Source organism: Eumetopias jubatus, unplaced genomic scaffold (genome assembly GCF_037043125.1).
Source record: "Eumetopias jubatus isolate StellerSeaLion01/CBP00866 unplaced genomic scaffold, mEumJub1_p1.0 scaffold_14, whole genome shotgun sequence".
In the NCBI taxonomy this organism is placed as follows: Eukaryota; Metazoa; Chordata; class Mammalia; order Carnivora; family Otariidae; genus Eumetopias; species Eumetopias jubatus.
In genome coordinates this window covers 46,915,380-47,059,558 of record NW_028274820.1, presented here as the reverse complement: position 1 = coordinate 47,059,558, position 144,179 = coordinate 46,915,380, and the positions used below count along the sequence as shown (strand labels likewise).

The following is a 144,179-nucleotide window of genomic DNA, read 5'->3' as shown; positions in this document are numbered from 1 at the left end:
AGGTATTCTTTATTAAACTGGAAAAACTTGCAAATTGTCATTAAATCAAGAATTAAAAACAAAAGTTTATAACAACCTTCTGTTTACAATAACTTTACAATCAAGTAGACCTTTCACATATTAGTTGCAAGGGTGCATATTTGTACAGTTTTGCCTGGAGCAAAATGGAAGAGATAGGGAAATACTGAGAGCTTCTACCCTTGCAGAATCCCCTTCACTGAATTGCACTTAATGCTATAACTTAGGCTTATAACTAGAACAGTGGTTGGCAAACTACAACCTGTGTGCGTGTGGCCACATCAGAAGATAAGAATGGTTTTTACATGTTTAAAGGGCTGCAACACAGAAGAATATACAATAAATGCCATTTGTGGCCCCCCAAACCTAAAATATATACTCTCCCACTCTTTATAGAAAAATGATACTCCTCTATAATAACAACCATATGAAAACTGCAATAAATGGTATAAAAAGTGATGAAATTCCTGGAATACACCGTCTACTTGGTTTGCACAATCTACCTATAGAAGGCAAGTTCAGATACTTTATTTAGATGCTATTCCAGGAAAATGTTCCCTTTAAGCTATAGTTCATAGGCTCAAGGGACTCTGGGTGCCTCAGGAACTCATGGGACTCCTATGGGGTATTCTAACTTTTTTGAGGGAAACACAGCGCCATCTGTTGGACTCTGTTAACAACTGTAACTATTGTCTGGATCTATCCACTTAAATGTAATATTGGGGTATTTCTTCTGGCCTGAGGCACCATGAGAAAATTATTTAGACACTAGAGGCTCTGTGAACCTCGGCCTTTAGTTATGGTTTTCCAAACTTTGCTAATAATGAGAAGCATCTGGTAGTGCTTGTAAAAATACACATTTCTGGTCTCTATCACAGATCTGCCAGCTCAGAATCATTAGAGGGGCTAGTGATCTGTATCCAACAGGAATCCCAGGTAATTAATGATTAGATATTTTGAAGAAATACTGATCTTAAAAAATTGGTAAGCTTTCTCCTTTTAAATACTACAACTGAGTAATTTACCTTGTTTCTCCTTTTTGAATACCAGGACCCAGATCAAATCTGATGCCTGTAGCATTTTTCCTCTCTTCCATAATCTGATTTTCTATGTTATGCCTAAATTAAGCAGGCACACACTGTAGCTAATGTCCTTCATTACCTTTGCCGATCCTTATTTTTATATACTATTTTCTCTTCTAGGATACCTCACTTTATTTGTTTCAGTAGATATTTACTGATATCTCCCAAGTTTGAAGGTCTGGGTAAACAGAAGGCATGGACTATAGTGGAAGAAATTGGTTCATTGGTGGCAAGAGACACACAGCACATAATTGCTATGAATACAGTAGGACTTCTGGGTGGCAAAATAGAAGTTATTTCAAGTCCAATGCCTGTACAAACTTTATCTGACAGTCAGCGTGGCTTAACAGAAAAAGATGTAATTTTATTTATTTTTTAAAGATTTTATTTATTTATTTGAGAGATAGAGCACGAGTGGGGAGGAGAGGGAGAAGCAGGCTCCCCATCAGCACGGAGCCCGATGTAGGGCTCAATCTTAGGACCCTGGGATCATGACCTGAGCTGAAGGCAGATGCTTAACCAACTGAGCCACCCAGGTGCCCAAAAGATGTAATTTTAAAGCTGAATATTAAAAGAAGTCAACACCAGACAAGGTGTAGGGGAATAGAATTGCAGGTGGAAGCGACAGTATGCAGGGTATGGAAGCATAAAGTTTATGATATGTTCAAACACATCCAAAAACAGGAGATTATAATTTCCCATAGGAAAAAAAAAAAGATGTGTTAGGGGTACTTTAATACCCACTCTCAACACAAATAAGTCATCTAGGCAGAAAATCAATGAGGAAACATTTGAACAACACTATAGACCAAATGGACCTAACAGACACATACAGAACATTCCATCCAACAGCAGCAGAATATACATTCTTCTCAAACCCACATGGAACATTATTCAAAGTAGATCATATGTTATACCACAAAACAAGTCTCAATAAATTCAGGAAGATTGAAAATACCTCAAGTATCTTTTCTGACTACGGCATGAAACTAGAAGTCAGTAATGAGGAAAATTGGAAAATTTGCAAATACATGGAAATTATTTTTTTATATATATTTTTTAAGATTTTATTTATTTGACAGAGAGAGACACAGCGAGAGAGGGAACACAAGCAGGGTGAGTGGGAGAGGGAGAAGCAGGCTTCCCGCCGAGCGGGAAGCCCGACTTGGGGCTCGATCCCAGGACCCTGGGATCACGACCTGAGCCAAAGGCAGACACTTAATGACTGAGGCACCCAGGCACCCCAATACATGGAAATTAAATAACGTATTCTTGAACAACCAATAGATCAAAGAAGAAATAAAAAGAAATAAATATCACGAGACAAATGAAAATGGTAACACAACATAACAAAACTTATCAGATGCAGCAAAAGCAATTTAAGAGCAAAGTTTATAGCTATAAATACCTACATGAAGAAAAAATAAAGATGTCAAATAAACAACATTAAGGTTGGTTCAAAATATGCAAATCAATAAATGTGATACACCACATTAATAGAATGAAGGATACAAATCATATCATCACCTCAATAGGCTCAGAAAAAGCATTTGAAAAAATTTAACATTGTTTTATGATAAAAACTCTCAATAAGTTAGGTATAGAAGAAATGTATCTCAGCATAATAAAGGCCATATATGACAAGCCCACAGCTACATCATCCCCAATGGTGAAAGGTTGAAACCTTTTCCTCTTAGGCCAGGAACAAGACAAAGGTGTCCACTCTCACCATTCCTATTCAACATAGCACTGGAAATTCTAGCCATAATAATTAGGCAATAAAAATAAAAGGCATATAAATCAGAAAAGAAGAAGTAAAATTGTCACTATGGATATGATCTTATATATAGAAAACATTAAAGACTCCACAAAAAACTGTAACAACTAATAAGCAAATTCAGTAAAGTTGCAGGATACAAAATCAACATACAAAAATTAGCTGTCTCTATACACTAACAAACTAAAAAACTATATAAACAAAAGAAAACAAACCCCTTACAATAACATCAAAAAGAGTAGAACATTTAGGAATAAATTCAACTAAGAAGGTAAAAGATCTGTACACTGAAAACTGTAAAACACTGATGCGAGAAGTTGGAGAAGACACAAATAATGAAAAGATATTCTGTGTCATGGATTTGAAGAATTAATATTGTTAAACTGTCCATACTAACCAAAGCAATCTATAGATTTAATGCAATCTCTCTCCAAATTCCAATGGCATTTTTCACAGAAATAGTAAAAAAAATCCTAAAATCCATATGAAACCACAAAAGACCCCAAACAACCAAAGCAAACCTGAGAAAGAACAAAGGGTCACACTTTCTGTTTTCAAAGTATATTACAAAACTATATAATAAAAACAGTATGGAACTGCAATAGAAACAGATATCTACAACAATGGAGTAGAACTGAGAGCCCAGAAGTCACCATGGGTAAATGGTCAACCGATCTATGACAAAGGAGCCAAGAATACTCAATAAGAAAAGGATAGCATCTTCAACAGAAGGAAATTGGAAAACTGGATATTCATAGACTAAGAATGAAATTAGACTCTTATCTTTAAATACTTAGATGTAAGACCTGAAACCATAAAAATTCTAGAAGAAAATATAGGGAAGAAGCTCCTTGACATTGGTTTTGGCAATGATTTTTTGGATATGATACCAAAACCACAAGTAATAAAAGCAAAAGTAAATGAGTTGGACTACACCAAGCTAAAAAGCATCTGCACAGGCGTGCCTGGGTGGCTCAGCTGGTTAAGCATCCAACTCTTGATTTTGTCTCAGGTCATGATCTTGGGGTTGTGAGACTGGGCCCTGCATTGAGCTCCGCACTGGGTATGTAGCCTGCTTTGGATTCTCTCTCTCCCTATCCCTCTGCCCCTCCCCCCTATAAAAAAATAAAAAATAAATTAAACAAAAGGCTTCTGAACAGCAAAAGAAACAATCAACAAAATGAAAAAATAACCTATGGAATAAGAGAAAATATTTGCAAACCATCTATCTGATAATAGACAGATATGGGGTTAATACCCAAAATATATAAGGAATTCATACAACTCAATAGCCAAAATATAAATAAAACAATATAAACATAATCAAATCAAATGGGCAAAGGACCTGAATAGACATTTTTCCAAAGACACATTAATGGCCAGCTGATATACCAAAAGGTGCTCAGTCATCAGGGAAATGCACATCAAAACCACAATGAGATATCACTTCACTCCTGTTAGAATGGCTATCATCATGAGGATAAGAGATAACCAGCTGGCAAGGATGTGGATAAAAAGGAATGTTTGGGCACTGTTGGTAGAAATGTAAATTGGTGCAGCCACTGTGGATAACAGTATGGAGGTACCTCAAAAAATTAAAAATAGAACTATTATATGATCCAGCAATAAATTGAAATCACTATCTTGGAGAAATAATCTGCACCCCTATGTTTATTGCAGTATTATTCACAATACTAAGTGTCTGTTGCTTGATGAATGGATAAAGGAAATGTGTTACATGTATACAATTGAATATTATTTAGCCATAAAAAAGAAGGAAATTCTGCCATTTGCAACGTGAATGAACTTGGAGGGCATTATGTTAAGTGAAATAAGTCAGAGAAAGAAAAATACTGTATGATATCACTTTTCTGTGAATCTTAAGTTGAACCATAGAAACAGAATAGAATGGTAGTTGCCAAGGGTTGGCAGGAAGGAAAAATAGGGAGATATTGGTCAAGGGTACAAACTTCCAGTTATAAGTTCTGAGGATCTAATGCACAGCATGGCAACTCTAGTTAACAATACCATATTGTTACTTGAAAGGTGCTAAGAGAGCAGATCTGAAATGTTATCACCACACACACACACACACACACACACACGCACACACACACACATGTGTGAGTGTGATGGATATTCTAACTAATCTTATTGTAGTATCATTTCACAATATATCAAATCATCACATTGTACACATTAAACTTACACAATGTTACCTGTCAATTACATCTCAATAAAGCTGGGGAAAAAAAAAAAGATGTGCCAACAAAAGGGTATTTTCCCAAGCCCCAAATGATAGAATAAAAGTGGATGCATTTTATGTTTCTAAAGTGTATCAGTATCATTCATATTATGGTAAATTATTCATGTTTCATAATCTTATAGTCAGAAAGCTCTTTCATCACTTTTGCTGAAACATGGCCCTGCTCTTTTAGTCCCTGCTTTGGCTGTTGGTAGTTCATTTAATAGCCCCAAGTAGAATCACAGAGCCATTTTAAAAATTCTCCGATGTCCCACTTACAATTAGCCACCAATGTCTCTTTAATCCATTTCTTTCTTTACATTCCATTTCCAGTACTTACATCTGGTTCTCATAATGTCTCTCCTAAACTAGTTAATTTGCCTCCTAACTGATTTCTCAGTTAATAGGCAGTGGCACTGGGATTTGTCCCCTATGTCTGGCACCAGTGTCTCTTTTCTTCTTCATTGTGCTCTGGGGAGTCCACATTTAGGCGAACTCACTTTGATCCAGCATAGCTTAAAGCCAAGGTACAATTGGACAAGACTTTAAAAAGAAAATGTCAGAAGGGAAGTACAATCCCAAATTTACATAGAATGACTCCTAGATAAGAACTCACCTGGCCCACAGGTCCAAAACCTTCCCCACAAACTTCTTTTTATGGGCAGCTTCCAAGACTTCTCTCACCTGGTTTCAAGTCATGGGACAGTTCGCCCCTTCCTTTGAGAGGGACGTCACAGGCCTCTGGATACTTAGTCGTGCCCAGCTGCCAAAAGACACGCTGGTGGAAAGGTCTCACGCCATACCAAACAAGGTCTACTTTCTATGTTCCTATTTCCTGGCCTTGGACCTCCTCTTTGGGCATGATTGACAGTGAGAATGTCCAGTCCAGCAGGACCCCAGTAAGACTATCACATCAGAACAGAAGAGACCTGATTCTTCTTGTTTTAACAAGCACTGTGTGTTGGGACACCTGGGTGGCTCAGTTGGTTATGCATCTGCCTTCAGCTCAGGTCATGATGCCCAGGTCCTGGACTTGAGCCCCGTGGCGGGGAGTCTGCTTGTCTCCACCATCCCCCTCATGCTCTAGCTCAAATAAATAAATAAAATCCAAAAAACAAAAACAAAAGCAAACAAGCACTTTGTGTTATATTTGATTTCAACAGTCCAGTCCTGTCATGTCCTTGTTACATTTCTATCTTCTATCATGAACACTGTAATCCTCCCCATCACATTCAGGTCCTCTTGTTGGAATGCTCCAAAGCTCAGTCTTTAGGCCTTTATAATTTCTCCTTAGGTAATCTCATCCAGCACCAGGACTTTAAACACCCTTTACTCTCCCAAATTTGTTTCCAACCTGGACCTATTCCCTGAACTCCACAACTTAGATGAATATAAACATCTCAAACAATTCCTAAACCTACTCCTCAGACTCAAGAATTTCCCATCCCACAGATTAGCACCCAATCTACCGACTTGCTCAGAGCACTAACCCGGGAGTCATCCTCATACACCGTATCTAATCCATCCCACGGACACATACATCCAAACCAAATTACTTCTTACCACCCTACTGCTGCCTTACCACACCACACTTAGGTCCATGTGTCCCTGGTCCTCTTGGGTGGTCTCTCTGCTTCTGGGGGTAAGGGGAAAAGCTGTTCCCTCAGGCTCAAATGTCATTCCTGAGAGAGGTCTTCCAAAACATCTTATCTAAAGTATCTGCCCTAGGGCACCTGAGTGGCTTAGTCGGTTAAAGCCTCACGTTCTTGATCACAACCCAGGTCTTGATCTCAGGGTTAGGAATTCAAGCCCAGGATGGAGCCCACTTAAAAAAAAATAAAAACAAAGTATCTGCCCTGACCAACCTCCCATCCCCTTCACCACTTTCCATCCCTGACTCTGTTTTATTTCTTCTTCCTAGAATTTGTTATTTGTTTATTGTGCACTCTCATTATCTGTCTCATTTTCCATTATAAGTTCTAGCAGGCAAACCTAATGTCAATGTCATGTGCCACTATATCCCCAGTGTCTACTGCAGTGTCTGGCACATAGTAGGAGGTCAGAATTTATTTAATGAATGTTTCATATCCTAAGAATAATTGCTCAGACAGGAACGAACTGATCTCCATAGAAACAAGTGATAATCTTGAAGGTATAATTCTACATAGAGAAAAAAACCAACAAAACAACTTGTACCTATTTATTACTAAGTAGGCAACAGATCCTATAGAAACAGCTTTGAATGCACCATCATGACAAAATAGAATGCCTAGTTTCTCCGTGTAAAATATCTTCTTTAAGTTTAACAATGATTTTACTACTCCTGAGGCTAGTAGTCAGGTACTTACTGTTTTTACAACTAATGGACCCCTTCAAGTAGTTTTCTTAATCCCAAGAGCAGGGGGACCCAAAGTAGTGTTCAGATCTTTACAACTTTTGAGGCAGTAACTAATTATCATTTTGAGAATAACAATTTCCTCTACCTTCAAACCATCCATGTTTCAATTATTTTAGCTCAAGTTTCAGCCAGACTTTTCTGTTTTCAGCGTTTCCATTTCTTTGATCTCACCCAATATTTGCTTCTTTGTTCTGTTAGTGGTAGTTATCCTGTGGTGGGGGTGGGAGCACCGTTATCAGAGTATACTTGATAACACTGTCACACTGTTCCTCTTAGATAACGAGTAAAAAACATTTTTACCATGAGTCAAGAATGGGCAGAAATTCCCCTTTTCAATTTCTCAAAATGTATCCTTATACTTTTAATGTCAAGGATTCATATGTACCGGGCATAAAATATGTAAGATTCACACTTGAAATGACTGTTTAGAACCACTATATATAATTGAAGTGCTCCCTCTTTTGTCAAACACAGAATAAGGGGTTAGATAACTCATTTCAAATTCTCTAATCTAAATTGAACATCTAGGGGCACCTGGCTGGCTCAGTCAGTGCAGCATGTGACTCCAGATCTCAGGGTTGTGAGTTTGAGCCCCATGTTAGGTGTAGAAATTGCTTAAAAATAAAATCTTTAAAAACAAAAAATAAAAAGAAATAAACTGAACATTTGTATAGCTAATGAGGGAAATTAGATATTATCCAAAATAGAATTGATGTCATAGCACTTTTGGGTGTTTTAATTGAAACAAAACAATATTCTAACATCTAACGAAATGGTATGTAGTCAGAAAAAAAAGTCCCCATTATTAAAGAAATCCTAACAGTTGAAGGTATCTTTAAATGAGTCTTATGAATATACATAAACAGATTAGTTCTATTTGCAAAAAACCACCTAGTAAGTAATTTTACTGGTACAATTTAGAAAGACTATGGCCTAATATCCTAGGGAAAATGAGAAAAGTTCTGTTACATTACTCTTAAGTCCATTTTATGTGTTTGTTAATTAACTTGCTTAAACACAAATTTCACAAAGTTTTTGTAGAGCAGTAAGCCTAGTACTAGAACAGATATTTAGAAAACCACAAGTTGATCTTTGCCCTAATGTGTGTGTGTGTGTGTGTGTGTGTGTATCTGTGTGAGTGTGTATAATGGCATTAGAGTAATTGACCAGGCGAGGCAGTTTATAGTCTGGAAGGAAGACAAAGGATAAGTCAAGTAATTAAATATAATTTACTAATCCTGACGAAGGAATAACTAATTTATGATGGTAAATAATATAATAAACTACTTTGTCATTGCCTTACATTTAGCATTTAAGGGCAGCTTGAAGTTTGGTTTATTTTAAAATTATAAGTCAGGTAGAATCTTCACTTCCATTCTATGGTTCTCATGTAATGGTGAAAAAACAACGTCCTTTGTTGGGAGCTTTGTTCTTGACAGATGAGAAGAAAAGATTATTTAATTTAGAAAAAGAAGACAATTAAAACACGTCACATGTGTTTGTATAGCAGCTCTCTCTCGCTCTATAAATAATATATTTTGGCTGCCTATGGAGAATATTACAAAACCTAGATGAGCTTTCTGTTGTGATGCAGAAGTTATAATTAAATTCTAACTCAAAATAGAAAGAAACTTCTATATTTTATTTTATTTTTTAAAGATTTTATTTATTTGACAGAGAGAGAGAGCACAAGCAGGGGGAGCGGCAGGTAGAGGGAGAGGCAGACTCCTTGCCGAGCGAGGAGCCCGATGCGGGACTTGATCCCAGGACCCCCGGATCAGGACCCCAGCTAAAGGCAGATGCCAAACCAACTGAGCCACCTAGGCTCCCCCTTTATTTTATTTTAAATTCCTACTCCTTATTTTATTTTACATTCCAGTTTACATCAAGAAAATCTTTGCGCACATCTGAGCGGCATATTGAATGCTTCCGTGCTACCAAATGTATGACATCAGTGATTATACTTTGAAGTTCATGTTGCTGAGCATAGAGAACTTTCTTATGGTTAAAAATATAAGTGACGACTGATAAAATGATGTGAACAAAATACCATGGTTCCTCCTTTGAGATGATATTTTAATAGTAAGCCAATATAAAATGATAAAATGATATAAAAATGGATATAAAATTAATAGAATAATTCAATGTCAGAAAAGATAAAGACTCTAGCAGGGGTCCACATAATGCTGTGAGAATGTCTGAAGACATGGACTTACCTTCAGTCGGGAAGAACAGGCACACCTCACTGAAAAGGTTCTATTGACGCTGAGTCCCACAGGAAGGCTTTGAGCCGGCGTGTGCTGGAGGAAGGCAGGACAGAGGAACAGGCCAGGAGAAAAAGCTGCATTCCAGGAAGAAAGAAGGAACAGCATAAGCGAAGGCACTGGAGAGAATCAGGCTGTGTTCCAAGGAAATAGCAAGTAACTTATCAACAAACAAGAACATAGGGCTCTGTGACATGAGGCAGATTCAGAAAGGAAAAAAGAAAAAAGAATTGACCCTGATAGTGGAGAGTCTTGAATATCTTGGTAAGGAAGCTGGACTTCAGCCATATGACTCATTGGTATTATCACCCTATACCTAGTTCCAAAATCTACATACAGGACTTACTAGAGCGCCTGACCAGAGTAGTAACACCTTAAAAGTAAGTGATAATGTTCTATTTCTTGATAGTCATTACAAAGATGTTTTCACTTTCTTAGAGGTTACCAAGCTGCACACTTATGATTTCTGTGCTTTTTTGTATGTATTTTATGTTTTTTAAAAGTAAGAATAAAAAAGGTATACGATGTTACAAAAGAATGATACTGGACTGGGGCTGAACAAATTTTGGAAGGAATGGTCACTTGCCAAAAGTTATTTACCATGCAAAAGGTCACCGAAGACCTCCCAGAGGATAGTTTCAGTAGAGGTGGGAAAAAAAAAACAACTATTCAATCAAGTGTCAATAAAACAACTCTAATTATTACTAGAGAAACAGATTAAGTTTTAGTGTAAAGACAAAAAAATTATATCCCCATAAATTACCCTCCTTCCATCAGAAAGTAAAATTAATATTTCAGCAAAATGCACCATGTTTACACTATAGATTTAAATACCCCCCAGACACCTCCATGTTTCCCCAAAGTTGTAATACTCCACTTTGTAGAGCTTTGATTTTTTTGGGGGGGGCTTGCTTTCTACCTCATCAGCTACCCTTCCCTCATCCCCACCTCTCCACCCTCCCCACCCTCATTCCTGTGTTCCATCCACACAGAACTATTACTTCCCTAGGTATTCCCTGGCATACCACACTAATTCATGCCTTTGTCCTTTTTATACAATGCCCACAATGTCCCATGTCTATCCCCTTTCCAGCCCTGCACTGACCCTCATCCCCTTGGAGATCTATTTATTGTGCAATGCAAAGTTCCAGAGCCTGCACCTTGGTGAGGCTTTTCTCAATTTCCCAGAGTAAATTACTCTTTCCTTTGGGCCACGTCGGTTTCACATACCTACCACCACTTAAGCACCCATTGCTTTGAAATTCTGTTTTCACATCTAATTCTCCTGTGAGACTCTTTGATCTCCAAAGCCTTGCGCAATGCTGGTACAGAATTTATCACAGCAAGGTGATTTATTAGGCTGATTATTTTTTTAATCCAGACACATCTGCCATGTACAAGTTGCCAGTTGCCTCTCTGACTGGGGGTGAGTGTAAGTCTCCTTGAGGCGTATCTTTGGTTGTAAAGAAGCAAGTTAAATGCCCTTTTTAGCTAAATAAATGCAAGGCAATTAGGTAAAGATTGCCTAGGGAGCGAGACAGAATAGGGCCCCCTTTTTTTTTTTTTGTAAACAGTATTGCCACTCCAAATGGAATTGTTACTTAGGGAAAGGTACCAAACAGTCTGAAGTCAAGGAATTTCTTGGGCGGAACAGGAATAAAAGACCTTGTATCTTATTGAATCTTCTTTTTCACATTGACATGGTCTCAATCAAGGTCTCTAGCAGGAAGGGGCTTCAAGTGGGAACTTCTGAGAAGTGGGGGTAAGGTCTGCCCTGGGACCTGGACTCCACACCATCTCTTTGAACAGAGATGGGAGAAAGGCCCAGTTCTGGTGCGTACTGTGGATGAATGCAAAAGTACCCCCTCATCCTGCCCTCCCAGCATGGTGGACTTCCTCCGGATTCAAGCTCACTCTTCTTTTATGTCGGAACTACCGTAGGCTTTGCAGAGATCTCGACCAATATCACCTTATGGATTGTAGGTCTTGTTTGGAACAAGCAACACTGCAGTACAGACCAAAAGAAAGTGGCTGAAAGACAGGCCAATGGGAGACCGGTCCTATTATCCTTGACTCTATCATCACAAAGTACTTAAAAGTAAGGCTGGCTTTTTAAATTAAGATCTCATGGGATCATTCAGGGGTGAGAAGAAGCCCCAGGAGGAAAATAGTGGTCTTCCTGCTAACCCAATATTTGATTCTGAGGTGGTCTTACTTTGAAAAATAAAATCGGTGACCTTCCTTGTACCCTCAGCTTCTGAGGTGGGTCCCACCAATTACAGAAGGAATAGTCAAAGTTTTTTTTTTTTTTTTTTTCATTTGAAGACGGCCAATTTCAGATCTGTGTTTTAGGAAGATTACTCTGGCAAAAAAATTGGTTAAGAATAGAGCGGGGAGGACTAGTCAGGCAGCTTGGTAAGGCTCCTGGCTAGAGGTAACAGAAGTCCTAAATAAGGCAATAGAGAAAATGGCTTGACGGAAAAAAAAAGGGGGGGGGGCGCTAAATAATTAGGAGAGAAGATTGACAGGTCCTAGAAACTGATACATGAGGTGAGAAGGGGGTCACAAGGGCTCTTATGTATTTAGCCAGACCAACCAGGAAAATGTTGGAACCATTAACAAAAAATAGGAAGCCCAAAGGTGAAATCAGCCTGGGAGAATTTAAGCCGTGTGAAGTCAGAACTCAGGCCCGACGTGCTGGTGAGGCAGGTATACACATACGAGGCAGGTAGCATGGCGGTTTTCCAAACTCTCATCAGAATCGCCTGGTGAGGGCTGCTGGTTTGTTTAATGCAGAAATTTCTAGGACAGTTGGAATTTTTAGATGACAGACTGATGAAGCAGGTAACGCATTTTGATTTCCTCACACTGCTACAAAATGCCATTGATGAGAAAGTGACCATGAGCAGAAAGGAGCAGGGAAATAATGATTGGAAACCAGCAGCAGGCATTAAAATAAAAGGTGTTTTCTTGGGCAACAGCCACTTCATGTGGCTTTGCGCCTCCTACGTCAATAATTTTTGAAAGTTTACGTTGTATGTAAGGATTCTTGTGCTAATAAGAGATCTGGAACGGCACTATTAGGCAATTCGATGTAAAATCGTAGCTGGATTTGCTTGGTTTTGTATCTATTTTTTAGCTATACTCACTATCATTTTTTAAAAAAGGTGTAGGAAAGTTTTTTCTATATGACTAAAAATTTTTAGATTCTAATTCTCTTGTGTAATTTTTCATCTAAATATTTGCTTTAATATCGCTCTTTGTGATAATGCATGGTCTTTAAGGCATACAACTCTAATGTGTGGTCGAAAGATTTTACAGTTTTCCCCCCACAGCCACCAAATCAGACTAAGGCTAAGGTCTTAAAAAAAAAAAAAATGAAATGAATGAAAAGTAGCTGGAAACCTCTGACTGAAGTTGAGGGAAGAAGTCAGTACAGAATAAATTTCCAGTTACTGGCCTAGATGCCGGGTAGGTGTGATTACTAGAGACAAGAGAAGGACAGAAACTTGGAGGAAAGGCTGTGTTTCCACGTTCGTAGAAATATCTAAACGTTGCATTACTTTGTACAATTGTTCAACGGTCAGGAGGAGGTCCAAAGAGATGGTGCCAGAAGAGATGGGAGTCAGAAGAGGTGTGTTTGCTGTAAAGGGGAGACTGCTTCTCCATTACGCATACGATCCGGGCCAGGCTCTATGAATGTGGTGACGTTTGCGGGCAGAACAGGAAGAGGGCGTGGACAGAGGCCCAGGAAGGAGTTGCTACTGGTCAGCTGCATTGAATCAACACAGATACACCAGTCTTCCTTTCATTAGGAGGGAACGCAGGGCATACCCCGCCCACTAAGGCTGTGCTGCGGAAGTAGAATCAGTTTACAGTGGAGAACCGAGTCAGGAGTGAAAGGGCACCCTCTGTAGGTGATACCAGAGCCGAGGATGACTCCAACAACCGTTCTTAAAAATTCTGCTAGACCCCATCTGTCAACTGATGGAGGCCTTTAGAAAATACTCGGAGAGTGAATAAATAAACAAATTAAGTGTGCCTCGGGGTCTTTGTTGTGCCTCACGTCCTCGTTGGCTTGTTTTGGGGGCACTGAATGAAGTTAGTCTATGCATAACACCAACAATGCTAGATAAACCAGTACTTTATATGATTTCATAGCATAAAAATGGTATTTTATTTATATATGATTACTTTTATTTTTTTAGCTTCCTGAAGCTCACGGAACTTATTACCTAAAAGCATTTTATTTTTTATTTTTATATTTTTTTAAAGATTTATTTATTTATTTGACAGAGAGATAGCACAAGTAGGCAGAGCAGCAGGCAGAGGGAGAGGGAGAAGCAGGCTCTGGCTGAGCAGGGAGCATGACTCGGGGCTCCAACCCAGGACCCTGGGATCATGACCTGAGCCAAAGACAGACGCTTAACTGACTGAGTCACCCAGGCGCCCCTCCTAAAAACATTTTGATTATAAGTAATTAGAGTTTAAAAATTACAGTAAACTATTGAGATTTTTGGCATAAAACAGGTAAACAGAGCAAAGATGCAGCATCATGTCTGACCTATTGAAAAGAAAGATAAAATTGTTGGCTCTTGGGCGCCTGGGGGGCTCAGTAGTTAAGCCTCTGCCTTCCGCTGGGGTCATGATCCCAGGGTCCTGGGATGGAGCCCTGTGTTGGGCTCCCTGCTCAGAGGGGAGTCTGCTTCTCCCTCTCCCACTCCCCCTCTTGTGTTCCCTCTCTCGCTGTGTCTCTGTAAAATAAATAAATAAAATCTTTTAATAAAAAAATTGTTGGCTATTTGTGAGTAATTTAATGAACAAACTCTTAAATTTGATATCTGATAAATCATTAACATTTTATAAAAATTAATTTGTTAAATAAATATATGAAGAGTAGTTACAGTGTACAAACTTATTTAAAAAGGGGTTTTCCCCATTCATCAATTATCCTCCAAACTGCCTTACAAGTAAGATCTGTATGATTTGTCCCAATTTTATAAATGAAGAACTTGAAGCTCTATGCAGTTAAGTGGTTTATTTGCCAAGGGTCACTAAACTAGTGTTTTTCTTTTTTTTTTTTTTTTAGGTTTATTTATTTATTTTAGAGTGAGCTTGTGGGGTTGGGGGCAGGGAGGGGCAGAGGGACAGACAGGGAGAGAGGGAGAGAAGCGGACTCCCTGTGGAGCCCAGATCCAAACAGGGCTTGATCCCATGACCCTGAGATCATGACCCAAGCCAAAATCAAGGGTCAGACACTTAACTGACTGAGCCACCCAGGTGCCCCACAAGCTAGTGTTTTGGAATTGTAACTTGGCTAACTCTAGGTAAGAGCTCTGTCTGTGACCACTTGCTGACTTAATTCTGGGATGTGGAAAGCAAGGAAGGGAAGTTATTTCAGAAAGTTTCCAGGATAACAGATTAGGGCAGCAAAAAAATAAGGAAAGTCAACATGTCCTTGTTTTGAATGTACACTTCCTGTTTTTAGCACATTAATTCTTAGTATGCTTCATTTATCATGAAGACATAGTATTTGAGGATTAATAACTATCATTCTGGAATCTATTGAGAGTTGGTAGCAAATTTATGATATTCTCAATCCAAAAGGATTGTATGGTCTTAAGTCATATTCAGATGTGGTTCAATGAAATCAAATGGAATGAAATCAAGTTTGAAGCTTAACACTCACAGAGAAACAACTGGTGTTGAGGGACTGTCCTGCTATCTTCTATTTAAAGATAGCAGTGCCTTTTAGTAGAAAATTGGGCTTTTTTTTTTTTTTTGACAGAGAGAGAGCGCGAGCGAGCAGGGGGAGCAGGAGAGGGAGAAGCAGGCTCCCCGCTGAGCAGGGAGCCCAATGCAGGGCTCGATCCCAGGACCCTGGGATCATGACCTGAGCCGAAGGCAGACGCTTAACGACTGAGCCACCCAGGCGCCCCTATTTTCTTCTTTTTATCAGTAAATGGAGTTTCCATTTATTTAGTCAGAGGTTAGTGGAGGACATTCAATTAGCCTGTAATGCAGGAATGAAAAGTAGAATAATTTGATCTTCTAAAGTTCATATACAACTTGTAAAATTGTAAAGTATAATTATATTACAATTACATTTATACTGTATATATATATATATACTGTACAATTACAAATACAGCAAACAATTGTCTCTTTTGAAGAAGTGGATATTAAAATCAGTCTTCTAAAAATCAACTACCATTTAATATTTTGGGTTTAAAACTGTAATTTCCAAACAAGACATTCTGTTTGTTTAGATTTTACTCAACTATTAAAGATTATTATATTATTAGATACAGAAATTCAAAGTTTTAATGAATTCCCAAGATATGTAAATATTTGGATATTAAAAAGTCATATGCAGTTGCTGCTAGGAATATACAATAGTGCAGCCACTTCGAAAAACTGTCTGGCAGTTCCTCAAAAGGTTAAACAGAATTACCATAGAAGCCAGCAGTTCCAGCCCTGGGTATATTCTCAAGAGAAATGAAAACATGTTCATGCAAAAATTTGTATATGAATCTTCAGAGCAGCATTATTCATAATAGCCAAAAAGTGGAAACAACCCAAATATCCATCAAAGGATGAATGGATAAACAAAATGTGGTGTATCCACACAAAGGAAAATTCCTTGGCAATCAGAATAAATGAAATATTGTTGCATACTATATAACATGGATGAACCTTGAAAACAGGCCAGGTGAGAGACGTGAGTCACAAAGACCGCTTATTGTATGATTCCATTTATATGAAATATCCAGTTTGGGCAAATCTGTAGAGACAGAAAGTTTATATTTGATTGCCCAGGACTGGGAAGAGAGAGGGATGAGGAAAAATGGTAAGTGATGGTTAATGGGTCTGGGCTTGCTTTCTACTGTGATAAAAATGTCCTAGAATTGATCTTGATGATGGTTGTATAACTGTGAATATACCAAAAATTACTGAGTTGTTTTTTTTAAAAAGGAGGGTAATAGCAATCTCTCCAAAACTAATCAGTTTGTGCAAGTAAATCATGTTTGTTTGTTTGTTTGCTTAAGATTTCATTTATTTATTTGTCAGAGAGAGAGGGCACAAGCAGGGGGATTGGCAGAGGGAGAAGCAGGCTCCCTGCTGAGCAAGGAGCCTGATGTGGGGCTTGATCCCCAGGACCCTGGCATCATGACCTGAGCCGAAAGCAGACTGAGCTACCCAGACATCCCAATCATATTTCTTTTAAAAAGACTTACACACTCACCCAGATATCTAAATCTAGCACATTCATAGTGGTAAAAATAAAAAATAACTCATACTCCAGCTCTCCAGGATAGATGTATATGCTACCATTCATGGTGTGTTCAGAAGAACAGACATTTGACTGAATTCTTTACAGTTCTTTTACTTCAAAGGGCAGACTCTATCAGGATTTAATAGATCTTGAGTTTTGGTATCAAAATGTCTGGTCATCTGAAGAGTGGTTGCCTGACAAGGAAATAATGAACATGAACTAGCTTCAGTTACATATGAAAGACTTCCCAAAACAACAGAATGCCTTTGGGGGGTTCACTTCAGGATTGTGTCCACTATGTTTTCATCTCACAGATAATTCACTCCAAATAAAGTATAAAAATTGCACTGCTACAGCATCAAAGCAGAGGACTAAACAAAGATTAAGCGAAGGTATTTGGCAATGCACTGTGCCAGTAGATGGAGACACAGATCTCAGTTTTGGCAGCTGTGTTTGTATACATTCTAATCCAGGCTGAACATTCGGACTCCTTACCAAGCTGAACACTCATGTGACTGGTAAAACTTTGGCATAAACACAGACAGTGTTATGTATATGAATTCCTTTCTGCAGCCTGATACTTACGTCTTACAAATTAAACATGCATGTGTACAAAGGCAGGGTATATCTGCACATATGTACAATATTTATAGAGTCTCTTCTTGCCAGCATTGTGCTTGGCTCTGGGGAAATGGGATGCATATTGATACCTATTTATAAAAAAAAATGTAAAAAATACAAGATGTTCTTTAACCATTGTTACAATAGATCTCACCACATATTATCTTCTTTCATGAGGTTAGTGCTAGACACACTATAAATTATTTAATCAAATACATAGAACCCTGAAATTTAAATGTGCTTGGTTTTCCCCTGTGCCTCTTCTATGTACATAACTTTAAGTGACTAAAAGAGACCAGGACACCAGATTTCTCGTTTGCCATCCTGAGGAGATCTGACAACAAAACATTTCACACATGGAAGAAAGAAACTTCTGGTTCTTTCTTAGATATTGAAGATACCCGAAATTATCTACTAGAGCAACTTTGGGGAACTCTCCCGAGATGACAGAACTTTCTGCATTATCCACCGACGTTCTGGAATCACAGCCCTCACTGAAGTAAGAATTAAAGGTGATTGCATCAGAAAATCATATTTTTTCCTCAGGAAACCCTCAATTCCAACACTTTGGTCTGCATGTAGCAGTGGAGGTTCCAAGCTGCCAACAAATGAAATCAGTTCCACTTAGTTAAGCAGAAAGGGAACATATAAAAATGTCAGATAGCTCTTTGAATCTTTGGGAGAGCCAGAGACCCTGGCTTAGGGGCTGCACAGCCAAAACCCCTGCCAAACTTCTTTCAAGAATTTCCTGTACTAGCTCTTTCTATGATGTCACCTCACACTCCCTCCTCAGCCCCTGAGCTCCCATGGTAACTGCTCTCCCAGAAGCCAGCAAAAGACTGTTAGAGCTGCATCTGACAGACAGTGCTTGGATCTTATCTTCCTTGATCACTCAGCAGCTTTGAGCCTGAAGACACCTCTTTCCCCCGGATTTCTCAGATATCACAGTCTTCTTTTCCTCTCCCTCCTTCTTTGGCCTTTTCTTCTGAGTGCCCTTGGAAGCCTTTATTTTCCCTACTGTATTTTTTAAAATGTTATTCTTTACCAGCCTTTGACCTTGACCTCACCTTTTCTTTCTCCACATACCTCTCTTGGGGCTTCCGCATTTCCTCTCATGGTTCCAAATATCATCTAAATGATGATGACCCCCAGATCTATATCCTAGAGACACAGCCTAAGCTCCTGATCTGTGTTGCCAACACTTACACTTGCATGGCCTCATGGACATCACAGACTCAGAATGCTCAACCCAAGCTCATATTCCTCCCTCAAAGCTTGCCTGTTTCCCACTCTCTCTCATGAAATGATAACACCACTCGCTCAGCTGACGAAGCCAGGAAACTGCCATCACCTCCGCTCGTCTATTTGTCTCACCCTTTACATCCAGCCATATGCAAATTCTTCCTATTGATTTACTACTTCAGTATCTCTCAGAACTATTCACTTCTCTCCATCCTTGAAGCGACTACTCTAGTTTTTACCATTACTGTCTCATGCCTGGATGGCTGCCAGCTTCAGCCTCCACTCTTGCCCCTTCCAGTACATTCTCTACATTGCAGCCAAGGGAACTTTCTATTATGCAAATGCAACTAACTACTGGCTTCTTTATCTAAAATCTTTTAGTGGTATCCCAAAGGCTCCAAGGATAAAGTCCAAACTCTTTAACATGTTTTAAGGTCTTTTCACTGAGCTTGTTTCTGCTTGCTTCTCAGCCTTAATCTTCACACACAATGCACCAGTCGTGATTACATCCAGCTATATGTAAATGGTGACACAGATAACTGAAATTGGAGGGGTCGGTCCATTATTATTATTTTTTACCATATCAAGAAATTCAGGGGTAGACAGTTCAGGGCTAAAACAGTGGCTCCACGATATCATCAACCTCGTAGGCTCCTTATTATATCTTTTAACACTACCAGCCCCAGCTCGGGCTTTTCTCCTTATGGTTACTTCATAGTTTCAAGATGGCTGCTCCCCCTTAGAAGTACATCCAAATTCCAGATAGGAGATGAAGGGGGAACAACAAAGAAAAAGAGATGGCACCTGTATCAGGAGAGCAAAACTTACTCAAATCACCTAAACAACTGCTCATGTCTCATTGGCCAGAACTCTGCCAAAGGGCCCTTAACTGTAAGTCAAACAAAAGCATGTAGTATTTTTTTGTGTTTGTTTTTATATCTTTTAACATAGATACTTTTCTCCTTTGAATAAAATAAGAGTTCTGTTCATAAGAAAGAAGTAAAAATTACATATGGACTAGGGACGCCTGGGTGGCTTAGTCGTTAAGCGTCTGCCTTCGGCTCAGGTCATGATCCCGGGGTCCTGGGACCGAGCGCCGCATCCAGCTCCCTGCTCCGCGGGAAGCCTGCTTCTCCCTCTCCCACTCCCCCTGCTTGTGCCCTCTCTCTTTCTCTCTCTGACAAATAAATAGATAAAATCTTAAAAAACAATTACATATGGACTAAATAATAGCATTTACCACAGGAGCTTTCACTGAATTCCTGAAATAATGAAACATTCTCTGAAAGGTCCTCTTGTCGTTGTCCCTGTAACTCTTTCCCCTGGAAGAGTTTTTCATGACACTTATTTGCCTGGCTAACATCTACTTATACTTCAGGTCTAGAGTAAATGTCACCTCTTGTAGAGCATCTTCTGTGAGGCTCTCCTATGCTACTCTCCTTCAGATTCCAAACTAGCCTCCCTACGACCCTCAGCATGATTGGCTTTTTAAAATGTGATCTAATTTTCTCTTTAACGCTCTGACTTTTCCACTAGACTGTGCCTATTTTGATCGCCACTGCATGTTTGTAGCACATCAGGTACTCAATATAAATTGCTGAATAGATATGAAATAAACATGAATAGGATAGTGATTGAAAAGATATATACATATACATAATACATTATACGTTATATATATTCAACATCGTATAAAGAGATCCAAAAAATTAGAATATACTTGAAAATAAATATGGGGTGAATCATAAAAGATGGATTAATTTTATTTGCAATTAGTAATATATCCCTCTGCCCCCTGTCATGGTACTAGAATTATCCTTCTCTGGGCTACTTGCTTATTTTTCTCAGAGGTATCATACTCAAATGTTAGTATATTTAAAACAGATCGACGAGATTCAAAGGAGCTAGTCACTTTGAAGAAATGAACAACTAATAGAAGGATCAGGATTAAAGAATATATCAGGTTAAAATAAAATATATCAGATCAAAGAATATATCAAACGGGAGATTCTAATATTTCTCTCTTTCACTTGGGCAATGAAAGCTTCCTAACTAGAAGAAAATAGCTTTGTTTCCACTTTATGAATTCTTACTCATGTTTTAAACTATCAACATCAACTTTCAAATGTTATTGTGCATCCTCTCACACTTACCAATATCTTAGTGGATACTAAATAAATATTTTTTGATGAAATATATACCAGGAAAGTGGCCTTTCCTTCATATTAGGAGAAAAATAATGGAGATTTGATAAAACCTAGCTTAGAAATTCTTGTCTAGGGATTTGCATATTGGATTGTGCAGAAAGCTAAGACTCCAGGCATGCTTCCTAGGCCTAGTTTTTTCTCAGTGCAGAATTATGTACTTCTTTGCTAGTCACTCTCTTATGATCTGTACTGATGATTTAACACAGAAATCCTCCCTTTTGGCTAAACATGGGCTCAAAATCTAGATAAATTACTTATGAATCAATGCTTTCTGAAAATTAAAGAAAAACTAAAATATAAACTGAAAAGTAAGATTCAGGACATGTTTATATTTGCTCACTTCATTCTAAGTAGGACAGCCAGCAGAGACTAGGCTTTGGGAACACAAGCCTTAGCTTTGAATCAAAGAAACAATTTAACTCTAAACTTTTGCTAATATAAATAATGTAAGACACTAAGTGATGACATCTGGGGTGAAGCATTTGTATTTTCAGTGAGCTATCATAAGGTCTGGAACACATGATGAAAACAATTAAATAAAGAATAACTTAAAGGTATAAGTGAAATCAAAAGTCAACTTGTAAATAAACCATTCCTTATGCATTTTATATATCTTCATCTAAATTTCTCACATGCTGTAATATGAGGGGTCTCCTGGATTTTTCTGGGCAAATGTTTGCTCCCAAAACTAGAAGCAGTATTTCCCCATTTTTTCTCTCATTTTATTTTTCCCCTTTTTTGAGGTATAATTGGCACCTAACATTGTGTAAGTTCAAGATGTACATGTTGATTCAATACATTTATATGTTGCAAAATGATTACCGCCTTTTTTGTGGTGAGAACATTTAAGATCTACTCTCTTAGCAAAGTTCAAGTATATATTACAGTATTATTAGCTCTAATCCCCATGCTACATATTAGATCCTCTGAATTTTCTTTTTTTCAAGTTATTTCAGTGGGCCACTGCCAAAAAGCTCAGAGCCCTTATTTGCTCCACTGGCCATTGGAACGTCTACCTCCATGCACATCATTGCTTCCCTGTAGAACTTGACAGACTCTGCCAGTGGAATTAATTTTTGTGCTTTCATTGTTCTTTAATCAACTCTTTGCTTTGGATTCTGCTCATTCTCTTAGCCTGTTTTCTATAGCTTTAATTTGAATTCATCCTCTAATTATGCTTATGACACTTCCAACTCAACTTCCGTGTCAGGCTGTGCTTCTCAGCTGCAACCAGTTTTCTATTAGGGGATGAAGAACTTCAACTTTAGTTTCCAATCCTTACACTATTATATTGCCTGATGTCTTAAAAAGGATGCAGAGGTTAGCAGAACCTTGCTCCATATTTGTTAATAGGAGACCAAACTATTGGTACTTTCTCCCTCTCACTATCCAAAATGTTTTACTTCTTCCAGTCCAAATAAACCCCTTCTCTTATAACTGAATCTCCCTCAAAACAAAAACAAACAAACAAAACTACCCACTGACAACACCCAAGAGCCTTCCCCCACCCCCCCACCCCCTTGCTTAGATGCTCTTGCATCATAAATACATCACTCAGGCTTGTCTTTGGAGAAGTCAGAGTGATACAGGGTGGTAGCTCTGCTTCGCCCAGGCTGATTACTGGTCAACAACACCCTGGCCTCTCAGAATCCCTGAAATGTGTGTTTGGAGACACATGGACTCCAAAGTGCTAACGAATGCCAAGCCATACTCACCCCTCACCTCGTCCAGTCTCCTTTCTTAGAAGGTTTCAAGGACATTTTTCATTTTGAGCTGTTACAAGGTCACATTCTAACTTCTGAGAGATAAACATATAGATGGTCCATTGTTGATGTGCTCAGGATTTCTCAAGATATTGAAGCACAACCCTTCCTCTCCTGACAAAGGCAGGGATGGGGTAGTGGTTCCAATTTAGTCCTGGCTGATTGAAACTATCTTGAAATAAGACACTCCCATCTTTCAACTCCTGCTCTGAGCTATATTCTGTATTTCAACTATAGAAAAGGTGCTCCAAGTTCTAGTGTAGGTCTGGGTAGTGGGGAGTTGGCATTACCAGGTAGAAGCCCTTAGGCAGTCATGGGTATTGGCTAATGACGGGGCATAGAGGTCAAAAGTATATGCTCTTTGTTCAAATCACAGATCAGTCAATTTTACTAGCCTATACCCTGGACATTTTCAGGGAAGATAACAGGGAAAGACATATGTCTGTCTAGGCTTTTATTCTGTGCGTAGTTATACAAGGAAATTTGAGTTGTAGTGTTCATTTGTATCTGTGAATGTGACCTCATTTCAAAAAAGGGTTCTTACGGATGTAACTAAGGCTCTTAAAATTAGATCACCCTGCATTAATGGGGTATGCCCTAAATCCAATGACAAGTGTCCTTATAAGAAGAAAAGACACAGTGAAGGAGGCCTTGTGAAGGATTGGCGATGAGCCAAGGAACACCTGGAGCTTCCCGAATCTGAAAGAGGAGGAAGGATTCTGCCCTAGAGTCTTCATAGTGAACATGACCCAGAGGACACCTTAATTCTGGATTTCTGCTTCCAGAACTGTGAGAGAATAAATTTCTGTTGTTTTAAGCCACCAAGTTTGTGGTAATTTGTGGTGGCTGCCTTAGGAAACAGACAATTTGGGAGAGTAATAAAATAAATACAATTAAATTATAAGATTTGCAATCCTCCCAACTCCCCCTCCCTTCTAAGGAAGCAAGGATCTCGGCCAGCTATTGTTTGCTTGTTTGTGTTTGTTGTTTTTGTGCTTGATCATGTTAAAGGGTGAAAAGGAGAGTCAGGTTAAGAGCAGGAATTGGGCTGGAGGCTGTGGAGAGGGAGGGTGGGAAGAGATTAAGTAGGAAATACGGCAGCTACTACGAAGAGCAGATTTGGGGGAAGGCCTGCTCTATGTTCTACTATATTAAACCCCCTTTTGTTGTCTTCTCAAGAGAACCTCAACAAGTCGTGGAACTACTTCAGAGGCTTCCTGGAGTTGGGTCTTTGTCTCTTTAGGTTGCATAACTAGCTGAGATTAGTGTGGTGGTGAGGGGCACATAAATTAGGTTACATTTTTATAACCAGAAAATAAAGGTAATTTCTCCTTGCCAAAACAAAATGTGTGTGTGTGTGTGTGTGTGTGTGTGTGTGTGTGTGTGTGTGTGTGAACACCAGGGTACTCTTGATATCTTGTAGTCAGAGATGGCTACAGATGTTCAGGAAAAGAAAAGTTTCCTTTACTTCTGCCCTGGCCAGGGGCACCCTGACCCACCCAAGGGGTGGACACTGCCGGATCTATGCCTCCAACTGGACAACAGATGTTTTCTGCTAGTCTTGAGAGCTTCTATCCCTGCATGATTTGCCTGGGAAACTGACCCCAAATGTACTATTCCCTTATCTAAGAATGGAAATTGCCTGTCCAATCTGCCTTCTGAGCTCTGTGGCACTAATCCAACTATAATCTGCTGTAGCCTAGAGCAGCTATGGAGCCCTCACACTCCTTCTTTGGCCCCATAGCCTGCACACGTTAGGACTGCAAATATGCCATAATCTACAGGCAGGGTGTCTCCCGAAAACAACAATAGCAGCAGCAGTAACAATATTATGGAACCCCTTAAGTCCCAGCAGTCAATGTACCGATGAGGCCCAAACATGAGAATACCCCTGCTCTGAACACTACTTTTCTTAAGTGCCATTTAATTCTGAGTGAGTGAGGCCATTGTGTGTGCCAAATACTTACATACAGCAGGCTGCATATATAAAAATTCCAAGGCTAAGTGTGGTGTGACCTGTGTAAAGTTGGGGGCTGTATACGTTGCGTGGGGCAACCTATGGCCCGGATTTGCCACCATGCCATTTTAGCCAACCACTGTATTAAACATATTAAATGTGGTTTAGAATAGGGACAGTGGTTTGTATTATGTTTACTCATGATATCTGTCTCCAGGTTAAGTAGTAGTAAAATGGATTATTCAAACCATTTTCTTCCCCTGGATGACCATAGAGACACTTATTCTGAATTTCATCTCCTTCATTAATACAAAGTTATCATGGAACCCCAGTGCAGGGAATCTCCTGACTCCATGGACAGGTCTAGCTATCTGATGTGTGGCTTCTGATTTTTAAAGGTGGTGCTCAGATAGTCTGTATATGCCTTTCTACTGTTTACCATCCAAAGAAAAGTGGGTTCAATCCATAGACAAATGGATTAGCAAACGTGCTCTCAAAAAGCATATGCAGTGGTGCTGAATTAAAAAATAAAGCAGCTCCACCCAGAATGGGTTATGCTCTCTAGCAACTACTATTTCTATTTCTCATATTCCATGATCTCTCCGACTTCACTGATACCCCGAGGTAATTTGTATCTAAAAGAAATGATAGGATTGATATATATATATACCTCCAGGACTCCTTCCATAGGCAAAGGGCAGAGAAAAACAGCAAGCTAGAGACAGATCATAAGAAAGAGCCTTGGCCTGGGCTTTCATCACAATCCCCCTTTCCAAGCATCTGATCCTTCTAAAATGAGGGAGACAGTCAGCTCCATTTCAATTGCCTTCTGCCTTTTTCATCTTATTCCCTGAACTCTATCTGACATGAGCTCCGTGATGCATAACAAACACCTAAAATGTTTTCCAGAAGATATTGTTGCTGAAGACTCCATAGTCAGCAGCTGTTTCCAGTTCATTGGAAAAGGAAGAGGTCAGGAGGGATTTCCATCTGTATAGCATCTTTGGTGGGTCAATGTTCCAGTGAAAACAAGTCCCCGTTCATCTCTTCCTTTGACCATTCTAAGGAGTTGAGGGCCAACCCCTGTTGTTCTTGCTCCATTGAAGCCAGGGATCATCAGTTCCCCGGGAGGAAAGATCTTATAAAATATATCCCAGCACATGCTAATGTCAATGTCAGATAATTAGGAAAATTGAAATGATCTCATTCTTGTTGATTTGTTTACTTGGGAGGTGACATTAGCCAGAATAATTTGGATAACATCAACATTAATCTTAATTCATGAATTATTAAAACCTTAGACTGTGTCATAGTAAATTTGCAGGAATAATATTTTAATTCAGTACTGTTTGTAATCAGTATGGAAACGCATTTTATGATCAAGCATCTTTAATAAAGGTGTCATTTTTATTATAATAACCTTAAACATAATCCCTCTAAAGAAAATGGACTTTGTCATAGTAGCTACATCAAAAGACCTGTTTTTTCAGAGGTTCTAGAAAATATTATGACTACTGAATTCTCATTCTGGCATTAGGAGGAAAATGTATTGGAAATCATCATTCCGAAGAAAAGGAGACCGAATGAAATACATGCAAATATCATAGCCCATTCTGTGCTGAAAATGCCATCTTAATACTGGCCTGGGGTTGTCAAATAAGTCAGCTGCCATTCACGTCAGTGTGAAAGAGAGAAACACAGCACAAGTTGCAAAGCACAAAGCAAATAATATCTCTGATTTGCCTTCCACTGATTGCATTATACAAGGAAATTGCCAATCAGTATCTCGGTTTCTTTGCCAACGCAAAAAAAATAAATAAATTTAACACTTAAATATTCAGTTATATCTTTTGGTGCACTTTTGTGTGCCTATCTGTTGGGTATATACCATGGAATGAAATTTCTGGGTCCTGGGGTACGTATGGATATGTTCATTTTAATCGAAAGCGGAAGTTTTTCAAAACCAACATATCAGTTGAAACTTGAACCAGCAGTAGATGAGAGTTCCAGATGCACCACATCCTCACTAGTATTCTTCCTTGGTATTGCCAAGTAAAATATTTGATTTTAGTCATTCCCTAATGAATACTGAAGTTGAAGTGCTTTTTAGAGGTGTAATGGCTTCCTTCATATCGTTTTTGGTGAAGTGCATTTATAAGCGTCTCGCCCCACCCCCAGGTTGTTTGTCTTACTCACGGGACAAAAGCCAACTGGAATGAATGGTCATTCTACATATGCTGGGCATAGGCTGGCCTTTGAATGCAAACGCTGTTCAAATGCATTAGGCTCAAAATAAATGTTAGGGTTTTTTTCCTTCGAATTCAAAGTGAGTTCCAACTTACTATATTTAGTCGAAGGGTTGGTTGCTCTATACAACAGTATCGTCGTTCGCAGCGTGGAGCTTTGGGAAATGGTCCACAGAGCGGCTGCGTGGCAGAATGATGAACCTGGAGGACAGATGCTTAATGTTTGAATCTATAGTGGGCTTCTCACCATTACTGGAGGCCAAACGTTGCTAAAAATACAATATGGAGGCCGTTCTCTTTACCAGGACTGTTAGAAGTAGGTGGTGTGAAGACTAATTTGATAAGCTACTGAGATAGGAGATATGAATATCAAGAATTATGCTGGAGTAAGTACAATCTCTAAATGGCACTTCTGACTGACTGTATTTTCTTGTAGGAAAATGTATCATATTTTTTTCTTTTATGCCTTCTGAGAGCATATGCTTTTGCTGTGATGCATTCAGAAATCATATAGCTCTGCTTTCTTCCCTTCTCCTTATTTTGGGCAGTTTACAACTCCACAACAAAACTGAATAATCATTTTAGGCTTTCGCAACATAATCGTCTTGCCACCTATCCCGTCTGAGATTGCCATTCAATAGATGTTAACTGAGATCCTTCTATATGCCTAGAAATCAGAGATAAAAGAAAAACCACTAGGGCGCCTGGGTGGCTCAGTTGGTTAAGCGACTGCCTTCGGCTCAGGTCATGATCCTGGAGTCCCGGGATCGAGTCCCACATCGGGCTCCCTGCTCGGCAGGGAGTCTGCTTCTCCCGCTGACCCTCTTCCCTCTCGTGCTCTCTATCTCTCATTCTCTCTCTCTCTCAAATAAATAAAATCTTTAAAAAAAAAGAAAAGAAAAAAACCACTAAACTACAGAACCATCGTGAAATACAATTTACACTGAGTCACTAATCTTGCTCTTTATTAATTTTGTGAAAAAGTGCTATTTCCTTCTCATCAGCCTTAAACAAGTATAATATTAAGCTTGCCTGATACTTATAAATATATTTTTATTATTTTTCATTCCGTTATTATTCCTAGAAAGAGTTAAATGCCTTCCTATATCATTTTTGTCGAATGTTCAAGTGCCATCTTCATTAGTATACAGGTTAAGCCTCTGTAGCAAGAAGATTACTTTTTAGGTAAATGTCTATTAGGGAAACATCAGTACTGAGTCATGTGGTCACAATGGGCTCCAAATAAGGCTGAGAAATTTCAGTTCTACCTGGTCAGCCATGTATTTGCTAAAATTTCGGTTGGTGCTATGATTAGAAGGAATTAAGGGATACCGAATACTAGGGCACACTAAGTAGCTTCTACCATGACCTGTTTGCACGGTAACTCGGTTATCTCCTGTCCCTTTCATCTCACAAACGTCTTTTCCAAGAGTGAACAATGTAGAGTCCAGTCCAGTTTAGCTCAGAATCTAGAATGTCTGCATTACAGGATTTCTTTTCCTTTAATGCCCATGGTTCTTGGTCATGCCACTGGGAAGAATGAAGAGGTAGACCAGATGAAGAGGGGTGGGCAGCAAAGCAAAGCTCATCGAGTGGCAGTACAAAGCTCCCGAAGAGGGAGGAGACCCGAGAGGGTTACCATTGGCGTTTCTAAGGCTAGGGCTATTTATGGGCTTTTTGACGGGCTGTTTTAATCTGATTAACCCTCCCTGCACCTGTCACCTAGTCAGGTTTTTGTCCACGGGCTCATCTACCTATCAGGTAGCTGTTCACGTGCGAAAGGGTGGAGGGTTCCTTCCAGGGTGGTGTGTAGTATAAAATGGGATCTTTTTCCTTTGGAGGGTCGTTTCCTCTTAGGATGGGGCCCCTTGCCCCTGCCTGCCTTTCTCCCAACTATCTTCCGTTATCTAGGTGAGGCAAATTATTTCCATGAACCCCGATGAGGCTTTGTCTGATTCCTGTGACCTATAAACTAGTGGATACTTTCACTGCCATGCCTCCAGCCCCCCACACATAAGTGCAAATACCCTGACATACAGCGATGAAATAGAACTAGGAAAACTGCAAGAAAAATTCCTACTTGGACATGCAAAGAATGGGAAACATACAGAAGCACTTGTTTAGAGCAGTGCTGAGATCTTGCTGGGCAGAAAGTGTGAAGACTACCCTCACAGTGGTGGAGAAAGTTCCTTAATGAAATTCTTCTTTGCTCTCTGAAAGAGTCCCGCGTCCTTGTGGTCTCCAGGCTTTGTTCTTTGCAAACTCTCCTCTGGCCATAATCCCCAGGGACACAGTTACTATGCATGTTGGAGAGCATACCTTCTTTTCCACTCTAGATGGGATGATAGACAAGGAGTTCTAGGTTTTGAGCAGAATGTAGCCCAAGTTTCTCAACTCTCTGCTGAGAAGAACTCAGGAAGTGCTTTATGGTTAAATAACTGCAAATGTTTGTAGACTAGACTTGTAAGTTCTTTAGTGGTATAACTGGCTCAAAACCAGAACTGATTCCTCGTCTGCTTGGTTCCTGGTAGCTGTATAGGAGAGAAACCACAATCAGAGGCTTTATCTGGATATCACGGTACCAATCATCCCTCTCTCCTTTAAGAGCAGCTACATTGATTGGAAAAACACCCTTAATCTGATTTTGGATTGGCTCACATTCCTGGTTGAGAACACTTAAAGGAAGGCTCTTGAATAAGGTCCTGAGTGACAACTTTATCTACTGTTATTTTGTTTATAGAAACAGTTGGCTTTTCCAAGTTACTAATCCCTTAGTCAATTTAGATTAAAGGCCACCTGCTGAGAAGAGAGCAGACTTAGATCCCCTTTCATCTCTGCTTTAAACTGATTAATTCTTGCCTGACTTCATCTCTCTCTGAGAGCACATTGCTAAAAGCTGCAAGGAACAGCCAACACACATTACCATTCTGCATTTTCTTAACCTTAGCCTGAATCTGATCTGCCTTCTTAGTTACCACTGGCAACAGTTTTATTTAATGTTTTACCATATAAAGGATTACGTGCATCTCAGCCTAAAATATCTATTTACTCACTCTTAGCAAGTCTGTCATTAAGGCAGGATGCCATATATTAGAACATTTTTATGAAAAACTCTACTTTTTTAAAAAAGATTTTATTTATTTATTCATGAAAGACAGAGAGAGAGAGAGAGAGAGAGAGAGAGGCAGAGGGAGAAGCAGGCTCCCGCTGAGCAGGGAGCCCGATGCGGGACTCGACCCCAGGACCCTGGGATCATGACCTGAGCCGAAGGCAGACGCTTAACCATCTGAGCCACCCAGGCGCCCGAAAAACTCTACTTCTGATATCAGTTTTTATATTAATGGGGGTACAGGCTAAACTGGTCTGAAGACTCCACAATACAGTGGCTCAAATAGGACAGAGTGTTCTTTCTTTTTATTTATCAATCTTAAAATAAGCAGATCCAAGTCATAGTAGAGAAAGTCTGTCATCTACTACATGTGGCTTCTGTCTCTGGGCCCAAGGGAGCCATTCAAGCTCTCGTCACTTTCCAGCAACTGGGAAAGAGAATAGAAAAGTGGAGGACAGAGAACTTCCTTTTTAAGGAATTGACTAGAAACCTGCCCTTATAACTCAAAGAACTTCTGCTCATATGTCATTGGCTGGAATTTAGTCAGATGATCACACCTTGCTTCGGGGAATAAGAAGAATATGAACTATGAAGGCATGTAGATGGGTTTCTATTACCAAAAGGAAACAGGCAAGGATGCATAATACAGACTGATTAGCAGATACAGATATAACATTAATATGTTTTGTTCCTCCCTTGCTTGTGTATTTGACATCATATATTTAGAAACAGTGTTTTTAGCTCCCAAGTTACATACAAAATTACATCTTTTCAATCTATATTTCATATCTTTATCAGCACCAAGTCACTATCAATAAAAATATTTTTTTTATTTGCAATACATTCTGCTTTTTTATTCTTTGTCCTTTAAGTTACACTCAGTTTTGTTTGTTTTTTTTTTCAGAGCTAGAGAGAATACCTCTCTACACTTCTACCTTCTACATTCTGAATGTTCAGTATAATTGCAATGTCTTACTGATGTGCTTGATGGTAGAAGACTCCATCTGGTAAATTCAAAAAGTGAGTGGATATATAAAATGGTTAATAACATTCCTATACGAGGTGGATATTTTTCTCCCAAAAAATTCCTTCCCCAACAATTTCTTCCGTAAATGAAGGAATTTTTCCTACCTTCTATATAGGTGTTGTTTATTTAATTTTTTACTTCTCACTTTTGCTTATATAACCAATCTCATCAAGCACAAAGTACTTCAAATCAGTAAGAGAGTTTCTGGCACTCAGTTTTCTTCAACATCACCCCATCCTCACCACCATTATTGTTTTATTTATTCTACTCAATCCTTGAGCTTCTCCCAACACCCCCTCCTTTTCTTGTCAAGGTTTCTATGAGTAGTGAATAATTAATTATGCTTATTACTCCATTCCTCAGCATATCCACTTTTTGACACGTCTGTTAATTTTGGCTTTGTTCACACAGTTTATCTTGTCTTCTCCATATTCTGTACACCAGAGACTGGCCATGCCCTTGTTCATTGTCTCCTCTTGTCATTTGGCTTAGGCTGGGGTTGCAGCCCAATGACCTCCACTGATTTCTGGTGTTTTTCCCAGCATCCACACTCACCAGTGAAGGCTATCTTATATGTGGATTGTAAGGTGAGTAGGCAAGCAAATGCATGCTTACCTATTAGGGAACCGGAGGTTACAAAGTAATTAAGTGATTTACCTAATATCCCCGTCCCAACTAGTAATGATAGAGCCAGGGTTCTTCCCAAGGTCTCTTTTAGTTAAAGGACCTATGAAGACACCATGCAGTGTTCTTTAGTGTGGCGTTGGTACCATAACCAACTACACTGCTTTCTGACAAAACAAAGGAAGTCCAATAGATCAGTAATCTGTCCATTATATTTATATTAGGTGTCATCGTAGGGATGCCCAGGAGGGCATCTTGTTCTGCTGAGACTGAGTAGTTTCCTTTCTGTGTGGGAAAAACCATGCCTGGAATGAAATTACACCCTTTCCTTTTTGGTCTCATGTAATGATCACCCTAAAAGTCCACAAGTACTAAATACATTAAAAAATAAAAACCCATAGAGCTAGAAATTTCAGGATCATAGAATATTTTAGCTAACTACAGAGTACCTGTAATCCTTACCAGGAAATAGAGCATAATAACTTTGCTATAAATGTTGTTTCATTAAAAGCTGTGGACTCATTATTCTGTGGCTATTTTTGCCTACACATTCTTTTGAGCTTATGGCAGTTTTGGTACTAGAATATGAAATGATTTGCTCCCGTGTGTCATTTATAAAATTCCTTGAGAAATATATGGTGTTTGGCAGCAGCCTCTTTTCCTAAGGAATATCATCATGGGAACATGAAGCAGAGGGTTGTGTGGATTCTGTAGGAACGGTTAGGCATTATACCAATTTTCCGCTTTGAGTGACTAATGACCTCTTGGGGCCTAAAACATTACAAAGGAAAGTATAAAATACAGACTTAAATGAGCAGGTGATTCAAGGATTGTAAAACCAGATGTTATCTGTAGTGCCCTCATAAAGGTTCATGTAAAATAATACTTGACCTAACAAAAATATGACCTTTTTTGAAGTACTCTTATATTCAGAAGTCAATATTTCAAATAAGGATTCTTCTCATTCAAACCCAGGCTGAATGTTATGTACCATTAGAAGCCTGTTGGCTAACCTCACTGATGACCTGCTGAGACTATTATCATTCTAGCAATGTCTCTATTGTATCTTCAAACACAGGGCATTCGCAGATATGTTGTGCCTGAGAATAGAAAAATGCCACTCTCAAAAACCAAAGCTCAAAAATCTCTTATTGAATTGGATCCTTAGTTGTTCAAAATATTTTGGTTTTGGCTAAAGCCCAATGAAATATTGTACCTACTCCCTTGTCCCCATAATTGTCCCATATTTACTTTTGTCTTTTCAAGTAGTGTTACTATAATTGTACAGACAGCAACTGCCGTACCTAAGCCCAGGAGGAGGGATTTCTTTCAGCCTCCTTATAAGATCCTCAGGTTGGAGGGGCGCCTGGGTGGCTCATTCGTTAAGCGTCTGCCTTCGGCTCAGGTCATGATCCCAGCGTCCTGGGATCAGGCCCCACATCGGGGAAGCCTGCTTCTCTCTCTCCTACTCCCGCTGCTTCTGTTCCCTTTCTCGCTGTGTCTCTCTCTGTGAAATAAATAAATAAAATCTTAAAAAAAAAAAAAGATTCTCAGGTTGGAGCAAGAACAGCAACTTGGCAAGAATTAGGAAAGAGATGAAATGCTGATTAGATTTCCCCCTAGCTACAATTATATTTATTTTCTATTTCAGAAATGAGGGTCTAAGGCTGAAGGAGGAATAGATGGAAGAGAGTCGGAAAATCTATCAGTTTCTCAGCTTTCCCCCAATATGCCAACGCCTAGAATACTGATTTCATTGTATACCTTTCTACCCAGTGTGGTAGGTAGAATAACAAACCCTCAAAGATGACCACAACTTGCCTGGGACCTGTGGATATATTACCTTACATGGCAAAAGGACTGTATAGAAGTGATTAAATTAAGGATCTTAAAATGGGGAGATTATTCAGGAGGACCCAACATAATTAGAGCGGTCCTTACAAGTGAAGGAAGGAGTGAAGGTAGGAAAGTCAGTCAGAGAAGGACACGTTACTAACGGTCACATAACAGAAGTCAGATAGGGAGAGAGAGAAAGATTTTTGAAGATGCTACACTGTTAGCTTTAAATACGGAAGAAGTGGCCACAGGCCAAGGAATGCAGGAGGCCGCTGAGAGCTGGAAAAGGCAAGGAGAGGGATTGTCCCCCCAGGACCCCCAAAAGGATCACAACACTGATGATCCATTTTATAATTCTGAATTCCAGAACTAGAAGAAATATATTTGTGTTGTTTTAAAGCCACTGAATTTGGGATATTTTGTAATGCAGCAATAGGAAATGAATATACCATGATTCAACATCAATTTTAAATGTAGCATCTCAAAATTGTAGTGTTTAAAACTGAAAAAAAGGATCTACACACACACTTGTGTCCATATATTTTAATATCTGCTAAATAACTAAGTCTTAGGTATAGGGTCTCTATTTCATGATGATAAGAATATGGCAAATTCAGTTAGTTAATTTGAAGATCTTATTTGTCCTTTATGTGAAATATCATGTTAAAAAAAGAACGCAGCTGTCCTATCATGTGGTAACTTCTCATTTTAGCTTCTTTCCTTAAAATTTCTCGGTGGTAACTCCCTACTTTTTTTTCCATTTGAAATGTAGTTCCTCTAGGTTTGGGATTCTTGGGCTCGGCAATGTTGACATGTGGGACTAAATAATCCTTTGTTGCGAGGGGCTCTTTTGTGCTGTAGGATGTGGAGCAGCATCCCTGGGTCCTACCCACTAGATGCCAGTAGCATGTGATGTTCCCTAGTGTGACAACCAAAAATGTCACCAGACATTGCCAAGTGACTCCTGAGGAGCAAAATTAGCTCTGGTTGAAAGTCACTGCTTTAGGTAATGCACAATTTGGTGATAAATGCCCTGTAAGCATCCACTACAACATTCACAAGAATATGATTATATTGTGGGAATATGATCAGAAACGCATGGGTTGTTGTATGACTAAAGGAGGCTGACAGCCTCAACCATCATGGATGCCCTTGGGTTTCTTGCCTCACCATCCTCTTTGCTGCTCCTCCCCCATCTCGCGCCTCTCCATGGTGGAACATCCTGGGACTCAGTTATCCTGTCAGATGCCTTCTTTATCTACACTCACACCCCATGTCATCATGTCTGCTCTCATATCTTTAAATGTGACTCATGGCAAATATACGTCCCTGGCCATGAATTCTCTATTGAACTTGAATAGCCTACCTGACAACTTCCATTGACAGTCCAGTAGGATAAGCATTTCAAAAAGGAACAAGCTCAACTCCTGTTTCCCAGTCAAACCTCTCCTCCCACAGCATTTCCCAGCTCACTAAATGGCAATTCCTCTGAGAGTCAATTTCTCTCATTTTCTCACACCCATTAACAAATCCATTATCCTCTTATTGGCTTCATATTCCAAACATATCAGAATCCAGTCCCTCCTCGCCATTACCACCATCAGCTCTGGCCTGGATTATAATCAAAGCTCTTTACTGGCCTCTCCTTCTAGGCTTGCCATTCTCAGTCTCTTCTTGACTCAGCAGCCAAAGCCATCCTCTTAAAATGTGAGACAAATCATGTCACTCCACCGTATCTCACCCGGAGGGAAAATGAAAATATCACAATTTCTAGGTCATCTGTGCTTCTACTGCCTTTCTGCCTCATCTCCCGTACTTCTCCATCCATCTCAATCCTCTCCAGTGACACAGTCGTCCTCACAATGCCTTGAACAAGCAGAGCAGCTTCTTTCCCCTCTGCATGAAAGACGCTGCTGGATCTACCCAGAGATATGTCCAGGGTATTAGTCATTAGTCATGATTCTCCAGAGAAACAAATCCAGTAGGAGGGGTGTGTGTGTGTGTGTGTGTGTGTGTGTGTGTGTAATTGAGAATTATTTTTAAGAAATTTGTTCATGTATTATGAAGGCTGAGAAGTCCCACGATATGCTGTCTACAAGCTGGGGACCCAGGAGAACCGGTGGTGTAAATTCCCATCTGAGTACCAAGCCCTGAGAACCAGAGAGCCGATGGTGTAAATCATAGCCCTAGGGCAGAAAACTGGTATTTCAATTCAAGCAGTTAGTCAGAGAGAACCAATTCGACCTGCTGCCACATTTTTGTTCTATTCCGGCCTTCCACAGATTGGAAGATGCCCACCCATACTGGGGAAGGCCATATGCTTTACTCAGTCTACCAGTTCAAATGCTAATCCCTTTGAGAAACACCTCCACAGGGACGCCTGGGTGGCTTATTCAGTTAAGTGTCTGCCTTCGGCTCAGGTGATGATCTCAGGGTCCTGGGAAGGAGTCCCGTGTCGGGCTCCCTGCTCAGCAAGGAGTCTGCTTCTCCCTCTTCCTCTGCCACTTGCCCTGCTTCTGCTCGCTCACTCGGTCTCTGTCTCTCTCAAACAAATAGATAAAACCTTAAATAAAAAAAAATAGAAGAAGAAGAAGAAGAAGAAGAAGAAGAAGAAGAAGAGGAAGAGGAAGAAGAAGAAGAAGAAGAAGAAGAAGAAGAAGAAGAAACACATCCACAGACACACCCAGAAACAATGTTTAACCAGATATCTGGGCATCTCATGGCCTGGTCAAGATGACACAAAGTTAACGATCACAGACTCAACCCCTCACTTCCTTCAGGTCTCTGATCAAATGTCACCTTAGAAAGGTCTTTCCTGTTCACTTCATCTAAAATGGAATCCCTCATCCCACAAATGCTATTCTCTCTGGCCTTATTATTATTTTTTATAACACTTATTGCTATACAGCAGAATACATATTTGAGTATTGCTTCTTTTCTGTCTCTATCCACTCAATTGTAGCTCCATTGAGGACAGGGCATCCTTAACTACCTGCTCTCTACTGTAGCACCAGTTCAAGGATATAGACCAGGATTGATCGATCAATCGATCTATATCTATATAATATAGATATAATAGATATTACAGATATAGAATATATCAATATAGATATATAGATATAGATAAATATCATATATATATATATCAGATAGATAAATAGATAGATAGATATGCTAGGATATACATGCCAGCCTATCTTGGCATGTAGCAAATATATTATAAAAATCAATATATGATTTCACTCTGTTGAACCTCAAATTTAGAAGATAGTATAACACATTTTTAGAGTGAGAACACAGCCACATTTGACCTGCCTAGAAGCACTATTCTTTTTCAATCTAAAATAAAATAAATGACTATATTTCTCAGTGTTTTGACCAACTATGAAGTCTGTCTTTATTAACATGGAGAAAGAGTGCCCTCTACTGTGCTGTTTAGACGTACACAGTTCTGAAGGTTTTAAAAAAAGTCTTAATTTTTGTTTTAATCAGGCAGAACACGGTTTCAATGAATTTGAAGAGAGTTACAAATAAATAACTTCCATTCTTATTGCTTTAAAATAAAAATCTATTTCTAGAGTAAACGGAGAATAAATCTTATGCTGTTGGCATGTAGATTTCTTGTAACGGAGAATTCACTGCCTCAAAGTTGTCTCGAGGCTAGAGTAGGACATGGAAAGAAATTTTAAGTCAAAGGGATGTTTGTGCCCCACACCCAGTTATCAAATACTGTTTGAAAGAAAAATAATTATTGCTTTTGCTGTTCCTGCATATGAAAATAATCTAAGTATGCTCCCTGGTTAATGAAGAGGACTCTAGAGCTGGAGAGTTGTATTTGATTTGCAGAAGGCTCTGTCCTTGCTGCATATTATAATCACCTGGGAGCATTTAAAGACTATTAACACCCAGATCACTTTCACCAAGAATACTTCTTCTTTTTCAATCTTTGAGCCTTTTAGTTCTTTCCCTTATTAAAGTGGTTCTCCACAGAGGGGCCATTGTGCTTCTCTGTCTCCCCAGGGACATTTGGAAAAGTCTGGAGGCATTTTCAATCGGTACACCATGGGTAGAGGAGGAGAGTGCCACTGGTATCCGGTGAGCAGAGGCCAGAGATGCTACTAATCATCCTGGAATGCACAGCACAGCACCCCCCTACTTAAAACAAAGAATTATCAAAATGCCAATAGTGCTGAGGTTTGTTTGTTCGCTTTTTGTTTTTTAAAGATTTTATTTATTTATTTGACAAAGAGAGAGACACAGAGAGAGAGGGAACACAAGCAGGGGGTGTGGGAAAGGGAGAAGCAGGCGGGAGCCAAGCAGGGAGCTGAGCAGGGAGCCCGATGTGGGGCTCGATCCCAGGACCCCGGGATCATGACCTGAGCCGAAGGCAGACGCTTAACGTACTGAGCCACCCAGGTGCCCAATAGTGCCAAGGTTTAAAAGCCCTGCCTTATTAGACTGCTTATAACTTCCAGTAAAATATGGAATAGGAAAGATGAGAACAAACAACTGTATTTTGCTCCAGATCTTACTGGGAAACATTTGTTTTCCTCTCTCAAATAGGATGTACTTTTTTTTTTTTTTTTGGCAGATATCCCTTTCAAAATTGAGGAACTTCCATTCTATTCCTTTGTTGAGAGTTTTTATTATGAATGGTTATTGGATTTTATTAAATGCTTTGCTGCATCTGTTCAGATGTTCCCATGGTTTTTCCTTTTTAGTCTGTTAATATGGAGGATTCTTGACACATTCTTAAATGTTAGGATGGGTTCCATGATAAACGTCTTCAATTTTTACATATTGTTGGATTCGATTTGATGTGTTTTCATGGTTTTGGTATCTATGTTTTGAGACATGCTGGTATGTAGTTTTTCTTTCTTATAATCTGCTTCTTTTTTGATATCAGGGTAATACTCGCCTCATCAATGAACCAGGAAATGTTCTCTCCTTTTTCTTTTTACCGACATCTTCTAGTATGCGGAAGAGTTTGTATAGAACTGGTTTTATGCTTTCTTAAAGGTTTGATAGAAGTCACCAGTGAAGTCCAACTGAGCCTAGGCTTTTCTCTGCTAGGAGGTGTAACTATGAATTCATTTTCTTTAGGATGCACACGTTTTGCTACCTAGGTGGGCTGTACTCCTGAGTTAGCCTTACTAGTCTGTCTCCCAAGGAATTTGCCTGTTCATCAATGTCAAATTTATAAGCATAAAATTATGTTTCTTATTTTTTTAGTGACCAAAGGTTCTATGGACTCTTTTTTCCCAATATTAGTAATTCCTATTTCTTCCCTTTTTCTGGAGGAGTCTGTATTAGTCGTTCCTGTCTCCCTGCTTTCTTTGGGTTTAGTTTGCTCTTCTCTCAGTTTCTTAAGGCGGAAGCTTCCATCGTTGACTTAAGGCCTTTCCATTTATCTTATGTTAACATTTAATGTTATAAATTTCCTTTTGAATACTGAGTTAGCCTTACTTTTGATAGGTTGTATTCCAATTTTCACTGAAATAAAAATATTTTCTCATTTCCCTTGGGGTTTCTCCTTTCGTCCAAAGATTTGGAGATTAGCCAGATATCTCCCTGTCATTCATATTTAGTTTAATTCCACTGTGGTTAGATACCATTGTATGATTTTTCAATACCTTAAATTTGTTGAAATTTGTTTTATGGATCAGAGTATTATTTTCTCTCTTGGTGAACATTTTAAATGCCCTTACAAAGCAAATATGCATGCTGCAATTACTGGGGGAGCGTTCAGTACATATCAATCCGGTTAAGCTGGTTGAGAAAGTTGTTTGAGACCTCTAGGTCCTGACCGATTTTCTTCTCACTCTACTAGCTATTGAGAGATGATTTCCCTATTGAGATGTAATTCTATGTCTTCTGTTTTTTTCATAGTTTCCTTTTCAGTTTAACTTTTTGAAACATATGAATTTCATCTCGGCACATGCATGAAAATGTGGATTCAACCTTTCCTGTTTCTTCTCCCACCACCGAAGTAGCTCATCATTAATATTTTAGATAGTATGGTAAGATGGTATTTGAGAGAAAATTATTTTAGCTAATTTGTAAAATACAGTGCATGCTTTAAAAATATCTAATGTAGTCTTTAAAACTAAAAGGGAAGAAATCATAGTGGAGAAAAAATAAGACAGCAAGAAAAAAAGTTTTGATGACACATTTTTGAACTACAACATATGCATCCTGTATACATAAAATGAATGCTATTATTCTTTCTTTTGACTAGAATTCCATCCCTCTGAATAACCTGTCCAATGTAGTATTTTGAAGCCAATTCTCTAGTGGTCTTGCAAAATAAAACAAATTGATAAGACAATTGTTTATTTTACATAGGTTCCTTGTTTCCTGGTCTTTTGCTCAAAGTTAATGTCACAATCTGATTTCTTATTTAAAATTCCTGATATTGGGGCGCCTGGGTGGCTCAGTTGGTTAAGCGTCTGCCTTCAGCTCAAGTCATGATATCTGGGTCCTGGGATTGAGCCCCGCGTCGGGGGCTCCCTCTCCCTCTGCCCCCCCACCCCAGCCCCTGCTCGTGTTCTCTCTCTCTAATAAATAAATAAAATCTTAAAAAATAAAATTCCTGAGATGTGCTACTTCTAACTAGAATACTTATTTCTGGTTAGCACTTGATTTTCCTGTGCTAAATTTTGTTTTCTAGTCACGCATTTCATACAAAAGAATGTACTATGTTATTTGAAGCAAGGAAAGGCCTGTAAAAGCACTAGTCGCTGAGAAACAACTGTATTTGTTTTGGTTTTTCATCCTAAAAATCTTTGAGGAAAATCAAAGAGAAGAAAGAAATCTAAATATTAAAATCTAAATATTAAAAATAAGCAATAGCTCCATTCAAGAAAAATAGAAAGTTATGAAACTTAAAAAGTTAGGCTGCATGAAACTGCATTTTAAACCCAGAAAACTAATGTCTATGAGGGCTTACATATATTTTGAGTTTTAAGGCTTTCACCTAATATTTCCTGTCCTCATTCCCTACATATATTTCCTCCATAGAACTTACATTCTAGTATATTTTATAATATACAGTAGTCCCCACTTATCCACAGGGGATACATTCCAAGATCCCCAGTGGATGCCTGAAACTAAGGTTAGTACGGAATCCTATATATGCTATTTTTTCTCCTATACATACATAGGTCTTGTTGAGGTTTAATTTTATAAATTAGCTCTTATGAAACCTCAGTCGTTAAGCGTCTGACTTCGGCTCAGGTCATGATCTCAGGGTCCTGGGATTGAGCCCTGCATCGGGCTCCCCGCTCCACGGGAAGCCTGCTTCTTCTCCCTCTCCCACTCCCCCTGCTTGTGTTCCTCTCTCGCTGTGTCTCTCTTTGTAAATAAATAAAATCTTTAAAAAAAGAGAGAGATTATAATATACTGCAATAAAAGTTATGTGAATGTGGACTTTCTCTCTCAAAATGTCTTATTGCACAGTACTCACCCTACTTCTGGTGGTGATGTGGGATAATAAAATGCCTGTGTGACGCAATTAAGTGAAGTAAACGGCAGAGCCATTGTGTCGTAGCGTTAGGCGACTATTGGCCTTCCGAATATATATCAGGAGGAGGATCGTCTGCTTCCAGGCCACAGCTGACCATGGTTAACTGAAACCATGGAAAGCAAGACTGAGGGTAAGTGGGGATGACTATATCTACTTACTGGCTTTGTTTTTGTTAGCTTCTTCCCTGGAATATAAACTCCATGACAGTTTGGGTTTTGTCTGTTTCATTCATGTTGGGTCCAAAGTGCTTAGAATTGTGCCCCACACCCAGTAGATGCCTAATAAAAATATTTCCTGACTGAATGAACAGTCTCTGGAAGTGCAGCTTCTCGCTGCTTCCTCACCACTCACACAAGCTGCAGGTCCCCACACCACCACTCACTTTTCCACCCTAATGGTCCTGGGCTCGATTCTCCACGCCAGGACCCATGCCAGGACCCAGTCTGAAACACATCCACCAATCATTTTCCCCCGAGGCGGTGTGAGAATTCCTCAGATCGTTGCTTGCCTCTGAGTCCCCTTTCCATGGAAAAGTAGTTCCTGCTCCCCACGGGCCACCTCCTAGCCTGACACCAAAGTTGGTTTCTGCTTTACTGGCGCTTCACCTTCTGCCCCGACTCCTGTTTTCTGGGGCCTGTTAAATCAGTTAAACGAGGAGGCCGTTAGACTCACGTAGTTCTAATGCTGTGGAGACCTATGCAAGCAAACCAAAATCTAAGCCTATAAATGCCTCAAGGTTACAAAGTCAAAATCAAGAATTTTCCTACTTTGGAACGCCTGGGTGGCTCAGTCGGTTAAACGTCTGCCTTTGGCTCAGGTCATGATCCCGGGGTCCTGGTATCCAGTCCCCGCATCGGGCTCCCTGCTCAGCGGGGGGCCTGCTTCTCCCTCTCCCACTCCCCTCCTGCTTGTGCTAGCTCGCTCTTTCTCTCTCTCTGACAAATAAACAAAATCTTAAAAAAAGAATTTCCTTACTTTGCTTTACTTTTTCTTTAGTGAAGTCTTTCCCTGCGCTCCTGCTGGTAGATTTGGCACTGCCAAATCCAAATTGATTTTTGCTCAAACTCTTGAAATGCCTGATATGCCTCAGTTTATCCTTTAACAGGGCCCAGATGTCATATGCACTGATATTTAAAATCTTTCATAATTATGTAACCTTGGAAAAGTTGTTTGACTACTTAATGAGGATGAATTAAGAAATATTAAATTCATATTTATTTATGCATAAAAGTATTTAACCTTAAAACTAATTGTGTAATTAACTCACATGTCATATTTAAATAAAATGTCACAACAAAAAACCTTTCCAAAAGAGATGCATTTTAATGATGAAAGACAGCATTAGTGAATTTTTTCGTACATAACCTTTGTGTTATTAAACATGTACTGTCAAATACAAACATCCAACCAGATAAGACTATAATTATTTTGTCATGAAAAACCTGTGATTTCAAAGGCTTTTAAAAAAGGCAAAAATGGTAAAATTACTCTTAGAAAAAGATACTTAGTGAATGGTATCACAGTCACATTGGCTGAAGAAGGCAAATAACAACAAACTTTTAAACCATCTTAACATAAGCCTCAATGCAAAAATACAATTCTTTTGAACACAGCACATGGAAAGGAGATTAACCTCAAAGGCATTATGGCTTACTTCTCTGGCATATTAAAGAACAAGTTTGGCTAAAGTTTCTTGAATTATAAAATTCCCTGATGAATGCCCCTAGATTATGCGCAGCTTTTCACTTTTAAAAGGTCATATAAAAAGATATAAATCAGTTTCCAGCAGAGCTAATATTGGTCCATAACAAAAATTTACTTTAGGTTATTTTAAAATGCTAACATAAGAAAATTCTAGTTTAAAAAGAATTTCAAACCAATAGTAGGCATTAAAAAATAGTCATAGGGCCAGTTGATTTTCTAAAACCAAACAAACCGAAAAACCTTTCTTCCCCTCAAAACAGCAATGGGACAGTGGCTCCAAAACATGTGTTTGTTTTTCTCCTACAAAAACCAGTTCACCACCTTCTGGAATCCCAGCCCAGGAACCAGCCTGTGAATGTGGCCGGCTCATGGCCCTGCTTTACGGTGACAATTGGCGTCCTCTTGTCTCTTCCAGAAGGATCTGTCTCAAGATACATTTTGGCTATAAAGAATTGAAAGACAAACACATTCAGTTAGTTGTTTTTTTAAAAATTTTTTATTTAAATTCAATTTAATTAACATATAGTGTATTATTAGTTTCGGAGGTAGAATTCGGTGATTCATCAGTTGCAGACAACACCCAGTGCCATTACTTCAAGTGCCCTCCTTAATGCCCATCACCCAGTTACCCCATCCCCCACCCACCAACCCTCCAGCAACCCTCAGTTTGTTTCCTATAGTTAAGAGTCTCTTATGGTTTGCCTCCCTCTCTGTTGTCCTCTTATTTTATTTTTCCTTCCCTTCCCCTACGTTCATCTGTTTTGTTTCTTAAATTCCACATATGAGTGAAATTATATGGTATTTGTCTCTCTCTGACTTATTTCACTGAGCATAATACCCTCTAGTTCCATCCATGTCATTGCAAATTGCAAGATTTCATTCTTTTTGATGGCTGAGTAATACTCCATTGTGTGTATGTGTGTGTGTGTGTGTGTGTAAACACATCTCCTTTATCCATTCATCTGTCGATGGACATCTGGACTCTTTCCATAATTTGGCTATTGTGGACATTGCCTATAAACATTGGGGTGCATGTGCCCCTTCAAATCATTATGTTTGTATCCTTTGGATAAATACCTAGTAGTGCAATTCCTGGGTCGTAGGGTCAGTTAGTTTTGATTAAACTAAAATAACTATGAAATGAAAAGTCTCCCAATAAAAATAATGAATCAGATTTTCATTGCCCTGAAGTAGCCAAATACCGTCCCATATGAACAATTCCTTATTGATTTCTCTCATCTGCCATGGATTGCACATGAGAGTCTAATGGTTGCCTTAAAAAATTTCAAACGTTATAGAATTATCTTTATAGCATAATTATTCCTGTACTTTTCAAAAATAAAAAAAAAATTGTGCAGAAATAACAGCATTACTCAAAAAGAACTTTAAAAAAATCTAGGTTATCATAGTTATAGAGGGTTTACTATTTCTATAATACAATACTGTTTAAGTGAATTTAAAGTTTTCAGAATAAACTGATGTAATCATGTTCTAAATTAGGTAACAAAACATTTTTCTTATTCTTATTCTGAAATTCTTCAGTTCAAAAAAATTCCATTACACTTAAGTTCTGAAAGCGAAAGCTTATTAGATTCTGCTCGGTTTTAATATGTGGTTTTGAAGAATGTGGTGAAAAGAGCAGTCAGGAGCTTTGTAATAAGCACTCAGGATAAATGCCATCATTGTCCATGGGATCTCGCTTACCAGACTTCAGAGATTCTGTTCTCTCAACTTCATTGGCATCTTTGCCGACCCAAATAAAAATCTGAAAAATGAAACAATAATATGTACAGTTTGGGGAGTAAAGGCTCAGTGCAAGCCCTGTACCAAGTGCTTCTCACACATTGCTCATTTCACCTTCACAGGAAGCCCCCAAGTTAGGGATGTGGAGAAGGAGGTGCAAAGAAGGTCCATCACTTTCCCAATGTTTGCACTTATTAGGAGATACTCTAGAATGATACCCAGCCAGTTTGATTCCAGAATCCACATTCTGGTATTTCAGGTTTATATAGTATTTTCTAGTTTATACACTTTCTCAAAACAACATATTGGCTGTTTTCTGCAGCCACCCATTTAGGGCATGTAAGGCAGTCATTATCCCCATATTATTTTTATTATCCTGGGGGGACCTCAGCCTCCCTTGCAAAGCCTCTGCCTTAAGCCTGAAGTGTACACCTAAAATTGTATCTTCTAACGCTTTGGTAAACGTGCTACAATGTTTAGTATTTAAATGTTGATTTTTTTTAAACTGATAACAATTACATATTCTGTATGTATCCTTCTCGTCAAATAAATGTATAGGCTGTGAACTTCAATGCTGAAACATTCTCTTGAATTACCTTATATTTATTTATTTTAAAAGATTTTATTTATTTATTTGAGACAGAGGGGGGTGGGGGGAAGCACACACATGTAAGAGCCAGAGCGAGTGTGCACACGAGCTGGGGGAGGGCCAGAAGCAGGCTCCCCGCTGAGCAGCGAGCCTGATGGGGGGCTCGATCCCAGGACCCTGGGATCATGACCTGAGCCGAAGGCAGACACTTAACCGACTGAACCACTCAGGTGCCCCTGAATTACCTTATATTTAAATCACTTTAAAATAACTTGTTGGCAGAGAAATTTCGGCCAAATTGGTTTTGATTGTATTCTAATTCATACTGAAAGTACTGAAATATTTGCTTGCAGGGCATAGAACAAACAACGACAGCTTGGTCATGTAAATGAAAAATATGATTTAAAAAATAAAATGTAGGGGCGCCTGGGTGGCTCAGTTGGTTAAGTGACTGCCTTCGGCTCAGGTCATGATCCTGGAGTCCTGGGATCGAGTCCCACATCGGGCTTCCTGCTCAGCAGGGAGTCTGCTTCTCCCTCTGACCCTCTTCCCTCTCATGCTTTCTATCTCTTATTCTCTCTCTCTCTCAAATAAATAAATAAAATCTTTAAAAAAAAATAAAATAAAATAAAAAATAAAATGTAGTAAGAGAAATATTCTCAAGTATCCATGACTGCAGAATTGACTACAAATGGACATAATTGTTCTGAATAAGGAAATGCCATTCTTATTTTGTAATTCTTAATATACAAAGGTGTTTTATTGACATGACATTTTAAATTTCATATCTATAAATATGTGATCCATTCACCTGGGGAGAATCTGTGACTAGATTCCAAATTCAAATATGGCAATTCTATACCAAGAAGCTAAGGGGTAATATAACCAAATGACTTTAGCAATTAAGAACAGATCTAGAAGTAACAATTAATAGGGTTGACTCTAAGAGTGGGCCTAATTCAGATAAGGGTTTCATAATTGTTCTATACATTTTAGTTCCTGATATATTTAGTTTTCCCTTCCACTATTATCAGTTTACACAAAGGTAAAAAACAACAACAAAAAAAACCCAACTATCAGATATGGCATGCCAAATCCCCATTCATTTTCTCCCAAATAACGATATACGTAACAGCAACACATTTTCTGTGTAGATTCAAAACTATTCTACGTCTGTTTCTTCTTCAGGGAAAGGCCCCCTATGATGACTTCTCATCAGATTTCAAGAAAAATTCTGAATCTTTGACTTCCCCATGGCCCTGTTCCCCCATGGCATTGTATTCACTGATGTGTTTACTAGTTAAATGAATGGATGAATGCATGAAGAAATTAGGAGTGAATCAATTTTAAAAATAAATGAAAAATAGAAGTTTTTCACCTAAAACTATACAGCCACAGACGGTAGCCATGGAATTTTTTCCATATTAAGAAATCAATTTGCTACATGTATCAGTTTTATTTTTTGCCAAACTGTGTTGAGTCTTTTTAAAATACAGCCTAAATCCATAGGTCCGTTTATTATTAGACTTGCTATTTTTCGAAGCAGGTTTTGCCAGCTCCCAAGTACAAGCACACCAAATACAGTTTTACCTGTTCCCAAGCATCTAGTAACATGACATCATCTTCTGCTAAATCATCCTGGGTGAACTCTCCTGGAACCTCTTCAATCTGAAATGTATGAAAAAGCCTTAGGATTAAAGAGTAAAGCAATAATTTTTCTAATATATAGGATACCAATGCATTGTACTATTTTAAAGCACCACAAAAATAAAGTTTGGCAGTCATCTTTTTTTGTTCTTTCTGGGTAGTAAAGATTTAGATAATTGTTGGGCGCCTGGGTGGCTCAGTCAGTTAAGCAGCTGCCTTCGGCTCAGGTCATGATCCCGAAGTCCCGGGATCAAGCCACACGTCAGGCTCCCTGCTCAGTGGGGAGTCTGCTCCTCACCCTGCTCTCAACCTCTCTCTCTCTTTCTCTTTCTCTCTCAAATAAATAAAATCTTTAAAAAAAAAGATTCAGATAATTGTTTATTTGTTTCATCGTCTATCACAAGCTGATGGAATCTCATCTGGGAAGCACAGGGCTGACTACGAACATGGCACCTGAATGCCTCAGGGAGGCTATAGGCAGTTGGACCCCAGTTCCACTTCCGGTCCCTTGTGACAAGCTGCTTCACAGATCTCCGTTGCCTTCCTCGTCCCTAAAGACATTTGAGTTTATGGTCTAAGTATTCAATTGTCTTTTATTGTGTAGGTCAAGATTATTTTAATAAAATCAATAGGTCTGATCATTTTCTAAATCAACAATTTTTGACAAGATGATATAATATTCCATATGCAAAGTTTTCTTATTATTATTATCTTAAATGTGTTAAATCATGTTCCCTGTAGTTAACTTTAAAGTTTGCTAGGGAGGTGTAGTTTAATGCACCCACTACCAGTTGGCAGGTATTAATCCGAAGTTCCAAATTTTTAAAGGATTCTGGATCACGAACCCCCTGACCCTTAGGAAAGTGTGGTAGACAGGGTTATGGTTTTTAATTCTTCACTCCTTCTCTCTGCTGTGTGACTTTGTTATAGTACAGTCTAGTAAGTGGAGGTGGCTTTGGCCTTGGCCATGTCATATTAGCAAATGTGACTCATTAGAGGCCCTCTTGCGCTCCTGGACTCAGTCGTGGGAAAAACACGCATGAATCCAGCCTGCAGCCCAAAAGAGAACCTCCCAGCTGGGCTGGACCTAGGTAAACTTGGTCCCAGGCAACCTGCAGCCTTCTGAGCATAACACGTATTTATTATAACCTGATGAAATTTTGAGAGTGTTATACAGAAACAGACAAAAACTACTTACAGAAGGCAAAAACTTAGTTTATATTATCTTTTTTACAGAATATTTACCAATCACATAATGATTTAAAAAAGCAAAAACTTTAAATAACACTCCATGTCAGGCACTGTTCTAAATCCTTTATATGAACAACTAATTTAATATTCACACAACTCTGTGAAGTGGGTACTAGGATTATCCCCATTTTACAGATGAGGGTAAGTAACCAGCTTAAGGTCACACAGCTAGTAAGTAACATCACCAAGCAAGTGATATTGCACAGGCAGATTGGTTCCAAAACCTGTGCTATTAACCCATAGGCTCTGCTGTCTTGTGTGAATCTATATGTCTAAAGCCTGCTTTTTGATTATGATAACTAGATCAAATACTTTTCAGTGACATTTCTTTCCTTAAATTGTGAAGCGAATAGTTGGAGCTCCAAATACCAAACAAGAAAATCAGTTGGTGTAGAGGAAAAGTCCACCCCATCCCTCCCACCCCCCACCACTCCAGCAACCCTCAGTTTATTTCCTGAGATTAAGGATTCCTCATATATCAGTGAGAACCAAAGACTTAACAGATTTTTTTAAACCTGACTGAGAACAAAGCCTAGGTATTATTTTTGTAAAATACATCTTCATTGGAGACAAGCATGTTATTTACAACAATATTAGCAAATAATACTAATAAGAAATCATAGAAGCATTAGTTGAAAAAGAAGTTGGTCGGATGCCATATCAAATTAACAGTCAAAAGAGTAAAATAACAGATTTTTTCTGACAAGTTTCTAAAATACAAGGATTTCCTAGAAAGTAGGTGAGCAACTCTGGTGCCCAACAACCAAATATTTATCACAATGCGAATCTTTAATTTGAACCTTCAATTTTCAGGTCAAATCACTTATAATCTTCAAGTGTGGTTTGAATATGAGCAGTTTCTTCCTCAAAGCATTTTATTTCTAGCAAACAATGTAGCTGGGCAAAGACTTAGACGATTTTCATGTGTGTGTTGAAAAATAAAGCTTGTATTCACCAGGACATGGTGACCAAATCTTTTTTTTTTTTAAGATTTTATTTATTTATTCATGAGAGACAGAGAGATAGAGAGAGAGAGGCAGAGGGAGAAGCAGGCTCCCCTCTGAGCAGGGAGCCCGATGCGGGACCTGATCCCAGGACCCTGGGATCATGACCTGAGCTGAAGGCAGACGCTTAACCATCTGAGCCACCCAGGTGCCCGGTGCCCAAATCTTTAGATCAAATTTTACATAGGAAAGAAGTTTGTCCTCTCAACAAAAAATTTACTCAAAAACCTACATGTCAAACAGAGAAAAGAGAATTTTTATGCTCAAACTGAGATGAGGGGCTGCACTCCAGGATATTTTGGAGCCCAGTATAAAACCAGTCTGAAATTTAAAACCTGTGAATGACTATAAAATAAAACCTTCTTGCTGACTTCATTCAATTTGCAGGTGCATATGTAGCTTTCTATGATTCTGCCCAAGGATCATAATATTTTCACAATATTTCTAGTCAGTCAACGTGGTGAAACTTTTTATTCCCCAGGAAATTGAAGTGTAAAACTGACACAGTTTGATCAGAACCCACCATGGTTTCCCACAGAAAGTGTCAAATTATTAAATTAGGAAATCCAGCCATATGCATATTCATATAGCAACAACCTCATGCTGACACAGGTGCAAAGTAGTTGATATTTTTAACAGCGGCTTGATTTAAATAGTACTTTACAGTATTCCTATGCTTTCACATCCATTGTATCATTGACTCTTAAAACAAGCCTGCGTGGAGCTAAGACTATCATGTCTGGTTTGCAGATAAGCAAACTACATCTGAGAATCAGAGCACCGACGTGGCTGAAAAGGGTTAGAGCCACACCTCTCCCAATGTTGTTTGGTTTCACCCCAGTGTTTTGCAAGACACTCACGATGAATCGTCCAGTTTTGTTAGAGCAGCCGTAAAGCCGAGGCGGATGGTCTTCAGCCTGTGTTTCTAGCAGTGGAGAGGTCTGGTAGTGTTTTTTCCCTCCAAGGGAATTCCAAAACTCCTCTGTGAAAAACACAATGAGTTATCCAGTGCATTTCCAGGAGCACAGAGCTGGTCTTGCCTTACATTAACAAATGATATGATTTCACCTTGATTTCAGTGTTAGGAAATTATTTAAATATAGCAGGTACCATCGCCCACTTTTGCAACTAATGGAAGGATCTGTAATGCCCTATAACTGTTACAAAGGTCCTATTTATGAAAAAAGGAATAAATTACATGATTAGCAATTATACCAAATATTAAGTCCTGCCTCATGTCCTTGACCCCAGAGTACACACCTGGTTCCTGGCCCTCCTGAATCTTTGTGGTTTTGCATTTGAGGACACTTGCTATATATCCTGCTCCTTTCTCCTCCTCCTGGCTAGCACCTTTTCCTATCCAGATGAAGCCATTGTTTTGTTGCAGTTTCAAGACAAAAACATCATTGGAATTCAAAGAATGTGCATCGACATCTACCTAGGGTATAAAGAAAAACAACACAGTGATTCAGATTCATTGCTACTCTCTCAATAAACATGTCTGAGAAGCTGTGACAGGGACAAACCACGCGTCGCCTTCCGTCCTGATCCCAGGGTGGCCCTAGGACACCACCCTAGCATTAGAAACATTAGTAGCTCTTTGCTCTGTATCACTTTAACACTCAACTGCCCACAGACAGCAGCACCGGGCTCTAAGAATAAAATTAGCCAAATATAAGTGAGAAGTAACAAAGATAATATTCAAAGAAGCCATAAGAACAAGTATGGGCTATAACTGGTGTTTGGAAAGTGGGTGTGATAGACGCAAATGACACACATAAAGCAAAGATGTTCAGTTTTTCTCTCTCCCACTAAAGAGGTTTTCCAAATAATCAAAGGGACACCTACCCAAAGCAATCTACAGATTTAATGAAATCCTTGTGAAAATACCAACAGCATTTTTCCATAGAGCTAGAACAAACAATCCTAAAATTTGTATAGAATCACAAAAGACCCTGAAAAGTCAAAGCAATCTTGGAAAAATAAAAACAAGACTAGAGGTATCACAATTCCAGACTCCCAAGGTATATTACAAAGCTGTAGTGATCAAAACAGCATGGTACTGGCACAAAAATAGCACATATATCAGTGGACAGAACAGAAAACCCAGAAATACAGCCACGCTATTTATATGGTCAATTAGTCTTTGACAAAGGAGGCAGAACTATGCAATGGGAAAAAGACAGTCTCTTTATTTAACACATAGGTTAGGAAAACTGGACAGCTACATGCAAAAGAATGAAATTGGACTACTTTCGGGTGCCTGGGTGGCTCAGTTGGTTAAGCATCTGCCTTCGGCTCAGGTCATGATCCCACGGTCCTGGGATCGAGCCCCACATCAGGCTCCTTGCTCCATGGGGAGCCTGCTTCTCCCTCTGCCTCTCTCTCTCTCTCTCTCTGCCTCTCATGAAAAGATAAAATCTTTTAAAAATCTAAGTAAAAAATAAACTGGACCACATTCTTACACAACACACAAAAATTAACTCAAAATGGATTAAGGACCTAAACGTGAGACCTCGAACTACAAAAATCCTAGAAGAGAGCACAGGCAGTCATTTCTCTGACATTGGCCGTAGCAACGTCTTTCTAGATATGTCTCCTGAAGCAAGCGAAACAAAAGCAGAAATAAACTATTGGTACTACATCAAAATTAAAAAAAAAAAACTTTTGCACAGCAAAGGAAACAACCAACAAAACTAAAAGACACCCTACTGAATGGGAGAAGATATTTGCAAGTGACATGCCTGATAAAGGGTTAGTATCCAAAATATATAAAGAACTTAACTCAACACCAAAAGAACACATAATCCCCAATTAAAAGTGGACAGAAGACAGGAATAGACATTTCTCCAAAGAAGACATCCAGATGGCCAAAAGACACATGAAAAGATGCTCAACATCACTACTCATCAGAGAAACCGCAAATCAAAACCACAATGAGGTATCATCTTACACCTGTCAGAATGGCTAAAATCAAAAACACAAAACAATGTTGGGGAGGATGTGGAGAAAAAGGAACTCTAGTGCCCTGGTGGTATGCATGCAAACTGGTGCAGCCACTCTGGAAAACAGTATGGAGGTTCTTCAGAACGCTAAAAATAGAACAATCCTATGATACAGTAAAGGCACTACTGGGTATTAACCCAAAGAATCTGAGAACACAAATTTGAAAGGATATGCACACCTATGTTTATTGAAGCATTATTTACAATAGCCAAATTATGGAAGCAGCCCAAGTGTCCACTGATAAATCAATGGATAAAGAAGAAGGGGTATATATATATATTATTTAGCCATAAAAAGCAATGAGATCTTGCCATTTGTAACAACATAGATGGATCTACGGAGTATAATGGTTAAGTGAAATAAGTCAGTCAGAGAAAGACAAATACCATATAATTTCACTCATATGTGGAATTTAGAAACAAAACAAACAAACAAAGGGAAAAAAAAAAAAGAGACAACCCAAAAAACAGACCTTAACTATAGAGAACAAACAGGGTTACCAGAGGGGAGGTGGGTAGGGGGGTGGGTGAAATAGGTGATGGGGATTAAGAGTGCACTTATCTTGATGAGCACTGAGTAATATATGGAAGTGAGTGTTGAATCACTATATCTTCACCTGAAACTAATATAACACTGTGTATTAACTATACTGAAATTAAAAAAAAAAAAACCCACAAAGGGACACCCAAAAATCATAAAACAGGGACTGGAGTCTAATTTTGGCAAAGAGATAACAATGCAAATTCACTAAAGGGGTCTCCAGGCTCAGATAAATTATAACTCAAATTGTAACAGACAGTTGTGCTCCCTGTGGCCACAGAGGAATGAGGAGGACCCACCTGGGCCCGGACTCTGACCTGAGGGAGAGGCTGAAGGCAGACTGTCAGGGCAGGACAAGCATGTGCAGTCTCAGCCCTGGAAGTGAGCCCGAGGGTCCTATGACGGGCTTGTGCCTTCATGTCTACGATCTTGGGATTCTGTGACTCTAGTCAGACTCTGTGAGAACCTCTGTCTGACCACATGGCTATGTGACTAGGACAGTATGTGTCTGACTTTCGGCACCATTGTGGGACTCAATGTGATGAAGAAGAACCAGCGGGCAAGTCTGAGATGGAGCAGCCATGAGAGAGGAAGGAAATACAAGGGTGGTGTTCTGGAGGCCAAGTGCAGAGGGTGTTTCAAGGAGGTGATGCTCAACTGCCAAATGATGGTGTTTGGTCAACTGGGTCAAGCTGCCATCAACTATGTGGAGAGCTGAATTTCACTAGGTTTACCAGGACCCTGTCTCGAGAGAGAGCACTAGAGGAGGAAGGAATGGTTGTTGGAACTTTTATTATTTATTTATTTATTTATTTTTAAAGTATAGTTGAAACACAATCTGTTGGAAATGTTAGATGTGTTTCAGGGGTTGCTAACGTTCAGGGAAGTGGGTATCGTTCTTTTGCAGTAGGAACAAGGCCTCTTGGACCAAGATTCAAAGGAATCTACCAGATGTGATGATGGAGACTGAAAAGAACCGGGACTGCCAATTTCTCATCCGAATGTCTCCTTATTGGTACAGAGGGAAGAGTCTGGATGACAGACAGGGGACAATAGACCCACATACAGACTAGTGTGACATCAGGGAAGTAGTTCCAAAATAGAACATTATAAAGCTTTAGCCTCCCAGAAAGCCTTACAAACAATGATTTTGATGAGCACATTTCAGAGAGGCTGGGAATGTGAAGGCCAGTTTGAGAGGCTGCAAGCAAACAAAGGAACCACATCACAAACAGCTCGCATGTCTCATAAAGACGTGCCTGTTGGGAAGAGACTAGGAATGCAAGGATTCTCGACTCTTCCATCTGAAGTCAGCTGAGAGTGCCTGCGGAGGAGAGCTATTCATGGTTAACTTGATAGATTAAAAAGAAATAGTCATAATCGAATACATGAGAATCCGTGTACAGAATATTCTAGATGAGGTCAATACGTATGATGTTATTTGAATGAGATTGCCATGGAGAGGGCCAATACTGAGCCTTGGGGGTTTGGAGGACGGGCAGAGGAGGAGAAGCAGAAACCCAACTGGCACGAGAAGTGGAGTGAAAACACTCTTCGGAAGCTTGGAAGGAATCTTGGTAAGTGTGGTTGCTCCAGAGTCCTAGTGAAAAAAAGTGTTTCAAGAAGCTAGGGAAGGGCAACTGTGGAAAAAGCCAGTGGAAGGCTAAGGAAAGGGGTCAGAAAAGATACTTCTGACCTCTTGAAAGATGGGAATTAGGTAAGAGGCGAGGAGTGACTGGAATGATGCCCAAGGAGAGTGGCTTTACAGAGAAGAGGCTTAACCATGTAGGGACAGGGAATGAGTGAGGCCAATGCTTTTGAGGATCTGTGCTTTTTAAGGAGGGCGGAGAAAGGATATGGTAGCTGGGAGGATGGGGGTTAAGAGATAGTTTGTAATGGCAAATGGGAGTGTTTTGAAGGCATGCTTGTATTCTGAAGTAAATGATCCGGAAGAGAAAAATACACTAATGCTAGAGAAGAGAAAAATTATTGCCCTGCCATAATGATGAACTGGACGTGAGGTAAGAACATGGGACAGAGAGAAATTCAGGAAAGTAGGAAGTCAAGAGGGCGGGGGCTTCTGGACAGAAGTTGGGCATTGTGGTGGTAGGAATTTGGCCTTAGGACAGGAATCACATTTTATTTGTTTATGTAATATATTACTTTTTACAAACATTACTTTGTAATATTAATTTATGGATAAAAGCAGGTTGATATTAATTTTTAAAATAGTATTTATATGTAAGTAACTCTTATAAAATACTTATAAATTGTTAAATATAAATAAATTATATTTATTTCATGAAACAGGCAGGAAGGAGAATATATATGTACAGACAGGGGCATGTTGGTGACACCGGCGGGGAGTAGATAAGGTGACTCTTGTGTGATTACATTTATGTTCTCTGAGAACTCTGACTCAGTGCTCAGTGGAGAGCAGGCATTTTGGAGGTTTGGAGAGAGAAGACACGAAAGGTGTGATGGATGGAGAGTGCTCATGGATTCAGGTTTGAGACTGGAAATTGCTGGGATGTACATCCTAGAGCAAAGAGGCCAGACAATAGGAGAGGGTGGTCAGAGATTAGGTGTCGGAAACAGATTTCTCGAGGTGCTAAAATTATAGTAAGGTTTAGTATGGGACCATATGAGTGTGAGATGAAAGGGGTCAAGGACAAGCCAGAGGAATGGAGTTAGTGAGACAATGGCCAAAGCCACCAAAGAATAAGAGGCGAAGGACGGGCAGCTCCATGGATGATGGCACAATGACGCCAAGGGAGGGAGAGACTGATAAAAGTCAAGGAGGCAAGAATGAGCAAGGAGGGTACCCCACCCACGCCCATACCTGGTAAGAGGGCACTGAGGAAAACCAACTTCCCCTTGCGAGGGCTGTATGGGTACTGCATCCTCAGAGGATAGCCACAGAGCAAGAAGGTTAATTGGGAGGCTGGTTTAGAGAAGAGATTGCAAGTGGAGGGTATGCCATGACCCAGCTGGTTCCAAGGGCTTGTGCAAAGGGGAAGGCTTGGCAGGTGGGTCCAGGTGTGGGGATTTACAGAACGCGTTGGGCAGTTTAGGGGTGATGGGAGAGACTTGGATTTCAATAGTGACAGAGATGTCTAGATTATAAAATGTGATGGATGGGCCTAGAGGCAAAACGCTCAGACATTTAAACACCTGGGCCTGCTGGCTTGTCCATACCTAGAGGTCTTCTTGTCTTCTGACCTGTGACATAGGGTTTGATTTCTTTCTCAGCTGCTGTCAGAGACGGCTTATTCGGCCAGTTGAGTTATGGTTCCAGCCCGATACGGTGAAGCTGGCTTTCCACATTTGTTACACTTGTACACACAGGGCTTTCCCTCTTGAATTTCCCGTGTGACCACCTGACCATCACCTGCCATCCATCTTCCCCCAGGCCTTTCAAAGATAAAGCTTCGGGCCTTTGACCATTTGATTTGTTACATTACTCTTAAAATTCTTTTTTTTTTTTTTTTTTTTGGTACAATGCAGTTGAAAAGTGTGAGAGGCCTGGTATCCAGAGTTAACTTTTAACTTGGTCCTCCTGCTTTGGGTTTTTGTTTTTTGGTTTTTTTTGGTTTTGTTTTGGTGGGTTTTTTTTTTTTTTTTGTGAACAACGGATTAATTATCGAAATAGAGGGAATTTGCTTGCCAATTTTTTTGAAGACTAATATTTGTTGATGGCTCAGGTCCACTGGGAAGTCCATAAACAGGGCACATTTTGTTGAATGCACGACATTACCTCCATGATTCTGGTGATAGACGCCAGGTTTCTCCGGACTTGAAAGAGACGTGTAGGGGGAGCAGGTGCCTGACCTCCTTTCTTTGATGTTCCATTCTTGTAAATAATGAGCGGTTTGTCTTTGAACAAACTCAGCAGATGAGTAGGCTCTTTGCCTTGGGAGACTCGGATCTGGGGGCAGGGGGGATAAAAGAAATGTAATGAAGGGTGCAGTGAAGGAGGGCTGTATTTCCACATGTGTTATTTTCCTTTTTGAAAACAAAACAAAAAATAAATAAGAAATCAAGAGCAAGAGGCATGATGATTAACAGACAATACAGGCTAATGCTAATCAAGCACAGTTTTCTGGCTGACTTAAGAGTCTTAGACTCCAGACACAGCATGCTGAGACGTTTCTTCTAGGGGGAAACATCACCGTATGGCACCGCTTCCTGCTTCCAGAAAGTATAAAGCTATAAGTGTGTTCACGTATGTCTCCATAAGAGACAAACCAACAAAGTGCGTATGTATGCCATCATTTGTGAAAATGACTTTTTTCAAGAGCACCAACACTTGATAGCTGTGTGGTGACACACTTGTTTCTGAAATGTTTTGGATCTTGTTCAGAAGGTAAAGAGATGTGCATTTAAATGCTTCCAAAAACAAGAGGACACCAAAGCATACTCATTATTTCTATATCTCTGTAACTATGAGATGAAAAAATTATGACAATCTGGCCTCCAAGCATCAAAATCTGGCAAAAATAAATAGAATATATTTTCTACTTTTTATTCATAGAAATGGTAATAGATTTGCTTAATATAAGCGCTTTAAAAATATGTAATTTAAGGACTTTTCAGGATAAGGAAATTGAAAAAAGTAAATGGTTAATTATTTAATTTCACCTATTAGTTTAATACCAGATATTGGATTAGAAACGAGTTTCTTGGGGCGCCTGGGTGGTTCAGTCATTATGCGTCTGCCTGCGGCTCAGGTCATGATCCGGGGTCCTGGGATCGAGCCCCGCATCAGGGTCCCTGCTCAGCAGGAAGCCTGCTTCTCCCTCTCCCACTCCCCCTGCTTGTGTTCCGTCTCTCGCTGTGTCTCTGTCAAATAAATAAATCAAATCTTAAAAAAAAAAAAAGAAACGAGTTTATTTCTTACATAAATTATTGATGCAATTTTTTACATAAAGAGTTCAACTTTGTGTCAGCTCTCTACTTCTTTTTTTCAATTATTTTGCCCTATGCTAAAATTGAACTGTCTTATGCACCCTGGTGTATCTTTTTCTAGAAGCCAAGTAAATGGGAATGCGGATGCACATACCATAGCAGGGAGGCCTAGGGAGCACTGAAAATAATTAACTTGACAGATATCTTTCTTTTTCATTTTATTTAAAAAAAATTTTTGAGGAAGTTCTATGCCCAACATGAGGCTTGAACTCACAAACTCAAGATCAAGAGTCCCATGTTTAATGTCCACAATAGTCAAACTGTGGAAAGAGCCAAGATGTCCATCGATAGATGAATGGATAAAGAAGATGTGGTATATATACACAATGGAATATTATGCAGCCATCAAAAGGAATGAGATCTTGCCATTAGCAACGGCGTGGATGGAACTGGAGGGTGTTATGCTGAGTGAAATAAGTCAATCAGAGAAAGACATGTACCATATGACCTCACTGATATGAGGAATTCTTAATCTCAGGAAACAAACTGAGGGTTGCTGGAGTGGTGGGGGGTGGGAGGGAGGGGTGGTTGGGTGATAGACATTGGGGAGGGTATGTGCTATGGTGAGTGCTGTGAATTGTGCAAGACTGTTGAATCACAGACCTATACCTCTGAAACAAATACATTATATGTTAAAAAAAAAAAGAAGAAGAAGAAGAAGATAGCAGGAGGGGAAGAATGAAGGGGGGGAATCGGCGGGGGAGACGAATCAAGACAGACTATGGACTCTGAGAAACAAACTGAAGGTTCTAGAGGGGAGGAGGGTGGGGGGATGGGTTAGCCTGGTCATGGGTATTAAAGAGGGCACGTTCTGCATGGAGCACTGGGTGTTATGCACAAACAATGAATCATGGAACACTACATCAAAAACTAATGATGTAATGTATGGTGATTAACATAATTAAAAAAAAGTGGAAAAAAAAAAAAGAGTCGCATGCTTTACTGACTGAGCCTGCCAGGTGTCCCCCATAGGTATCTTCCAATTAGTAGACATTCAAATAAGCAAGTAGCAACTTACAGAAATGTCTTTTAAGTCACAATCCCAAAGCTGTTGGGGTGAGGTTAGCTAGGGTTACCTAAAACTGTTGCTGGCTTGGCATTTCCCATAACATTGGGAAAACCTCAATCGCCAACATAAAAAAAAAAAAGAGGGCCAATGATTAAGACCCATTTTCCACTGTTAAATTAAAATAAAAGAGATAAAGGGTAAATTGAACATTTTTCACTACTGTTAACATATTCTACAAAGGACTGGGGTTGTTTATACATTATTGTAAACTACTGCCACCTAGTTTCATTGTGAATTTAGGATGTGACAGGCTAACAATGGAAATTCATTCATGGGGTATATCAAATATTTTATTACAAAATATAGAACTTATAAATCACAATGCATGTTTTCAAAGTTTTTGCATAATTTGGTGAGGAACACTTTAAAGATCAATTAAGTGACACTCATGTCAGTTCTTACCTAGAAAGATTTCAAGAGTGAATATAATAGTTCAGGGGAAAGTAGAGTTCAGTGCATTTAAAGAATTCAGTCACCTTGCTAATTTGTAAAAAAATAAAAAAGTTAATATGAACCTTTAAATTTAGAACTAACTTGCTTTATATATTGACTAACAAGTACCAAGACGGGAAAGAAACCAGCTGGAAGACCAAATTTGGCGTCCACATCTTAGATTTCATATACTAAAGTATGTGACTTACCTCTCTGTTTAATTATTATCTTTTAAGAAGTAATTACAAAGTTACAAAGATCTGAAAACTGGAAAGTGATCAGCTGGAGGTAATAACTTGTGTAGAACAGTTTTATGTCAAATAACTGTCGATTCTTTTGGTTCCTTAGATCTATTAATAGTTCTTTGTTTTTGCTTTTGTTTTTCAATTCTGTTTGCTCCCTCTTTTCCAGAATCTGAGAGAACTAGTATGGCATGAGATTAGGAACACTTAAGTTGCGAAACGAAAAAAATATCAAATATCATAGAAATAGAAATAGAAAATGTCAAATTCCCATCCCAACTTGGGAGGAAGGCTTTAACTAGTCATCGAGCTAGCAAAACTTTAACGTGGATGAGTTCTGGGAGTAAAACTATCCCAACCTGCACAGCCTGTCCTCCAAGAGACCGATCCAACTGAACGGTCAGGAATGCAGATGTTGTCAGCTCATCTCTCGTGGCATTTGCTCCTTGCCTAGAGGAACCAAAGTAAAGTAAATTAGCTTGTATTTAAGTTTTAAGACTTTCAAGTGTGGGCATTTCAGAGACTTAAGTCATTAGGAAAGATCAAGATGAAACCGTTTTGACATGATACGGCCACAGAAGCTATCGGTTTTTTTTTTCCCCCAAAGATTTTATTTAACTATTTGACAGACAGTGAGAGAGACAGCACGAGAGCAGGGTGGGGGGCAGAGGGAGAAGCAGACTCCCCACCAAGTAGGGAGCCTGACGCGGGGCTCGATCCCGGGATCATGACCTGAGGCAAAGGCAGACGCTCAACCGACCGAGCCACCCAGGTGCCCTTATTGTTTTTTTTTTTTTTTAAAGTACTAACATTGAGCCATGAATTACCCTGTGTATTGCCTAGAACTACACACAATAATTATATTTTTATCTTCATTTTATAGGAAAAGAAATTGAGGCTTAGCTCCTTAACATTACTTAGCTAAGTAATCAGGTCTGTCTTATTTCAAGTTGGAGCTGCCTATTTTGGGAAACCATCTGCACAGTAAAAATAATCCATTTGAGTAGAATATGAGCCTCATCTATTAGGCTGGATTTTAGAAGCATCCTATCTTTACCTGAACATTTGGTGACCATAGTAACAAATGTCTGGACCCAAAAAAATCAAGGAAAGAATCATCAGAAATAGGTGATGGAGTGGCCCCATTTTGTCATTCTAGCAATTCTTTAAAGGAGTTAGTAATAAAACCGTAGGAATGGCTCAACTACCAGAGACCCAGATAGGGGTCAATAAATCAGTTCGTCCAGTTCATTTGCAATTTCTCTTTCTAAGGTGGCTTGTGGCTATAACTCCAGTCATTAGCCTAACCTGTATGGCAACCTTTGGGAGATCCGCTTGTTTGATGAGTTTGTGGGGGGAAAAGCCAAAGCACTGAGCATGGTTTGTTTCCAGCCAATTCTCCCATCTCTGTCTGACTAGGGGTTAGCAGGAAAAATACTAATCCTGAAATCAGATTTCAGAAGTTTACCCTATCAGGACGTCTGGGTGGCTCAATTAGGTGTCCGACTCTTCATTTTGGCTCAAGTCATGATCTCGAAGTTGTAAGATCAAGCCCCGCATTGGTCTCTCTGCTCAGCGGGGAGGCTGCTGGAGTTTCTCTCTCTCCCTCCCCCTCTCCCTCTGACCTTCCCCCCAACTCACACACACCCACTCCCTCCCTCTTTCTTTCTAAAATAAATAAATAAATCTTAAAAAAAAAAAGAAGTTAACCATATCTTTTCTTCTGAAACCTTAAGAGTGACCTACTTGTGCAATACCCAGAACAGATTAGCAATAACCTCCCATCCTGGGCAATACACACATACTCATACACATACTCATACTCACACCCCAGACACTGGGTACAGGAAACACGTTTTGTTTATTTCAGAATATTTCATTGCATCAACAGAGTCAAATGATATAAAAATGTTCTACAAAGGGGGGCAAAAAAAAGGACATGCTCATGTGAGGCACACACTTAAAAGAAAATAAAAAATGTTTTCCCTAATAAAGACATTCATAAAAATATAGTCTTTTAATGCCAATAGCCTAAATTTTCCAGGAGCCTATAATATCATCAAACACTTCTGTGAGCCACGGGAGCACAGATTGGGGAGTAACGGAGAGCTGAGAATGACAGCTGGGTCTGTGACCACCTGTCCTTTCTCTGTCACATCTGCAGTTCCCTGCCTATTTCTCCATTTCCTTTTTTTTTTTCTGTAGGAAAACATTCAACTGACTATAGACAGTATCAACAAACTTTTGTCTCAATTTCCATTTTTTTTCCCTAAAGTATTTCAACCAGCAAACCTGGAAAGCCTCACCAAACTCCTGCCTTCTGACACTCGCAATGAATTTTTTACTACCTACCTCCAAACCCTCTGCCACTTCATGTCAAAGTGACCCTTGCTCCCATCCACAAAGATTCAGAGTAATTTGCTTTATGTATCTGTGACCCAGGGGGTCAAATACTCCACTACAACTAAGACATAATAAAGTTGTTCTTTGCCTCGAGTTTTGAAAACCTGTGCTTAGGGGCGGCGGTTGGGGGGGCGCGCAATCTACTTTGACATGATTTCTTCTTTATAAACCTTTGGCACTTGTTACTCATTAAAAATAAATGCTGCAGGAAAATAGAATTTACTGCTTTCAGAGATTCATCATCGCCATTGTTCAATGTTTGTTCAATTTCAATTACCTGACATTCCAGAGAAAAGATCACTGCTGAAATTATTTTTCTCCTACCATTTTAGAATATAAGTGGCTTCAGAAATTTAAAAAAAAGCCACAACAAATATGTGTATTCAGTAGTTGATTTAATTCTAGTCCTTCCCCTTTAATGTGCCTCTGGACTTAACCATTTATATCCCTCCATCAAAATTATCACATAACCTGGCAAGTTGTTTAGTCTGAAAGCTAATCTTCAAGAGATCTGCTTATTTTCTAAATGTCTCTTCGCTGCCTTTATAGAAGCTTTTGAAGTCCTGCAAACCATGTAATGTTAACAAACTTACATTTTTAACATCCATGATATTAAATGGCAAAGACTCTCAAAAGGACTCTCAAGTATCTAACTTATCTTCTTGATATCCAAAAAAAATGATAAATTCTCATCATAGAAACCTTGAACACATAAAATTGGGAAGAACAAATTAAAGGACCTCTCCCTCCATCCCAGTCCCATCCCAAAGACAGTAACTATTGAGAGTGTGCCAGAGTCTCACCTTTTCTCCCTTTGAATTTTTCACAGGGAGGGCCAAAGCTGCCCTCCTTCTACGTTTCTTATCTCAGTGAATGAAACACTACCCACGTGTGCATGGACCAGAAATCTGGGGTCACCCTTGATTTGGCCATCTTCCCTGTTTCCCATAGCCAGTCTTTCAGATGCCAACACCTTAATACTACAAACTCATCTTATCCTTTCCCTCCCTATTGCTCCCACACTGAGTTCTGGCCACATTATCCTACAGCTGGATTACTGCAACACATTCCCAATGGTTTCCCTGCCACCAATCTTCTCCCATCAGCCCGTTCTCATAGATGTCAAACAGAATAATTTCTCTAGAGGAAGGCCAATCATACCATTCCCCCAAGCAAATTCTTTGACTGGTTCCCAATGCCCTGAAAAATAAAGTTCATCTATCCACAAGATGGTTACAAGGCCATTTACAGGTTGGCTCCTTCCGATTTCTCCAATTTTATCTTTTGCTCCCTAACTTTGCTCCAGCCATATGTCATTACTGGTAACTTAGAGCACACTTTCCCTGCATTGCTTAGAACAACCTCTCTATTTGCTCGCTTGCCTAGCTGCTACTTCTGCTCCCACTTAGATGTCACTTCTAGGAGCCCTAGGGGTGGGCTTGGTGTGTTGTCTAGAATTCCCCAAAGATCAGCTTGGTTTTATTTTTTAAATCCTTCATACTTCATTGAAATGCCTGTTCAATGCCCTCATTGAAATCACGTGCTTCTTTTTAAAGTACAAAATCTCGGGACACAGGTCATTTTATTTTCACCATTGTACCTTTAGTATCTATCTAGCACAGTGCTTGGCACATAGAAAGTGCTCGGTGAATACTTTCAAATGATTTGAGAAATAGTAACTACATTTAACATTTATCATCTGATTTAGTCTGTTTTAGTTACAGCCACATAGTTATTTACATAGATTGCAAATTGTTAATTTTTCAAAATATTCTTTTTTTTTTAAGATTTTATTTATTTATTTGACAGAGAGAGAGAGAGAGCACAAGTAGGCAGAACAGCAGGGAGAGGGAGAGGAAGAAGCATGCTCTCTGCCGAGCAGGGAGCCTGACTTGGGGCTCGATCCCAGGACCCTGGGATCATGACCTGAGCCGAAGGCAGACGCTTAACCGCCTGAGCCACCCAGGCGCCCCTCAAAATATTCTCTTGAATTGCTTATTTCATCTTTCTTGTTTGATCTAAGTGCCACAATCAATTATATTTTTTATATAGAGAGTTAAGAGGAAGACCAAGAAACGGAATGTAAAAGAAAAGCTGACTGAGAACAACTGATTTATCCCTATAAATGCCATGCTTTGCACAAACACTTTTCTGAATTAAAATTTTGGAAGAGGAAATTGCAAAAGAAGGATATAGCTTATGCCAGTGTATAGCTGCCCTCAGCTTTAGACTTAAAGAGAGCTAGATCAGGGTGTGAAATGTTACTTCGCTAGTTACGATAGTTGTAAATTTGGGTTAAGTTACTTAATCCGTCTGCTTCTCCCCTCCCTTTTTGTCTTTCGAAAATAACCTGGTTGTGAGGAAGAAACATAACAAATAGAAACATCTAGCACTTTGCTCTCACAAACATGCTGCTCAAAAAAATGGTTGCTATGAAGATGACATCATAAACACAGAGTTAAGTAGCTAAATACATTAATTTCTGACAGGATATGATAGGAACCAAAAAAAATTTATTTATTTGAGAGAGAGAGAGCATGCATGAGTACGGGGAGAGGCAGAGGGAGAGGATGAGAGAGAAGTGCAGTGCCCATTAGTCATGAACGTGCATGTGAATCATCTGGGGATCTTGTTAAAATGCATGTTCTGCTTTAGTGGGCCAAAGGTGGGTACTGGAAATCTACATTTCTAACCAGCTCCCAGGCGATGCTGATATTTCTGGTTCCTGGACCACCCTTCGGGTACCAAGACCCTATAGGATAAACATAATCATCCCATCTCCTGAACTTGGTTGGGCTCAAGACACTGGTCAGTGTTAAGTAATAAGTGGCCACACTGTCAGGATGGAGGTGACTCTGTCATCTGGTAGGACCCTCACCATAGAGAAATGTCACCATAGCAGCAGAGACCTGTGTCCATGACACTCCATACACCCACTAAAGGTTGCCATCACCATATAGGCAAAAGTAGGATCCTGCTTCACCCCTGCACCTTCCACCCACACCTCTCAGTTTTAAGATCTTTTTTGAAATTTTTTTCTTTTTTCCAGTCTCCTCAGAAATATTTTATTTTACCCGATTTCACTTAGTAAAAAGTTTGAGAGTCCCACACTATATGATTTGTTGCAGAATACCCATCCCTTTGGAACAGCCCAGCATGGTATGTATACTTACCTTACCTGACTGGACATTCGCCGTTGATCAGAGCCTTGGCACTGGACTCTAAGTATCTTAAGCTTCAATTAACTCAAATCATTATGCAAAACCATATAAGAGTGGATACACTGGCATTTTTTTCCCCCTATATTGCCACAAAATTCATGGGGACCAAGAGTAAAAAATGCATCAATTTGAGGTTTCTGGAGTATGAAACAGAACCACAAATGACATATATCCCTTAGAGGGTTTGCCTCACTGCAACTCTGCAGCTCCAATTAGGATGGACCTCTGTGAATTTTAATAATAAGAACACATGGTAGCCAGTGCTGGCCAACTGGAGTTAGCTTGCCCAGGAGGTGAGATATTCAACTACATATCCACTAAAAGAACACTACATTTAGATAACAAAATCTTTTTCCTAGACTAGAAAGGATGATTTAAAAAAAAAATTATTTATTTATTTGAGAGAGAGAGAGAGAGCATGCATGAGTAGGGGGAGGGGAAGAGAGAGAGGATGAGAGAGAATCTCCAGCAGACTCCCCTCTGAGCAGGGAGCCCAACCCGTGGCTTGATCTCACGACTCTGAGATCATGACCTGAGCTGAAATTAAGAGTTGGAGGCTTAACCAACGGAGTCACCCAGGTGCCCCTAGAAAGGATGATTTTTATCTAACCCTTCCTGCTTGTGGACAAGGCTATAAAATACAGTCAAAAATCATATTGAAAGAAAATACCACATGCATGCTATACAAATCTCACTGGGGTAACTATAGGATAATTCTACCTCATATCCCACGGAATTTGATGAAACGTAACTTTGCAGCAAAATCTGTCCTCCTTGGAACTTGAGATCTTCAGAAAGAGGAAAACTTACCAGGTGTAGATAATCTGTCCTCTGGGATAAGTGTAGAGTATAATGTAGCAGTCACCACCATAGAATTCGCCATATGAGTTTTGATCAATTTCGATCCTACCATTATTTTCTACACGCCAAATCTGAAAGGAATGGAATGTGTGTAACAAAATTAAAATTTTCTTGATCTAATAGTACTTCTCAGGAGTTACTTTTGGGAGGGGGGTTAGATCTATTGTTAAATAACTTTTAAATACTTTTCTAACTAGCTTTCAAATTAAGCAATGGGAAGAAATTTTATCAGTTTGACCATTTGTTCACTATTAATACATACCTCCTGTTTGATTGATTAGTGAAAATAACACGAGACTCCAGTGGAATAAGGAACTAAAATATTCGGCTCAGAAATATGTCTCTTAACTTGCATAAAATATTTCATCCATTGGAAGATAACTTGTTTGTTTGTTAAAAACATTTTTCCCCTGCACTGTAGGGCATGAAACTATTATTTCTTTAGGCAAGAGTGGCAGATTGGGACCAAATAAGATGCCAATTGCTTGAGTATTTTTAAGAATCATCATCTAGGCATAAGACTGAAAAGGTAAAAGTAGGCAGAACCAGTTTTTTTTTTTTTCCTAGTTTCTCATCCTCATCACAGATTAAAGACACTCCAAGTTGGAGAGATGAGAGCTGCAGATGAACCAGGAAAGTAACACGGGAGAGCCTGCCAGGCACTGTGCGCATGCGCACCCTCCCGGGGAGCAGGAGGATGCATCCCTTCCCTTGAAAGCTGGAGATGAAGGAGCGGCAGTGCTTTCAGAGGGACGCACGACATTCTGGTGAGCAGGGGAGAAACAACAGCACTACCGGGCTAAGCCCAAAAGCCTAAAGCCTAGAGAAAGCCCCCAGCCTTCCAAAGTCTGGGGACGACTCAGGAGGACATCTCGGAGACAACGTGACCCGACACAAGGAGACTGCAGCAGGGACATGGTGCTGGGGAGCCACATCTGCCAAGAGGCCCTGCGGCTGTGCAGAGCTGCAGAAAAGCACGTCTGAGCAGGAGACAGGCTCAGACCGGAAGCTGATACCTCTCGGACAATGGCCACAAGGGGCCTTCCTCCGTTTGCACCTCCCACAACCCCTGGATGGCTTAGATGCATACTTCATGTCTTTGAAAAGAGGCAAACTACTTCCTAAATCTCTTTCCCATATACTTTGCTCCAGACATTGTGGTAAGCCTTGGGAATACAAAGATAAAATAGTCAATTCCTGCCCTCAAGGAACTAACGAGAGCACTAGGAAGAAAAATAAAGTTTTGCAGTCCTTAGATGATGGTTCTGTGAAAAATATCACTTATGGTTTGAGCACAGAGAAAGGCTGCTCCAGGGCAGAGGGAGGGCTTCTCAAAGAGGTGCAGCTTGTGACTGAACTGAATCAGGCAGGAGAAGGAGCGGAGACTTTAGCCAGAGGGAGGAGGGTGAGGCAGCGAGGAGAGCAAGGATCAAATCCTGGAAGACCTTGCAGGCCCAGCTGAAGATGGAGTGCCATTAGAATATTTTAAAATAAGACATAACATTACCCAGGTCTCATTAAGTTAGATGACTCAAGACTAGAGGGTGAAGAGAGTTGAATTAGGGAGAATTATAAGGGAGTTATGAGTAATTTTTTTCAAAAAAATGGGAATAATCAACAAATAATTTGAATGCTCTAAAAATATCTGTGAGTTTAGTACATGCCCAGTTTGCTTTTGTGAATGCCTGTAAGATACAAGGAAAGGTCTAAATAATGGTCATTGGTACATTCAGAGCCACTTGCCCTCACTGGACAATCCCAGTTCCAGGACCAGGAGCATTTCTGGACCAGGAAACAAGATGACTGGGTTCCACAACACGTCTCTAAGATGATAATGAGGTGATCTTGCACAAATCACCTAACTTCTTGGAATCTCAACACACACAGTGTAAAATAGCATTGAAGGTCAGAGAGTATCTCTTCCGGCTTTAAACTCCCTGATTTAATATACAGTCATGGTCCACCTTTATTAGTAAGTGAAATTAACAAGTAAAATGACAAAGTTTGTAGTCTTCTGAAATTACATTTCCAGGTGTACTGGCATAAATGGGCTTGATGAAAACAAACAAACACAAACAGAAACAGCCCAATACCTCCACTTTGCCGGAACCATCATCCACCATATTGTGCTGGGCGGCCATCTGCAGAGAAGTATGCAGTTTTGAGGCATCAAATGGAATTTGTTTTATTCGAGCCACTTTCTCGGTGACATAGACTTTCCCGAAACCATCACTCTGATCTTTCTCTCTCCAGTCCTTAAAGAACTGTTTGAAGATTGGTGTTTCCCCTCCTTCTGGAAGAACTTGAATCTAAAATTTAAAACAATGACTATTATAAAAAGAAAATAGACGGAGGAAAAACATTCATCCAGGAGTGGAGAAAAAACTAAGAAAATGAAAAGACTGTCTTGGTTTCTGTGATGACAGATGTAAATTAGAAGCTGGGATCCATAAGTGAATGTAAAATGGAAGATTATCAGATATGAAGGAAAAACAATCCAACTGTACTTTTTGTCACAACTAAAGTGATTGCCACTGAATTTGGATGTTTGAAGTAAGAACAAAGTTCTTTTCGTGTTACCATTACAGTCAAACACATATGACTGGTTTTCTGCATTAGGCTTATAAGAGATCTGTGACCTGGAAGAAATGATTTCATTGTGTTCCTTGTGCCAGGACATAAAACTGAAGAGAAAGGATGAGGCTGAAAGACTCAGAAAAGGAAGAGCACCTAGTCAGGTGTCTAAGCTGATGTCAATGAAGCCAAATATTAGGTGGGTATTAGCCCATGTCTGTACAACTTGCTCTGTGGACTAACTGAAAAGTGCTCTCAGTGCATTCAACTGTGGTTGATCATCTTGACTGAAATGCCATGGAAGAAACATATGGGGTCTTTTTTTTTTATCATGCAGCCCCATGGAAGGTCTGATCCCCAGTTTCTGCAAAATTCCATCCTCCACAAAGCTATGGTTCTAGGGACATGGGCACCATGTGGCACACACATAAGGGAAGAATGACTTCCATGCATAGGTTACTTTGAACCAAATTCTCTCATGAGTTTTATGGAGATAGGATGAGCTCCCACATTTTAAAATTTTTTTCTAGCCAGCTCATTTTCACACACACTTACTTGGGTATTGGTGGAATAATTCATTTGCTTCAGAAATTCTTCAGCTGTCTTCATTGCAGCCTTTCTCTCCTGGGGATTAGCATCTTTACCTAAAATAGAGGATAAATGAAAAAGAATCTCAGAGAGGGAAGGTATTACATGATTATGAAACATTTGCACACCAAGAAACAAACATAATTATAATTTAATTTAAATATGACACTGAGAATGGCAAAAATGTCCTGGTATGTTAAATTATATTTATTGATATCCTAATGATCGCCAAATATGTATAAATTATATTTATTAATATCCTAATGATCGCCAAATATGTATAAAAGATTTGTTTTAATTGCCCTAATGCTTTCTTTTACCCCATGATTCCTGGCAAATGATACTAGGAGGAAGAAAATATGGTTTTGATGTCTGCGTTTTACATGAGCTATTTACAGATCAAGTCTCAAAATGATAGTTTTTTTTTAATCAGAAAAGATGTTTTCTTTACCTCTTCAAAGAAATAGCTGTAAATCTGAAGCACAGCTACAATGTCAGTGGTTTACCTTTCCATACGAAAATCTGTTTTGCAGCACCATGGTCCAAAATAAAGCATTCTTCAGAAAGCAACATTGCCATGGAGAAGGGGTTCTCTTCTGCAACCACAGTCACTCTCATGGATCCACTGGCATCTGAAACCTAATATAAAAACCATGAGCTTGTTTGCAGATAATAAAAATGTCCTAAAATTACATTATGGTGATGGCTGTACAACTCTGTAAATGTAACAACAACCATTTAATTGTACACCATACCCCTTAAATGGGTATGGTATGTAAATTATATTTCAACAAAGCTATTTAAAAAAAAAACAACAACAAAAATCCATGAGCCAAATTATACCGCTTCTTCAAAGTCCTTTGGACAATCAACAAAACTAAAAGACAATCTACGGAATGGGAGAAGATATTTTTGAATGGCATATCTGATAAAGGGTTAGTATCCTAAATACATAAAGAACTTACATAACTCAACACCAAAAAACCCCCAATAGTCCAATTAAAAATGGGCAAAAGACATAAACAGACATTTCTCCAAAGAAGACATACAGATGGACAACAGACACATGAAAAGATGTTCATCATCACTTATCAGGGAAATAAAAATCAAAACCATAATGTGATATCACTTAAACCTGTCAGATTGGCTAAAATCAAAAACACAAGAAACAACAAGTGTTGGCAAGAATAAGGAGAAATAGAACCCTCATGCACTGCTGGGAGCAATGCAAACTGTTGCAGCTACTGTGGAAAACAGTATGGAGGTTCTTCAAAAAATTAAAAATAGAACTACCATATGATCCAGTAATTCCACTACTGGATATTTAACCAAGAATACTAAAACACTAACTCAAAAAGATGTATGCACCCACCCCTATATTTATAGCAGCCAAATTATGGAAACAGCCCAACTGTCCATTGACTGATGAATGTGCAAAGAAAATATGGCATGTATATAAACAATGGAATATTACTCAGCCATAAAAAGAATGAAGTTTTGTCATCTACAGCAACACGGATAGATCTAGAAAGGATAATGCTAAGTGAAATAAGTCAGAGAAAGACAAATACCATATGATATCACTCATATGTGGAATTTAAGAAACAAAACAAATGAACAAAGGAAAAAGAGAGAGAGAAAGAAACCAAGAAATAGGCTCTTAACTACAGAGAACAAACTGATGGTTACCAGAGGGGAGGTGGGCGGGGGATGGGTGAAATATGTGAAGGGGTTAAGAGTACACTTATCACGATGAGCACTGAGTAATGTATAGAATTCTTGAGTCACTATATTGTACATCTGAAATTAAGATAACACTATATGTTAACTATATGGAATTAAAATAAAGTCTTTTGGAGTAAAAGAACCATTAATAAAAAGTGAAGTTTCAACACTGGACCTAAAGCATCAGAAAATAATAATGATAATAGTAATGGCTAAGGTTTGTTGAGATTTCTATATAATAGGCACCAAGTGATGAACTTTACATGATTACTTACTAATTTTTATAGCAATTTTTTCAACTAGGTAATAATCTTATACTCATTGCACACACACAAAAGCTAAAGCTTAATATTCATTTAACATTTACTGAGTGCCTACCATATGCCAAGCACTATGCTAAGAAGGCACTGGCACATTACAGTCTATGCTTATAGACTGTTTTCAAATTAGGTCCTGTAATTTAAGTACAGTTTGTGCAAATTGTCAAAGTAAATTTCCTCTATCACAAATAGTTTTTTACTTAGAGTCTTGAAGTTTGGAAATAACCACAGAACATTTTCTTTCGGGGCGCCTGGGTGGCTCAGTCGGTTAAGCATTTGCCTTCTGCTCAGGTCATGATCTCAGTGTCCTGGGATTGAGCCCTGCACGGAGTTCCCCACTCAGCGGGGAGTCTGATTCTCCCTCTCCCTCTGCCCCTCCGTGTGCACGCATGCTCTCTCTCTGTCCCAAATAAATAAATCTAAAAATTAAAAAAAAATTTTTAAAAGAACAATTTTTTAAAGTTGAAGGTGGTCTTGCAAAATTGAAAGTGATATTAATGCCCAGGTTAGAATTCCATTTTTCAAAGGCCAGCTTATAGGCTGCAAGGTAATCACCTGGGCACTTGATAAATATGCAGATTCCAGGGCTCTCCCTAGATCAGTGGTGGAGTTTTGCAGCATTGTGGTGGGGCTTGAATTCTGTTTTTTTAGAAATTGCCTAGGTGACTCTGTTTCCCAGCTTTGTTCTGCAATCCCAAATTAAAGTATTTTCAGACTTTGTATTTTATATACATGCAATACATTATACATCCATTAGAGGGAGCAATGATGCAGGATTAACATCACAGTTTCATTTCTTAGTCAGTTCCTAATGCCCAAAAGGGAGAATCGTTTTATTTGACGACGAGGCATAAAAGATATTTGTTAAGCTGTTGAAAATGGGTTTTAGAAGCAGTAACGAAAAAGTGCCATGAAGTCTTAATTTTTTAATTTTTATTTATTTGAGAGAGAGAGAGAGGGAGAGCGCACGCCCGCATACACATGGGGGGAGGGGCAGAGGGAAAGGGAAGAGAGAATCCCAAGCCGACTCCACATTGAAGTCTGGGGTGGGGGGAAGGGGGAATGCCGATCCCTTGACCGCGAGATCACCACCTGAGCCGAAACCAAGAGTCCCACACTCAACTAACTGTGCCACCGCAGCGCCCCCTCGAATTCTTTAGAATAACAATTTCTGTGTGGCTTATATTAAAACATCAGTATTTAGCAGCAGTCGTGACCACATTTTCCTTTGCCATCTAGGAAGAATATAATTCACTTCCTCTTTACAAAACACAAGTTATTAGACACAAGTTAGTAACTTGACCTTCATTCAAAATCAGTTTCTGAGTTAGAAGTTCCCTTCAAGAACAGCAAATATAACTCCTTCCTGTGATGACTGATGACTACCTAGTTCTCCAGGGAGATTAGTGGTCTGCTCCAAATCATGCGCTTGGAAAGTCAACAAGGGGAGGGAACTCCTGAAGGATCCCATTTTGAGCAGTCTCAGATACTGGTGTATCTGTGACTTCTGTCACCTTCACCAGCAATAAAATCATAAAATTCTGGAGTTGTAAGGAACCTGAATAATCTTCTAATGGACTCTGTCTCTCTTTTTTTCAGATAAGAAAACTGAGACCCAGCATGGTCATATCTTGCCCAAGGTCATCCAGTGGGTCATCACTACAAAGATGACATGAAGCTAGGAGTCCAATGGCCAGGACAGGGTTGTTTTTACTCTGTTTCCTCCCAGCTGTCTGATTTGATAGCTTTGCCCTCCTGTAATGAAAAAAGCCTTCATTATGGCTAAACAGGATATTTAAAATAACATGAAGATTTTATAGTTTATCAAAATTTTATAAGAAAAACCTTACTGAGTATTTTCATTCCATGAAGGAAACATTTTATTGAATGTCATATATCAAAGCATATTGTTGCAGGGGGGCGGAGCAAGATGGCGGAGGAGTAGGAGACCTGGATTTCAGCTGGTCTCAGGAATTCAGCTGAATAGGGATCAAACCATTCTGAACACCTACGAACTCAACAGGAGACTGAAGAAGACAGTAGCAAAAACTCTCTGAACAGAGAAGCAACCACTTACTGGAAGGTAGGACGTGCGGAGAAGTGAATCCGAGGCGATATTCGGGAGGATAGACGGCGGGGGAGGGGCCTCCGTCGGCCACTTCTGGCAAGTGATAGAGCCGCGGAGCACAAAATCGGACCTTTTAGAAGTCGGCTCCGCTGAGGGACGTCGCTGCAGTGGCTAAGCGGGGGGTGGAATCCTCCCGGGACAGTGTGGTCTCAGGACCCTCGGGGTCACAGAAAGACCGGGGGTGCCTGAGTGCAGCAGAGCTCCCAGGTATCGGAGCGGGGAAGCCGGCTGCAGAGACGGAACCGAGGCGCGGGCTCTCAGCTCGGGGTTGCCATAAACTGTGATCCGCGGCCCAGTCGGGCCACTGCTCCTCCAGCAGGGACCCAACAAGCGGCAGAGCCGGGGAGACTCCCCTTCCTCCCCGGGGAGGAGTGGCGCGGGAGCGCACTGCAGGGATCTGCTGGGTTTGGAGACTCCACACAGGGTCGGGTGCCAGAGATAGAAACACTCGGTCACAGGCTGGGTGAGCACAGAGTGCGGCCAGAGACAGGGAGACGGGAGTGATTGCTTTTCTCTGGGGGCGCACTGAGGAGCGGGCCCTGAGTTCTCAGCTCCTCTGAGTGGAGATTGGGAGGCCACCATTTTCCCCCTGGTCCTCCAAAGCTGTACCGAGAGCTTGCAGGGAACAAAAGCTCCTGAGAGCAAACCCGAGCAGCTTGCTTAGCCCGGACCGACAAGGGTGGGGCAATTCCACCTCCGGCAAAGACATTTGGGAAACCACGGCAACAGGCCCCTCCCCCAGAAGATCAGCACAACAGCCAGCAAGCCAAGACCAAGTTTACCGATCAAGGAGAACGGGAGAACTCCAGCGCTAGGGGAATACTGCACATAGAATTCATGGCTTTTTTTTACCATGATTCATTAGTTTTTCAAAGTTAATTTTTTTAACTGTTTTTTTTTAATTTTTCTTTTTCCCATTTTCAACCAACATCTTATCAATCCCTTTTTTTAAAAAAATATTTTTTATTTTTCATTTTTAGAGTCATATTTAATCCCTTCATAGTAGTTACCCTTATTTTGGGCATATATATATATAAGTTTTTCTCTCTTTAAAATTTTGAGGTACAGTTTCTTCTAACAGATCAAAATATACCCTAAATCACTAGTGTATGGCTTTGTTCTAGTTTCCTGCCTGATCACATTCTCTCCTTTTTTTTTTTAAATCTTCTTTCTTTTTTCAAACAACTTCTTATTGTATTAATTCCTTTTATAAAATCTTTTATACTTTTCATCTTTACAGTCATCTTCCATCCCTTCATTGTATCAACCCTTATTTTGTACATATATAAATCTTTCTTCCTTTAAAATGTTAGGAGGCACTTTTTTCTAACAGACCAAAATACGCCCAAAATCTAGTGTGTGGCACTGATCTATGCACTAGCCTGATCATATTTGATCATATTCGGGGTTTTTTTGTATTGTTCTGTTTTTGTTTTTATCTTTTTCTTTTTGTTTTTTTCTTTCTTTCTTTCTTCTTTCTTTCCCTTGCCTTTCCCCTGGTTTCAGGTCTTTTCTCATTTGTATAGAGTATATTTGCTGGGGACGTTGTTAACCTGTTAGTATTTTGTTCTCTCATTCATCTATTCTCCTCTGGACAAAATGACAAGACGAAAAAAGAACAAGAGATAATACCGTCAGCCAGGGACCTACTCAATACGGACATTAGTACGATGTCGGACCTAGAGTTCAGAATCATGACTTTAAAGATACTAGCTGGGCTTGAAAAAAGCGTGGAAGTTATTACAGAAACCCTTTCTGGAGAAATAAAAGAACTAAAATCTAACCAAGTCGAAATCAAAAAGGCTATTAATGAGGTGTAATAAAAAATGGGGACAGTAACTGCTAGGATAAATGAGGCAGAAGAGAGAATCAGCGATATAAAAGACCAAATGATGGAAAATAAAGAGGCTGAGAAAAAGAGACAGAAACAACTACAGGATCACGAGGGCAGAATTCGAGAGATAAGCGATATGGTAAGACGAAACAACATTAGAATAATTGGAATCCCAGAAGAAGAAGAAAGAGAGAGAGGGGCAGAAGGTATATTGGAGCAAATAATAGCAGAGAACTTCCCTAATGTGAGGAAGGAAACAGGCATTAAAATCCAGGAGGCACAGAGAACCCCTCTCAAAATCAATAAAAATAGGTCAACACCCCGACATCTAATAGTAAAACTTACGAGTCTCAGAGACAAAGAGAAAATCCTGAAAGCAGCTCGGGAGAAGAGATATGTAACCTACCATGGTAGAAATATTAGAGTGGCAACAGACCTATCCACAGAGACCTGGCAGGCCAGAAAGGACTGGCATGATATCTTCAGAGCACTAAACGAGAAAAATATGCAGCCAAGAATACTATATGCAGCTAGACTCTCATTGAAAATTGAAGGAGAGATAAAAAACTTCCAGGAAAAACAAAAACTAAAGGAATTTGCAAACACGAAACCACCCCTCCAAGAAATATTGAAAGGGGTCCTCTAAGCAAAGAGAGAGCCTAAAAGCAGCACAGAACAGAAAGGAACACAGACAATATACAGTAACAGTCACCTTACAGGCAATACAATGGCACTAAATTCATACCTTTCAATAGTTACCCTGAATGTAAATGGGCTAAATGCCCCAATCGAAAGACACAGGCTATCAGGTTGGATTAAAAAACAAGACCCATCAATATGCTGTCTGCAAGAGACTCATTTTAGACCCAAAGGCACCCCCAGATTGAAAGTGAGGGGATGGAAAACCATTTACTATGCTAATGGACACCAAAAGAAAGCTGGGGTGGCAATCCTTATATCAGACAAATTAGATTTTAAAACAAAGACTGTAATAAGAGATGAAGAAGGACACTATATCCTACTTAAAGGGTCTATCCAACAAGAAGATCTAACATTTGTAAATATCTATGCCCCTAACATGGGAGCAGACAATTATATAAGGCAATTAATAACAAAAGCGAAGAAACACATTGGCAACAATACAATAATAGTGGGGGACTTTAACACCCCCCTGACTGAAATGGACAGATCATCTAAGCAAAAGATCAACAAGGAAATAAAGACTTTAAATGACACACTGGACCAAATGGACTTCACAGACATATTCAGAACATTCCATCCCAAAGCAATGGAATACACATTCTTCTCTAGTGCCCATGGAACATTCTCCAGAATAGATCACATCCTAGGTCACAAATCAGGTCTCAACCGGTACCAAAGATTGGGATCATTCCCTGCATATTTTCAGACCACAATGCTTTGAAACTAGAACTCAATCACAAGAGGAAAGTCAGAAAGAACTCAAATACATGGAGGCTAAAGAAAATCCTACTAAAGAATGAATGGGTCAACCAGGAAATTAAAGAAGAATTTAAAAAAATTCACGGAAACCAATGAAAATGAAAACACAACTGTTCAAAATCTTTGGGATACAGCAAAGGCAGTCCTGAGAGGAAAGTATATAGCAATACAAGCCTTTCTCAAGAAACAAGAAAGGTCTCAAATACACAATCTAACCCTACACCTAAAGGAGCTGCAGAAAGAACAGCAAATAAAGCCTAAACTCAGCAGGAGAAGAGAAATAAATCAAAACCTCAATGAGATACCACCTCACACCCGTCAGAATGGCTAAAATTAACAAGTCAGGAAACGACAGATGTTGGCGGGGATGCGGAGAAAGGGGAACCCTCCTACACTGTTGGTGGGAATGCTAAGCTGGTGCAACCCCTCTGGAAAACAGTATGGAGGTTCCTCAAACCGTTGAAATTAGAGCTACCATTCGATCCAGCAATTGCACTACTGGGTATTTACCACAAAGATACAAATGTAGGGATCCGAAGGGGTACGTGCACCCCAATGTTTATAGCAGCAATGTCCACAATAGCCAAACTGTGGAAAGAGCCAAGATGTCCATCGACAGATGAATGGATAAAGAAGATGTGTATATATACACAATGGAATATTATGCAGCCATCAAAAGGAATGAGATCTTGCCATTTGCAACGACGTGGATGGAACTGGAGGGTATTATGCTGAGTGAAATAAGTCAATCAGAGAAAGACATGTATCATATGACCTCACTGATATGAGGAATTCTTAATCTCAGGAACAAACTGAGTGTTACTGGAGTGGTTGGGGGTGGGAGGGATGGGGTGGCTGGGTGATAGACATCGGGGAGGGTATGTGCTATGGTGAGCGCTGTGAATTGTGCAAGACTGTTGAATCACAGATCTGTACTTCTGAAACAAATAACGCAACATATTTTAAGAAAAAAGAAAAAGAAGAAGATAGCAGGAGGGGAAGAATGAAGGGAAGTAAGTCGGAGGGGGAGACGAACCATGAGAGATGATGGACTCTGAAAAACAAACTGAGGGTTCTAGAGGGGAGGGGGGGTGGGAGGATGGGTTATCCTGGTGATGGGTATTAAAGAGGGGACATTCTGCGTGGAGCACTGTGTGTTATGCACAAACAATGAATCATGGAACACTACATCAAGAACTAATGATGTAATGTATGGTGATTAACATAACAATAAAAAATTAAAAAACAAAACAATACATATTGTTGCAAACTAGCACAGCAACACTATATAATTTTATTTAAGTTGTAGCAATAATTTCACTGATTGACATTTTTAATGAAAATAACAAAAAGTAATAAAAAGAGGAATTTTAATAAACATACTAGAGCATAGAATGGATTCTACCCACACACTACTCTTTGAGAGCAATGAGAATTATCAGCTGTAGCAGAGTCCCTTCCAGAACAGGTCTCCCGGCTGTATCCAGTCTAGTAAAAACAACAAAACTCACTAACAGTGAACTCACCATGTAGAGTTTAGCCATTTTCCTGTTGGTTATGTCTGCCATGGTGTCGTCATCATCGTCTCCATCCCTAAGCTCCGGCTTTGTCCCTAAAACCTGGAAAAAAAGTGAACAGATAAAAGATAAAGACCGCTCATTAAAGGATGCTGAGTTAAAAAAAAAAAAAGTAAACTATCTTATATTTCTAAAGACATAGATTATCAAATATTTGCAATTAAAATGACCAGGCTCAAACATTTCTCACCAATCATACTGCATTGGCCTTTGCTCATGGATCAAATGAATGAACTGCATTAAGTAAACAAACACTGAGGTTGCTCATGATACGAACTTCCAGGAAAGTAAAATCCTACACATGAAAGCATAGGTGTTCATATTATTGAAGACTAGTAGGAATCAATTAAGATATGAGGTCTAAATTCACTTCTGTAACAGATTTCTTCTTGTGACCTCTGCTTCTAGAAGCAGTCTATAGATTTAATTACCAAAAAATCTTGGATCAAATTATTGAGGGTAGAGTACCATTATCATCACATAAAGAGCAAATTCTTAACTACACGATGCTGTATTTCCTGCTGTATATTTGGCACTTAGAACAGTATCTGGAACATAAGAGATGCTCATTAAGTAATAGTCAAATGAATAAATGAATGTATTTATGTATTTTCTGCATATATGACACAATCCAAAAGTTTAAGTACATAAAGCATTAGTAGAAACTACATTTAAATCTGCTTTGATTTTCTACATACTATAATCACAGAAAAGGTATATAAAGCAACTTAATTATTAAATTAATTGACACAAATATAGAATGTTAAGGACAGGAAAAAATATAAACAATCTAAACAATGTGACTTTTATAACAACATAAGCATAAATTCAAATTTAGAACATGCAAAGAAGGTATTCATTTAGACTCAATAAATATTTCATATACAATGAAATTCCTTGCATAATTTGTTTTATGTTCACTATAATACGTTGTGTGAAAATACATACTGCCAAATGCCAGGCAACAATAAAAATGTGTATAAATTCTAATCCTTGTTCAAGTATGGGCACTGCCTGGAGTTTCAAAACACATTAAAGAAGTTATTTTCTTTGGGAATATGCTCATTTTTTTGTTGACACAGTGATCAATAAAACATTTTAATTATTGTACATACTAAATGATTATAATAGTTTTTCTTTTTTGCTAAATGTAGGATCAAGACACAAAATACCTGGAATCAAAGGTGCTTTTTTGAAACACCTTTACTGGACTAGAAGTATGTGTATCTCCTAAGAGCAGGAAAAGGCTCCTTATATACCCTTTTGTGATTCTACTCTAACCAAGACAGTAGTTTGGAATCAACAATTTGGGTTGAGGACATATCTAGAAATTGGTAGTTTCCCAGTGGGCCAAGTGAGTCTGAGATTTGCGGCACACTCTAACTTTTAATTTTCAGACAACAATTCCCGTATGAGCCAAGGTTCTTAATTAGCCTCTCAAAGAATTGTAGCACAGTTGGGAATTGAACCCACGGGATTTACCAGAAACAAGCTTAACTGCAGGGGTAGAGGGATGCTGTACATTGTCCAAGAATCATTTTAAAATTCAGTAAAACAAAGCACTTACCAAAAACCTCAGTGGGGTATACAAATGAGTTTCTAACCATCTTCCCAAACCTTAAGGACTTTACATCTTGTATAGAAAGAGGAAAATAACTAAACATATTCTCTTTATCAACTATGCCATACATTGTGATCTCTGAAATAAACTATAAATACAGCTTTTTTTTTTTTTTTTTTACAGGTAGGATAATGCTTAAATTTTAAACAGTCATTTTAGGTTTGTCAAGTGATTAGCATTTAACTCATGTAATCCTTGGTGTGTGAAAAAACATATATTTTGACAATTTAAAGAGGAAGGGAGGAGCACCTGGGTGGCTCAGTTGGTAAAGCGTCTGCCAACTCAGGTCATGATCCCGGGGTCCTGGGATCGAGCCCCCTGCTCCGCGGGGAGCCTGCTTCTCCCTCTGCCCCTCCCCCCCTGCTTTTGCTCTCTTTCTCTTAAATAAATAAAATCTTAAAAATTAAATAAACTTTAAAGAGGAAGGGAAACAGAGAAGCCTTATCTGAGGATGTTTCTTAAAAATTTCATCTATTAGACGATCCCCACCCACGCAAGTGGCCTAATGTCGCGCAGCGGATCAATCCCTGAGCAGCGCCGGCAGGCGCCAGAGGCGGACGCCACGGCCACAACCTTCCGGGCGAGCGAACATCAGCATATCCGCTACAACCCGCTACAGGATGAGTGGGTGCTGGTGTCAGCTCACCGCATGAAGCGGCCCTGGCAGGGGCAAGTAGAGCCCCCGCTCCTGAAGACAGTTCCCCGCCATGACCCCCACAACCCTCTGTGTCCCGGGGCCACACGGGCCAATGGAGAGGTGAATCCCTACTATGATGGCACCTTCCTGTTTGACAACGACTTCCCAGCTCTGCAGCCTGATGCCCCCAATCCAGGACCCAGTGATCATCCCCTTTTCCAAACAGAGGCTGCTCGAGGAGCTTGTAAGGTCATGTGCTTCCGCCCCTGGTCCGATGTAATGCTGCCACTCATGTCAGTCCCTGAGATCCGAACTGTCATCGATGCATGGGCCGCAGTGGCAGAGGAGCTGGGAGCCCGGTACCCTTGGGTGCAGATCTTTGAAAACAAAGGAACCATGATGGGCTGTTCCAACCCCCATCCCCACTGCCAGGTGTGGGCCAGTTGTTTTCTGCCAAATACTGCCCAGCGTGAGGAGCGATCTGAGCGGGCCTATCAGAGTCAACATGGAGAACCCCTGCTAATGGAATATGGCCGCCAGGAGCTGCTCAGAAAGGAACGTCTGGTCTTAACCAGTGAGCACTGGTTAGTACTGGTCCCCTTTGGGGCAGTGTGGCCCTTCCAGACACTGCTGCTGCCCCAGAGGCATGTGCGGCACCTTCCTGAGCTGACCCCTGCTGAGCGTGATGATCTAGCCTCTATTATGAAGAAGCTCTTGACCAAGTATGACAACCTATTAGAGACATCCTTTCCCTACTCCATGGGCTGGCACGGGGCTCCCACCGGATCAAAGGCTGGAGCCAACTGGGATCACTGGCAGCTGCATGCTCATTACTACCCTCCACTCCTGCGCTCTGCCACCGTCCGGAAATTCATGGTTGGCTATGAAATGCTTGCCCAGGCTCAGAGGGACCTCACCCCTGAGCAGGCTGCGGAGAGACTAAGGACTGTTCCTGAGGTTCATTACCACCTGCGGCAGAAGGATAGGGAGACAGCAACCGTCGCCTGACCACACTGACCAGGGCCTTCTGCTTGAGGGAACCAGGGCCCAGGGTTGGGAAGATGTGGGGTCAATAAAACTAAACTGTGTTTCAAAAAAAAAAAAAAAATTTCATCTCTTGTCCTAGCCAAGACCTGTCACTCAAGCTTGGAGTCTCCCCACCCCTCCCCTTCCTTCAATTATTTTCTATAAATTTCCACTTAAAAGTATCATCATCCTTTAACATGCTCCAAACTGAACTTAGCTTTCCACAAAACTGGCCATTCTCAATTCTCCATTTGTGTCAGTGAATCTCTATTCTGTTCACCTGGACTTAAAACCAGGAGGCCAGTTCTGAATACTGCCTGTCCTCCATATTGAATCTCCTACTCACTTAGTCATTAAATTCTGCTTCTTTATAATAATGTTCGGAGTCACCTTAATTCCCACCTCAGTGAAGTCCCTCATCACCTGAGCAATGGGTTACATCTACTCCTGTCGGTTCCCTCCTGCCTTCAGGCTCACCTCATATTTTCATCCAGAAAGTTATCCTGTACACTAGCTGGGAAGGCCCCTCATTTCATTTTACTCCTAAGTTTCAAGAATGTGACTCCAGAAAAAAAGGCTTATATCCTCTATCTGCACCAGTGACTCTTAAAAAGTTCAATGTGCTCAAGCAACATCTGGGTAACCTGATAAAATAAATAATCTCAGCAGCCAGCTATTAAGTCATTAGGTCTGGAGTGAGGCCCTGGGAACTGCATTCCAGATGATGCTGACTTGGCTGCTTACTGACAGAGCCAAAACTTCTGTCTGGATTCCAAAGCCCCTTCAGAGGCTGGATGTTACCGACACTGCATTATTTCTCATCATTCTCGACCACCTCCCTTCTCTCACCAAGCCGATGTTTTCTGTGTCCCTTGTGGGAGCCACACACTTTCCTTCCCCAAGGCTCTCTGGAATGCTGTATGTAACTTCCACCCAGGTTGACTGTGTGTGGTAGAAGCAAAACAGCAATTATTCTTTGGTTGGCTCAGCTAATTATAATTGGCCCAGGAATAGTTACTGCTTATTGAGTGTCTACTATGAGTCACGCACTGTGTCAAGAGCTTTGGACGCATACTGTTTCACTTTTATAAGAGATCCCATGAGCTAGATACTGTTATCCTCATTTTACAGAAAAGCTCACTGATGCTCAAAGAGGAGAAGTGAATGTTCCACAGAACTGCCAAGTGTTGAGGCTTAAATTCCATCACAGATTCCTTCAATGCCATAATTTTAATAATTTGTTAAATTTTTCTATTTTTAATTTTAATTTTTTATTTTTTTAGAGAGAGAGAGAGAACGGGGTGGGAGGGAAGGGGTAGAGGGAGAAAGAGAATCTTAAGCAGGCTCCACGCCCAGCATAGAGCCTAACCCTGGGCTCAATCTCATGCCCTTGAGATCATGACCTGAGCTGAAATCAAGAGTTGGACACCTAACAGACTGAGTCACCCATGCGCCCTTCAGTTATTTTCAGAATAGTTAGTTGCATACTTCCCTAAATCAAGGGAAACTAGGAAAGTCTTGGAAAGAGACAAAAAGATTCTCTCCAAGGATGGTGTCTAGGGGCTCCTTCTGGGGATCTGATACCATAAAGTTATTTTCCTTCCTTTTCTTTATTCTCTAATTCAGTAGAAGATTGATAGCAGCAAATGATTTCATCCACAGAGATGCACAGGAATTTTTTCTGGTAGAGATGAGACTAATTTCTCCCCTGTGGAAGAGGCCAGCTTTGCATTTATCAGCAAATTCATCTTAACACTGATCACCCATTCGCTTGTCTGTTCTTTAGATTCTTCTTTGAACTAATTACAATATCTTACTAGTTCTCTTATTTTTTTTAAGATTTTACTTATTTATTTGAGAGAAAGAGAGAGAAAGAGAGCATGAGCAGGGAAGAGGGGCAGAGGGAGAGGGAGAAGCAGGCTCCCCGCTGAGCAAGGAGCCCGATGCGGGGCTTGATCCCAGGACCCTGGGATCATAACCTGAGCCACCCAGGCTTAATGACAAATAAAAATCTTTGATATGGGTTATTTTATATTTGTATGAGACTCATGATTTTATTTGCTTGAAACTACCTTTTAACAACTAGTACCCCTCTTGTCTAAACCACATGTATTGAAATCTGTTTACATATTTATTGCCTTTTATTGTGTATTACATGTCTTCAGCTAACACTTCTCAAGTGCTACTGCGTGCCATGCCTGAGACTTCATAAATTTTGTTTAAAATATGCTTTCAGGGGCGCCTGGGTGGCTCAGTCGGTAAGCGTCCGACTCTTGCTTTCAGGTCAGGTCATGATCTCAGAGTCGTGAGATCGAGCCCCACATCGGGCTCCATCCTGAGTGTGGAGCCTACTTTGGAGTCTCTCTCTCTCCCTCTACCCCTCCCCCCACTCTTGCATGCCCTCTCTCTCTCTCTTGCTCTCAAAAAATAAAAATTAAAATAAATTAAAAAATAAAACATGCTTACATATCCCTATTTACTAGACACCAGTCTAAGAACGTTAGATTTATTAAGTCATTTCATCATCACATCAACTGGGCACTCTTATTATCCCATTTTATGCCTCAAGAAACAAAGTGACTTGTCCACCGTCATGCATCTTACAACAAATGACAGTCAGGATTTGAACTCTGGCTCTAGAGTGGGTGCCCGTAACTCGCACGCCGTGCTGCCTCTGTGGGTGCTCCAGAAAGGTCTTCACACTTAATTGCCCAGGACTTGTCTCTGAAGACAAAGCAGAACGTGTTTTGCAGCAGAGACTGTAGAGGGGACACTCTTAGTTCTCTCTTTCTGATGAGAGCAATACTGGCACGTCTACCGTGCAACACACACACTGGTTGCTACAGTGGCGGTGTTCCGCCGTCCTCCCTCCACCGCTGTCCTCATCTCTCCCCAAATCCTCTCTCCACTCCCCTTCCTGGCCGCTCTGCCCCTGCTGGGGGCCTCAAAGGCTGAGAGAGGGAAGGTCTTCCATCACATCAGGGTGTCGTGCGAACAAACAGCCCTTCAAACGAGATATGCACTACCAAGGAATGTAAAATAAGGCAATAATACTTCTTTACCCATAAAATTGTACAGGTTAGGAGACAACTGACAACATCCGATGTTGGGAAAGATTCCGTATTCTGCTAAGCACTCCCTCGTGAGAGAAGTAGGTAACAGAAATCCAAGAAACAGACCAATTATTTAACCCAATAATTCTATTCTAATGGTTCATTCCAAGGAAATAATTAAAATACATGCAAAGGATCAACCTAATAAATACATCACAGCATTTCACAATATTAAAAGACACAAACCATGTAAATGCCCAACATGAAAGGGATTCATTGAATAAATTAGGCTGTATCGATAGAACGGAAAACTATACAGACATTAAAGTACTATAAAAATTATGCAATGGTCAGGAAAATGTAATATCTCAAGTATAAATTTAGTTTGCAAGGCATTATTGGCAGTATGAACTCTATCTTGTGAAAACACAGAGATTCGTACATGAAAACAAAGATTAGGAAGGATTTAGTTATTTTTTCCTCAAAGGTGGGACTTGGGGATATATTTTTTCTCTATTGTGACTATATATATTTTGTAAAATTTCAATAACAAACAGGTATTTGGGGGCACCTGGGTGGCTCAGTCGTTAAGCGTCTGCCTTCGGCTCGGGTCCCATATCAGGCTTCTTGCTCAGTGGGGAGCCTGCTTCTCCCTCTCCCACGCCCCCTGCTTGTGTTCCCTCTCTGTCAAATACATAAAATCTTTAAAACAAACAAACAGGTATTTGTCTTTAATAAATAAAATTGTAAAAGCTTTTATTAAACAAACAAAAAAATACTGACCTCTTGGTTTTGTATTTATTTTCTCTCCCCAGTGGAAGAAACAGTTGCCATTTCATTACCTCAAATGGAGTAATTATAATTCCCTTTTAATTTATAATCTACCTTAGGCTTCTCCCTCAGGCTTCCTCATTCAGTTCATCAAAGCATAGTAACCATTCTTGATGGATTCCTAAATGCTCTAGGCATTTTGATCAGAGAAACTTTTGTTAATGTAAAGACCTAGAAGTGGCCACCAGTGACAAAGGGGCCTTAATTTTTCGGCTAGAAATTAAGTGATTTCAAAGGTCACAGGTACTATTTTATTTTGTTATAGATGTGATCTGAGTAGAAAAATGGGAGTATCTCTATCTTCTCTCTGTCAGTAACGTAATGGAAATGTTTAACAACTTAAGACACTATTCTAAGTACATTAGAGAGCCTGGAAATTTGTGGAAATAAAGTTTTGTTCTATGCCAAAGTAGACCTTCTGTGGTGCTGTTCACTCTTTGCCTTCAACAGGTGTTCAATTCAAAATAATTCAGAAGATATTTATATTAAAGCATTACAGCAAATACACCAACTTGCTTTAGATTCACAGTCCCCTAGCTTCAGATTTTCTGGGTCCTCATGACATGGGTCAAGACTACCCTTAGCGTCGTGTTTTCCCTCAATGACCCATTAACGGCGACTTTTTCTTTTAAAACATAAATGGGCCTATGTGTACATTTGTTTTAGAAAGAAGGACCGGGAAGTTAAGAAAAAAGTTGCTCTCTTTTCACAATCTTTACTTAATTTTCACATTTGCACCTGCCTTTATTTATTTGTGTTGAATCTTTTAGCCAGCCCCACCTATTTGGAATATGAAATTCCAACATTTACGAATTACTCCCTCAAGACGCGCTTTCTCTATTTTAACATTCTACAGAATAGTTAGGATGTTTGCATAATTTGCAGTAAGTATTTGGAGTGAAGAGTAGGAAAAGAAAGGGTAATATGTGCTCTGGAGGAAGGACAATACCTAACTCGAGACTCCAGATCACTCTGGATGAAAATGTTCCAAGCTGGTGTCAAGTCCCCAAAGGATTTAACATAGAGAGTCTTATATGCTTCTCAACTGTGATTTCGGCTTGACAGATCAGGAAATTGAGGATGAGAGAAGTTAGGAGTTGTGCCTGAGGTCCAGTCTTATAAAGAGTAAAAGCAAGGACGCAAACCCCAGGCTTCCCAGCTCCTATTGCAGTGCTCCCCACAGCAAGGAAGAGCTCACAGTCTTCCTACATCATCACTTTAGTATGCATGGCTGTCTCTGGTCTCACTAAAAAAGCAAAGGAAGCTTTCGGGTCCTCAGAGCTAACACTTTAATTACCTAGAAATTCGCCTGTTTTATTTCCTTTCCCTAACTGGAAAAAAAAAAAAAATCAGTCCATCGTTAACATATGGTGAATAGATACAAATTATAAAGGCGAAATATAGCCCTGTTATGGTATATTTTCTTGCTTCCAGGAATTTTATGGCTTAGGTCAGACAAGTATTTGATAACAGGAAGGACATACAGAGATATAAAATTACAGGCAATTCTGAGAAAAGCTGTGACCCCGTTTAGCTAGCTCCACCTAATCTTCCAATATTTGCTCTCCTGATCTCAGTGTGTGCTCTCCTGCCTCTGAAATGCCTCTATCCTGTTACCGATGGATCAAATAAAAAGAGTAATTTAATGTATCAAATAGTGGGTAAAGTATTCTAGACTGAGAGAAAGCATGTGAAGTACATGTTTCGATAAAAGGACAAAGTGAATGACGGGTCTGCAAGAGAGGTTTAGTTATTTAATAATCTGGGCTAGGACTGTCCAATAGAATCTTCCGTAACTACAATATTCCATACCTGACCTGTCCAATATGGTAGTCATTAGCTACCTCCAAGCACTGAGCACCTGAAATGTGGCTAGTGTAACCAGGTAACTGGATTTTTAATTTTATTTAATTTTAATTAATTTAAATAGCCATCTGTGTCTAACAATGCTTTATTTGACAGTGTAGCTCTAGAGGGCTCAGGGAACGCTGTGACCTTGGAAAACTTACCATGATGCAGGTCTGATCCTCAGTATGACAGTAACATCACCATATTAGAGATTAGATTTAGAGGGTCCAACTCACAAGAAAGTCAACTCCTAAGTGATTATAATATGGAAAGCAAATTGACAAGTTACTGTACGGTGGAAAGCTAACTTACAAGATACTATAACATGGAAAAAGCTAATTCACAAATTATTAAAATACATAAGCCAGAATGCCAACTTATTAAATCAGAGCAGTTAACTGGCTACATATTAGAACCATCTGGGGAGTTATGATAATGACTACTAAAGTCTGAATGTGAGCCCAAAATTCTGACTGAAGCCCTGGTACAGTGTATTTTCAAAGCCTTCTGGGCCTGGTTCTGTGATATATTCAAGTTTTTGGTGGCATCAGCTTCGTTAACCTGGTTCACCCATCTCAACCATCAAGACAGGTCTGCCAGGCATTTCTGATGTTCAACTAGCTTCTCAGGGAAGCCCTCCCCAGACAAATGGTCATGGCCTGGCAGTCCGGAGGCTACCCCAGAGCAAATCTCAGGTAAAGATTTTAACCCATCTGCTCTTTCCGGAAATCTTTTTTTTTTTTTTTTTCCGGTAAGACTGCAAATCCGTTTGGACATTTCTACCTGATTAGTGCTTGGATAGTCACTCCCAGTGTTTGCCTCTGGAGTTTCTAATTAGTATGTTTCACAATGACCATCACACCTTTCTTCTTGACGATCCTCATTTGGTAGAATCTGGCACTCTGAGCTGGATGGACCCACTACTGGGTGACTCTGTGACTTTGTTTCCACACTTAAAATGGTCTAATAATTAATGCCATTCACAATCATCAGGATGATTAAGTGAAATAATGTACGTGAAGTGACTGTCACTATACCTGGCACATCGTGAGAACTCAACAAAAGTCAGGTCTCATCCTTTCTCCACGCTTATATACACTGAAGGAAACTTGCCTTGCTCAAAGGGTCATTCTCTCTCTTTGGTATGACCTTGCCAATCACCACTCTGATTCTTTGCATGATGATTTTACCACTGAACTTCCTGCCACATACCTCCTTGTAGACTTATATTTACTTATTCACTTATTAGTTTACGTCTCGATCTAATGATGTCACTAAGTAGTCTCTAGGTCTTAACCGTGTACCCTTACAGTCTTATATTTTAGATTTAAAACTACAAGTTGAAGACAGATCTAAATATCCCTCTTCAAGCAAAGCCTGAAGGATAGTCCCCTGTGTATCGGCAAGGGCATAAATATGCTGAAAAGGAAATAAGAGTAGTCTCTTCTCTTCTTTGAAGTTTCTCCACAATTGAGGTCTGTAGGATGACATTAGTCCTTGGTTATAAAGCAGATTCTCTGGTCTTCCCATGTGTTTCAATCATATCTCCCCATTTAGTCCTGTACACATGACCTTATCTTGGTGAGTCAGCATATATCAGTTACAGTTTATTTATCAGTAAGGTTGATGTATGGAGTGTCTGTGCTATATCAGCACCATAAGAAAGAGTTGGGGCTATAATGATTAATAAGTTAGCTGTGGCCCCTGTCCTCTGACTTTCAGCACAGGGATCCTAAATAGGTTTTGCCTATCCTTGCTAAATGCTGGAGGTTGCTAGAGCAGCCTACAGGGAAAGATTCTGAGGTTGCTTCCAAATTTAGTGAGGAAGTCTAACATGATCCACCAGCTATTACACTCATGGACAAGTGCTATAGAAGTGGCAGGACACATTACATTTGTTTTCAACCCTAAATACATGAAAATAGCCTGTAGGGATTCTCAAATTCAGAGATGTGTAAAGAGTGTATCTTGTCCAGAGAGGATCACCCTGCTCTCAAGGTTGGCTCTCTATCATAATGCCTTTGGGCTCCTCCCCTCATCACTTACTGTCTATTTTCACCAACTTTGGAGATTACCAGAGGAAAAACTACTATTGGTTGGGTGAAGGGAGGAATGGAAAAGAAGAAACTGCCTTTCTTCTCCAGATTCTTCTTTTGAGGCAACAAGAAGACAGAGACCTACACAGAGCACTTCTACTGAGAACATGAGCTAAACAAACCTCTAGGAGTATTTTCTCATTGTCCCTTATCACCACATACACATATGCACGTGTTTACACAAATTTATTTCATTTTATCTCCTTCTATCCCTTTAGGGAGAGGTAAATAAACCTGGTTTATATATTCCCTTTAATTGGATTAAGCCAGGTTTTATGGTAAGAGAGTTGTGAAAACTTCCTCTCCATCGACATAATTCAGAAAATTTCCCCATACCAAAATTTAACCCAGCAAACTCAAAAAGGCTTCCACATACTCTGAGGTGCTTGAAAAATATTTCCATACTTTTTATACTCACATTAAAAAATGTATTTTCCGGGCGCCTGGGTGGCTCAGTTGGTTAAGCGACTGCCTTCGGCTCAGGTCATGATCCTGGAGTCCTGGGATCGAGTCCCACATCGGGCTCCCTGCTCAGCAGGGAGTCTGCTTCTCCCTCTGACCCTCTTCCCTCTCGTGCTCTCTATCTCTCATTCTCTCTCTCTCAAATAAATAAATAAAATCTTTAAAAAAAAATGTATTTTCCTTCCAAGAAAATGTCTGCCCCAATTACCCTGTATTACCCTCCATAGTAAGGACGAAAGATTTTATGCTGACAGTAAGAGATATGAAACGAAGTTGGACAAGCCAAGTTACTGAGTACAAACATTATGCTACTAAAGGTATTAGGATATGGAATACATAAAATAGGTATGGTTGTCAGAAGCATGTGGCATGATTTTGGAAGTTCTAAAATAACTTCCCAGCAGATGGGATTCCCATCTCTCTCTCTGTTCGAGATGGTTGCCCTGTAATGAAGACTGCCTGGTGAGGTGCCACTCTCCCATTCCCGCTCTCCCTTGGGCAAATTAGGCAGGCTCTCCATGACTTACTTCCTTCATCCATAAAGTAAGGGTATAGAGATCCCATTGGTGCTCTGCCCATCCCATCCTGGTCTACCTCAGAGGTCATCTGTAGATAATTTCTTAAAGGTCAAAGCCTCTTGCTCTTTGTCTGATGGCCTTATCTGGCCACTGAGTGTACTGTATCCACACACAAGGAAGGCTGGAATTCTGGGGAGTTAACACCCAAGGAGAGACCTTCAACTAATGAAGGTTGGGAAATTATTGGCTAAATCCTGTAGCAACCTCAACCACCTGTGGGCTGACTCTGAAGGGGGTTCCATACAGTTTTCAGAGGGTTCCTCTGGGACTGAACCCCAGTGCCCCATAGCTATAAACTACTTATTTACAAAGTCTTGCCTCACTTTACTCCTACTTGCTGCTTACAGGACCATCTTCCAAATAACCACCTGCCCCCAAGTCCTTGTATAGAGTTGGCTTTTGGAGGAACACAAACCAAGACAGGGGATAACAGACGTATCTACTTCCTGGGGCTGTAAGTAAGAACTAAATGAGCTCATTCTTGTAAAGCCCATAGAAGAATGCCAGTCACATGGCGGGCACTGGATGTTTGCCATGATGGTGTCTGTTGTTATCTGCTCTACAGCAAAAAAAAAAAAAGAAAAACGTAAAAAAGAAAAAAAACTATCACAAATTTTTTCTTAGATGATGGAATTTCTGGGTTAATGATAAGAAGTACTTGTATGATATAAGGAAAGTGCAACTAGAAAGATTAAGGAACACACAGAAAATTCAGCCTGCCAGCAAGCCACTTGCCTTTACCCCTGCAGAACAGCAGCGTGAGAGAAATTAAGTCATCACATAGCAACAGAGCTCCACGACAGGGAATACCACAGCAACTGATACTTAACTGTAGTGCATCTGCTGCTTGCTTTGAGATGGTTTTTGATTAACCTATTTGTCCTGTCCACATGCACTCTGTCAGACTTCATTAAAATCTATATTCAGTTTGGGTTTGCTTTTTAGTTGCCAGCATTCATTGAAATTGAGCATTGATATTTAATTTATCCACTATGCATGGCAGAGGACTTCATTTCCCTGTATATCTGCATGGCTCTTGTTTGTTTGCGTGCAGGTACTTAAATATTTTAATATTTTTTTAACAGTATGTTAGTACTTTTTTCCTGATTAGCAGAATGTTATACCCAGAACTGAGGACTGCCTCTTGCTTTCCCCTGAAAATATACTGTATTTATGTGAACGAACCATGCTTTCCTGACAAAGTCACTTTAAAATCCCTTTTTATAGATAAATATGTATATGCATATTTAGACAGATTACATATATGTGTACATATATGCACATATATATATCGGGATAAGATGAAATTGTCCTAAAATTGCTGAAAGAAAATATACTCTTACTGTTAATTTTTTTTATTACATAGTATCACTAATATTATAACAAACATGAGGAATAATATAAAATAAAAAATGAAACCTGCCATTCTAGTTTAATATTTATATTAGTTAATCAATTCCAATATGGACCTTGTGGGGACAAAGATCTATCCTTCTATATAGTCCATCTGTCCTAGAATTGTACTATCTTATTTACAGGTCTTATCACACTATTCCCTCACTTCAGCCACAAACTAAAGGAAAAATTGCCTCATTTAGAAATGACTGCTAAGTGGTATCAATTTGGGTTCATTAAATAAAAGTGACACCTGATCAAGTAAGGCCGCAAGTCTTCATGTTGAACTTTGGTGTGACAAAGTGAAAAATTACTTGAAATATTATATTGCAGCATATGGTTAACTAAACTGTTACTGTCTTTCTTATCTTTGTTCAGAATATTTCAACTTCCTGGGGCGCCTGGGTGGCTCAGACAGTTGAGCATTCAATTATTGGGTTTTGGCTCAGTTCCCGATCTCAGGGTCCTGGTATCAAGCCCCACATCAGGCTCCACGCTCAGTGGGGAGTTAGCTTCAGATTCTCCCTCTGCCCCTCCCCCAACTCATGCACGCGTGCATGCGGGCTCTCTCTCTCGCTCGCTCAAATAAATAAACCTTAAAAAAAAAAGAATATTTCAACTTTCCCCGCTGGATGAACTGTCAAGGAGCAAAATGAGTACCTGAATTAAGTACTAGAAATCCAAATAAAAGGTTCATTAAAATAAATGACAACAATGAATGGTGCCTTGAATAGTGCCTGGGACATAGGGAACAATCAGTAAAAGGTAGATAAGATTAGCTATACTAAAAAAAAAAGAGAGAAAGAGAGAGCTATAGCAACCACAGTGTTCTTGAAAGCATTATAACCCTGCAGCATGTGCTACTTGTCACTATAATTCTTTGGACTTTGAGTATGGACTAAGTATCATGGCTGTAAAGCAAAATGGAGAAAACGATTTAATCATAATGCAATAGAAGAAAAGGAAAGATTCCTATTTTCTGGTCTTCTGATACTTTCTCTCTAGGCAGGACTAAACTAGAGAGAGTGGCAAATATTTTGAAACCTTTTAACTTAAAAATCTTTGAATGGGTAAGCCTGTAAATGGACCTCCTCTTTCTACATGGCTCTCATAATAACGTTATTTCAGACAACAGATACTAATGAGCACCTATGTACCAGACACCATGCTCCAAGAATGGGAAATTACAAAATATTTAAGACATTGTTCAATTTCCCAAGAATTTACAAAAAGACCCTGGGAAATAAAGGAGGGATAAACAAGGAAGCTAAAGCTACTTGGACAGCACACAGAAGAAGTGTTTTCTCTGACAAAATCTTTGTCTGTTAGTGTCAAAGTGTTTACTGTGTCTATTGACCAAATTAATATCTCAAGCTACTCAAATTTCTGCCCTTACAAAGTACAGAGTTGTGACTAACAATGTAATCAATAAGAAGGCAACAGAAAACAGTTTACTGAGTGATTTGTATGTGTGTGTGTGTGTGGCTATTACAAACCTACAAAACAACCTTAGGTCTTACATATAAGGAACTCAAAATACCCATGTTTGTTCCCAGATGCTAAAAGGCAATGTGATTTTTATTCTTGTATTACTTTTCCATAAATTTTTAGACCCTTTAAAAAAATACTGTATACTCATTGTTCCAAAATGGTCATGAGGGGAATTTTCAAAACAGCTCCCCGTTTCTATTTTTGGAAATTCTAAGTTTCATTTGATATTCTACAAAGATAAATGGGGATTGATTTATCTAATCAAAGATCATCCCCAGAGAATAGTTTCTCCCACTCTCTATAGCATCATGTTCAAAATGATCATGCTTGATTTAAGTATACAATAATATTTAAGTTAAAAGATTAAAATGCAATCCCATGTAAATCCAAATACCCAAGATTATGCTACTAAACAAACATTTCCAGAAAGAAACTTTAAGGAACGTTGACAGAATTCTAAATTTCCACATTCCATTTTTTTTTCTTTTTTAATCTTACTTTACATGTTGAAGTATGAATTTTCCAATGCTTAGGTTAGTTAATGTTCAAAATCACTTCTGGTTTGACTTTTCTATAAATTTAAATTGTATTAGAACTTGGGAAGCATTAATAATGTGCACAGCCTTTTGATGCTGGGAGAAGAATAAGACAAATATAATAGGTGATTTCAAAAATAAAGCTCTAGGCTTGTGTAGTTCCCTGGAGTTCATGGGGCATGTTCACTTTTAATCTAGTGATGAGAAGGGGCAGCACCAGGGCTGTGGGGCACAGCCAAACAAAATGGTCAAGGCCAGTGGACAGCAGTGTTGTGTGCTAAGCAGCGAGAGAAGTGGTTTTTGGTGGTTGCTGGACACTAAATGGGGAGGTGACCTGACCTGGGAGGAAGGATTCTACAGATAAGAGTATCCAACTACAGCTCCGAGGAACATGCATTTTATCACAGAATGTAAAGTTTTAGACACCAGTTACTTATTTCTTACTGTGCTGCATGCTTTCACCTGAAGTACATGCAGCCTAATCCGTAAGTATTGCAGTAAATATAAACAAGCCCAAGATTCAGTTACGACTTTCCAAAAGGTTAGTTGTAACTATCTGCCTGCAGACAGAAGACTAGCAAAATATATGAATTGTCCTTATCTAAATACCAACTGCTCTTATATAAATGCAGTTGACTTTAAAACCATCAATAGTATGGCTTTTTTTTAAATCTTCACCAACACTACTATCTAAAAAATAGTAAAGTTTTTTACAAGGTCCTACTATCCTCTAGAAAACAGAAAAACAAATATAATGGGTTTCTGGTACCATATAGTTCACAGTTAATTGCATCAATATCCAAATATGAATGAGCAATGAGTTAGAGCTGTAAAGGTGACATAGACATAAAGGCAGTGTACTTCTACTTCCTTCCCTCAAGGAACTTAGCATGGCAATGATAACATATAAATTTTATTTTATTTATTTTTTTATTAAGGATATTTATTTATTATTTATCTGAGGGACAGAGAGAGAAAGAGAGCACAAGCAGGGGGAGGGGCAGAGGGAGAAGGAGAAGCAGGCTCCCCTGCTTAGCAGGGAGCCTGATATGGGCTCCATCCCAGAACACTGGGATCACGCCCTGAGCTGAAGGCAGACGTTTAACCCACTGAGCCACCCAGGTGCTCCAACATATAAATTTTATTTGGCAAAATACTTTGGGAAAATATGACTAAAATTGTACTCTTCGCCTAAATAGACATCTCAAAGAATAATTTAAAAAATATCTGCACTATTCAACTCTAGATTTTACTTACAAGATATCCAGATGGGCACATCGTACATATCCAATCAACTTGCCAAGAGAATGACTAAAAGGATTATTTTATTTTCAAGCTGTCAATTATGACTCATAATAAGATGAATACAAGTCCTATATTGAGAGATCCTTTGGGGGTTAATCTAGCCTATATGCTATTACCATACAGTCTAAAATACATGAATTTTATCGTGAGAAGGCTTTCAATAATGGTGGTACCCAGCTATGCTTTCTGGTGTTTGCAGATCCTCACCATCGGCTCCCACTTTCTGACTCTGTCTTGATCTAGTGTGTGCTTATCTCAATCAGATGATAAAATAAGCAGTTTCTGAGCTTCACTGGGAACCAACCCAGGGCTCAATAAACACTTATTAACGGAGATGTAACATGATATTCCAACTTCCCTTCCAATTTCCTTTCTTTTTGTCCAGAATCCAAAACAATGATTGTGCATGACTTTCCAGGGGGCCTTTGTGTTTTTATAAAAGTGACAAAGGCTAACAATTCAGCAATATAGCAGTTGCTTACAATCTCACTATATTTTTACTGCCAGTATTCCGCTACTAGCATTTACAGTTATTGTAGACTTCATAAGTTCATTAAATTATATTGAAAGGAGTCTTTCTGGATTAGAAAAATTACTTGATTTTTGGTATCATTTCAAAAAACTTGCCCCTTCTGCATTCTCTTGTTGATATCCTCCAGATGTTCTTTTTTAAAAACTGGAAGTCGGGGCGCCTGGGTGGCTCAGTTGGTTAAGTGACTGCCTTCGGCTCAGGTCATGATCCTGGAGTCCCGGGATCGAGTCCCACGTCTGGCTCCCTGCTCAGCGGGGAGTCTGCTTCTCCCTCTGACCCTCTTCCCTCTCGTGCTCTCTATCTCTCATTCTCTTTCTCAAATAAATAAATAAAATCTTTAAAAAAATAAAAATAAATAAAAACTGGAAGTCTATAAAACAGATAAATTATTGACTTTAGCAATTTTTCCTCAGGCCACTTTTTTAGCTTCCCTCCTAATGTTCAGAGGATGAATAGGACCAATGACGAAAGTCTGGAACCTTAGGGTTAGTGACATATTTAAGGTTCCTTCACATTCACAGATTGTTTCTTTTAAATAAGAAAAGAAGAAAGAGTAAGAAAAAAGCTTCACATAATTTATGTGCAGCTTTTACTGATAAATACGTTTACAATGAAAGAAAAAACATGCACAGGGTAAAATGTGATTTTGGTTACAGGCCTTAGTTCCATGTACAGGATAATTTTCATATTTAGGCATATGAGTTTTTAAAAAGTGGTCACAATACAGGTAAGAGGCTGAACATACACCCTATTTCCCCAGACAGTCTTGTTAATACATGTCTCCTAATCCTGTCTGGTTAGTGCCCCCCTATTACTCTCCAAAGTGCTTTGGTTTGAAGGATAAATTTATGATCATCCTAGAGATAAGCCATGTTAATATGGTATGACTACAATAGCATGAACAGATAGCTGAAATACCTAGAAATAAAGATGAATTCTTAAAAAAAAAAAAACTCTCAGAAAAAGTACTTTTCACTATTTACAGTGTTGAGCACTTTGATGTGTTAGAAAGACACATTCTGAATATTCCGCATCAAATATGGAGTAATGATAATAGCATCATGTACCTGGTTTAGTTACGTGAAGTCCTTGATTTTAAGCTATTAGTTACATCAACTAAGTTATTAGTTAATATTTTAAGCTATTAGTTACATCAATTTATTTACAGCAAGTCCTTGATTTTAAGTTATTACTTACCTTCATATAGAGACTTTCAAAGTTTTTGAAGATAAATAACTTTAAAAGAATCTTATTAAAAATGAATCACTTAAAAGGACAGTTTTAAAAGATATTTTGAGAGAGTTTTAGATTTTTGGAATCCTTCTCTAGCAATATCAATAGTTGCATTAGAGTCTCAGAAAAAGAAATGACATTCCACTGTCTTCAACGAGGAAGCCTTTTCTGTGCGTGTAATATTAACCACTTGGGATAACTTTCAAAGCCTATGGGCCCCTTCTAAGAAAAATACTTTCTAAATGCATAAAATAAGATAAAAAGTATTATAATGGAAACCTATTATATTGGAATATGGCTATCAAAATGTATTTTCTAAATGTGATAAAGTAATATATGAGCTTCTTCATTTACTCATTATATAATATTATTGAACAGCAAGTCTAATAGCTATCATAATTACCAAGAAGTGATGAACACAAATAATATTTTAAAGTTATCTACAATAACTATAATGTGATCTGAAAAGTCACAGATGCTGCTCATGCTACTGGTTTGTCAACTATATTCACAACTGGAGAAAATTTTAATTAAGAGGTTAGTGAAAATAAAGTAATTTTTTCCCAAACAACTTCATGACCTCTTTGAATTTTATCATTATGGGTACAATACCAAGAAAGCCTAGAAGGTCAAACTAGTTTATTATAGGTGCATAATTAATTCATCAAACAACTATTTAAACAATTATTTAATCAGGCTACAAAACAACATTTGTGAAAACAAAGAGCCCAACAAATGCTTTTTTTAAAAGAAAGAAAAATGAAAATTCATTGTGTAAATGAGAGCTGTCAAATATAATACAGTATACATTGAATGCACTGAAAAGAAAGCAAGGTAGGTGTTTTCTAGAATGTTTTAAAAACCAAAAAATGAAAATCCCCTAACACATAAACATCACATTTTACATTAAGGGTTATGTCCCTTACCCTATCACTAATATTTTATTTATTTTTTTTTAATTTTTTTAATTTTTTTTAAAAGATTTTATTTATTTATTCATGAGAGAGAGAGAGAGAGAGAAGCAGAGGGAGAAGCAGGCTCCCAAGGAGCAGGGAGCCCAATGCGGGACTCGATCCCAGGACCCTGGGACCATGACCGGAGCCGAAGGCAGATGCCCAACCATCTGAGCCACCCAGGCGCCTTACCACTAATATTTTAAAATTGAAGTTCTATTTTTACAATTTTTCTCTTCAGGTTTGCCTTTTCTTTTTAACTTTCACAGTGTAATGTATTAATTAATGTATTAATTTACTGCTTAACCTTTTTTTCCCCTCAAAACTTTAAATGAAATCCAATAAGCAAGCAAATGTATACACGCACAGTTTAGGCCCTCAGCCTGTGGCTTCACTTCCTGGTACAGAGTTCAGACGATTTGGTAATTAAACACAGAACCTGCTTAAGAGATAAGGTGGGATCACAGATCCTTGGAAACTAAAGGGACCACAGAAGCCACTCTGTCTAACGCTGCACTTTACAAATGAGGAACCAGAGACAACAGAGATTAAGGGACTTACTTGGGACCCAAGATGACAGAGGAGAAGCTAGTCTGATAGTTAACAGAGCACCCCCTTCACTACTCCACCAGGACGAGTCCTGGGTCTACCCTTAACAAAGCATAGTTATTGAAACAAGACATACAGTCAATTAGAAATACATCTTATTTCCAGATTTTTGCTTCCAAATATGAAATCTGCAAGACTTAAACAGTGATTATATCTCTAGAACAGAGGCTTTGAAAGAATATTAAAAGTTCAAGAAATTGTTTTGAATAGTTTTCATAGTCTAATTTATTAGTGATGTTATTATGACTACTGGAAACCGAGTTAATCCCTAATTTTACTTTGTTTTTTTTAGTTGGCCTTTTTTTCCTGATTATAAAAGGAAAACACATGAAAAAATAAAAAATAATAATAAAAGGAATACACATCTATTATAATAAATTTTGAAAGTGCAAGGACAAATAAAGAAAAAAATAACAAGGAGCCATAACCCAAGAGTCAAAAACAATATTGGTAATATTGTAATATTTCAGCATATTTCTTCCCAGATATATATGTATATACAAATATATAGCTATATACCTACATATAAACTTATATTTTAAGATATTATTGTATGTAAAATTTTATATCCTGCCTTTTCTCTTAGCATTTGACCATGAACATTTTCCCACTGAATAAAAGTCATTTCTAAAACATCACTAACATGAAAGTCTGTGTTTGGTGGTTATTAAAAAAAATAAAGTTTAAAGACATTATGACAATAAAATTATCCCATATAATTTTTGATCACTGGGCTATTGAGGCTATCACTACAACAAGTAAGTCTAATGCATGAAATCGCTCTAAATCAAAATTATTAAAAACACGTTTATAAGACAGTCGTTAGAAAAACTTGAGTGCAGATAGCAAAAGTCATTGAGGAAGATGTGTACTATTCCAAGAAACGAAAATTCACAGAGACACCACCTGCTACTCTTAAATGCAGGAAGATTCAAAATGGTATTATTACAACAGTAAATCTTGACAGGGTTCTGCGAAGTCATGAGGGAATAAACATTGGTACAAACATTTAGGGCCCGATATACCATAGGAGTTCAATAAATATTGTGGAATGAACATACGGGAGTCAATGTACCGCCATGTATCAAGACACCTGAATATGATTATACCCTTGACTCATAATCTTAAGGGAAAATATAAAACATATACACTGAGGCACTTACTGCAGTTTTCTTAAAGGGGAAAAACTGGTCACAACTAAATGTCTAAGGCTGCTATCACTGTTAAGTAAATAACAAAGGTATAAAGAGGCATGGAGATAATTTTCAAATTAATTTAACAACTATACTAAAATCATAAGGGTCTTACCAAGAACTCTTAGTTTCAAATGATTGAAACATTTAAAATATTGGTATATTTCTTCTCTTGGAATAAGATTTTACTTCATCCTTTTAATAAAGTAATGAATGCTAAAATTGAAGAATATCATGGCATTAAAAAATATATATTCAGAATCCCACATGAATAAACTATTATTTGCCTTCCAAAATACATTCTTATAGTCAATGTCAAAGTGTTACCCATCTGTCCGCCTATACGACAGAAGATGAAGTCAGAGTCATACCAGTGGTCAAAGAAAAGAGTCATGACCTTCTATTTTCTCTATATCATGACCTAGATAACCTTGATGTTTCCTCTTACCAATCTTAGCCTAGGCCCAGTATTAGAGAATTTGTTAAAACTAACAGACACTGACACACACACATACACACACACACCACTTACAGTGGTAAACCTTTAAAAAACAACACATGTCACAATACCTTTCTGAGCTCTGATGGCTCACTTCCTTCTTCCACCACAATTAGTTGAGATCTTCCTTTTCTTTCGTTGTCCCGAATGCCAATGGCAACCTGGCTTGCCTTCAGACGCTCATATTTGTTGCACGAGGAACCACACCACTGGTAAATTTCCTAAAAGAAAGGGACAGATCTTTTTTTTTTAAGATTTTATTTATTTATTTGACAGAGGGAGACACAGCGAGAGAGGGGACACAAGCAGGGGAAGTGGGAGAGGAAGAAGCAGGCTTCCCGTGGAGCAGGGAGCCCCACGCAGGGCGCGATCCCAGGACCCTAGGATCACGACCTGAGCCGAAGGCAGATGCTTAACGACTGAGCCACCCAGGCGCCCCGGGACAGATCTTTTGACCCGAAATACATGGAGGACATTTAGTCCTGTTGTGATACTCACTGTTAGTATTAGGAAAAAACAAAAAGATATTTTAAAAAAAATGAAAGTTATCTGTTGTTGAGGTATATATAATTTTACATACTTATACCTGTTTTCAGTTAGCATTATAAAGTAACCATTTTTTAAACATGGAAAATATAAGTATATATCTCACCATTCTTTGGGTATATCCACTAATTACAATTTACGAAAGTAAACTTGTATGTTACCTAAATTTAAAATAATAATTTTACCATATTTCAGAAAGGTAGTAAAGAATCTGTTACAGTAATGTGCTCTTGATGATTATAAAAATTAATGTAATGCTTTTTTAAAGCAATTTAATGAATTTTATCAAAAGCCATAAAAAGAATTAAGACATATGACCCAGTAATAATACCATCTGGAATTCATTTTAATAAATTATTCATAAAGATTAGGAAGAAACCATATGTACAAGGGTTTTTATTGCTATATAATTATATTAGTGAGGCATTGGGAAGACATTAAATGTTCTATAATAGGCTAATAGTTATATATATTTACGATACAGAGAAAAAACAGATACTTAATAGCAAAGTTGTATTTTAACATAGAGATTTATAAAAATAAAAATAGAATGACAGTTCGATATATTCTAAAATCAGTAGATTATATTAGCTGCCATTTAGATTAAAATATTGTATATTTTAGACGGGTACAGTGTTCAGAAGATATAGATAAAATTTAAACTAAAAATATCATTTTCTCCATTAAATGTGGTTTTAATGAAAGAAAGAAAAATTTAATGGTGCCTAATCCTGGTGGGGGAGTAGGAATGGGCATTATCACATTCCATTTGGGTTGTATAAACTGATACACAGTCTTTTTCTGAGGGAAGTTTGGTATCGTATCAAAAAATTACATGGGCTTTTAGGATCAGGAAATTCAATTTCTAGGACTCTATACTACAGAGGTATTCAAACATGGGTTACAAAAGCAAAGAAAACAAAAACCCCACAAATGTCCCTCAGTAGGGCGATGGCTGTGTAAATGTTGTTATATGGAGACTACAGACTGTTCTTTAATGCCTAAAACCTGAGAAAAGTGTTTAAATGCCGACACAGAAAAGCCTTCAATTTTTATCTAATAGCTTTTTTCTTTTTTTTTTTTTTTTTAATGTCACATATATTAGGTGCCTCTGATGAGCTAGATGGTGGGGACAGAGAGAAGAATAAGAGAAAGCAAGCAAGGAGAGACTGACATGTGGACAACCAATGCTAATAATGTATTTGCACTACACCTGCTTTCAAAACAAGTTCCACACAAACTGTGTGCAGTCCGTCTTGGAAAGGTGGTTAGCACAGTGGTTAAGTGTGAAGGAGACAGACTCAGGCTGCAACTTACCAGCTATAGGACCCTGTGTCTGCAACGTTTAAAAGAGCACATCAATTAACAACAGCAAAATAAAAGAGCACCCAGGCATCCACAGACAGAATGGCTCTTTTCTCTGATGATAAAACATTTCCAGCCCAGAGTCATTTCTTTATTCACAAATAGCTTACCAATTGCCTAAAATGGGCTCTCTTCCAGGCCCTAGGGGCCCAAATTTGAATCACACAGGCCTGGGGGAGATTCTCTGACCCCTCACCCCACTCCCAGGTTCCTGATGCACTTATTCCATATTCCTCTTTGAGAATAAAATACACGTTTTAGCAATTTGAGTCTTTATAAGAAGTAAAATAAAAGGAGTTGCAACTCCTTTTACTCTAGAATCTGTCAAGGGGCATTTCTTTTCCGTTTTTAAAAGAACAGTGCACTGCTCTTGTTTCTCATTTCTTTTCTACATCTGGGCATCTGAATATGAGACTCACATTTGGAATCAATTTGAATACTGTGCCCAGGTCAGCAATCACAAAGAGTGAAAACAAATGATCCCCAACGATTAGTCAATGCCTATCACCGTGCATTAAGATCAGGGGGTGGTGTTTAGGAAGGTGATTTTTAAAAATACAGAAAACTGAGCACTACCCTTAGGGACTCTCAGGTATGTTCTGGACAGCCCTGTCTTTTGAACACTCCCCAGATGATTCTAGCATTCAACTGAGAATCCCTGCTGGTGGTCTTGAGCACAGTGCCACTGGCAGGCATTTGCAGAGAATCTGCAACATCTAATTACCCAGTGCAGCCAAGCACCCTACTCTGCTAAGTACACGTGTGCTCTCGGCTCTGATTTCTTCCCTATCTTATTCCATGAGATTTTGCCACTGATTCTTTTCTCAGTGGGTCTCAGAAAGCAAACTTCTAATATTTACATTACAGCAAAATACAGGAAGCAGATCAGAAGTTTAGATCTCTAGATTTCTCACTTGTTAGCAACTTTCACTACTGACTTGCTCTGCATTTATATAATTGTCCAACAGATGTTTATGTTCTCCATATAAGTGACCTCGCATCAACTTCAGAGAGATTATATAAAATCACACTAAATTTTATTAGCTTCTGTAGAGCAGTAGGGAAGCTTGGTAAATGTGCTTACAAGAGAAATGTAGATAATAATTTGACTAACATAATTATTATTTAATGTAGAATTTTACAGTATTCCATGGATCCCCAAATATTTTCTATGACATTACCTTAGGTTGGGAGTTTTTATGTGCAGTATCAGCTCACAGATAAATTTAGTTGTAGAAAATATTCTTCACCATTACTGACAGACCTCAGTTTATACTTTTAAAATAGCAAAAAGAACAAAGCTGTAGGTATCACAATCCATGATTTCAAGATATACTACAAAGCTACAGTAATCAAAATAGCATGGTGCAGGTGCAAAAATAGACACATAGAACAGAATAGAGAGCCCAGAAATAAACCCATGCTTATACAGTCAATTAGTCTACGACAAAAGGGCAAGAATATGCATTGGGGAAAAGACAGTCTCTTCAGCGTGTTGGGAAAACTGGACAGCTGCATGCAAAAGAGTAAAACCGGACTTTCTTAAGCCATACACAAAACTGAACTCAAAATAGATCAAAGACCTATATGTAAGACCTGAAACCATTATATTCCTAAAGGAAATCACAGGCGGTAATCTCTTGGACATCAGTCTTAACATTTTTCTGGATATGTCTCTTCAGGCAAGGGAAAAAAAAAGCAAGAATGAACAATTGGGACTACATCAAACTAAAAAGCTTCTGCACAGCAAAGGAAACTATCAACAAAATGAAAAGGCAAAAATATCATAAGATTTCACTTAAATGTGGAATCTAAAAAATAAAACACACAAAAACCAGAAATAGAATCATAAATACCCAGAGAACAAATTAGTGGTTGCCAGAGGGGAGAGCGGTGGGTGAAATAGGTGAAGGGAATTCAGAGGTACAAACTTCCGGTTATAAATAAATCACAGGAAGGAAAAGCACAGCATAGGGAATATAGTCAATAATATTGCAATAACATTGTATGGTGACAGAGGGTAACTACACTTATCGTGGTGAACGCTGTGTAGTGTATAGAGTTGTCAAATCACTATGTTATACACCTGAAACTATATAACATGGTATGTCAACAACACTTGAATAAAAAAATTTTAAAATAGCAAAAAACATATCTAGGAAATGTTCATGAAAATAATAAAACTGTTAAAAGTAAAATTTTCCTTTTTAACTCAAAGATGACCCAATCACTAAAGAAAGTGTTACAGAAAATTTCTTATTGGGCATGACAATGAATGCTTTGTGTTATGCTTACTCTTTTATTATTTTCACTTAATTTTGTGCTATTTCTATAAAAGTGACATATCATCTTATTTCCTAGACTTAATTTTTAGTGGTGAATTCAGACAACAAATACAATAAAATACAGACTTTAATTATAAATTGCCAAAAGCCAGAATTGTTTAAGGAGTTCTATTAATTTAAAAAACCCTTTTCTTTCAATAGGACTTAAGTTTTTCTGCAAATATATTTCATTCAATCACGGCAGCAACACAGTTAAAACATGCTTCAGATTTTAAACAGAAAATTTGTTTAGATTTTAAACAGAATTTTAGCAATTCACTAAATTTGAGCAATTTAAATTCTATCATGGATGGATGATGTGGTTAGGACATCTCATTTTAACAAAGCTCTACTGTGCTAAATAAATGTGTATAGTACTATTAATAAGCTGCACTACCAACACTTACTCTATTCAGAGGTAGTTGGGCAAGACCACTTCTCTGCTCTGTGCACAAGGAAACTCTGTGCTCGATTGGCCCCGTGCTTGAAAAATGTTCCTATAATTCAACTTACCCTGTTTTTTGGAGGGAGTGAGCTAAAAAAACCCAAGAATGCTACACAGAGCTAAAAAAAAATGCCCAAATTGATGTAACAGGTTCATACTATTATTACAACAAAAAGTTTTCATAATTTAAATTGTTTTATTTATAATAGGTTGATGGGGTTTAGATAAAAATTCTTTTGTAAAGGTGATTTAAGCAGATGAGACACTGAAAATGATAAAGCAAACATGGTTTCAGAGGCAACTATTTACCCTCTAAGAGTCTAAAGAATTTAACAATTCAACACTAAGTGTTATACTTCTTTGGGGGAAGGGACATAAAGCCCCCTGTCAATATGAAAGGATCCATTCAATTCAGACTGAAATGCACTTAAATTTTGGCCAAAATCTGTTGATGTACATATTGCCCACAAACACCCTGTGCTGGAGTTTGTCAAATTATAATTAACTCTTAATATGCAAACTATTAAAGGAAAACAAAATTACTCTGGATAGCTGGAAAAGTAAATAAGGGAGTAAAGACACATCTGTTACGGGCAATTTGTTTGGACCACCAATAACAAGAAATAATAGTGAGTGAGTGATATTCATGGTGACAACCATACTGGGGACAGACTAGAGGTTTCTAAAATTTCCTTTAAACCATGTGGTCGGAGTTAACAAGTAAAAACATCAAAGTGCAGCCAAACCTCATTTGGGGGCAGGAAATAAGAGGAGAAATAAAACAATGCTCAATGATGCCCTTGAAGGGAAGCAAGATTTCAGAAGCCGAGTTTAAAGGAGCACCCAGACCAGCCCATGTGATGTTGACTCATAACATGTGCAAAGAATTCAGCATAGACTTGTTACTCTTTTGTCCTTTGCTAAGTTATTTATTCTAAATACATCTACAATTTTATAAAAGGAGAAGGGTGGCCAGACCTCTTGCTCTCCCTCGCCTCTACTGGCTTTATTTTTACTGTGCTTACTTTTCTCTTAGATCTAGTTAACAAAATATAAAAGCTCATTCAGATATCCTCTCTGCCTGCAGCTCTCTAAGCATAACTTAAACACCATACTGACTTGTGAGATACCTCCAGGAATCTACCTTTTTCTATTTTTAAACTTTAAACCATGACTTTTTTTTTAGTTTTTGGATGAATGAGTGTTTATTTACATCCTATCCTTTTGTTGTTGTCCAAAGCCAAGCCAACCCAATATCATTCAATGACACATATATGTATTTTTTAAAACACCTCTGATTGAGGAATGGGAGATGAATGGAATGGGTATGCATGGCCACTGAAGGCTTGGTGACCAGAAAGGACGGGACTACATGTGAACTAGGGCAGAGCAGTGGCTATGGGAAAGAGAAGGATCAAGGGATAGCTAGAAGGTTAAAGCCTCCAGGATTGGTCAACAGTGTCCTTTGGATGTAAACTGGAGGACAAGGAGAAGTGGACATGACTTGGACCCCTTTAGCTTGGCTGTTGGTAGTGATGTCACTTACTGGGACCAGGTGACAGCTTCTAGAGCATTCTTTTCATTGCAATAATGAGAGCTGGTAAAATTATGTTCTCTATACTCTTCAGAGTATTTGGCAAATCAAAGTTTTATAGCCACATTTCATCAAAAATAATTTCTGTCAGCCACATAAGTTGGTGACTTAACTATATTTAACTGATCTACTATTCTTTTCAGATACGTAACCCTGTATTTTCCTGCACCTTTAGACATTTCCCATATTGAAATGGTTCTCAGCATTAACTGTATAATAAAATGACCTGGGGTAGGGCCTAAAAAGTACTTACCCCAAAGTCCCAACCCAAAACTTCAAAATCAGAATCTTTAGGGGTCATATCACACATGCATCAATATTTTAAAAACTTCCTAATGATTCTAATGTGAAACTGTGAGAATGAAAACATAAATCCTAATACCTTGGGAGTGGTCTTTCCTAGTCCCTCATCTATTCTCTAATTGTAATGTGTCTGTGTCTCCATTCCAGCCCTTCCTACCTTCTACCTCGCCATACTCCCAGCTGTGTATGTGTCTGTGCCTCTCACCATTTGACAGCATCTGGAGGTCAAAGACTATTTGGTTTCCACCTTTATACTCCAGCACCCAGCACACACCAAGGGCACAATAAATACCATTCATCCCTACTTTTGTTGAAGGGTAAATTTTAGAGATTTAACATTAGGTTTATTTTTTCCCATTATCTTTTCTTGTTGCCTCAAGGCTTTCTCCTTATAAAACTAGTGGAATGGATTACTTTCAGATAAGGACAAATTTATCCAGAACAAAGAAGACTTTGCTCAGCTTTTTGTTCTTTTTTTTTTTTTTTTAAAAGATTTCATTTATTTGACAGAGAGAGACACAGCAGGGGGAGTGGGAGAGGGAGAAGCAGACTCCCGGCCAAGCAGGGAGGACCCTAGGACCATGAACTGAGCTGAAGGCAGATGCCCAACGACTGAGCCGCCCAGGCGCCCCTAGTTTTTTGTTCTAAAATAAACAGTTTAAGTCATAGCAGAGACAAAAGTCCAAATGCCAACATAGGTTTAATTTAAAAGAACCTTGATTTTATGAGAGTAAAGTTTTCTGAGGGAAGGAGTGAGAATGCAGCAATTTACAGAAAATTGGTTTTGCATATCAAGAATCAGAGTCTTGGCTTTAGGGGCTAAAGTGTATTGCAGGAACTACACAGTAGGCTAAACTGTGAAATGGTATAAGACTGGTTGGTCAGGTCCAGGAAGAGAAAAGTATGGGGATTACAAGAGAACTAGGAAACTCGATCAGATGCAATGAATCTCTGAGAAGAGCTCAGTACATTCCCCTCCAACACATTTGTCATATATTCATCCATGACCCTGAACATTAATTAGAAACAACTGTGGGCAGTGTCCATGCAGTCGGATCGATGGGCACTGGTACAATGTGGGTACAGTGTCCCCAGAACAGCCTGTGGTACAGGCAAAATAAGGCAGAACTCCAGAGGGGCTACTATGATGGCCAACAGTATCAAAAGACCAAAGTAAGGCCATGGATATTTTCCAGCAAAAGTTTTGGGACAGAGGCCAAAGTTCAAAGCTCAAAGCTCAAGAATTAATGAAACGGCAAAGCCTCAGTGAATGTTAGAGAGGAGTGAGGGCTAAACTATGCAAACCAGATACACTTCCATTCTCAACCTGGTCCCCCATCCTCAGGCCATAATATCACATACGCACATCCCCTATACCTGAGGGATGGAAAAGGGGATGGGTGTGATAAGTTTGATTTGCTTTCATGATAAACAAGGTTCACCTTAATAGGGCAAGATTATTTTATTTTTAACCCTTCTGTGGAAATAGAAGCTTGGCTATGAACTCAGGTTGAGCTACAGGTGAAAAAAAGAAAATTATATCTCTATCCACATGACTGCATGAGACTGTATGCTTTGCGTTGGACAGGTGTACATTTGTTGAGTGACTATAAGCTCTGGGTCTTCTAATAAGGACAAAGTGAGTGAGTGAGGTTGATAAATGAATGGACAGGCAATATGGAAAATGCTCAAGGCAAGTCTGCGAGGTGATAGGAAATATGAGATAAAGTCTTGCCTAATTCTACAGGGGTGCGAGGTGGGATGGGGGAAGGATGGAGGAAGAGACCGAGGAACACATCATAAAAAAAGCAATATTGGAATTGAATATTTAAAGATGAGATGATACTGGATGCTTTCCAAAGAAATGTTATACAGAGCAAGAGTGGATTTTAGGCAAAGGAAACAATGTATACAAAGCAAAAGCATGGTGACTGGACGGAAAGTGTCATGTGCAGGACAATGAGAGAGTACCATGGTGATAAAGAGCACGAGAAGGGTTCAGGAGACACTCAGGAGGTAGAAGAGAGTAGGCCCAGTGACCAGTTGAATGTAAAGCCTCTGGGAGAAGCCATCTGGATGATTTCTAGATTTGGAGTTTGAGGTCTGAATGACAGATAGCTCCATTCAACATTATAAGAACAATAAGAGAAGAAATCATTTTGGAATGAGAGGGTGAAGTTGATGAGTTCCATTTTTAGACTTGTTGAGTTTGAGGTTCTTGTGATACAAGAAATATCTGGGAGGCAGTCTGAAATGCTGACACAGATCTCCCGTAAGAGTTCTGAGCGAGACTATAAAACTGAGATTTACCAGCGGATGAGTAGTTGAAGTTTTGGGTGAGGGTAAGTTTGCTCAGGAAGAATGTATAAAAAGACAATGATCAAAAGTGGAATCCTTAAACACACACACACACACACACACACACACACACACACACACAAAACTTGAGGGGGTGGGCAGACCATGCAAAGAAGAATGAGAAAGAATGGCTTGAAAGGGAGGAAAAGCAGGAAGCCAGAGGAGAGTGAGGCTGAGATACAAGGGAGTAACCAACAGTGTCAGCTGCAGCACAGGGATGGAGTGGATAATGAACCAAGTGTCCACTGGATTTAGCAGAAGCCATTGCTGCTGTAGGATGAACAGATTCAAAGAAACGGTGGGAGTAAAAGTCAGGAAACGTAGGTTGCAGACCAACTGGTAAATGAGGAAGTGTAGACTGTTGTTTCAAAGCAGCAGGAGGGAATAATGAGAGAGGGGCAATAGGTTATAAATAGCCAGGTGAGTGGGGCAAAGCTGCATAACTGACCAAACAAGTTAACAAGAAAACGGAACATGCCCAACAGCACAATTAGTAACTCACCACAGAAATTCCTCCTCCTGTGAAATCCGACTCTCCACTAGTGGCTGGCTCTGACACATATTTCCAAAAAGGTTAGCTCCAGCTCCCAGACTTTGAAATTATAGACTCTTTCCATTATCATTCACATTCTGTAGTTACTGATGGCTTTGTTGCAATATATTTAGATGTGATTTTGTGAGTCATTTCTACAACTACCTCAACCACCTCATAGCTTTAAAAATGATGATTGATAAAATCACCAACGTTAAAATACACAGTTCAAAAGCACTTCTCCAAAGATTCAGTAAATTCCAAATTGCTAAGATCTAGCCATGTTCCATATTATTTTCTGAGAACACACTAAATGTAAGATAGCTTATCCAAATCATCCTCTAAAATGTTGATAATTTCTTAAAGTTCAAAGGGATTAAACAGGTAATTTTATAATCTCATGCTTTTGACTGAGGTGGTTACATGGTCATATCAGGAAATATTTACTGTAGTCTCAAATCGTATAACAGCATATGTTTCAAAAGTATATGGCATATCATATTAATACTAGTGATTGTTCATCAAAAAAGGTGACTTCCCCAAACAAAATCAAACTATAGGATTTAGGTTATGTCCATAACCTTAGTTTTGGCCAACTGGCTCTAGTTAGATGAAAACTTTGGAGGTCGAACCTACTTTTTTCATACCTGGATAATAAAACAAACTTGAAGAAATTGCACTGGCTTCTTTTTGTACTTTCTAATGCAGAAGGTAATTTTGAAATCGAACTCATTAAGATTTTATAGTAGAGAAAATATTGGTCCCACGTCCTTCTTTGTTTACTGTGACACACCCCGAAAATAAAGACTCCAAGGTAATTGCAAGATCTTATCACCATTCAGAGATTGTTGGCAACATACCAACTGGTTAAAAGCTTTACATAAAAAGAGATCATGTGAATAAACGACTAGAGTGTATGTAGTACTGCTTGATTCCTATCAGGGTATCCCTCTGGGGTATAGTATACTTCTACAACATAAGAGATAATCAGCTATCTCTGCAACAAAATCATTCCATATGTCTCTCTAACCAGGCATGAGAGCAGGACACAACTTGAAAGTCATTAAAGGTAATTAACTCTATAAAATAAAGATAATTTACTCTTAAACTGATGAATGTCCTTGAATCTCATAATAGAGGCTCTGTCCGTATTATAGGAGCCTGTACTTATTGGTACATGGCAGACATTACCCACGGAAAGACAGAATATGTCACTGGAACCACCATCTGCCTACCACAGCACTCAACCATCTAATCCACTGTGGAAGCACAATACTTGCTCAACAAAATAATGATTTCATTAACAATACTACTTTTAGAAGATTTTAAGCTAGATTAGACATAATTCTGAATTGAGCAGATTCGGAAACTATTTCAAGATACTCTGTTATAGAGCCATACCTTCTTATATCCCACCAAGTTAGCTTAGGATAGTGGAAAGAATGTAAACTAAGAATAGAAAACCCCAGGTCAGCACTCAACCTGTATTAATGCAAGTGACTTGCTCCCACCCTCTACGGCTTTTTTTCTCTTGTGAAACCACGATGACAACTGTCATTTCCAGATGTGACTCTGTGTCAGGGGAGATTGAATCATAGTCAGCTAAGGTTAGAAGCACCATCAGAAATTGTAGTCAATTGTTTGTAGAGAGCAAAAAAAAAAAAAAGAAAAAAGAAATCGGAGTCAGGATGAAAACAATAAATGAGGAAGTTAAGGCTCTGGAGAGGTTAATAACTTGCTCAAGATTAAGGAGCAGATAGTTAGAAAGCTGAACTGGAGGCCTTTCATGGTAATTAAAGAGATTATTGCATGTGTGGAGCAATTACATTACACATGAAAAGCTATTTTAAGAAAGAAGTATGTTCACGTAATGGCAGTGATGAATTACATTATCAACGGAAAGTGTCTCTTCTGTGTAGGGGCCCCAGAGATCATCTAATCGACTTTTATAGATGAGAATCTAAGATTAAAGTCAGCTTGGATGAAAACTGAGGTCTCTTTTTTCTATGAAAAATACTATCTTCTATGTTAAAACACTTCATAAATTATCAAGGGATAAAGGGCTATAAAAATGTTATAGGAGAAGCCGGTTAGGAGAATGGGTTAGCATTTAAAGTTGAAAAGGGCTTTTCCAAGAAATTCACCGTGAGGTTCAGGGCAGGGGTACTGCCATTTTGGGTGCAGATGTCTAAGTGTGACACTGAGAACTGTACTTTGGGCATTATTAATATGATCGCAACTGTGCACACAAGCTGGTGTGATCCAAGATAGCCGAATTATACATTAGCAGTAATAAAACTAGAGGTGTATCCTAACTGAGAGAAACCCATGAAGTTTATAGCTTGGAGCCATTTTCCAAATGATTAATAATCTTAGCACACTTAATCTCTGTGCTGTTGCTAAGTTAATATTGCCTTAACAGAACCTTGACTGAGGGGCTCCGTTTTCAAAATCCTTAGTGTCCCTTCTCTGTGCACGTGGAATAAACTCTTTTGGCTTTTGTCTGATGCTTTTCCCCAAAATACTGCCCATGGAGAGGCAATAAAATAAAATGCTCAGGTGGGAATCAGACACCCCCAGGGTGGAATCCTGGCTTCACCATTCACTGGCTGTGCACTGGGAGGAAATTCCACAGCCGGTGCAAGCCTCGGGCTAACCGAAGCAGCACTGGTCAGAGCAAGTCTCTGTACAATGCTGAGCACAGAAACGTTCCTGACGACGAGCAGGATGCTGATGCACATGGTGTAACGAGGAGGATGACCATGAGGAGGAGGAGAAGGGCATTATAAAGGCTCTGCCCTCTCCTGCCCTCTCTGCTTTCCCCATGGGTTTTCAATGGTAGAGAATGCCTTTTATTCCGACTTTATTTTATTTCTACCTTACAAAGTTTAAAAGACCCAACTTAAATCCCACCATCTAGAGCCTAGCAAAGACTTTGCAATAATACTTCTTTTAGAGATAAAAATGATTTGGGGGCGCCTGGGTGGCTCAGTCATTAAGCATCTGCCTTCGGCTCAGGTCATGATCCCAGGGTCCTGGGATCGAGCCCCGCATCCGGCTCCCTGCTCAGCGGGAAGCCTGCTTCTCCCTCTCCCTCTGCCCCTCCCCCTCATTTGTGCTCTCTCCCTCTCTCTCTCAAAATAAATAAAATCTTTAAAAAAGTAATTATTAGTAAGTATATGTGAACTCAGAGGGGCCTCTTTTCCTGGAAACAAATGTAAGTCAGATATTGCCCATCCCATTAAGGTGATACTTAATATCTGTACTTGTGCCTTTTCTCTTAATACCCTAAAATAATTAAAAAGTATGAAATAGTATGGTGTAGTAAATGTGTGACATATATCCCAAAATATCCCCTAAAATCTCCTTAGGCAAGCTGTTTAGACTTATCCCATGTCCATTTGAAATCCTAGAAACTTTGCTTTCTGGAGAAAATTCCATTTGTCCCTCAAATAATGTTTTCCCACACCCAATTAAGGACAAAAATAATTAGCGGAAGCTCTGTTCAGACAGAGGGTAAATATATTAAAAATTATTCTATGTGTGTTCTATGGTAGGAAGAACTAAATCATTACTCCATGCTAACCCTATCAAAGAAAATAAAAACTTTGAAGTCTCACTTTGTGTGATTTAAATACTCGCCAATTCATCCTATGATATGATTGCATCTCACATAAACATGATCTGTTCCCTGTGTGTCGAAAATGTGATTATCTTCCACGGCACGTACATCTGATTTGATCTGAACACAATTCACTCTCCATTAGACGTCTGCGTGTGCATGTAACACTTACAGTGCCGAGGTCAATGATGAAGCAGTCGCCCTTGTTGAAACTGTCCCAGCTAAGGGGAACTTCCGTGGCCCTGACCACTCTCCGACCCTTCACATGCAGGAGCCTCTTAGCGGTCAAGTCATTTGTAAGAACATGATTTAGTCCAGATGCCACACCTCCGGCCTGATCAGTGGGAAGAAGACAGAAAACAAACAAAAAGAGATGAAGCTTCTAACTAGATACAAAAACACATAAAACCACAGGTGTATCTGTCAAAACTGCCTGTCAGGCCAAGACAAAATAGCCACCTCAGAGCATGTGAAACAGTAAGTACACAGAAGAGAATGCCGTGGCAAATCAACCCCTTTTTTGGTTCTTTTAAGGCCTTTTGTCCTTCCTGTTTTAATCATTCAACTTAAGATTGCAGGTATTTACTAAGAACCTTCAGTGGATAAAACCTGTGACATAAATGAAAAGAAGCAGTAGCTCCCAAAGTGTCCTTTGGGAACGAATGAGTCTAAAACCATTAAGTGAGAAGCAGACAAGATTTCAGGGAAGAAGACAGGAGGATAGAGGAGAGTCAGGTAACAAGAGCAAGTGAGGAGAGAACGAGCCACCCCAAAATTCCCATGCCCCACACAGTGTTAGGACACAGAAGGGGAGTTGACTCCTGGCCAGATGTGGGGGGATCCCATTTATGATCTTTGTTTTAACATTATATATATTTTTTTAAATTTTTTTATTATGTTATGTTAGTCACCATACATTACATCATTAGTTTCTGATGTGGTGTTCCATGATTCATTGTTTGCGTATAACACCCGGTGCTCCATTCAGTACGTGCCCTCTTTAATACCCATCACCAGGCTAACCCATCCCCCCACCCCCTCCCCTCTAGAACCCTCAGTTTGTTTCTCAGAGTCCATAATCTCTTATGGTTCCTCTCCCCCTCCGATTTCCCCTTCATTTTTCCCTTCCTGCTATCTTCTTTTTTTTTTCACATATAATGTATTATTTGTTTCAGAGATACGGGTCTGTGATTCAGCAGTCTTACACAATTCATAGTGCTCACTCGAGCACATACCATCCCCAAAGTCTATCACTCAGCCACCCATAAAACCTTTTTCCTTCTTTCTTTCTTTCTTTTTTCATTCATTCATTATTTCTTTCTCTCCCTCTCTTTTTTCTTTTTCTCTCCGTCTCTTTTTCTTTCTTTCTCTTTCTTTCTTTCTCTCCCTCTCTCTTTTTCTTTCTTTCTTTTCTTTCTTTCTTTCTTTTTTCTTTTTCTTTCTTTCTTTTTTCTTTTTCTTTCTTTCTTTCTTTCTTTTTCTTTCTCTCTCTCTCTCTCTCTCTCTCTTTCTTTCTTTCTTTTTTTCTTTTTCTTTCTCTCTCTCTCTCTCTTTTTTTCTTTCTATGCCAGGCCTGAGTATTTATACCCTAAATTTGGTTGCACATCCCAAAAGAAAATTATATTCAATTTAAGGAGGGGCTCCTGGGTGGCTCAGTCGTTAAGCATCTGCCTTCGGTTCAGGTCATGATCCCGGTGTCCTGGGATTGAGCCCCGCATCGGGCTCCCTGCTCAGCGAGAAGTCTGCTTCTCCTTTCCCACTCCCCCTGCTTGTGTTCCCTCTCTCACTGTGTCTCTCTGTTGAATAAATAAATAAAATCTTTAAAAATAAATAAATAAATAAATATGCTAAGGAAAATAATGAACTATATCAATTACATCTTCTTGTCTTATTTGAAATCAGCTTTTACCTTTTTACTTTTTCCTTTAATTAAATGTTAGAAATGATAATCTTTATTTATTTCCACAATTAATTATGAGGTGATGTGCATAATAAAGATGCGGTGTAAGCAAATCACTTTTATTGCTCAAAGGCCTCCTACAATAATATGGTAAGAAAATTAGCAATATAGGAAACCTATAAAATGATCCAATTTTCAAAATTTATTCATAAGGATGCCTGGGTGGCTCAGCTGGTTAAGCATCTGACTTTTGATTTTTTAGCTCAGGTCATGGTCTCAGGGTCATGAAATTGAGCCCCACATCAGGCTCCATGCTCAGTGCGGGGTCTGCTTGTCCCTCTTCCTCTGCTCCTCTCCGGGTGTGCTCCCTCTCTCTCTCAAATAAATAAAACACTTTTTTAAAATTTATTTATAAACATATATAGTAAATCCAGAGAAAGAAGTTAAGCTGCCTATGTAATCATTAGCACATTCCTGAAATTTCCACTGACTTTATTTTTTTTTAAGATCATATATTTATTTATTTGTCAGATAGAGAGAGAGAGCACAAGCAGGGGGAGCTGCAGATGGAGAAGCAGGTTTCCCGCTGAGCAAGGAGCCTGAGGTGGGAATGTATCCCAGGACCCTGGCATCATGACCTGAGCTAACGACAGACATTTAACCAACTGAGCCACCCAGGTGCCCTGAAATTTCCACTGACTTTAAATTACCACCATTCTCCAGGAAAAGACCCTCATGAATAGAAAGGTTTTATTACAATAGGCTAAAAGTTGACTTCAGGACAATTATAACCACAAATTTTATGAACTATATAATAATTTCTCAGTCCATAATGTTATCAAGATTGCCATAAATGAACAAACGATTATACAATAAAAATAAACACAAGTTTTTATCTATATGCTACTGTTCTTGGCCATTTCACTTTTCAAAAAAATAACTACATTGTGATCTGATAAACAGTGTAAGAACTCTGTGATCTGAAAGAAGTTATAAAATAAAAAACAGACTGGGGATACTTACATAACATTTAAGCTACTGTCATATAGTGAACCATCAGAGTGATATATAGTCTGTGAACATTTAACAATATTTTAAAAATTAATTTTGTCTTAATAAAATTTGATGTGAAAAAGGCACAAAGGAAAAACCGTAAGTTTCATATATGTTGGTATTTGATAGTAAATATTTCTGGAATAGTGTTTGAATTAACCCTAGAAACTCCCAGTCTCTTTCTACCTTCACACAGCATAATGAAAGCAAGGTGGATGATCCTCTAAATCAGTGACACCATAAACACAGTTTTGCTGGCTGATGGATGTTTGATGATCACTATTTACAATCATGGCTAAGAGCCGGGTCTTGTTGAGCTTGGGAAAGAGATTTAATATAAGGAAGCAGTGGTAAGGGACGCCTGGGGGCCTCAGTTGGTTAAGGGTCTGCCTTTGGCTCAGGTCATGGTCCCAGGGTCCTAGGATCGAGTCTGCCAGGTCGGGCTCCCTGCTCTGCGGGGAGTCTGCTTCTCCCTCTGCCTGCCGCTTCCCCTGCTTGTGTGCTCGTGCTCTCTCTCTCTCTCCGACAAGTAAATAAATAAGATCTTTTAAAAAAGGAAAAAAAAAAAAAGGAAGTAGTGGTAAATATTACTCCTCTAGGACTCCCCCAGCCTAAAAAGCCTCATAAAAAGAAACCTCAGGTGAATTAAATGACCTGACAAGACGGTCTTAATGTTGCCTCGCTGAATCTTTCCCTTACACACGACAACTAAATATGGCTGCTGCTGGCTTGGTAATGGTAGACAACACCCTGTTTCACAGTAATCTTAAATAAACAAATTCATCCTGATATTTGAGCCATTTATTTATATTGAGAGCATCATAGTATAGTGATTACCAGCTTAGGCACTGAAGTCAGATGGTCACCCAGTCACATATCCACTGTTAGACCTTGTTAAGTTACATAGTTTCTCAAAGCTTTTGTTTACTTATCTTAATAGGGTGACAATGACAGAAACTGCACCTAGGGGGTGTTATTTGGATGAAATGAGATAATAGACATGAAGTGCTTAGCACATTCTTGTAAGTATGAAATTAAGTACAACATAATGGTCTTTGCTATTCTGGGATAGCTGGGTGGCTTAGTTGGTTAAAGCATCTGACTCTTGATTTCAGCTCAGATCATGATCTCAGGGTCATGAGATTGAGCCCCGTGTTAGGCTCTGAGCTCAGCATGGAGTTTGGTTGAGATTCTCTCCCTCTCTCCTTCTGCCTCTGCCCCTTCCCCCGCTTGCATCCTCTCTCTCCTTCTCTCTCAAAATAAATAAGATCTTTAAAAAAATAGTCTTTGCTATTCTGGGTGGCAAATTATCCTCGCTTCCAAATTTCTTATCAAGTATTTTGCAAGTGCACACATTGTCAACTGCTCAATGTCACTAATGATAAGACAGTGAACTGATTTTTTTGCTGATAAATTTGACCTCCATTAGCAAATACCGTCTTTCTAAAAAATGCTGATTTGTAAGTGATTTTGATGTAGAAGATAATTACCTTATAACTGTAAAATTGCTTTTTCATGTCCACCTTTAAATATATATCCAGAAGTTTGATTTCAGAGGTCCTGCTAACAGCCAGAAGGATTAATAATATCACAATTTCCTACTGACTGTATATGCACTATATATGTATGTTATTATTTAATTTGATCCCTAATCCTTACAATACCTATATGAGGAAGCTGTTGTTATACCCATTATATATTTGAGGAAACTGAGCACAGAAAGCTTACTTGCCCTGAAGTAAACAAGTCATACGTAGCAGAAATGGGTTCATAACCAGGATGTTGTCATATTACATGCTTTTAGTAACTACATGACCCAGCTTATTCAAAATGTTGGTTTCATTGACATAAAGGAAGTTTCAGGATCATTTGACATAAACTGTAGGAACTCATGTGAATTAAATGAAATGAGAAGTCATACATTGTTTCATATCTAGGGTTGTTCATAACCTAGAGTGAAAAACATCATTTCAAGAGAGAAGAGAATTTATATCTGTTTATCCTCACCTCAATAGCATCACAAAATATTCACTAAGGCTCTGATCAGGCAAAAGTAGAAATAAACCCTGGCATTGTAGTAGATAAATTCAATACATATTCAGAATTCTAGTTTGGCTCTGAGGTTTTAAGTCCTCAGTAAGCTAACAGGCTCAAAGGGTGAGGCGGTGGGGTCTGCAGAAGACCTGTTGGAGCATGTCTGATTTTGAAAAGGATTGCTTCTGAAATGTTTGTCTAGGGAGATATTTCTCACACTGTAACTGAACACTCTTGGGGGCAGGGGAGATTGTGAAGAGTGGCGAGTCCACAAGGGTCATGGAGGGAATTCCCCAAAAAAAGGCTGTCTTTCATTGAAGGTTGCCTTAAAAGAACAGAACTACTTAACTTGTTTTTTTTTCTTTTTCCCCCAGAAGAAAAGCCGGTTGATGATCAGTGTTTCAGGCCAAAACACATAAATTGTGTGTATGTGTGTGTAGCAGTGTAGGTATATTTGACTTTGTGAGGCTGAACCACATACATATTTAACTCAATGGTTTGTTTCATTTGTATCATTTCCAAGATCAAACCACACTATTTGAGAAATGTGTGTATAGTTCTTTCTATAGAAGTAACTGGAATTATAATTGTTATAAATATTGCATTAAGACATTCCAGAACAACTGAGATTCCCAAGTCTTGGGTCATTTGCAGCAACTTCAGAGGTTCTCTAGAATGGCATTAACAGAAATTGTGAATACCCGAGTTGCTAATATTTAATTATCGAAGTAACTCCACAAAATTTTAAAGGGCTTTCTTGTGACAACACTACTGAAACTCTTAACTTTATTAAAAATTAACCTATTAAATGAAATCAATCCAGAACACTTCACATATTACACTCATGTTCCACAAACATTTATTGAGTACCTACTATGTATCCAGCAGGTACTGGTATATATCAGTAAATAAAACAGATTGAAACAAAAACAAAACAAAAAAACCCTGCCCTCAATGAACTTTCATTCTCTGGACATGAGGTGTGGATGCATAGGAAGAGAAAGGGGGTCATAATGGAAAGAGTTCAAGAGAGCGGCTTACCTTGTATTTCAGGCCTCCTTTGAAATAGCCAACAAAATCAGTAGATTCATAGCCTTGAAGTTCTCTATTCTGCACTGGCTTGCCTCCCAAATAGTCATCCATCTGAACAGTAAAGATGGCAGCCGCTGTGCTTTCATCCTGAGTACACTCCTTTCCTGCAACAGCAAAGGACAGCACTTCATTTCTCAAGCCAGGAAAATGACTAAGGCAGAATTTCTGATACAAAAGGCTCAGAAATTTTCTTTGAATCATATATACATCAATACAATAAACCGTCTTCAGCAGAACAATCTTTTGACAGAAATGTAATATAAAAATATTATTTTGTTAATAGCTACAAGAATTGTTTTGTTCTTGCTTTTCAATTCTTTTTAAAAACTGTTTAAAAGAAGCACTGCTGGGGGCACCTGGCTGGCACAGTCAGTTGACTGTCCTACTGTTGGTTTTGGCTCAGGTCATGGTCTCAGGGTCATGGGATGGAGCCCCATTTTGTGCTCCGTGCTCCGTGCAGAGTCTGCTTGGGACCCTCTCTCTCCCTCTCCTTCTGCCCCTCCTGGGCATGCTCTCTCTCCCTCCCTCTCTCTCTCTCTCTAAAATAAATTAATTAATCTTAAAAAAAAAAATAACACTGCTATCTGTATATGCTCAAAAAGATATAGCACTATACTCTAGTAGGACTCAAGATTCTTTTGCTAATCAGATCAGACTATGAGAATGTTTTCCAATTGTTTTAGCTTTTATTAGCATCAATATGCCAATATGTTAATATTTGTAAGGAATAGGAACATCATAGGCCATAGATAAATAGCTTTACAAAAGCAAGTAGTTTTTAGAATGGAAACAGGAATATCACTTGACCTCACCCCTATTTTTAAGTCCTAGTGCCCCCACTTTATTATTTTATTGGTGTAAGATCATATTCTCTATGTGGAAAGGGAGAATAAGAGATTAATAAGATTCACATCTATTGAATGTGACTGTAGGTATTATTAACCCAAGAATTTAACACACAACACACATTTAATTTTCACAGTTCTAGTATAAATCCCATCCAGGCAAACTCGCTGAGGTCAAAACACCAATTCTTCAGCACTGGCGTCTTCCGTGTGCCCGAGGATCCGAGCCAGTCCTGAGGGAAACTCAAATTTTAGAAAACACACTTCAAAACCCTTACTACATAGGAGCTGTGTAAAAATCATAAATGATTCTAGAAATAATAATAGCCAACATTTATACATTTATACTATCTTTGATATGGGCCAGATACTGTGCTAGTGGTTTACACGGATGATCTCATTTAATCTTCAAGCAAACACATGCAGCAAAAATATTTTCCACCACGTACAACGGACCCACAGTAAAGGCTTCGAGAGGCCAAGTAACTTCATAAAGTTGACCTCTGGTAGAACACGACACAGAGGCAGGTTTCTGTGATTCTGAAGCACAGGCTCTTAGAAACTACAATAGCAATCAATAGTTTTTTATACTCCGACTTTCATTAGCAGTAACATTTTGTGGTGACTGGGTTATGCTATTTTCCTCCGCAGATAACTGATGTAGAAAAGTTTAGAAGCCGTAACAATACTACAGTTCACAGGAAACCCCAACTGAGAGTATTCACCAAAGCTGAAGAAAGGGAAACAGCTATATTAATGGAAGAACTGTATTTCTTTACATTCCTCCCTTACTCTCAAAGGGAACCTGTGTAGCAACTTATCTTCTCAGGAAAAAAAATCCACTAGCTGTTAAGAGTACTTGACATGGTAACAATTTTATAAACTTGATGTGGTCAGAGGAAAAAAATCACATATGCAACTTTGTAGTCGGAAAGAACATTAGTGCCATTCTGCCCACTTTCCCATCTATAAATGAGACTACTAATAAAGACATAGATGTAGATTTGCACAGAGATGTCTTAAGAGGGAAGTTTAAATCAAGGTTAATATCGAAAGTGTTAAGGATAATGTGTTTGACATAAACATTCTTACTTGAGCACAAGTTGAAACGCAAATTTCTTTACACGGATATAAATGGACAGGCATGCAATTAATGAATGAACTGAAAGTAAGTTAATTAAATTATGCTATCATTTTTTTGATGCTTGTGTACTGCGCTGGGCCAGGGAACATCAGTATGAATAAACTAGAATCCTTGCTCTAAAGAAGTTGAAAGATCCTAAAGAAGCCAATACCAGCCTTTGAATGTGAAAAGTAGAATCCAGTTCAGTGATATCATGATGCAGTTTTAGCAATGTTCAGGAACATATGAACTTGCTCTATGAATTTTGCTTATGACCTCATTTATTTTCCCTTTTCTGATGTCTTTTACCAATGTCTTTCAAATTATAATATGTTTTTTTGTGTTATGTTATTTTATATTTTGTTGCCTTACAATTTTAGTAGATCTTGACAATCATGAAGTGTTTTTGCCCAAAGCATTTTCTATTACAGTTTTCAAAATTGGTGAGCACTAAATGAATGACTGAGTTAATGTGAATCTGTAAACCCTAAAAAACAGTTTGTTTAATGAGCAAGCTTCTTCGGATAAGAAAGAACCCATAGAATAACCACCACTACACCCCCAAAACCCCCCACAAACTGTGTTCAAAGTATCTTGCAGTCTTCTGACAAACTGTTGTCTACAGCAAGATAGGAGGTCCCTTCACATCTTAATTCACCAAAATTACAAATGTGGCATTTCAGACGCTTTTATTCATTCTAGATCCAAGTTCTGAATAGAAAGACCAAGACGAGGACATTACTATTCTATCTGGCATCATTCATTCATGAACATGGTTTTATATTAAGGTTTCAGTGATTTCTGGTATAAAATATAAAGAGATCACTGTCTATTTATCATAGGAATAGTGACACTATTCCTATGGGAAACCAAAGCTGGGAAACCAAGAAGTGTTTGGAACTCAGCTTGAGCTTCGTCAAGCAAGCACAAAATTTTAACATCAAACGCCATAATAAAAACAATCCTTCTCCCTCTTCCTATTTCTCACTTGCAGTGTCCGTTTCAGGGGTTCACTACCGTTGAGAACATCACTTCTTAATGGTTTCTGCCATGTTATTTCTTAAGTTCTTCAGATGTTAGAAATAAAAATGATGGCTTTTCAAGGACTTCAAAATGCGTGAGTGTGTGATTTTGTGTGGTCTCCCCACAGGCTCGGGAATAAAGCTAAAAATAAAGAACGAGAAGTCCAGGGGAGGCAATCTAGTTTTAAAAGAAGGCCGTAAGTCTCAGATAATCGGCACGTTGTTAGACGGGGTGTGTCCACTGGCACAGGATCCTACAGGGAGAGGCTGGACATTCAGGATGTTTACGAGTAAAAGTAGAAGGTGGAAAAAGTAGAACACACAAGGCCCAGTATTCTGACAACCTGGCGCAAGTGCCGCCCAAAATAATTACTATTGCTGAAGGAGCTGTTTTGTTTCGCACTGTGTCCTTGTTCAAATAGATAAATAACAATAATACAAATAACTATTATAATAAAGCAACTCATTTAAATAATACATGCCATATAAAGCTATTTATTTATTTTGACAAGATCTGTATTTTTTTCTCTTTTCCACCCAGGGTCGCCAACATCCTGATCAGCAGCAATTTCGGTTAGCCGACCGTGTGAGCAGTGTGGAGCAAGTGGATTCTGATTTAAAGTCGCCCAGAGCATGAGCATTAACTGCCAAAATGTGTGAAGAAATATAAGCTGGGGCCCAAGGGCAAAAAAATAAAAATAAATTAACTAGAGAAAAGGGAGGCGGGGGTGGGGGGGTACCTCTCCCCAGCTGCGGCGGATTCCTACAAACTTGTTTGACTTCGTCTCCTCCCTGACAGGGAAACCAGGACTGAACTTGTCGGAAGGTGAGCGGGACTTGGCCAGAGCCAGGGTGCGCTAAGCAGCGGCCCTGGGCGGGAGCACGGTTTACAAACTGGAAGGTGCAACGGGGAGAAGCTAGAGGAACCAGCCTCCAAGCCCGGGAGACCGGCCTGACAGAGGTCAAAGCCCGTGGGGTAAGACTGCTCCCGACCACTCCGTGCCCCGCGTTTGCAGCCGCGTTCTCAAGAGCGGACTCGCGTGGAGAAGGCGGCCAGCCCAAAGGGGGCCGCCCGGAGGGGACGCTACAGGCGCGACGGGTCCCCAGGCCCTTCCCGTGCGCTGTTCCCCTCTCCCCACCACCCCACCTCCACCCCACCCCCACCTCCAGCCGGCCAATCTCAGCCTCCCGCGGCCTTGCCCCTCCGCGACCTGGGCGCGTCGGGGTCCCGCTGCCTGCACCCGCTTACCCAGCCAGAAGTGCAGGCGGTAGGTGAAGCCCCGGCTCGCCTTGGCCGTGTGCAGCACCAGGTAGGCATCCCCGACGTAGAAGTCGCCGTAAGCGCTCTGGGGCACCGGCACGAGCTCGAGCTTCTCCACCCGCCAGACCTGCAGCCCCGCCTGCTTGCCCGCTCGGGCGAACTCCTCGTGGTACAGCCCCTGGGACATGGCTCCGACAGGCACTGCTCCGGAAAAGGGGCGCGCAATCAAGTCGATCCCGAAGTCGGACTAATCCGAGACCCGCTGGAGAGACCCTGTTCGCCGCGACTTTATAGGACTCGCCCTGCGGGGAGGCGGGGCTCGGAAGTGGGAGGGGCTAAGTGCCCGAGCCCCAGTCGCTCCGGGAGTAGGGGATCCCTTTCCATTCTCATAGCTGCGCCTAGTACCAAACTCCTACGCCCTACTCCGAGTTAGCAGGAGGATCAGAATCTCAGAAATCCTGAGATCCGGAGGGAATTTACAGAAATTCCTGAAACTGCCTCCTAGTCTAAGGAAGGACATTTCTTTCTGGTAACACGTGGAGGAGATCAACAATTTAAACTCTGGTGGGCGCATCCTTCTCTAAAAAAAAAAAAAAAAAATGGCTGTCCAGGCAACATTGAATTTTTGTGAATTTTTCTGATTACAATGGTTATGTTTACTGAAGACAATTTTTAAAGCACCAACTATGAATAAAGTTCAAATTAGCTCTAATCACACAACCCACAGGTAAGTTCTGATAACATTTTTAAACAAAATTAAGATCATGGCATGAAACTTTACCTTTTGATTTGTAATTTGTTTTGTCCCCTATAGTACGTAGGTCTTTTCACTGGGTGGGGTTGGGGGCTGTGGACTGTAAATACGTAGAATTTCCAAAAATCTCATCCTCCCCTCTGGGAAACCCTGATTTGTTAGGCATGAACAAATCCCAGGTCGTTTTAGAGTCTTTGAAAGTATGCCATTATTTTAACTTTTATTTTTATTTGAAAAATGATAAGGGAATTAATTACACTTATACATAACGGTATCTTTCTTGCTCCCCATTTTGACAAACATTTTATTAATTAAGAAGTGAATGCCTATCTTTGGCCCATGAAATTCTACCTCTTAGAGGTTGCAACATTTTAACAATTTAATGCATATCCTTTTCAAATGTTGGAGTTGATACATATTCATGCATCATCTTTCTGTCTTTCCATCTGTCTATCTCTGTTCATCTGTCCATCCACCGCTCTCCGTGTTGGTGCTTAAGAGCACAAGCTTTGGAGCCAACTGTCCTGGGTTCAGTTTCCTGCTCTGCCAATTCTAGCGGTGTAGCCTGTGGCAGGTTCCTTGGCTGCTCAGTTTTCTTGTCTCTCAAAGGGAGACATTTGATAAGATAGAACTGTTGTGTCAATTAAATGAGTTCATACAGATAAAGTGCTTGAAAGAATTCTTACCAGAGTAAAATTCTCACTAAGTGCATTTTATTATTCACACACAAATACATACATGCATAGTTACACACATTTCAACCTAAATAGAGAGCACATTCATATGTGGCTTGCTTTTATTTTATTTTTTGATTTTTATTTATTTATTTAAGAGAGAGCAAAAGAGAGAGTGCACGGGGTGGGGGGAAGCAGTGGGAGAGGGAAAGGGAGAGAATCTCAAGCAGACCACGCCAATCATGGAACCCATCCTGGGGCTTGATCTCAGTAATAATATTATTTTAATGAGGCTATTATAGCATACAAATCCCAATAAAGACAGTTCAAGAAAATAAAATTATGGTTCAGTTTATGAACATCAACATTACTATTAAAATTAAATTTTATCCAACCAAATAAAACATGTGTTTTCTTAAAATAATAATAATGTCAATAGATTAAAAAGAAATAAAATCCCCACATGTGCAACATTCTTAAAAAACTAGGTAGAGGGGTACCTGGGTGGCTCAGTCGTTAAGCGTCTGCCTTCGGCTCAGGTCATGATCCTGGGGTCCTGGGATCGAGCCCCGCATCCGACTCCCTGCTCAGCAGGAAGCCTGCTTCTCCCTCTCCCACTCCCCCTGCTTGTGTTCCCTCTCTCGCTGTGTCTCTCTCTGTCAAATAAATAAAATCTTAAAAAAAAAAACTAGGTAGAAAAGGGATTTTCCTACTTTAATGACAAAATAATGAAGTATAGCAATAACATATCAAATGAAAAAATTTTAGAAGGATTTCATTTAAGGTTAAAAAAAATAAGAAACCAAGTATTTCACTACTGTTCAACAGGACACAGAAAGTCTTAGACAATATGAGAAGACCAAAAAAAGATATAAAAGGTATTAGGAATTGCTAGGAAAAATTAAAACTCATTACTTGCTGATGATAATCTGAAAATCAAGAGTCTAAAAGAATCTACTGACAAACTAATAGAACCCCACATTGGGCTCCCTGCTCAGTGGAGAGCCTGCTTCTCCCTCTCCCTCTGCCACTCACCCTGCTTGTGCTCTCATGCTTTCTCTGTCAAATAAATAAATAAAATCTTTTTTAAAAAAGAATGTGATTGATATAAAATGAAATATAAATTCAAAAGAAATAAAATAATATAATTATTCTAATTAATTTTTATAAGTATTTTTATAAATTTTATAAATAATAAAATTGGATGTGTCTGAGATTTCAGAATAGAGACTTTTTAAACAATACTAAAAATTGCATGAAATATAAAGGGGAAAATTGATAGCTTTACTACATTGAACTAAAGATGTGCCCTCAAAACAGGATGACAAATACAAAGTTAAATCATCAGCAGTAGACTGTGTGAAAAATCTTTCAATTTCCATAAAAAACTAAGGATTTAGAATGTATACAAGGAAAAAGGACTCAGCAAGAATAATGTCAAAGAGCCTTATAGAAGGTAATTTAAAGCTGTGGAGTAATTTGAATGGCCACTAAATATATGAAGAGCGCTCACTGAATTGGGCCTTACATTCACTGGAGGAACTGCAGAAACAGCCAATATTTGAGTGCTTACTCTGGCCAGGCACTATTTTAAGTCCTCTTAAAATATAAGTGCCCCGATTCTTACAACTCTATGAACTAGATATTATTATGATTTCATTTTACAGATCAGGAATCAGGAACAGAACGTTATACAAGCATTCAATGGTAAGAGCTAGAATCTGAATCCAGCCAGGATGACTCTGAGTTCACGCACCTCATCTCCACAACCACTGTGACTCTTGCTGAGGCCGTTACAGGATGTAGAGTCATCAGCTTGCTAAAAATTTGGGATATAAAATCAAAGCCTGCTGGCAGGGGAGGGGGAGAGATCTCATATAGTATTGAGAGGCACAGCTCCAACACAACATAACCATTTATAAAACAATCTGGCAATAGTGAAAATCGTAGGCACATGCTCTGTGCCCCAAACTCTCACTCTTGGGTCAGCCCCCCAGAGACGCTCTTCACAGATGCATGAGAAGACATGTAAAACAATGCCCCCCAATGCACATTGTGGTAGAAAGCAGTTGAAAGGCAACCCAGGAGTTCTAAAATAGGCATCTGTATATGTAAAATGTGGTATATGGATAGGCATAAGAGGAATACTGTACAGTGTCAGAGCCAATGAGCAACATGGAAGAAATAGCTGTGTAACCACATTTCAAAACTATACAATCGAATAAAATAATAAGAATCAGAATGTGACACCATTTATGCCATTAAAAGCATACCTATGTTAGAAATAAATTTCAGGGGTGCTTGTGTGGTGCATTTGATTGAGTGACTGACTCTTTGTTTCGTCTCAGGTCATGATCTCATGGTCATGAGATCGAGCCCCTTGTGGGGCTGTGTACTCAGTGCAGAGTCTGCTTCAGATTCTCTCTCTCCCTTTGCCCCTCCAGCTTGTGCCCTCTCTCTCTCTCTGAAATAAAAAGAAGAGGAAAGAAAGAAAAAGAAAGAAAGAAGAAAGAAAGAAAGAAAGAAAGAAAGAAAGAAAGAAAGAAAGAAAGAAAGAAAGAAAGGAAGGAAGGAAGGAAGGAAGGAAGGAAGGAAGGAAGGAAGGAAGGAAGGAAGGAAGGAAGGAAGGAAGGAAGGAAGGAAGGAAGGAAGGAAGGAAGGAAGAAGGAAGAAAGAAAGAAAGAAAGAAAGAAAGAAAGAAAGAAAGAAAGAAAGAAAGAAAGAAAGAAAGAAAGAAAGAAAGAAAGAAAGGAAGAAAGAAAAGAAAAGAAAGAAAAAGAAAGAGGGGGGCGGAGCAAGATGGCGGAGGAGTAGGAGACCTGGATTTCGGCTGGCCTCAGGAATTCAGCTGAATAGGGATCAAACCATTCTGAACACCTACAAACTCAACAGGAGATGGAAGAAAAGAATAGCAACAACTCTCTGAACAGAAAAGCGACCACTTTCTGAAAGGTAGGACATGCGGAGAAGTGAATCCGAGGCGATATTCGGGAAGATAGACGGCGGGGGAGGGTGCCTCCGTCGGCCGCTGCTGGCAAGTGACAGAGCCGCGGAGCACAAAATCGAAACTTTTAGAAGCCAGCTCCGTGGAGGGACGCCGCTCCAGTGGCTAAGCGGGAAGTGGAGCCCTCGCGGGACAGTGTGGTCTCAGGACCCTTGGGGTCACAGAGAGACCGGGGGAGCCTGAGTGCAGCAGAGCTCCCAGGTATCGGAGCAAGGAAGCCAGCTACAGAGACGGAGCTGAGGCGCGGGCTCTCAGCTCGGGGTTGCCATAAACTGTGATCCGCGGCCCAGTCGGGCCACTGCTCCTCCAGCAGGGACCCAACAAGCGGCAGAGCCGGGGAGACTCCCCTTCCTCCCCGGGGAGGAGCGGCGCGGGAGCGCACCGCAGGGATCTGCTGGGTTTGGAGATTCCACACGGGGTCGGGTGCCAGAGATAGAAACACTCGGTCACAGGCCGGGTGAGCACGGAGTGCGGCCAGAGCCCGGGGAGACGGGAGTGATTGCTTTTCTCTGGGGGCGCACTGAAGAGCGGGCCCTGAGTTCTCAGCTCCTCCGGGTGGAGATTGGGAGGCCACCATTTTCACCCTGGTCCTCCAAAGTTGTACCGAGAGCTTGCAGGGAACAAAAGCTCCTGAGAGCAAACCCAAGCAGCTTGCTTAGCCCAGACTGACAAGGGCGGGGCAATTCCGCCTCCGGCAAAGACATTTCGGAACCACGGCAACAGGCCCCTCCCCCAGAAAATCAGCACGAACAGCCAGCAAGCCAAGACCAAGTTTACTGATCAAGGAGAACTGGAGAACTCCAGCGCTAGGGGAATACTGCACATAGAATTCATGGTTTTTTTTACTATGATTCATTAGTTTTTCAAAGTTAACTTTTTTAACTTTTTTTAAATATTTCTTTTTCCCTTTTTCAACCAACATCTTATCGATCCCTTTTTAAAAAACCCATTTTTTATTTTTCATTTTTAGAGTCATATTTTATCCCTTCATAGTAGTTACCCTTATTTTTGGCATATATATATAAGTTGTTCTCTCTTTAAAATTTTAAGATACTGTTTCTTCTAACAGATCAAAATATACCCTAAATCACTAGTGTAGGGCTTAGTACTAGTCTCCTGCCTGATCACATTCCCTCCCTTTTTTTTTTCTTTCTTTTTTCTTTAAATCTTCTTCTTTTTTCTTCAAACAACTTCTTATCTTATCAATTCCTTTTATAAAATCTCTTATAATTTTAATCTTTATAATCATCTTCCATCCCTTCATTGTATCAACCCTTATTTTGTACATATATAAGTCTTTCTTCCTTTAAAATTTAAGGAGGCACTTTTTTCTAACAGACCAAAATACACCCAAAATCTAGTGTGTGGCACTGATCTATGCACTAGCCTGATCGTATTTGATCATATTCGGGTTTTTTTTGTATTGTTCTGTTTTTGTTTTTATCTTTTTCTTTTTGTTTTGTTTTTTTTTTCTCTTTCCCTTTTCTTTCTTTCCCCTGGTTCTTTTCTTTCTTTTCCCCTGGTTTCAGGTCTTCTCTGATTTTTATAGAGTATATTTGCTGGGGACGTTGTTAACCTGTTAGCATTTTGTTCTCTCATTCATCTATTCTCCTCTGGACAAAATGACAAGAAAAAAATCACCTCAGCAAAAAGAACAAGACGTAGTACCGTCAGCCAGGGACCTACTCAATACGGACATTAGTACGATGTTGGACCTAGAGTTCAGAATCATGACTTTAAAGATACTAGCTGGACTTGAAAAAAGCATGGAAATTATTAGAGAAACCTTCTGGAAATAAAAGAACTAAAATCTAACCAAGTCGAAATCAAAAAGGCTATTAATGAGGTGCAATCAAAAATGGGGGTACTAACTGCTAGGATAAATGAGGCAGAAGAGAGAATCAGCGATATAGAAGACCAAATGATGGAAAATAAAGAGGCTGAGAAAAAGAGAGAGAAACAACTACAGGATCACGAGGGCAGAATTAGAGAGACAAACGATACGATAAGATGAAACAACATTAGAATAATTGGGATCCCAGAAGAAGAAAGAGAGAGGGGGGCAGAAGGTATATTGGAGCAAATACTAGCAGAGAACTTCCCTAATGTGAGGAAGGAAACAGGCATCAAAACCCAGGAGGCACAGAGAACCCCTCTCAAAATCAATAAAGATAGGTCAACACCCCGACATCGAATAGTAAAACTTACGAGTCTCAGAGACAAAGAGAAAATCCTGAAAGCAGCTTGGGAGAAGAGATATGTAACCTATAAAGGTAGAAACATTAGATTGGCAACAGACCTATCCACAGAGACCTGGCAGACCAGAAAGGACTGGCATGAGATCTTCAGAGCACTAAACAAGAAAAATATGCAACCAAGAATACTATATGCAGCTAGGTTTTCACTGAAAATTGAAGGAGAGATAAAAAGCTTCCAGGACAAACAAAAACTAAAGGAATTTGCAAACACGAAACCAGCCCTCCAGAAATATTGAAAGGGGTCCTCTAAGCAAAGAGAGAGCCTAAAAGCAGCATAGACCAGAAAGGAACAGAGAGAATATACAGTAACAGTCACCTTACAGGCAATACAATGGCACTAAATTCATACCTTTCAATAGTTACCCTGAATGTAAATGGACTAAATGCCCCAATCAAAAGCCACAGGACATCAGATTGGATTAAAAAACAAGACCCATCAATATGCTGTCTGCAAGAGACTCATTTTAGACCCAAAGGCACCCCCAGATTGAAAGTGAGGGGGTGGAAAACCATTTACCATGCTAATGGACACCAAAAGAAAGCTGGGGTGGCAAACCTTATGTCAGACGAATTAGATTTTAAAACAAAGACTGTAACAAGAGATGAAGAAGGACACTATATCCTACTTAAAGGGTCTATCCAACAAGAAGATCTAACATTTGTAAATATCTATGCCCCTAACATGGGAACAGCCAATTATATAAGGTAATTAATAACCAAAGCAAAGAAACACATCGAGAACAATACAATAATAGTAGGGGACTATAACACCCCCCTGACTGAAATGGACAGATCATCTAAGCAAAAGATTAACAAGGAAATAAAGACTTTAAATGACACACTGGACCAAATGGACTTCACAGACATATTCAGAACATTCCATCCCAAAGCAACAGAATACACATTCTTCTCTAGTGCCCATGGAACATTCACCAGAATAGATCACATCCTAGGTCACAAATCAGGTCTCAACCAGTACCAAAATATTGGGATCATTCCCTGCATATTTTCAGTCCACAATACTTTGAAACTAGAACTCAATCACAAGAGGAAAGTCAGAAAGAACTCAAATACATGGAGGCTAAAGAGCATCCTACTAAAGAATGAATGGGTCAACCAGGAAATAAAAGAAGAATTAAAAAAATTCATGGAAACCAATGAAAATGAAAACACAACTGTTCAAAATCTTTGGGATGCAGCAAAGGCAGTCCTAAGAGGAAAGTATAGAGCAATACAAGTCTTTCTCAAGAAACAAGAAAGGTCTCAAATACACAACCTAACCCTCCACCTAAAGGAGCTGCAGAAAGAACAGCAAATAAAGCCTAAACCCAGCAGGAGAAGAGAAATAATAAAGATCAGAGCAGAAATCAATGAAATAGAAACCAAAAGAACAGTAGAACGATCAACGAAACTAGGAGCTGGTTCTTTGAAAGAATTAACAAGATTGATAAACCCCTGGCGAGACTTATCAAAAAGATAAGAGAAATGACCCAAATCAACAAAATCATGAATGAAAGAGGAGAGATCACAACCAACAGCAAAGAAATACAAACAGTTATAAGAACATATTATGAGCAACTCTATGCCAGCAAATTAGACAACCTGGAAGAAATGGGTGCATTCCTAGAGATGTATCAACCCCCAAAATTGAACCAGGAAGAAATAGAAAACCTGAACAGACCTAGAACCACGAAGGAAATTGAAGCAGTCATCAAAAATCTCCCAACAAACAAAAGCCCAGGGCCAGATGGCTTCCCAGGGGAATTCTATCAGACATTTAAAGAAGAATTAATACCTATTCTCCTGAAACTGTTCCAAAAAATAGAAATGGAAGGAAAACTTCCAAACTCATTTTAGGAGGCCACCATTACCTTGATCCCCAAACCAGACAAAGACCCCATCAAAAAGGAGAATTACAGACCAAGATCCTTGATGAACATGGATGCAAAAATTCTCACCAAAATACTAGCCAATAGGATCCAACAGTCCATTCAAAGGATTATTCACCACGACCAAGTGGGATTTATCCCTGGGCTGCAAGGCTGGTTCAACATCCACAAATCAATCAACGTGATACAATACATTAACAAAAGAAAGAACAAGAATCATATGATCCTCTCAATAGATGCAGAAAAAGCATCTGACAAAGTACAGCATCCTTTCTTGATCAAAACTCTTCAGAGTATAGGGATAGAGGGTACATACCTCAATATCATAAAAGCCATCTATGGAAAACCTACAGCAAATATCATTCTCAATGAGAAAAAAAAAAGAAAAGCTGAGAGCTTTTCCCCTAAGGTCAGGAACGCGGCAGGGATGTCCACTCTCACCACTGCTATTCAACATAGTATTAGAAGTCCTAGCCACAGCAATCAGACAACAAAAAGAAATCAAAGGCATCCAGATCGGCAAAGAGGAAGTCAAACTCTCACTCTTTGCAGATGATATGAAACTTTATGTGGAAAACCCAAAAGACTCCACCCCAAAACTGCTAGAACTCATACAGGAATTCAGTCAAGTAGCAGGATAAAAAATCAATGCACAGAAATCAGTGGCATTCCTATACACCAACAACAAGACAGAAGAGACACAAATCAAGGAGTCGATCCCCTTTACAATTGCACCCAAAACCATAAGATACCTAGGAATAAATGTAACCAAAGAGGCAAAGGATCTGTCCTCAGAAAACTATAAAATACTCAGGAAAGAAATTGAAGAAGACAAAAAGAAATGGAAAAACGTTCCATGCTCATGGATTGGAAGAACAAACATTGTGAAGATGTCAATGCTACCTAGAGCAATCTACACATTCAGTGCAATCCCCATCAAAATACCATCCACTTTTTCAAAGAAATGGAACAAATAATCCTAAAATTTGTATGGAACCAGAAGAGACCCCGAATAGCCAGAGGAATGTTGAAAAAGAAAAGCAAAGCAGGCGGCATCACAATTCCGGACTTCCAGCTCTATTACAAAGCTGTCATCATCAAGACAGTATGGTACTGGCACAAAAACAGACACATAGATCAATGGAACAGAATCGAGAGCCCAGAAATGGACCCCCAACTCTATGGTCAACTAATCTTTGACAAAGCAGGAAAGAATGTCCAATGGAAAAAAGACAGTCTCTTCAACAAATGGTGTTGGGAAAATTGGACAGCCACATACAGAGGAATGAAACTGGACCATTTCCTTACACCACACACAAAAATAGACTCCAAATGGTTGAAAGACCTAAACGTGAGACAGGAGTCCATCACAATCCTAAAGGAGAACACAGGCAGCTACCTCTTCGACCTCAGCCACAGCAACTTCTTCCTAGAAACATCACCAAAGGCAAGGGAAGCAAGGGCAAAAATAAACTATCGGGATTTCATCAAGATAAAAAGCTTTTGCACAGCAAAAGAAACAGTCCACAAAACCAAAAGACAACCGACAGAATGGGAGAAAAGATTTGCAAATGACATATCAGATAAAGGGCTAGTATGCAAAATGTATAAAGAGCTTATCAAACTCAACACCCAAAGAACAAATAATCCCATCAAGAAATGGGCAGAAGACATGAACAGACATTTTTCCAAAGAAGACATCCGAATGGCCGACAGACACACGAAAAAGTGCTCAACATCGCTCGGCATCAGGGAAATCCAAATCAAAACCTCAATGAGATACCACCTCACACCAGTCAGAATGGCTAAAATTAACCAGTCAGGAAACGACAGATGTTGGCGGGGATGTGGAGAAAGGGGAACCCTCCCACACTGTTGGTGGGAATGCAAGCTGGTGCAACCCCTCTGGAAAGCAGTATGGAGGTTCCTCAAACAGTTGCAAATAGAGCTACCCTACGATCCAGCAATTGCACTACTGGGTATTTACCCCAAAGATACAAATGTAGGGATCCGAAGGTGTATGTGCACCCCGATGTTTATAGCAGCAATGTCCACAATAGCCAAACTGTGGAAAGAGCCAAGATGTCCCACGACAGATGAATGGATAAAGAAGATGTGGTACACACACACACACACACACACACACACACACACACACACACACACAATGGAATATTATGCAGCCATTAAAAGGAATGAGATCTTGCCATTTGCAACGACGTGGTTGGAACCAGAGGGTGTTATGCTGAGTGAAATAAGTCAGAGAAAGACATGTATCATATGACCTCACTGATATGAGGAATTCTTAATCTCAGGAAACAAACTGAGTGTTGCTGGAGTGGTGGGGGGGTGGGAAGGATGGGGTGGCTCGGTGATAGACATTCGCAAGAGTATGTGCTATGGTGAGCACTTTGAATTGTGCAAGACTGTTGAATCACAGATCTGTATTTCTGAAACAAGTAATGCAACATATATTAAGAAAAGGAAGAGGGGAAGATGGCAGGAGGTGGGAATGAAGGGGAGTAAGTCGGAGGGGAGACGAACCATGAGAGACAATGGACTCTGAAAAACAAACTGAAGGTTCTAGAGGGGAGGGGGTGGGGGGATGGGTTAGCCTGGTGATGGGTATTAAAGAGGGCACATTCTGCGTGGAGCACTGGGTGTTATGCCGAGACGGTGAATCATGGAAGACTACTTCGAAAACTAATGATGTAATGTATGGTGATTAACATAACAATAAAAAGTAAAGGAAAGAAAGAAAGAAAGAAAGAAAGAAAGAAAGAAAGAAAGAAAGAAAGAAAGAAAGAAAGAGAGAAAGAGAGAAAGAGAGAAAGAAAGAGAGAAAGAAAGAGAGAAAGAAAGAGAGAAAGAAAGAGAGAAAGAAAGAGAGAAAGAAAGAGAGAAAGAAAGAAAGAAAATTTCAAGGCTGCCTATACTTACAAATGACCACAAACTATGTGGATTTTTGCATGGAAGCCTGCAAATTAACTGCATGTGAGTAGTTATCAGGTGGATGTGGGAAGGGGATTGATGATGGAGGAATGAATGGGAAGAATCATGAAATAAAACACTGGTTGACAATAAAAGTTTGCCGTGACCCAAGGAATTCAGTTCTGGGCACCTGAGATCCAAAATCCCAATGCAAGTAAAATAAATAAATAAAATAGAAATAGCAACAAAATTTTAAAATCTATTTGTCTGATATATATATTTTTTGATGTTGGCCTATCAGTACATAAAAGTTACATAGAACTTAGACCTATGATAATAAAAAATTATGTAGGAATTTAAAGAAATTGAGACGACCTATAGAAGAGCCCAGAGAGAATTACCGGAGATGAATATAGTGGTTCTAATCCCTTTTATCCTGTATATTCTTTTAGCTGTGTGACACAAAGGAAGACCTTTACCTCAGGAAGTATTTCACATGGATTGTAAAACCTGGGTTACTAATTTACTATTTTATTGCTATCTGGCTTAAGAATGCATGGAAAAATACTTGTTTCTGGGACCGGAAATCTTGCAGCCTTACAAAGTATCATTACATCCAATGATGGCTAAGGAAAAAATGCCTTATGCTGCATATATTGGCCTTTCTTGTGGTCTAGTTCCAAAACTTACAATGACCCCAAAACGTATTTATTTATTGAATCAAGGAAACAGCAAAGAGGAAGAAGCTTAGTGAGTACTTAGAGTAAGAAAAGGCAAAAAAAAAAAAAAAAAAGGAGGAAAGTATTTCTTCTCTTTCAGCTATATTCTGATGGTCTTTTTTTTTAAGATTTATTTATTTATTTGACACAGAGAAAGACACAGCGAGAGAGGGAACACAAGCAGGGGGAGTGGGAGAGGGAGAAGCAGGCCTCCCGCGGAGCAGGGATCCCCATGCGGGGCTCGATCCCAGGACCCTGGGACCATGACCTGAGCCGAAGGCAGATGCCTAACAACTGAGCCACCCAGGTGCCCTATACTCTAATGGTCTTAATTACTATCCACTTCCATAAATGGCCTTTATTATGTGACTGCAATATTTATTTAAACAATGGCAAAAATACAATGTATTATTCCTTAAAGACAAAGGTAAAAAGGGTAAAAACATCCCATTCTCATTTAGAGATATAGTAAAATATTTATGAATAAAAATGACACAATGTCACTTTTTTTTAAGATTTTATTTATTTATTTGAGAGACACATGGAGAGAGAGAATGTAAGCGGAGAGAGGTAGAAGCAGACTTGCCACTGGGAGGGAGCCGGACGCAGGGCTCGATTCCAGGACCCTGAGATCAGGGCCCGAGCTCAAAGCAGCAGCTCAACTGACTGAGCCACCCAGGCACCCCAACACAATGTCACTTTAATATCCTCCAGGAAAGAAGTTGGGGAGAGAGAGATAAAAATGAATTTGGTAAAGTGATAATAGTTGTTGATATTGTGTGATGGGCATATATTCTCTTAGGCCAACTTTTGTGTAAGATTATAATTCTCCATTATAAAACATTTTTGTTAAAAACATAATAAACTTGGGCTTTGTATGGTTTTAAAAATGATTTTGCTATAAATGCCTTCTGAAATATTTATGAGGTGAATAAATCTCCTAGAGCTGCATGGTTGGATACATTTGGAAGAGTTTATGATGCCACCAAAAGACCAGCCACATTTAGGGTGAGGAATGGCCTGACACGTCTCTCATTTCCAAAACACCTGGCAGGGGTGGGCTGCTTTTTCTTATGTATGGTAATCCTTGGTGAGTTTTCTTCCTCTCTGAGTGTGTGTGGGCAGTTCCTGTCTACAGACAGTCTGTAGTCTACAGACTACAGACTCCCTCTCAATGAGCAATTTCCAAACTAAACCGGGAAGTAATAAATATTTATTATAATCAAGTAACCTTATAAAGGAAGAGAAAGGGGTTTTTTGTTTGTTTGTTTGTTTTAGTTTGGTTTGGGTTGGTTTGTTTGTTTGCAATTTCCCAAACATGCTGCAGAAAGCAATTTCCCAAAAAGAGATTGGTGAGGGAAATTGTTAATGTTATTGGTGCAGTTTAAACCAAGTCATTTAAGGAGGATTTTCTATATTAAAATACTAGTTGGGGCGCCTGGGTGGCTCAGTTGTTAAGCATCTGCCTTCGGTTCAGATCATGATCCTGGGGTCCTGTGATCAAGTTCTGCATCGGGCTCCCTGCTCAGCGGGAAGCCTGCTTCTCCCTCTCCCACTCCCCCTGCTTGTGTCTCTCTCTATCAAATAAATAAATAAAATCTTAAAAAAAATACTAATTGGAAATTAGTAACATGTATTTTTAAGGTTTGTGACAATTTAAACATTTCAAGCTATGAGTACTAAAATCTGGGGGAGGCAGACGTGGACCACTCTGGAGGTCTGTGCAGAGTAGGCTTTCCAATAGGATCATGGAACCAGCTGGCTTCCTCCACTTGTCATGTCAAGTAAACCAAACTCATTCTTTAGAAAAGGGTCACATCTTTCAAAAGGTCATCAGGAGGTTGACTTTCTTGTGACATTTGGATGACCAGGACAGGTTTTCAATTTTTCTAACTTTCAACTTTCCCTCTTGGGATTATGAGACTCTAAAAGTGAATCTTTTCTGCAGAACGTGCTCTGCCCATCTGCTAAGAGAAGTTGAAAAGTTTTATGATGAAATTGGAATTCAAAAGTTTAAAGTTCTACTTCGCTAAAAGGAAAATAGTTTGAGGTTTGAGTATTTTTATTTCAACCAATGAAAAAATGCAATGTTCCTCAACAGTCATTAAAAAATAATGGTGGTTATCTTGGCTTGATGTTTTATCTCCCATCCTAGACAATGTGGAAAAGACATTCCACAAACTTTAGAGATAAATAAAAAGCCGTTTTTGTGCATGTGTCAAATTTTATAGAAAAACAAGTATGTCAAATACTTTGTAGTTTAGGAGATACAGTTTAGCAGTCAGTTTTTCCAGTGATAAAATTAGAGATGAAAAGATACTTGAAGTCTGTTTCCTGCCCCCTTGCATGGTTATAGCTCTTAGAGGCACTGAGTATAATAGTTAGGAATCTGGAGAAACAGAGCTACTTAGATTTTATTTCCAGATGCTCCATTTATAAGCAGTGTGGCCTTTGGCAAATTAGCAACCTCTTCAACATCTCCATCTGTAAAATGGCGATGATGAATATATACTGGGCACATACATATAAAAACATGTGCACACTGTTGTACAGGTTAAATTAGATTGTACATAAAAGGTACATAACAAGTAACTAGCATATTTATAGAATTTGCCCAGTAAACATTAATTATTATTGGCTCTGTGATAGCATTTACATTTAATTTAAAATACGTAGCAATAGATATGTATGACTGTCAAAATAACTGCTTTGAAAAGAAGTTTAAAAAACACATTTGTTGTACAAAATGAGACAAAAATGCAGCATGTATCTGCACAGTTGAATGATTCTGAATTGCCCTGAAATTCCCTAAAAAAGACAGTTTTCTCACTGGAAAATACTTTGACTTTCAAACTGCATCTGGTTTGACTTAGCCTTGGAAATCACTGCACTTTTTTCCTAAAAAAAAAGTGCTTGAAAATCTCCACATGATCCTGAAAAGAAGGTCATTTAATGTGTTTTTTTTATTTTGATAGTCTCTTGATTGCTCAAAACTTTCACAAAGAGAAATACAAGCAGCCAGGTATGCACCCAGGCCTTTATCGATTGTTAATGTAATTGTCTGACTGTAAGAATGTGAACAGGCTCATCTCCAGCTCACCATTGTTGTATAACTGTACTCAAATGTAGAACATTTCTCCTCACTGCTTTCAGTTAATTATTAATATTCTCAAATTGATATTAGTGTGGCTCCAATTAAAAGCTTCTCACCCAATAGGTGCCAATATTTCCCCCAAAACTACTCCTTATCTAATAGGACCTTAGTATATTATATTCATTAACTTTCCATTTTATTCCCTAGAGATATTAACTGAGACATCAAAGATAGAATCCAACTGCTTATTGTTGGAAAAGAAAAGGAGCCCAGGCCTTTAAAAAATCACAAGAGCTCTCCAAAAGTTCCTGGCTGGCTCAGTGGAGAAGCTAACATCTGTGGGACTCTGAAAGCTTGACAACACTAACCAGGCTGTGTGGTCCCCTGTCCTGTTTCAGGCTGGACCTGTTCACAGCATTTCAATGAAAGGTTTAAGAGACGCAGATTCTGGAGACAAACTGTTGAAATCAATTCTAGTTCTGTCACCTACTCTGTGTCTCAGGTAAAATTGTTTGTGGTCTTTCTTTCTTTAAATTTTTTTATTGTTATGTTAATCACTATATATTACCTCATTAGTTTTTGATGTAGTGTTCCATGATTCATCGTGCATAACACACAGTGCTCCATGCAGAACATGCCCTCTTTAATACCCATCACCAGGCTAACCCATCCCCCCACCTCCCTCCCCCCTAGAACCCTCAGTTTCTTTTTCAGAGTCCATCATCTCTCATGGTTCGTCTCCCCCTCCGATTTCCCCCCCTTCATTCTTCCCCTCCTGCTATCTTCTTCTTTTTTTGTTGTTGTTTCCTAACATATATTGCATTATTTGTTTCAGAGGTAAAGATCTGTGATTCAACAGTCTTACACAATTCACAGCGCTCACCATAGCACATACCCTCCCCAATGTCTATCACCCAGCCACCGCATCCCTCCAACCCCCACCACTCCAGCAACACTCAGTTTGTTTCCTGAGATTAAGAATTCCTCATATCAGTGAGGTCATATGATACATGTCTTTCTCTGACTTATTTCCCTCAGCATAAGACCCTCCAGTTCCATCCACATCGTTGCAAATGGCAAGATCTCATTCCTTTTGATGGCTGCATAATATTCCATTGTGTGTGTGTGTGTGTGTGTGTGTGTGTGTGTGTGTGTGTGTGTGTGTACCACATCTTCTTTATCCATTCATCTGTCGTGGGACATCTTGGCTCTTTCCACAGTTTGGCTATTGTGGACATTGCTGCTATAAACATCGGGGTGCACATACCCCTTCGGATCCCTACATTTGTATCTTTGGGGTAAATACCCAGTAGTGCAATTGCTGGATCGTAGGGTAGCTCTATTTGCAACTGTTTGAGGAACCTCCATACTGCTTTCCAGAGGGGTTGCACCAGCTTGCATTCCCACCAACAGTGTGGGAGGGTTCCCCTTTCTCCACATCCCCGCTAACATCTGTCGTTTCCTGACTGGTTAATTTTAGCCATTCTGACTGGTGTGAGGTGGTATCTCATTGAGGTTTTGATTTGGATTTCCCTGATGCTGAGTGATGTTGAGCACTTTTTCGTGTGTCTGTCGGCCATTTGGATGTCTTCTTTGGAAAAATGTCTGTTCATGTCTTCTGCCTATTTCTTGATGGGATTATTTGTTCTTTGGGTGTTGAGTTTGATAAGCTCTTTATACATTTTGGATACTAGCCCTTTATCTGATATGTCGTTTGCAAATCTTTTCTCCCATTCTGTCAGTTGTCTTTTGGTTTTGTGGACTGTTTCTTTTGCTGTGCAAAAGCTTTTTATCTTGATGAAATCCCGATAGTTTATTTTTGCCCTTGCTTCCCTTGCCTTTGGCGATGTTTCTAGGAAGAAGTTGCTGTGGCTGAGGTCGAAGAGGTAGCTGCCTGTGTTCTCCTTTAGGATTGTGATGGACTCCTGTCTCACGTTTAGGTCTTTCAACCATTTGGAGTCTGTTTTTGTGTGTGGTGTAAGGAAATGGTCCAGTTTCATTCTTCTGCATGTGGCTGTCCAATTTTCCCAACACCATTTGTTGAAGAGACTGTCTTTTTCCATTGGACATTCTTTCCTGCTTTGTCAAAGATTAGTTGACCATAGAGTTGGGGGTCCATTTCTGGGCTCTCGATTCTGTTCCATTGATCTATGTGTCTGTTTTTGTGCCAGTACCATACTGTCTTGATGATGACAGCTTTGTAATAGAGCTGGAAGTCCGGAATTGTGATGCCGCCTGCTTTGCTTTTCTTTTTCAACATTCCTCTGGCTATTCGGGGTCTCTTCTGGTTCCATACAAATTTTAGGGTTATTTGTTCCATTTCTTTGAAAAAAGTGGATGGTATTTTGATGGGGATTGCATTGAATGTGTAGATTGCTCTAGGTAGCATTGACATCTTCACAATATTTGTTCTTCCAATCCATGAGCATGGAACGTTTTTCCATTTCTTTTTGTCTTCTTCAATTTCTTTCCTGAGTATTTTATAGTTTTCTGAGGACAGATCCTTTGCCTCTTTGGTTAGATTTATTCCTAGGTATCTTATCGTTTTGGGTGCAATTGTAAAGGGGATCGACTCCTTGATTTGTCTCTCTTCTGTCTTGTTGTTGGTGTATAGGAATGCCACTGATTTCTGTGCATTGATTTTATATCCTGCCACTTTACTGAATTCCTGTATGACTTCTAGCAGTTTTGGGGTGGAGTCTTTTGGGTTTCCACATACAGTATCATATCATCTGCAAAGAGTGAGAGTTTGACTTCCTCTTTGCCAATTTGGATGCCTTTGATTTCTTTTTGTTGTCTGATTGCTGTGGCTAGGACTTCTAGTACTATGTTGAATAGCAGTGGTGATATTGGACATCCCTGCTGCGTTCCTGACCTCAGGGGGAAAGCTCTCAGTTTTTCCCCATTGAGAATGATATTCGCTGTAGGTTTTTCACAGATGGCTTTTATGATATGGAGGTATGTACCCTCTATCCCTATACTCTGAAGAGTTTTGATCAAGAAAGGATGCTGTACTTTGTCAAATGTTTTTTCTGCATCTATTGAGAGGATCATATGATTCTTGTTCTTTCTTTTGTTAATGTATTTTATCACACTGATTGATTTGCAGATGTTGAAGCAAACTTGCATCCCAGGGATAAATCCCACGTGGTCATGGTGAATAAGCCTTTTAATGTACTGTTGGATCCTATTGGCTTGTATTTTGGTGAGAATTTTTGCATCCATGTTCATTAAGGATATTGGTCTGTGATTCTCCTTTTTGATGGGGTCGTTGTCTGGTTTGGGGATCAAGCTAATGGTGGCCTCAAAAAACGAGTTTGGAAGTTTTCCTTCCATTTCTATTTTTTGGAACAGTTTTAGGAGAATAGATATTAATTCTTCTTGAAATGTTTGGTAGAATTCCCTTGGGAAGCCAGCTGGCCCTGGGCTTTTGTTTGTTGGGAGATTTTTGATGACTGCTTCAATTTCCTTCGTGGTTCTAGGTCTGTTCAGGTTTTCTATTTCTTCCTGGTTCAGTTTTGGTAGTTGATACATCTCTAGGAATGCACCCATTTCTTCCAGGTTATCTAATTTGCTGGCATAGAGTTGCTCATAATATGTTCTTATAATTGTTTGTATTTCTTTGCTGTTGGTTATGATCTCTCCTCTTTCATTCATGATTTTGTTGATTTGGGTCATTTTTATCTTTTTGATAAGTCTGGCCAGGGGTTTATCAATCTTGTTAATTCTTTCAAAGAACCAGCTCCTAGTTTTGTTGATCTGTTCTCTTGTTCTTTTGGTTTCTATTTCATTGATTTCTGCTCTGATCTTTATTATTTCTCTTCTCCTGCTGGGTTTAGGCTTTATTTGCTGTTTTTTTTCTCTAGTTCCTTTAGGTGTAGGGTTAGGTTGTGTGTTTGAGACCTTTCTTGTTTCCTGAGAAAGACTTGTATTGCTCTATACTTTCCTCTTAGGACTGCCTTTGCTGCATCCCAAAGACTTTGAACAGTTGTGTTTTCATTTTCATTGGTTTCCATGAAATTTTTTAATTCTTCTTCAATTTCCTGGTTGACCCATTCATTCTTTAGTAGGATGCTCTTTAGCCTCCATGTATTTGAGTTCTTTCTGACTTTCCTCTTGTGATTGAGTTCTAGTTTCAAAGCACTGTGGTCTGAAAATATGCAGGGAATAATCCCAATATTTTGGTGCTGGTGGCGACCTGATTTGTGGCCTAGGATGTGATCTATTCTGGAGAATGTTCCATGGGCACTAGAGAAGAATGTGTATTCCGTTGCTTTGGGATGGTATGTTCTGAATATGTCTGTGAAGTCCATTTGGTCCAGTGTGCCATTTAAAGTCTTTATTTCCTTGTTGATCTTTTGCTTAGATGATCTGTCCATTTCAGTCAGGGGGGTGTTATAGTCCCCTACTATTATTGTATTGTTCTCGATGTGTTTCTTTGCTTTTGTTATTAATTGCCTTATATAATTGGCTGCTCCCATGTTAAGGGCATAGATACTTACAATTGTTAGATCTTCTTGTTGGATAGACTCTTTAAGTAGGATATAGTGTCCTTCTTCATCTCTTATTACAGTCTTTGGTTTAAAATCTAATTTATCTGATATAAGGATTGCCACCCCAGCTTTCTTTTGGTGTCCATTAGCATGGTAAATGGTTTTCCACCCCTTCACTTTCAATCTGGGGGTGTCTTTGGGTCTACAATGAGTCTCTTGCAGACAGCATATCGATTAGTCTTGTCTTGTATTCCAATCTGATGTCCTGTGTCTTTTGATTGGGGCATTTAGTCCATTTACATTCAGGGTAACTATTGAAAGGTATGAATTTAGTGCCATTGTATTGCCTGTAAGGTGACTGTTACTGTATATTGTCTCTGTTCCTTTCTGATCTATGCTGCTTTTAGGCTCTCTCTTTGCTTAGAGGACCCCTTTCAATATTTCTTGAAGGGCTGGTTTTGTGTTTGCAAATTCCTTTAGTTTTTGTTTGTCCTGGAAGTTTTTTATCTCTCCTTCTATTTTCAATGACAGACTAGCTGGATATAGTATTCTTGGCTGCATATTTTCCTCGTTTAGTGCTCTGAAGATATCATGCCAGTCCTTTCTGGCCTGCCAGGTCTCTGTGGATAGGTCTGTTGCCAATCTAATGTTTCTACCATTATAGGTTACATATCCCTTCTCCTGAGCTGCTTTCAGGATTTTCTCTTTGTCTCTGAGATTCATAAGTTTTACTATTAGATGTCGGGGTGTTGACCTATTTTTATTGATTTTGAGAGGGGTTCTCCGTGCCTCCTGGATTTTGATGTTGTTTCCTTCCCCACATTAGGGAAGTTCTCTGCTATAATTTGCTCCAATATACCTTTTCCCCCCCTCTCTCTTTCTTCTTCTGGGATCGCAATTATTCTAATGTTGTTTCATCTTATGGTATCGCTTATCTCTCGA

The 144,179-nt window shown here is 39.3% G+C and overlaps 1 protein-coding gene and 1 pseudogene across 1 annotated transcript; one reads left to right on the top strand and one right to left on the bottom strand.

Moving 5' to 3' along the window:
• Nucleotides 1-42,755: 42,755 nt before the first annotated feature.
• Nucleotides 42,756-123,668, bottom strand: SCIN (scinderin). The gene is made up of 16 exons (XM_028118580.1): nt 123,410-123,668; nt 119,120-119,274; nt 113,264-113,425; nt 100,074-100,223; nt 78,054-78,146; nt 69,566-69,698; nt 69,027-69,115; nt 67,991-68,206; nt 65,847-65,968; nt 59,772-59,862; nt 56,459-56,629; nt 50,416-50,593; nt 50,016-50,137; nt 46,844-46,921; nt 44,626-44,686; nt 42,756-43,363 (listed from the first exon to the last, which is right to left on the bottom strand). Exons 1-16 carry the CDS (start codon nt 123,606-123,608, stop codon nt 43,236-43,238), a joined length of 2,148 nt encoding a protein of 715 aa, XP_027974381.1. The 5' UTR covers nt 123,609-123,668; the 3' UTR covers nt 42,756-43,235.
• On the top strand, nt 80,225-81,370 carry LOC114220634 (galactose-1-phosphate uridylyltransferase pseudogene; annotated as a pseudogene).
• Nucleotides 123,669-144,179: the final 20,511 nt, after the last annotated feature.

Coding starts and splice junctions, on each gene's coding strand:
- SCIN (XM_028118580.1), bottom strand. CDS start 123,608: ATGTCCCAGGGGCTGTACCACGAGGAGTTCGCCCGAGCGGGCAAGCAG. Junction 50,594..56,458: donor CTATCACCAGAATCATGGAG/GTAATGTCGTGC, acceptor TTTATACCCTAG/GTAGATGTCGATGCACATTC. Junction 50,138..50,415: donor TCAGGAGGGCCAGGAACCAG/GTGTGTACTCTG, acceptor TGTTTTTCACAG/AGGAGTTTTGGAATTCCCTT.